General features: G+C 31.9%; 4 protein-coding genes and 1 pseudogene across 5 annotated transcripts; 3 read left to right on the top strand and 2 right to left on the bottom strand.

The window, feature by feature from the left end:
• Positions 1-5947: 5947 nt before the first annotated feature.
• On the bottom strand, positions 5948-9152 carry LOC143059560 (uncharacterized). Its single transcript, XM_076233080.1, has 2 exons — positions 9077-9152; positions 5948-7181 (listed from the first exon to the last, which is right to left on the bottom strand). The coding sequence occupies exon 2, from the start codon at positions 7156-7158 to the stop codon at positions 6538-6540; it is 621 nt and encodes a 206-aa protein (XP_076089195.1). The 5' UTR covers positions 7159-7181; positions 9077-9152; the 3' UTR covers positions 5948-6537.
• A 4278-nt stretch (positions 9153-13430) lies between these two features.
• Positions 13431-21953, top strand: LOC143059816 (perlucin-like). The gene is made up of 5 exons (XM_076233386.1): positions 13431-13551; positions 18220-18302; positions 19682-19775; positions 20691-20898; positions 21885-21953. Exons 1-5 carry the CDS (start codon positions 13446-13448, stop codon positions 21910-21912), a joined length of 519 nt encoding a protein of 172 aa, XP_076089501.1. The 5' UTR covers positions 13431-13445; the 3' UTR covers positions 21913-21953.
• Positions 21954-46058: 24105 nt separating this feature from the next.
• Positions 46059-50519, bottom strand: LOC143058347 (uncharacterized). The gene is made up of 2 exons (XM_076231823.1): positions 46769-50519; positions 46059-46271 (listed from the first exon to the last, which is right to left on the bottom strand). The coding sequence occupies exon 1, from the start codon at positions 50478-50480 to the stop codon at positions 47286-47288; it is 3195 nt and encodes a 1064-aa protein (XP_076087938.1). The 5' UTR covers positions 50481-50519; the 3' UTR covers positions 46059-46271; positions 46769-47285.
• A 6655-nt stretch (positions 50520-57174) lies between these two features.
• LOC143059342 (ankyrin repeat domain-containing protein 33B-like) lies at positions 57175-76032 on the top strand (annotated as a pseudogene).
• Positions 76033-92086: 16054 nt separating this feature from the next.
• LOC143058029 (ankyrin repeat domain-containing protein 33B-like) lies at positions 92087-133738 on the top strand. 2 transcript variants are annotated; one of them, XM_076231492.1, is made up of 5 exons: positions 92087-92216; positions 117940-118132; positions 126419-126548; positions 132011-132151; positions 132951-133738. In XM_076231492.1, exons 2-5 carry the CDS (start codon positions 117971-117973, stop codon positions 133397-133399), a joined length of 882 nt encoding a protein of 293 aa, XP_076087607.1. In that variant the 5' UTR covers positions 92087-92216; positions 117940-117970; the 3' UTR covers positions 133400-133738. The 2 variants fall into 2 exon arrangements, with proteins under 2 accessions (XP_076087607.1, XP_076087608.1); XM_076231493.1 differs by lacking the exon at positions 92087-92216 and adding an exon at positions 106242-106343.
• Positions 133739-144179: the final 10441 nt, after the last annotated feature.

The following is a 144179-nucleotide window of genomic DNA, read 5'->3' as shown; positions in this document are numbered from 1 at the left end:
TGCTGTGTCATTTTCAATTATATATCATTTTGCTAGTTGTATATTGCGACATCATCTTTAGATAACCGAAGTTAACGTAGACATTTAATGTATAACAAGTAATGCCTTTGTGATTTGCGATTGGACTCAATTTAAATTTGATTTCCACTGATTTTATAAAAAAAAATGAATAATAAAACACATTATATACAAAGTTTGGTATGTGTATTTGAAATACATCATCTTTTATAATAAAGTTAAAATAAAGTCCTAACTTCTTTATTCATACATGTTCAAAAAATCATTGAAAAAGAGGAAGAACATGTAAAAAAAGGTTGACCTGTTTGCTTTTATTTCATTTAACAAAACGTATAATGTACGAATTATGAAATATGAAATATCTTATTTAAGAAGGTTCAATTATGAACATAACCATTAACAACATGGATTCAACAAAAAAATAGCATTTAAACAATATAACTGAAATTAATAATACACAAGCATCAAAGATATATGTGTTTCAAGGAGAGTAACTCTAGTATAAAAAAGATAATCTGTATTTCTTAAACAATTACAAATTAGTTATGGCTGTCTATCAACCATTTTTTGTACAATTTAAAATAAAAGTGATCAGAAAGTTTTTATTTCCCAAAAGCAAAACAAACTTTAACTCATACGACGAATGTATTTATATTGTGCAACAAAATGAACAAATATTTAAAATAAACGTAACATGGTAACATCAATTTAAAATACTACACTATACCTGCTATGGCCATCTCCCAGTTAGATATTCTGAAATGTTATTGTCCACGTTCATATATTTAATTGTGTTAAAAAAATTTAACACGTATGTTATGATTGTATAACAAATCGATTCTATATTTAAATATCTATATTTTCCAGCAAATGTCTATTTTTGTTGACCGTTTGTCGACACCCTTATGTAAGTTCTTGTTTTAAATGTTTGTTTTCTATCCCTGTTTATAAACTGTGAAATCAAAATGGCAAAACAGTTCGAAACTGCGTGTCAGACACGATGTGACAATTCACAGTTATAGATAATGCTTACAAGACTTAAGTAGGTTTTTTTCCAGGTATTGCATAAATACAAATTCAAATATGGGCTTTATGAAAAAAAAACGGTCAACATACATTTACAAATTATTTAAAATAAATATCTTATGGGTCTAACTGTGCCCTTGTACCTTGTACCACGTATAAAGTATTAATCATTTTAAAGTGTAAATGTCAACAGAATTATCAAATACAGAAAAAAGGAGTGTATGGAATATATAAGACTAACCAATTTACTACATGTAGAACTGTGCAAAAACACATAAAGGAACGGAACTGTATGGTTTCGTGATGTTTGGTCATTCGGAGACTGTAAAGCGGGATCTAACATTCGAAAAATAGCAAATTGCTTTATGGAAAATTGATGAACTCTTATATTACTATATAACTCAGCTTCAAGTTTTTGTAATTAAAACATTCAATTAGAAAATATGAATTAATCAAATACCAAAAACGATATAGACATCTAAACGTTTTCCTGAGACTGAAGGAGCGTCGAGTAGATCGAGTAAAAAAAAAACTGTTTCGTTTGTTCGTCTGATGATTTTTCAAGGAGTATTGAAAAGGTCTTTGAGAGTGACACTGCTTATTATTATGAAGACAAGTCATCTAGGTTCCTTGATATATTTTATTTTTTATATATACGGGAGCTTTTTCCAACAGTATCTATAGCTTGTAATAAACAGATATTTCATTTGCAATTATACCACATCTTCTGATGTTTATATCATGTTTTTCCCTGCACGTGTCTTTTCTTGGTTCCGTGAATAGCGTACTCCATCCCATATCCGAATGTCTTTTTTTGAGTTAGAATAACCCGATCTTCTGATGAGGTATTGTTTGTTGCATTGTTTTACTACGTATATATTTTTTTTAAATTGGTGGTTAATAATAAATTCCGCTAACTTTAAAATATGCTTATTTTTCCGAAGCCCCTACATGTACATTGTAAACACCTTTTCAGTTACTTTTTTGTACGATGATTATTTTATTTTTTTGTGTGATTTCTTTACATTTGTACTGTCCTTTTATTTTGTCCTCTATAATTATTTGATCAAATTTTGATTTTGTCTCTGATAAAAACACCTTCAAAGTATTCCTTGATATATTCCTTATACTTAGGCAAAATGACTGATTTTGTGTTTATTTGCATTTTAAATACCATAGATAAATATGATAGGACAGACAAGAAACAACCAATGAAATACATTTGCAATGTATTTAATAAAGTTGTCCTAGCGATTGTACAGGATATAGATCATATCTTGGAATCAGTACTTAAACACAACATTCATCTTTTACTATGTTTCATCTATGGATATTATATATCTGCTGACAAGAAGCGAAGTTTGTAAAACAGCTGTATGTACAAAAAGCAACCTTCAAGATATTTGTCAATGATTTGTTGGGAATTTTTTACTGTCAAATTTGGTAAACCATCAATTCTTAACCAAATTGTAAATCGAAAAAAGAAAGATTACTGTTACTTTCTGTTGAGCTTTTCTGGATTAAAATTAAGGTTGGCTTTTCGTCAATTTATTGTCATTTGTGAATCTTTTGTTTTTATAGGTGAATGCCATGCCATATATTATAACTTAGTGAGAGTTTGTCTCGTTTATGTTTTTGACCGAATAAGTTACAACGACACCAGCAAAACATGTTCAACGCAGGTACGTGCGCGCGGCTATCTCATTTTTTGTTTAGATAACAGTTAGTTCACCAATAAAGTTTATGCATATCTCATGAAACCAGCATTCTGCTTGATAGATAAAAACGATAATAACTCTTCTTTTAATTTTCTCGAAAATGCTATAATTTATCTGAATAGGTCTCAGTCAAAGTTGGCTATTTATTTTGGGTATTTTTGACATATAGCTCTTCAGCGGTTTCGGTTCTTACACTTTTTCGGATATCAAATGTTTGGCTTTGAGTGTTTCTAATGATTGTTGATCCAGAAAAGCGCTTCGGACGCAAGGAATTATTAAACGTGTTGGTTTTAATTTTTTACATAACTGGGTCGATACCTCTGCTGGTGGACTATCATTCCCTGAGGGTATCATCATCTCAGTAGTCAACACTTCTGTACTGACATGAATTAAAAAACCGTTTACTTGAATTATCCGTTTATACATTTTGAAATTATTAAGAAACTAAGGTTTCAACTCCCTCCGGCAATGTTGGCTTTAAATGAATTTGGCTTTTTATTTTAGGTATTTTTGACATATAGCTCTTCATCGGTTTTGGTACTTATACATCTTCAGATTTCGAATGTTTGGCTTTGGGCGTTCCTGATGAAGGTAAATCCAGAAAAGCGCTTCGGTCGCAAGAAATTATTAAACGTGTTGTTTTCAATTTTTTACATCTCTGGGTCGATACCTCTGCTGGTGGACTATCATTCCCCGAGGGTAGCATCATCTCAGTAGTCAGCACTTCTGTATGTTTTGACATTATTTAACAAACTTTGCTAAAATTGTCCGTTTATAAATCTTGAAATTATTAAGAAACTAAGGTTTCAACTCCCTACGGCAAAGTTGGCTTGAAATGAATTTGGCTATCTATTTTAGGTATTTTTGACATATAGCTCTTCAACGGTTTTGGTACTTACACATCTTCAGATTTGAAATGTTTGGCTTTGAACATTCCTGATGAAGGTAAAGCGCTTCGGAAAGTATTAAACGTGTTGTTTTCAGTTTTTTAAAAGTATGTTAGTTTGGATAGGTTGATATTGGAGGTGTCAGACCCTACCGAATAAACATAATAAAGGACAAATTGTAGCAATATGGCATCGTTTTTTACTCGATCAAGTCAATACTGACCTCAGATCTACCTTTGTAGTCAATATTGGCGGTTTTGAGCAATATCATATCATTTTTACAAATGCAATAGAATATATATAAATAATTGTACAATAGCCACGTTGTTATTATACCCTCTTTTGTTATAGCATTATAAATCAATAGTTGTATGCTAAGATACATTCTTAGAAAGCCTTCTAATAGATGTTCTAGGAATTAACTACTACTATGATATATAAATGGATGCAAAAAGAAAGCAGATAGCAAATAAAATAATATTGATAAGAAGGGGTATCTTAAAGAAAAATATATAAAAGAAAGGAAATGCACTGGGTTCGATTGGATAATGTGTTATGTTTTGTTATTTGTAGTCTAAATATGTATAAATTGCCTTTCAATACCATCATTGTCGAATTTTGACTGTTATAACCAGTGTCTTCCGTTGATGGAATATCTTCGTTTTCTTTCAGTGGTTTGCATGTTTTGTAGACTTTTACATAATTTGTATGTGTGTTTTTCTGTGATGAATGTTATTGCGTGTGGATGTGCTGAATTAATACCACTTAGTGTTGACATTGATGTGATATTTGTTTACATTGTAATAAAGCGGTAGGTTTGGCTAGCTATTTAATCAGTTTCAAACTATGTGTCTTCAAAAGTCCTGTACCAAGTCAGAAAAATAGCAGTTGTTATCAAATAGTTCGTTTCTGTGTATGTTGGCGTGTGTTTTTGTTGCACTTGAATGTTCATGATGTTCTTCTGTTTTTCTCTTATAGTTGATGTGTTTCAACTCGGTTTATGTTTGGTTCCCGGATTTATTTTTTCTGTCAAACGCTTTATACCTTTTGTGCACCGGTATACTTATGTTGTCTTTATTTATGACCTAAATATAAATAAAGCTGATCACATTCTTTCAAATCCCAAAGAAATTAAGATTTCTGGTGAAGAAAAGTAAAGTTTCCGTTGACTTAAAAACTACTAGTTAAGATAAGAATCGTGATATAACTTGTATGCAGTAATAGCCGTGGATAATGTATTTCAGAAGTATGTTATTTTCCAAAGATCAAACACATCAAACGAATGTATTGCGATTGAGACAATACCCATTAATACTGACACAAAATGAAACAACAGTAATACATTATGTAACATACTGAACATGCTGAAAAAAGCATCACGTGGTTAGAAGGGAATCATAACAGAATATCCCTTTATTGTTTAAGCATCATCTTAAGTAACCTTTTAAACAAAACAGTGGACGATTTATGAGTTTGACTGTCCCTTTGGTATCTTTCGTCCCTCTTTTATCATAGCGACAATAAAATCGGTTCTTTTAAAAAGTGACATCAGACAAAAAACGAACTCCGAGGAAGTCCTAAATCGAATTCTATGCACGGTAAACGAATGGATAACAACTGTCATGTGCCTAACTTGGTACAGTCATTTCCGATGTAGAAAATGGTAGATTTGATCTGGTTTTATAAATGTTATAGCAAGATAAACCTCTCACTTGTATGAAAGTATAATAAAATAAGTATACATAGGACAATTAAACCAAAAACAACAATCACATAACTCATGTAATTAAAAATCTGAAAACAAACCCTGGACAACTTGATAAACCAACAAGCATGGTTTATTGAAAAAGTTTACAACCCACTGTTTATCATGTTTATGTTATTTCGAAAAGAAAGAAACACTATTACATTAATTTCTTTTAGTTTAATTTAATGCTAAATTCCATTTTATGTAGTAAATTTAAAAAAAAAAAAAAAAAAAAAAACGTTGGTCATGACAAAATTATGTCTATGAGCTGATAAACAAAAAACTTTTAGCCAATCGGAAAATGTGTTACATTCAAAATTAGAATTATTCTCAAAATGTTCGATGTTATCAGTATAATCTCTGATACCAAAAAATTAAAACATATGTCTACTGAAAACGTACAAAAATGTAAAAGAGGGACGAAAGATATCAAAGGGACAGTCAAACTCATAAATCTAAAACAAACTGACAACGCCATGGCTAAAAATGAAAAAGACAAAAAAATAACAGCACACACGACACAACATAGAAAACTAAAGAATAAACAACACGAACCCCACCAAAAAACTAGGGGTGATCTCAGGTGCTCTGGAAGAGTAAGCAGATCCTGCTCCACATGCGGCACCCGTCGTGTTGCTTATGTGATAACAAATCCGGTAAATAGTCTAATTCGGTAGGTCACATTCAGGAAAGGGAAGGGGATTGTAGTTACGACGTAAGGAATATATCCGATATCATTTGTGATACGGTTATTCCATAACGGTCAACCAACTCGTGATGGCGTCCGTAAAATTTACGAAGGGATGATTTCAACTTCACTATTTGGAACTCTTGGTTTAATAGCTTCCTTGTGAGCAGCAACCCTCTATCAAGAAAATCATGATAGGAAATGTAAGCACAGGAATATCGTATCAATTGGGAGATATATACCCCGTATGCAGGTGCTGCTGGAATGTTGCTACTTAGAAATGGAAAGTTCACAATTGGAAAGCTGAAATCATCTCTTTTGTCGTAAAGTTTTGTTTTCAACCGACCCTCATTGTCAATTTCTAGATGTAAGTCAAGATATGAGGCAGACTTAACTGTATCTGTAGTATCCTTTATCTCTAGCTGCACCTGCACCACTAACGTTTTAAATTATCTAGGTACTAGTGAAGTACATGTCGTAGGTTCTAGTGAAGTAGTTTGTTCTACTGTAATAGAAATCTCCTGTTGTAGTGAGTTCTACTGTAATTGGATTTGGTCCCGTTGTTGTGAGTTCTACTGTAGTAGGATAAGGTTCTATTATAGTAGGTACTACTGCAGTAGTCTTAGGTCCTATTATAGTAGGTACTACTGCAGTAGGATTGGGTCCTACTATAGTAGGTACTACTGCAGTAGTCCTAGGTCCTATTATAGTAGGTACTACTGTAGTTGGATAAGGTCCTTTTATTGTAGGTACTACTGCAGTTGGATTATGTCCCATTATTGTAGGTACTACTGCAGTTGGATTATGTCCTATTATTGTAGGTACTACTGCAGTTGGATTATGTCCTGCTATAGTAGGTACTATTGCAGTTGGATTAGGTCCTGCCATAGTAGGTACTACTGCAGTTGGATTATGTCCTATTATAGTAGGAACTACTGCAGTTGGACATGGTCCTGGTGGATTAGGTCCTGGTGTAGTAGGAGTACGTCCTGGTGTAGTAAGGTCTACTTCAGCTATCATCTGCATGATCATCAGCATTGCAATTATTGCCATCTTCATTAACTCCATTGGCATTGGAGATGTAATTTGAGATCCAACTAAAATAACAATAAGATAGTGAAAAAGAAAGCCACATACAAAATGTAATGAGGTAACATAAATATTATCACATACACTCTTCTCTAAAGTATTACTGTTAAGAAAATCTGTTTAATCTCTTCATGAGTTTATCTTCTTTTTCAGTTGAGACACTTAACTAGCGGACACGGGGAATGAACAAGAAGACACGAAACCTAACGAAATCGTGTGAACTCAAAAATGGCTATAATAGGTATAAGCGTGTCTATGTATGAATTCATCATCCGCCATGATACTGCTACTACCTATCATCTCATATAGCATGTACAACTATAATTCAAATTCAGAGATAATCTCAAATACGGATAACATTTCATAAAATACTACAGGACGTCCTTACTCGTCTTGATTGAAACAGTTTTTATATTAGATTAATGTTCATGTTCATGAAAATTTGCCTCAAGCAATTGGATATTAAAGACGCATTTTAATACCAATACCGCGCCCAGTTTGAAGTCCTTTCAATCAAGCGAGTTAAGACGTCCTGTGGTATTGTCGTCTACGACAGCCGGCGATTCAAATGTAGTGGGGTGTAGGATTTCCCCTGGGATTATGTATGCATAGGCATTTTTATTAAAACTTTAGAATAAATTGCAGTACATTTATTTTACATTTGTTACATCCATTAGGGTCGAGAAGGAATGAAATAAAACTGAATCGATATAAAGACTTCTGAAAAAAATGTGTTGATATATCAGTTTGCCATTTTAACTTCTTTTTGATGCTCACCAACGTTCGTTAGTTTATACGTGAAAATAAAGCTATACATGGTCTTACACTAACCCTTATTAAAAGCTATACATGGTCTTACACCAACCAAAAAAAAGTTAAAACTAAAAGTAACAAGTATACTTTTTTTAATTTTATATAAATACCGTAGGTATGTTTCTTCTGTTGATAATTTGTTTTTAAAACTAAGAGTAGTTGACAGTTTTTATTCAAGTAATCTTTGAATAAAATGTGTTATCCTGTACAATTTTTTTTTCTGTTTCTCTTCATGTTTTAATATAAGACGAAGTAGAAATATACAATGTCACATTAAGGCAGTATAATTCCCAGACAAATTTGTTCGGTGTGTACTACATGATCAAGTTATTTAGGAAAATTGCTGCAGTATTATCAACGTTCCCTTATAACAGAAAGATCTTAAAAGTAAAATGAAGTGTATTTTTTTTTTCTTCAAATGAAATATTTGATCTTTTCTGATTTTAGCATTCATTGTTATACAATCCATTACACGAACAATAAAAACAATAACAACATCTACATTCGTTTGATGTGTTTTATCCTTGGTTTTTGCATTTTGATTATAGACTTTCCGTTTTGAATTTTCCTCGGAATTCAGTATCTTTGTGATTTTACTTTTACAACTAATTGACACCTTTGTGTCGAATCATACACTAGTACAAAATGGGTAAATGAACAAATGTATCTCTTTTATCAGTTCACCATAGTTCCAGTAAGCATTAAGGATTTAAATATCTAAGAAATGAACACAAACCCTCCAAAAAACAGGGCTAGATCCAAGAGGCTTCACTGTTTAGTACAATATAAAATATTTCACTGTAAATTACTATCATAAACTTATTACAAACTTATTGCAGGGTTGACATTTTGTATTTGCGCCAAACGCGCGTTTCGTTTTCAAGAAAAACTCATCACTGACGGTAGAATACATATATATTAAAAAGGCTGAATAAAGTACGAAATTGAAGAGTATTGGTGACCAACAATTCCTAAATGCTTTGCCCAATACAGTAAAGGTAATCGATTAATGAGGTAGTATTAGTATTACCAAAATTCAAAGTTTGTAAACAGCTAATTTAAAATGAATTCATAAATGAATATAACCTACCGTTATTCTATGCTACTTCAAATATTCACAGAACATGTGTGCATTAGTTCACACAAAACTGGTTTTCATGATGAAATCATTCAGTATGTATGTTTACGTAAACACTCTATTCATTGGTGTACTAGTTTATGAGTACACTTGCAGTCATAAAGTCTCTACATGTACCTCAGGCATTTAGAAACAGGAAAATATGTCCAATTAAGATGTTTCATCGTCTGTTTATATCAACACGGTCAAAATCAGTAGTGTACTCTCGTACCTTCTTGTACTTAAAATGATTTTTGGTTATAGTTATAGTTAATTGAAGAACTTAATCAGATAGTTGTTGTTTGTTTTTTCGTCAAATTACACAAATGCGTTATGTGTCACTCATTCAACTATGTATCATACAAAAAGACTTGCGAAAAAAATTTTACTTTTGTTGAAAAAACCAAATTGACACACAACAGTAAAAACTCAAGATTGAACAACACTTAACCGAAAAATAACTCGTGGTGGCTGGAAGATTAAGTAGGTCCAGAACCAAATGTGTCATCATTCCTCATGTTTTGCAAGTAAATAACAAAAACGGTAATTCGTCTCATACGGAAAATGTTGACGATGATTGAATAATTAATATACCGTGCAGTAAACATATCATTGATCAACAAGGTTAGGAGTGATGTTGTGCCATCATAGGCAATCGGACACCGCATGACAGGAATGGTATCTTTTCAAATTGTTGGAGCTGTTTATTTTAGCGGTACCATTTGGTTTTGAACAAAGAGGACCAAATTGTCTATAGCAACGTTTGCCGAATGTTATGTAGATATGAATTATTTTACAACGTTTATTCAATTTTGTGCCATCAAATTCCATTTTAACGTACCAATATGTACCTACTTACAAATTTAATGAGTTGCAATCAGTTATCTTGTTGCATCTGATGAAATGTCACTTGACAGGGTCAGTCATTTCATCATACAGACATTATTCCTAATAAAACATAAACGCAAAAATTAAAATTCTGGCTACTGAAGTTGCATTTGCTTTGTTCTGAATTTTACACACGGTAAGAGGAGACATAGTAACACTAAGAAGCAATGGTCGCAAATAGAAATCAACCGTAAACATAGTTTTAACAGGTCAGTCTTCACACCACTTAATAGTGCATTTACATGTTTACATATGTGCTTTGAAAAGAAGGATTTAATAAAGGTGAAAAGAAACCATATACTCTTACAAACATATTACAAATGTTCAAAATACAAAGTGTTTAATACACAACGCCAACATATCTAAGAATCGAACATTTTTAAGTATGCACCGGTATGTCTTTTATATAGCGGTAATCACAGCAACCATCATGACTATTTTACAAAACTACAAAATGAAGATTGCTCCTCGATATTACAATGCCATTGAAAATGTAAACAAACATTACTTTTTTTCATAATTAGAATGACAAAAAACTTTTCTCCAAAAAAATGTTATCCCATTTGAAGGAATCAAATGGTTCTCAAAGATATTTTGTGTCAACATATTTATCAGAAACTCAATAAAGAAAAAAATTACACAAAATTGATATTTCGGAACGTGAAAGATCATGTACCGCTTTTTGAAGATCGTGAAAGATCCGAAACTACGAAGACGTTCAAATCATTCTTCAATTATATAATAGTTTATAATTCTTATTGGTAGATAAAAAGAAACTAGATGTGCATGACTAACGCGGGTTTCGTTTGTTGATGATGAATATGACTATAATCGTGCAATGCCATTTGAACCAATCATCTCATTATACTTCAAAAACTAGGTGAATTATAGAAATATCAGTGTATTTGCATGTCCTTCGTAAGTTTTATTTTTTTATATATAGATTTTTTTTATTTTATTTATAATTTTAATTTTTGCTCATGTTTATACCCATTATATTTATAAAGCGAAGATCCTCATTAAGCATTTCAAAATATTAATATTGTCAGACCTCGACTCTGCCTTATTAAATGGATGAAGGTTTAGTTTTGTGGTCAAGTTCGTATCACGGATATATTAATCTATAGGGTAACTGTATTTGATGTAAGTTATGATTGTAAGGTGTAAATTTTCGACTAGAAAGGTTTCAACTAACCTTGGCCTCATTATCATGTATCGCTTGGCAATGTTTATTTTTTGTAGTTTGATCGTTTGCTTATATACCTGTATGCGATAGGGCCACTGTATTTGGTGTATAGTGTACATGTCTGTCTGCATGTTTAATATATGACATTGACCTCATTTTCATGGTTCATCGATCCGGTACCAGATTTTTCATGATCGAAACGCAATACTGCACCACCGTTTCATGATCAATGCTCTTGATGAACCAATTGGCACCAGTGTGAATACGTTAATTCAAATGTCTCAAGACTAAGTTATATCAAGAAAACTAATCACATAGAATACTATTGTGTTCTAATATATATGACAAATAAAATGGCATTATTACGTATTCTTCTGCTGTTTTGTTGTATAGTTGCTGTAAGAACCACCAGACCGCGAGTGACCGGAGCAATACACATACTCTATGTGTCCATGTTATTCTTCTTAGCAGGTAGCAGGTCAGAAAAATTTAAATTGACTAAATATGCAAGATTTCAAAATCAAAGATACCAAGTTTGAACTGTTTGTTTGCTATTATTTATTTTTTCAAAACTTATTGTGTTTATTCATAATTGTCTATTTTGTCTTATTCCCAATTGTGACATTTCACCTGAGCACCAATACGCATGGAACTGAAAGGATGATATGGTGTCCAGTGGAATCGCAAAACTTATTTTGCTAAGATAGAAATTAGAGAGGGGCTTCATAGGGTACAGATGTCTACTCTTATTTCAGTAAGTTGTCGAGTATGAATACATTCTTTTATTTAATGATCAAATCATTTATAATACCGTATTTGTCTATAATGTGTTTATTATGCAAACCCAAAAGATGTGTTTGTAGTATGTACAAAAAATCCTTTCTAAAGATAGCAAGGCTTATCTGGTTAATAAAGTAAAGTTGTTAAAACATGCGTGTCTCATCCAATTATTTTGATATAAAAAAGGCTCAGCCCCAACCCTTAAAAAAGTCTCTGTAAAATTGATACAGTCAAAATTCTTGATTTCTTCATTGACAACATATTTGGAAAGTTTGGTGGACATTTTTAAAAAACAATCGACAATCCGATTTGAATCCACTATGACTTTCTTCTTGTAGACTTGTTCCTGTATTCATAATCGGCTGAATTTATACAGGAACTTCTCAGCAAGAAAGAAAAGAAATTATCTCTAGCATTTAACTTTACTTTCTGCTATATTGATGATATTATCGCACTATACAATATAGAATTTGTTGACTTTGTAAAAAACACTCCTATCTCATCAACCGTGAGAAATTGGATACAGGGGATACAATTAATGCCATCTCAAATCTTGACTTACATCTCGAAATTGACAATGAGTGTCAGTTGAACAAAAACTTAACGACAAAATATATGATTTGAATTTCCAAATTGTGAACTGCCCATTTGTATGTAGAAATATTCCAGCAGTGATTGCATACATCTCCAAGTTGATATCATATTTCAAGGCTTTATGTCCTATCAAGATTTCCTTAATAGAGGGTTATGGGTCATAAGCAAGCTATTAAATCAGGAGTTCTAAGTAGTGAAGTTGACATCATTCCTTCGGAAGACTTACGGACACCTCTCACGAGTTTGTTTATCGTTATGAAATAACCTTGTCATATATGGTAGCGGATATGAAACGTATGTCGTAGCTACAATTTCGTCCCCGTTTCATGAATGTGATCTACCGAAGTAAACTTATTCCCGAGTGTGTTCTATCATTAGCAACACGATGGGTGCCACATAATGAGAAGAATATGTCTAACTTTCCGGATCACATGAGATCACCCCTTGTTTTTGGTGGGGTTTGTGTTGCTCTGTTTTGTTTTATGTCCTTTTTGTTGTCTGCTGGTCGTATTCATTTTTTAGCAATGGCGTTGACAGTTTATTTTCGACTTATGAGTTTGAATGTCCCTCTGGTATCTTTCGCCCCTCTCCTACTTTTTTACGGATGAACACCCCCTCATTTTCAATAATTGAAATAAAACCATACTACTTTATACGGATTATAGAAAATAATGATCATAGTAAATAAAGAAAATAGAAAACGATCGAACATATTAAAGTTAAACCCCCACTCCAGGCTCTCTTATACATAAACATAAATATTCATGTATATGCACTGCATACAAACAATTGGAATCATATAGATAAGTGTCGTTTGGTCTAGTGTGACATCATTCCATAAGGAACAATAGATAATAAAAACACATGTCATTTTCACATTCGTTTAAACAAACTATGGAGATTTATGTTGCATTAACATTTCTACTTATTGCAAATGTGTCGGGTGCGTATAATATAATATACAATACATTAACATTACTACTGATTGTAAATGTGTCGGGTGTGTATGATATACAATACTTTAACATCATACAAAACACAAACATTACTACTTATTGGAATTGTTTCGGATGCGTATAACATTATATACCTTATTAATAATACTGCTGTGAATATGACACAGGATAAAACATACTATACCTAAATAAACCTTACAAACATTGCAAATTATTATAAATGTGTCGAGTTCGTACAACATACAACGCCTCATTAACATTACTACTAGTTGTGAATGTTTCAGGTGCGTATAACATGCAATACCTTATTAAAAGTAAAAGTAACTAAATCACTGCTGTTGATAAACGTTTAGGGTGCGTATGAAGTTAAATACCTGAACTACGTTTCTATGATAATATGTGACTAATTGTTTCAGTTTGCACAAGATTGACAGGTGATGCATCCATAGCGGAAAACATTTACCAATCGATGCACGAAGTCTTCAATCGGAACTACTCGGCCTTTCTGGTTGCACGAAGAAATACTGCATAGCGAGAATGGCCGAGTAGTTATACGATTGACGAAATCTTGTTTCATTTTGGAGTATACTCGAATCCCTCCGGTTTTCCTTTTAAGGTTTGTGATAGTGCGAGATGACAAATTAAGGAAGCACAGAAAACTACATTGACACGTCATAACACAAACCTTTCCAACTTTTTTTCAGAGGACTTGTGGCTCAAAGAAATCGTTCTCTTTTCTTAGTAGTATGGAATTTGTGTTGTTGTGTCAATTTTTGAAAGAGCCATTCTTTATCTCTTTTTAAACGAACCCTATAAAGGTTAATCTATAGCCCGTGTGTCGTCTGCACAAGATGCATGTGAATCATATGTTGGTTGTGGTTAATTTTATGTGTGTGTATGTCAAAGTTTTTATAGGAGTTGAATGCATGATGTGGTTTGTCATACTGTCAACTTGCATTTTGAGACACTTGTTACTTTTTTCAACCATTTCTTTCTAACCATTGATATACGCTCTGAAGGGTTGAGACATTTTTTTATCAGCTACAGTGCAATAAATTTATATCCAAGTGTTGAAAAAAATGAAAAAATGGATTAATTTTTAGCATTTTCTTCAGTTGAATAGATGTTTATTCAAAGTTAAATTGTTTTTGAAATAAACTGATAAAATTAAAAAAAAAAAAAAAGAAAAGAAAAACATTAGAGTCATCTTTTAAAAAATAATACAATCATGTATTTCCTTGCCAGAGAATGAATGTTTTTCCAATTTATTAAAAACGAATTGTATGTGTGCATCACTTTATTTTTGTTATCGCTCATACACAACATAAATTCCTGATTTTTGGCATTTTCATCTTTCTATAGGTCGCAGTCTTTCATGTCCACATATTGTGTTGGCCTCGTCTATCACTGTTAATTAGTAGATGTAAACATTTTTAATCTGTGCAATATAATGGATCTGTTAATGGAATTTTACTCCCGATGAAAAAAGAGTATGAGATGCAGGGGTCGAAATTAGCGCTGGTCCGGTGGTCCGGGACCAGTAGAATGGGAGTCGGACCAGTAGATTTTGTCAGCTGGTGGTCAGGCGGACCAGTAGAAATTTGTCGATAAAAATCATTGATTGTATCGCAATCTCCGTTTGTTCACAAAACAACTTGCTTGTGAAATCAATTAGACGGTACTTGGGACAGTTGGAAACCCGGTTGAAACAGAACAAAAGAATCGAAGCCCTTTGTTAGAGAAGGCGATAAATGCTTACTGTAATGTTTACTATAGTCACAAAAATTTTAAAAGTTCATAGAAACAAATAAAATGACAATTTTCTTCTCAAGTACGAAGTGTTTTATTTTAAAAACACCATTTGCATAAGTCTTCAATTTATCTAGAACACAGTTAAGCAGAACAATTAGATATTAAGTCGACAACATGGGTATCTTTCAAGTTGGATGTAGAAAATGCATAACCTCCAATTTTAAAAAAAATATTACCACGGACGGAAAGCATATCAATCTATTAGTTCAGTAATTTTCGTGTCTGCCCTTCTATTAAGCGACTCAAGAAAAATTTCCAAAAACATGTATCGAAAAGAGAAAATCGACTGCACCTTTTGATGTTAGGGCGTGTTTGAGTTGAATATGTTGTCTTGATAGCGTACAAAGCAAGAATATTTCATACATCGTCTTGGTTCAGATTCTATCATTTTTAAATATCAAAGCTACAGCTTGACTTTATTACATAAAAAAAAATCACAGTGCTAAAAGATGTTATATATGGGTCAAGTGAAATACCTATCTAATGAATCACAAAAAAACAGAGTAGGTGTGTTCGAATAACTATTTTTTTACTGAAAGTACTTGACGACAGTCTTTCAAGTTGGATGAAGAAAATGCTTATCTTCGAAAAATTGTATTTTTTTTGTGTGTGATAACTAAGGTTTATAGTCTTCAACCCCTAAACAAATCTAGTCTGCCCTTCCACGAAATATTTAATTAGAATTTTTTTAAATGTTTATGAATTTTCAAAAATTCCACCTGACAACCGATCAGACAATAGTTTTAATTTGAATCAATGCAGACAAGATCATTAACTGATGCTCATTTGCTAGTTGATACATTTGTTTAAAAAAAACAAAAAAAAACTGGCATATAAGGATTGTTATGGTGCAATGTGGATAAATTTATAGGTTTCCATGAGCAAATTTGGCAGCGCGTCATCCCTAAAATGGCTTCCATTTCTACGATTGTGAAAATAAACTGGCGTAATGGGGAGATAATTCTGACGAAGTAGAATCCTGACTGGGGGGTATTACAATTGATCAGTTTAATTAATATCTCTGTTGAGCGTCCTTCACATCAATATAAAATGTGGACATTTTTGGATGGACAAAAAAATTAAAATAAGTGAAAAGGGTTTTTTTCTGAGATGAAACTTGTAAAGAATGATTGGCGATCAAAATTGCGTCCAACTATTTTATCAGATCTTTTATTCATTATGTTACACTGAGGATATAGCATCATTTGATCCGGTCCCGGCTATTGAAATGTGGAATATTTCTATACAGCGCTTCAGACGACCCAGTCAGGCACCCTATGGTCGTCGTGAGGATTGCGATGACGTTTAAGACAATGTTGATAATTTTTCTGTCCTTGATCATCATTTTGATAAAGAAAATCGATGAGATTATCAAAGCCTTTATCAAAATCAGATTCAAGACTGTCCCTTTGTTCCTGTCAAACTTATGTAAACGAAAGCATCAAAACAAAATTAAACATCTATCATGTATATTAGTGTTTGTCAAATGAATATCATTTTTGCAGGACAAGTAGATTTGGAGCCGGACCAGTAGAGTTTTCAGTCCACTGGTCCGGATGGCCAGTACACAAAAAAACTTAAATTCGACCCCTGATGAGAAGTGTACAAAACATTCCTAAATTGATCTAAAAAAATGAGGGAGGAGGGTTATGTATTTGCCTGTCCAAAGTCATGTTTTGTAATTAAATTAGGCCGTTAGTTTTTCTCGCTTGAATTGTTTTGCATTGTAATTTTGGAGCCTTTTATAGCTGAATATGCGGTATTGGCTTGCTCATTGTTGAAGGCCGTACGGTATCCTTTAGCTGTTGATTTTGGTGTCATATTTATATTGTGTGGAGAGTTGTCTAATTCGGAATCATACTACATCTTTTTTTTTATTATGAAAAATGAAACATCGTAATAAAACAATAAAACATGAGATACTTAAGATGTTTCTCGTGTTGTTTTCAAAACAAAATCGTATGCTAAAAATAAATCACAATTTGGTGCAGTAGCAATAGAAAACCTGTATCATAAGGTTGCAATCACCTAGGTTATGAGTTCTAACACTGCACATGACTGGTGCTTTCTACTGCGATCGTATTTGAAGTCTTAAATAAGTTAGGTGGTTTTCTGATGGCGTTTCATAATTCTATACCAATAACAACTAGCCGTGACGATAAGGAGAAACGTGTAGAATGTAGTGTTGATTACATACAGTCAAATTAATAATACAAATAAGTTACTGTAGGTTACTTTACAACCTTCAACAATGAACACATCTCATACCGACCATTAATCTATAAATCACATCGACCTGTCAAAACACAAAAAGAAAAATAAATGAAAACGGATTATCTGTTTTTATGCTAAAATCAATAAACGAAAACAAATATGAAATACAGAAATAAACGACAACATCAGAATTGCAGGCTCCTGACTTAATAAAAACATGTCAATCCCTCGTTTATGATAATTGTTCATTTAGAGTATACAAGAGTTTAAGACATTAAGGTGGTACCCAACACTTTCACTAAAATTAATTTGGCTCGTTTAGTTTTCATAACATGTTGACAAAATATTTACTTTGACCTTTAAACAAAAATATAAAAATTCAAAAATTTTGAACCAACCATTTTATCAGAAGAATTACACTGGTTATATAGCAGTTTGACAAACACCAATTTTGATCACTGAGAAGCTTAATATTTCCTTTACAACAAAACGTAATTAAAACCATTAGCTGACTTTACAGAATTATCCCTGTAGTGTAAGGTACAACCTTGAGGAATCGGTTGTAATTTGTTGTGTGTACTTGTTTTCGGAATCATACCACATCTTTTTTTTGTGTTAGGTACCACCTTAAGGAATCGATTTCAATTGACTGTGTGTACTTGTTTTAAGTGATATACATGTTTTAGGTTGTCCGTCGGGTTGGATACAAGATGGAGATACGTGTTATTTTTTCAGTAAAGGACTAGCAAGTTCATGGGCTGATGCAAACGTTAGTATATTTCACCTTGTATTGAAATAAAGAGTTACCAAGATCCTTTCGTGTACAGAGTAGTTTTATCTTGATACGGCATTCTAAAGTATATTCCATTAATGCTTTTTGAAGATTTATCTTTTAAATCCGTCATACTTTGCGGAGTAATATTCTAAAATTTAAATATGTGATGTGTTGTCATATACATGGTAAAATCAATACGACAATTCCCAAAATAAAATATGGACAGTTTGCAATAAACGTAATCATAGCTAGATATTATCAACACTGATCAACATCAAAATCAGTAGCATTATCAAAAGATCTCACGAATTGTCATTGTGTTCATTCCTTTTCGATTGCAAGGCGTAGCATAATCGTTAGCAGTTGTATACAGTCAATTTCAATAACTTCACTATATCTTCTGGTAAATGGGGTATAATTCAATCTGAACATTGATACCTTGACATATTATTGTTAGTCTTTATGAATGAATAAAAAGTAACAAACAAGTTGTCCTTGTTGTCTATTCCAAATTCCTTGTTATATGTACCTTCCTTGACAATTATGATCTCAAAACAAAAACAAGAAAACATGACGACCCCTTTGACAGGTACATATGGATCGCAGCGGTGATTATCATGTGTGTCAATGCAAATAATATAAGTTCACTTTTCGACCTTCAAAAACAAAATACTACGATAATAAAGCCTCACTTAATGTTAATCCTGATTTAAAATCAAAACCATTACAGACAATTGTTCATGACAGTCGGTAAAAGAGGAACAAAAGATACCAGAGGGACAGTCAAACTCATAGATTGAAAATAAACTTACAACGCAATTGCTAAAAATAAAATGACAAACAGAAAAATAATAGTACAGAAGACACAACATAGAAAACTAAAGGCTAAGCAACACGAACCCCACCAAAAATTGGGGGTGATCTTATTAGCTCCGGAAAAGTAAGCAGATCCTGTTCCACATGTGGCACCCGGCGTGTTGCTTATGTTATTACAATCCGCTAAATAGTTTAATTCGGTAGATCACATTCGTGAAAATGGAAGGGTATTGTAAAAACGACTTAAGAAACATATCCGATATCGTCTGTGAAACGGTTATATCAATACGGTTAACCAACTCGTGATGGCGTTCGTAAAATTTACGAAGGGATGATTTCAACTTCAACATTTTGAACTCTCTGTTTAATAGTTTCCTTGTGGGCAGCAATCATCTATCAAGATAAAAAGAAATACAAGCACGGGAACATCGTATTAATTTGGAAATATATACTCCGTATGCAGGCATAGGTGTACTTTGAAACACAATCTGAATCGCCATATGACAATCGTGCAATTCATGAGACATTGCCAATCAATACATTGAAATGTTTTACAGAGTTATTGTCAGGCATTTGGGTATAAACTAGCAGAGCCGATGGACGAACACAAACTAAATTTTGTCAAAGGAGAACTTAATAGACTAGCTGGAAGTAAGTCGCAACAATGTCAACAATCCGTTCACATGTAATGAATTTAAATTAGTGCCTCAATTCTTACATAAATTTTCCTTCTACATTTGAGTGTGGATAAGCGGGTATGGATGCTAGTGAATGCATCGTATGAGATGCAACCCGAATTTTTTTCTTGTATCTGTATACTAATCTCGTAGCTTGTGTCACGGTGACAAGGGAAAAGAAATGTGACTTATACGAGTCTTCTTCCGCCTGGCAGTAAAAACCAAAGTGAGGCATTTGTTTGGCTGTGCAGGATGTATCTAGCATGCAGTCAAGTCCTTTCAAAAACTGTGGACGTTTAATCCTTTGACTCGTGTAGAAAAAAGGTCACGCAAAAACCTCAGAGTTCAGTATTTTTTTTATATTTTTTTTTTTTTTTTTTTTTTTTTTTTTGGTAAGAGACACTACTTTTTTTTTTTTGTGAGAGACGGTACTTACTGTGGATTCATTTATTTTCGTGGGTACCAATTTTTGTGAATGGAGGAAAAAGTATACTTTCCTTGATATTAAATTTCGTGGTTTTATCTGTATATAAGATATCGCTTTTTTTTTGCCATGACGTTGTCAGTCTATTTTCGATATATGAGTTTTACTGTCTTTCTTGTGTCTTTCGCCCCTTTCATATAGTTAATAATATTGACAAATGTACACGAAACATGTTATTTTCATTTCAATCAATGTATATATATAAGTTACAAAACAAAATACTGTCATATCATGTGGAAGAGTAGTTAACAATCAACGTCGAAGCATTTGTATTTTCATTACAATTTTGCATACAAAAGCTAAATCTTAAAAATATAAGTTATTTATGAATACCTAATGAAATATAATATAACAATATCAAAGATGCAAAGTATGTGAATGGAAAAACCTTATATGTATTTCTAGCTTCACGTTACTATATTGGTGGCTCTGACTTCTTCGTCGAAGGTCAATGGATATGGTCAACATCTCAAACCAGTATAGTTGCACACAACTGGGAACCGAGTGAACCAAATAATATTGGCACTGGTGAGGACTGTCTCACTGTCAATCATGATGGACTTTGGAATGACGTCCCTTGTGATACAGACGTTCGATTTATTTGCGAGGCAGAGTAAGTTACGTTATGTATTTACCATATGTAGCACCAATGCAACAACAATTTAACTTTAAATAACAGTTCAAATACTAAACATTGAACATTATGGGAAATTGCTGATTCAGCCTTCAATGTGATTAACAACAGGAATGAAGACCAATCATGTACATGCTTATTTATTGTACTTTAGTCCTGATATGTAACACCAGACGCATGATTTATCTAGATGAGTCTCGTCAGTAAAGATTGAATCAAAATGGCGACGATTAGTTTTAAAATGTGTTCAAAAGAATTTAGAATGTTCAAAATTTGTTCAGATTAATTCAGACTATTTGGACACAAAGTGGTCATCCTTTTGTTCAAAATTCATACTACTTTAGAGACAAAACAAATGGTCTTTTCCGAATGTTGTGATTTTATTGTTTTTGCACGTTTTTGGAGAAAAAAAATGCAATGTTTATTTTCCCTTGTAAATTATAAATATGCTGAAAGAAGTGACATAAATATCTGTGTATTCTAGTTTAATAAATACATTACACACTGTATGAGCGATTTTAATAATATAGATACCTTAATTTAAAAAGATGTAGAAATGTGTGAAGTTTAATTGTTTATTTAGTTATAATATTATTCATGCTCATTTTAATTTTCTGACGAGATGAACACAAAAAAAAAATATTTCTTGAAAAGTTTGCTATTATTCTAACCAAATTAAATCGTAAAAATTTGCATTTGTGTTTAACTTATCAGATGATGAAAACGAAACTCAAGAAAATTATGACTAAATGAACAATACAACTTCAGAAATTTTTACATCTTTTGGTATCTATTTTATAAAAATCGCTCATACAGTTACCTGGTAATATTTTTTTGAATAATATCGGTTTTAGTTGAAATGATAGGACATTATTTTCACTGAGAACTCACTTTTTTCCTATGACTGTCCATGCTGTATCTAATATTTTTACAAACCGTTTTAAACGTTTCTCTTCTTTTTTCAGAAACGCCGATGTCAACGTTATAGGATGATATATCACTGACCACTAAACATTAAAATGGTTGATAACTAATCTTTGCATTTGCATATATCAGTAAGGGATTAATAAATCATTATCTTTGTAAACAATGAAACATTAGATTCTAAACTATTAAATAAATAAAACTTTATAATCACGCCAGATGTGCGTTTCGACTACAAAAGACTAATTAGTGACGCTCGAATTATAAAATGTTAAAAGGCAAAATAAAGTACGAAGTTGAAGAGTATTGAGGACCAATAACTGTATGTCCGTATTTTTATTTTTAACCATGGTGTTGACAGTTTATTTTCAATCTATGAGTTTGACTTTCCCTCTGGTAACTTTCGTCCTTCTTTTTGACTGGTAAACATACAATGTATGTCAATTTTGGTGCACCTTTATAGCTTACTATTCATTGTGAGCGTAGACTCTGTGTTAAAGACTTAACTTGATTTATAATGGTTTATTTTAAAGAATGTTACTTGGATGGATAGTTGTCTTATTGGAACTCATATTACATATTTTTATATCTATTGTTTTATGTTTGAAATGTCATATCAAGTACTTCCTATAGTACTTCGATAAAGTATGTATGAGAGTTTTTGTCTATTTATCTCTTTTTAATTTGTACGTTTGGTCCGTTTTTATGAAGTATGGGTCCTTTTTCTATTCATAAACCGCACCCATACTACCTTTTATTTATGTACAATTCTGGTTTTATGCTATCGCTGTGACAAAGAAATAAAAATTATGACCAGTACAGTAAAACTTAAGTACACAGTCAAGACTGGTCAAAATGAGGACGTTCAAACCTATAACTCGCGTAGAGAGAGAGTCACGCAGGAACCTTCGTAAAAGTTGCCTGTTATTAGAATAAAGAACTATGCCTACCCAACATATTTGTAGTTTCTCGTGGTAGTTTTTTTTTCCGATCTGCAACCAAGTTTGTGGGACCAACCTAATATGTTCATTGTTAATTTGTTTTCGTCCTGAACATGCATGACATATTTGTCACTAGACATTAAGCAACCAATCAATCAACCAATCAATCAATCTCTCATCGTGTCTAACGAGGAATAGTTTTTTGACATGCGTATAACATAGGAATCGTTAGACAAATGTTTAGAAGCGTGCGGATAGGGTATACAGAATATAGAATAATACGTTAAAATAAAAAGAACAAGTGGAAATAAATGTAAACGAAAGATTAGCAACACAGTAGGAATGAAAATGCATTGGTATACAGTCAATAAAGAAACATTACATACAAACTAAAAGTTTAAAGAAATGACGGAACCCTATTCAGACCCTCATCTAGGCGTGTGTGTTAATATCATCCTTAGAACTTTTCACATCTCTACTCTCTAACTGATGGTGGTTGACCTTTTCTTACTGAATTTATCTCGATATCATTAACTGTAATGGCAATGCTCCCAACATTTCAAAATGTCATACTTAACTCGTATAACGATGTTCATTATTCGTTTTAAGTGAAGAAAAACTCAATTATGAAGTTTTGTTAACTATACAACAAATGATACGTTTGCTAGAAAATCCTATGGGTTATCAATAATCAGGATAAAAATGGTACTTAAAGTTAGACAGTGATCAAGATAAATGAGGAACTCCACTAGGAGGAGAAAATGGATGCACCGGGGTGGTCATTTCTGTATATTTTATTTTTTAGTCTGTTGTTCTCTTTTTTCTGTATGTTCTTCGTCACGGATTTTAATCTGTACAATCTACATTGGTGGATTGATTTACGAATTTAGATACGACAGAAGTTTGATGCGACAGAATTTTGATGCGACAGAAGTTTGATGCGACAGAATTTTGATGCGACAGAAGTTTGATGCGACAGAATTTTGATGCGACAAGTACAAGTGAGAGGATTAGCGCTATAAAACTAGGTTTAATCCACCATTTTCTACATTTGAAAATGCCTGTACCAAGTCAGGAATATGAAAGTTTTTATCCATTCGTTTGATTTGTTTTATCATTATTTTTTACATTTGATTAAGATCTTTCCGTTTTGAATTTTTCCTCGGAGTTCAGTATTTTTGTGATTTTACATTTAAAATGAAACAGACGTCTTTGTAGGTCACACAAAACAACAATTTCATTATTTTATGTACCAATTAATTAATTTTAGCTAGCTTTAAAACCAGAAACCATAAAGTACCTGCATCAAGTTTTATTCGTACTAAGGTTTTTCAGTCGATTTTGATCTTATCAGACTTCACCTGGACCCGTCTTTCAATCTTTTCTTAAACTCATAGTATCCCATCACCGTATGTACTTTTTTTTATTATTCTAACAAAAGTATTATTGATAATTTTAGATAAATCAACAAATAATGAACCCTGGAAATAACCTGAAACCTCAATTTTTACAGTTTCTGACAAAATTGATATTGAGTAATTATCACAAAGAAAATGTTTGAAAAAGCCGTTTTTTATGTGTGTAGATTACTGACGTTCTTCGGTGCAAATATTAACAGCATTTATCAAAATACCCTCGACAGCAACATTTAAGATTTATTTTTGTATACTTAGATATTCCCCATTTCCATTTTCAATTTTATTTTCAGGATTAAGTGTCCATGGCCCCGTCATAAAATTGTGTACTAGTTTAGTGAAAATGAACGTCACACTATACCACCTTGAAGTTTGGTTTTTAGTTATACATTTACTATTAAACAGATTTATGTGTTGATGTTAATGAAATATTGAGTGATTGACTGATTGATACTTAAAACTAAGATATCTAGTTCAAATACAGATACTTTGTCCTTGTTTTGTTCACAAAGCAGACGGCAACTCGTGGACACAGGACCTTTACTTTCATTAAATTGGAAGTGGACAGCTCAACGTGTACACAGGACCTTTACTTTAATCATACTGAAAGTGGACTAGCTTTCAATCACGTGGTAATGTTTTAGATCATTAGTTTGACCTGAAGGTGAGTGACAGACTGCGAGTGCGTACTAAAGCCAACGTATGATTGAAAAAGCATTTAAACCAAGACGCTGTGATCATGTCAAAAAATATCGTTCTTTTCTTATTTGTATATTTTTGGTTCCGTAAATAATATAGGTGTCTTTATAAAAAAAATACAAGTTGGTGCTTTGTGAATCACAATTGACATAACATTCATTGGAGAAAGAGAAAAAACTGTGACATATGGAGATTTTAATCAAAAATTAACAACGTGGAAATTTAACATGACTGTATGAATAAGTTTTATAACGATTTCATTATATTTCTGAACTAAAACAATTGAATACTATATTGATTAAATGTAATTTAAGCTATGACTTGATGTATTGTTTGTCAAAAGGCACTTATCGGTCTAGTCATCCACTTTAATGCTTGAAAAGTATGTTATAAAATTAGTTTAACATTACCAATTGTACTGCACAAGATGCACATTTTGAGCAATAAATGCCTCGTCAGTTATGCTCAAAAATGAAATATTATTATTGTTTTACAAAGTTGGAGAGATGATCAAAACCAAAAATAACCTAAATAAAAGTTTAATTCGGACACGGAATTAGAGGTTTGCATGGAGCAGATATACAAGTATATTAAATAATTACATTGTTTACCTCTGGGACCTAATGTTTGACACTTTTACCTATAAATGTCTGTTTGTTTTGCTCTCACATTGTTGACAATATAATGAAATTATATGCAACTGACATACAAGTGAAACGTTTAGCTAGCTATACAACCAGGTTTTATCCGTTATTTTCTACATAACGAAATGTTAATACCAAGTCACGACTATGACAGTTGCTTTCCAATCTATAGAGGTGTTTGAGCATATGATTTTTGTCATTTTATAACGAACTTAAAGTCCTTTGTGCTTTGTATTTGTTGTTATTTTACCTTTTCAGTTATTGAAATTTTGTTTTAAAAATAGCAATTGTCAATGTTATAGTATATACAATAGTCTTAAGTGGGCATAAACAATCAGTGAAACAATCGATTTGTAATAGATAGTCTATAAAACAATCAAAAATTCAAAGAAGATGAGGTAAAAACCAATTGATATCCAAAGAAAGACTAACAAAAAGTATACCAAACTGGAAAATAGATATAAGAAGATGTGTTATGGGTGGTAATGAGACAGCTCTCCATCATACTCATCAATTCATACTTTGAAAAAGTAAACCATTATAATTAAAAGTAAGGACCTTATCACGGAGCCGTGCCTCATACTAAGCAACAAGCTATAATGGGTCCCAAAATTACTTGTATTAAACCTTTCAAATAGGTAAAAGGAACAGTCTAATCTATATAAAAAACAAGATACGATGAAAATTTATGAACCACATCAACACACGACAACCGCTGGTTACTCAAAAATTGGTATTTCTAATATCATGATTTTTTCTCCATATATCAAAAAATCTAAATTGCATTTTTGTCTATAATCGCAATAGTAAATGCATGTAATACATTTTGAATTTACTTATTTTGTAAAGAAAATATCAGTGCCTTTTCCTATCCTAAAAAGTTCCCTATCTCCACTGCCAACTTGCCCTTTTCAATATCTTGCTGGAGAACTGATACATGTACATGTACAACATTTTAGTGAGTGTTGCTTGTTTAATATCAGAACAAACATCCTTAGTATCTTATATATTTATATATTTATAGACTTCTACAAATGTCTGTACAAAAATGGAAGGTTTTAAATAAGCGATACAGTAATTTGGGTATAGACTCAAAATAAGATTTAATGATTCCTCCCCTGACGTCTGGCAAGGTTATTTTTTCTGGGTCGTCTTCCTTCCTAAAGCGTACAAGACAAAAAAAATACCCTTGTCAGTGGTCATAAGTTATTGAACCACCCTCCCCCTCCCCCAAATTTGTTTGGTCGGAACACTACAAGTTAAAAGCTTGGGTGCTGAAATATTACCGAATTATTAAACAGCATCTTCTAAAATGTAAGATTATTACCTGATGCTATTGGTAGCACAACTTCTCTGGCCCCGATAAGGTGTTAACTAATTTGAGGTGTGTCAGTCTGGTCGAATTCTGGTTTGTTTATGATCAGGATGTCCACATAAAATGCTACTCCTTCTCCACTTGATACCAACAAAAGTGATAAGGACACATTATATGATCACATGATAGAAAATATACCAGCCTGATAACAAATCATAAGAATGACAAATGCCCCTCATCTAAGCATGTATATTTTCCTAGTTTGTAGGAAATCAAATGGTGTCTTATGTCCTTTGTACATTCCTTGATCAAAATCACAGCAGTTTCAGAGGGAGATAAATTAGAAATTGCACATTTAACAGTACTAAAGCATGAAAAGCTGCATTGCATTTCACCGTATGCTGACATGGTTGTTGATATGGAATAAAAACAATATACCTTTTATGGTTTTCAAGATAGAGAGCTCCATAACTATACAGGAAAAGGAAGATAATTTCAGGCAAACTAACAAATTTTTAAATTTAGTTTTCTACATTTTTAGTATAAAAACCAAACATTTTTTAAATGTTAACATAGAGAACCCATATGGCATACTAGCTAGTTACACAAGAAAAAAAAAAACCAAAAAATTGACCAACTAATAAACAAAAACATTTGTGGGACTTAACAGACTAATCATTTTATTGATAATATGGATTAGTTGTTTTTATTTCCTGGATTCATTATCCCATAAATAAATTATTTACAGTTAATCAGTCCAATGTTTAATCAGCTATAAATAAACTGAACAAAATGCAAATGCTATCAAAATGTTACACTGATCAAGATTTAGTACACACGTGACATTATCCTACAAAATCCAAAAGCACTGTGTGTAATAGATGTTATGAAAATAGCAATTATATTTCTCGCCTCAGAAAGAAAGATGAAACATATTTTACTCCAGAATAATAATTATATTTCTCGCCTCGAGATAGAAAGATGAAAGCTATTTTACTCTAGAATAACAAAATCCTTGGCACATTGACGCAGAAATTATTTTCTTGGAGATTCTATAATCACTTGACATAACTAATCATTAATGTAAGATGACTCTTTTGAAGGGTACAATGCATTCATATCAGGATTTCATATGGTTTCTATACGTAAACATGACAAAGATATATCAACAAAGAGAGCTATGGAAGGATACTTCATCTCCTGTCTTTTCTTTTATATGTTAAGGTAGCTTTAATCCAGGATCAATGGACTATTTTCCACATAATTCAAAAGTATTACAGTTGTTGTCCATTCGTTTGATGTCTTTGAACTTTTGATTTTGCCGTTTTAATAGGGGCTTTCGAATTTGAATTTTCCTTCGATTTCAGTTTTTTTTATGATTTTACTTTTTATACACAACAACTGAAAGATGATCCGAAAGAAATTTGTTCGAAAACATATTGTGTATAGAATTAGTGTGTGCGTATTTCAAAATGTTATTGCCATATAAAAACAAGTATCATCGTTTTATTTGAAACAAAAGTAAAATAACAAACATACAAAAATCGAAGGGAAACGGACAAAATCAAAAGTTCAAACACATCAAACGAATGGGAAACTGTTTTATCCATGGTTTGATACAGTCATTTATTTATGATAAATAATATGAGTTTTAAAGCTAGCATTTCGATAAATAAAGGCAACAGTAGTATACCGCTGTTCAAAACTCATAAATCCATGGACAAAAAACAAAATCGGGGTAACAAACCAAAACCGAGCGAAACGCATTAAATATAAGAGGAGAACAACGACACAACATCGAAACGCAACACACACAGAAACAGACCAATCATCAGACAAAACACCACGAGAATAACAAATGTAACATGAAAACCAAATACATGAATTTGGGATAGACAAGTACCGTGCCACGTCTTAAAAGATAAAAGATGCAATTTATTCCAGAAAATGTCGATAAAAGATGCAATTTATTCCAGAAAATGTCAACACTGAATAAGCAGAATTAGAGGAAAACACTTGAGTTATAGTTTTATTTTGGTGACAGCAGAAAACTAAAAGTAAAATTTGTTTTCTGTTGAAGATATTATTATTTTAGTGTAGAATGTTTGAAAAACAATTATTCAGCATCATATAAAGACAACACCCAAAAGTGGTCCGAGCGTGATCTTTCAGTATATACCGTATATAAATGCCTGTACCAAGTCTGGAATATGATAGTTTTTATCCATTCGGTTGATGTGTTTGAGCTTTTTATTAGGGACTTTGAATTTTCCTCGGAGTTCAATTGTTTTTTATTTTACTTTTTCTCTATACTTTTTTACTACCATCTGCAAAGAAATTGTCACATAATCATTCTACCCTATTGCAAACATATTCCTATATCGTTATAATCCATAGAACATTTGCACAACGAAGGATTTGTTTTCAATTTTGATTTCACAGCAGTTCATTTTAAGTTCATAATCCTCTTTTCTCTATTACCGTCACCAAAATAACTCTAACGTTTAACAAAGCGTTTACGATAGTTTGATTAGTAGATGCCCCTAATTGAAACAATATGAAGAGATTAACATAGCAAAAAAAAAATGTTTTTGCTGATTGTCATGACAAACCATCATTGATTTTTATTGAAATAAAACAGAACAACAAAATGTACAGCAATATTATACATGGGTTAATGATAAATCTTACTATAATAATAATAATAATAATAATATTACTACTGAAAAAAAATGTTGCTTTACGTCAAGCGATTTTTAAGTTTATTTTTTTTTTTTAAATTATTTATACTAAGGAATTTCAACATTAAATCTTTTCGTATTACCCAATATTGTTACAAATATTTTTCAATAACCTGACAAAGAATTCTAAAATAATATTATTTTGATTTGTCATTAATAGTTGGGTAAGTCTTCAACTAAAACATTGAGATTAGTTTGCTACATCATATATGTAACACCAACGTTAAATAAATGTGTATAAAATTACTTTATTAACAAGGTCTTGCTGATATCTGTTTTATCAAAAACACAAAAAGTATTGTTTTTGTACATTATGTAATTGTCCACATATGCACGGCATCATTATAAAATACAACAGTCTTTTCTACATTGAAATATTAAGATTATATAAAGCTGTGCATTAACCATTCGTCTTTGGAATTTCAGTAGCCAGATACTTTCAAACTCGTCTTATATAACGTAAAAATGATATAAGAAGTCGATACCTACTCAAATTATGCATTCTTAAACCGATCTCTGTTAAAAGTTGTCTTTTAAAGGATTCCCTATATCGCACATTTGAATAACTTCTTTTCTATAATATTAACCAATTTGGATTACGCATCCATTTGATATGGTCTTTTGGATTAAAATACAGAGAATTCTGTTTGTTTATGTTCATTTGTGGTCGAATAAGTTTTAAGCAATCTGCTGAGTTGTTATGAGATTAAAAAAAAGTCAACTAGATGTTTAATTCCGTTTTTAAATTTGGTTCGCATGGAAATTCATATTTCCAAATCGACAATATCATTTGTAATCCGGACAAATAAAAAAAGTGACTTTTTTTTTAACAATGATAAAAAGAAAGTGTGGATATGAAAGTGCAACTCATGTATTATATATGTATTATTTTCATTGCGTACACCCTTGTTTGTTGATAAGCTTTAATATTGCATTTCAAATATTCATATTTAACTAAACCCTATTTGTAGATAATGTGCTGTCAATTGTGATATAATTGTTTGTATGTTGAGTGTCCTTTATTGGAAAAGCCTAAGGTCTATGATAAGTTTATTCACTGTAATCGGTTGTTAATCCCCGGGTTTTTTTTCTCATACCATATGACAATGTTATGCAAACCCAATCATTGTAATTATGTGAAACTAAATAAGTCATAACTGACGCAAGAAGTATATTATTAGCATTATATATTTGTGATTCCAGTAATTCAATTGATATTAGAAAATGTTTCCAACGTCTACATTCTGCAGTATATCATTTCTGGAAAATGTTGAGGTCTACTAACGGCAAGCACTCTTTTTTTTCGTATTCTTTGTGTACAAAAGGGATGAAACACAAGTTAATCAAACTTATATAGTCTTCTCCCATTACAATTTATAACAATAGAATATTTACAAAGCATGCATACAAACCATACATTATATATATATATATATATATAAAATTGAACTGTGAAGAAATGGTATGTGATGATGTGACTGGTTATACACAATATGCATGTATTTGCACTTTATAATGTGCTATATTACACATTTAGAAACCTCTTAGACTCTTTAATAAATTCATATACATTCTTTACAATTCTTTCATTTTCAACATTAGTTAAAGACGTATCGCCGGAGGTTAAGATGTTCAAATTTAGTAGAGAGTTATCTGGTAACCAATGTAGATTATTAAATAATTTGGTTCTTATATTCGAATAATTAGGACAATAAAAAAAGAAGTGACGTGAATCTTCGCACTTAGCACCACAACTACAAGACGGATCTGAAATAATGTTGACTCTGTTAAGATCATAATTCAAAAAAGAAGCTGAGCACCTAAGTTGTGTCAAAATAATATTTAGTTTACGATTGCCAAAGTCATAATGTTTTGGTACTTGGGCTTTTGCTTATGCAGTTAGTCTGTCTAATGCAGTATTTTATATTTCCATTTTTTTTTATAAAGGGCAGTCATAATGATATTTAGCGTTTTGTGCGAAAAAAAAATGATAGATATTTACAACATTCTACAAAATGAAAATTAAAACATTATTGTTTTATAATATGTTGTAATTAATGAATAGTAATTTATCAGTTGAAAAATAAAACATCACAATTTTGTAAAACGTTGGTCAAAATGATGAATAATCAAAATTAGTTGAACTCTAAATTTTAAGTCAAAAGCTAACACTAATACAATAGTGCTTAATGATAACAGAATTTAAACTACATTCCAACATTTGTCAAAGATTCGAAACCGATTGTATTCTTTTTAACCTCTATATAGATGTAGAATGAACTAATTAAACATTTTCATCCTACATGATGTCAACGGACATAAAACAAGCAGCCAGACGGCTTTACAATTGATTTCTTCAAATATACTTACTAAACATTTCTAATTGAAAGTAGCACTAAAAACCAAAGGAATAATTTAGAAGTAAGTGTTTTGTATGAGACATTTTGAAATTAACATGTTCAAGTGTAGGAAGACAATACTTTTGGAATTCACCTTTTCAGTAACTCTTAAATATGAAAACATTATACTGCTCCAAAACATCGGCCCTTTGGATTCGATTGTCAAAAAAATATTCTAAATCTATTCATTTACATCATTTAAGTCTTTTCAAGAAATGTTAGTGTATATACTTTTGAATATTAATTACCATGTTTGCTTGAATAGTTCAAGTTTGTTTCGTTTCAATATGAACAACAAAACTGCAATAAATTATTATGTGATATGCTCTTTATATAGTTATATAGAAAAGCAATACCCCTACTAAACATTAGTCTATAAGTATGTGTAAATTGATAATACACGAATGGGAATTCTAATTTGGTTAAACACATGCTTGATTAGGGTTAGGACTGATTATTTTTAAAAATATAAGTAAAATGTCCTTGGCAAATTATATATAATAAATGGCATTTGTGCACTAACGTATGTACATGTATACATATAGAATAATACATGGCAAAATCCGTATCGCATGCTGTATCACCACGAGAAACCAATATCAGTCCCGAGGGCCGAAGGTCCCGAGGGTTGATATTGGTCGAGTGGTGATACAGCATGCGATACGGATTTTGCCATGTATTATTCTGTTTATCATAATATTTTAATAGAATCAGATTCATGGGATATCCCTTTTTTTAAATCGTCTGAAATTATAAGGTAGAATAGAATATTATGATTTTCTTGTAAATCTCCAGGTGACTCGTCATTTTTTTTTATAGATTTCCTTTTTACTTAATATCCACATCGTAATGTCCCCTATAACCTTATTGCATTCTCAATATACGTTTAAAACCATGTATATGTATTAAAATGCATCCACTAACGATACTGTCCTATTATTTCAACTTAAATTAATATTTATCAGAGATGTAGAAATGTTTAAGGTTTTATTGTTTATTTGACGATTATATTATTCATGATCATTTTAATTTTAATTTTCTGACGAGGTAATTAACGAACGGCAAGAAAAATATTCCTTGAAAAGTTTGCTATCTATTTCTAACAAAATTAAAATAAAATTTGCATTTGTTTTTAATCCTTCAGGTAATGAAAACAGACTTCACAAAAATTAAAACTTCAGATATTTCTGCATCTTATTGTGTCTTTTTTATATATAAAAGTCGCTTCGGAAAGTATTGGGAAATAATTTTTGGAAAAATATCGATTTTAGTTGAAACGATATGACATTTGTGTTAGTGGGAACTCATTTTTTTCCTATTCAAGGATTGCAAATACAGCAACTGGACGTCATAGGTCAAACGTTGACGTCAATCGAATTATGACGTAACACCAGGTATGCGATACAGGTTTTGCCATGCGATACGGGGTATGCGATACGGGTTTAGCTATGCGATACGGGGTATGCGATACAGGGTAGGTGATACAGACTGGAAAAAAGAACCTTTATTAGATATACAAAATAGCTGTATTTTGTACTAAATATATGATAAATGTATATAATGTCATGCTATTGCTTTATTGATTAAACTAACATAATTGTGATAAGGTTTTACATCTACATAATTGTTTAAACATTCAGCAGATAATTAATTACTCTTACAATGCTTCCTCGTTGATTTTTTCTTGTAATTTTGATAGAAGGTCAATTCCAATGTGTACTTTTCAAATATGCAAAGTACCTTCATGACTTACTTTTTGAGATAATTTGGTTCGAAATTTGCATATTTGGAAGAAAATTTCTGAAATTTCATAAATAATGACTTTTAAAGAAAGTAACAATACTTTTGAACGAAAAGTCATAACTTAACCGGTTTTTTTGTAAAATATTCCCTTGATCCATGGCATCAACATGCTGAAACAAGTTTAAGGTTTAATCAAATCATCATGTTCCGGATTTAGATTGCTATATCCGAAATATTGAAATTGACCATATTTTTGCGTCTTTTCGGAAGTGCAGACAAAATTTGATCGCTGATTTTTTCCTGAAATTTTGGCGGAGTGTTCTTGAAGCAGTACTTGATTGATTGCAAAAGAAAAACATTGGGGTCCATGTGCTTGTTTTTCAATAAAAGCCATATACCTTTATTTTTTACGATGTCTGTCAGTATGGCGCTAAATTACGTTAAATTAAGTTTTAATCGCAACAACGTCGTGTAATCATTCCCGCCGTACACGAGTTCGCTGTCAAGTATATGCAGGTGTTTTTCAAAGCGTTGATACTTATCAGAAAAATTTATAAGATGGTTAATCATAAAATGGAAAAACATTTGTACTAAACATTTACGAAACGAAATTTGGACAGGAACCTTTTCATAATAAAAAAAAAAAGACTATAAGAAAGGATTCTAGCAGATTGCTTTATCAGATGTACGGCACAAAAGAAAATCTGATAGAAGTATAAAGGTTCATCTCCGTCCGACATTAGTTCTAAATTGTTTCATGTACTGTAAGAGGATAGACAACATTATTGACATGACAAAATGTGAACCAACTATACATTAAGTGAGGCGATACCATAAATTGACAACAGTATAACCTTCAACAATGACAAACCGATACCGTATCGTCAACTTTAAAAGGTTCCGACGTACTTTGATTTTCTTTTCTTTTTTACATTCAAAAGATAATCATCTTTCAAATTTAAATTATAAGCAGTACTTCTTGTTTTATAATAAGAGCTGTTTTGTGCAATTTAAATCATGCCATTAATGCCTCAATCGACCGAAAATGAAGTTTTAACGACGAGTTTTAACGTGTGTACACTTTCTGATCTGTCTGTCTGCAATTAGTGTACACTTGCCGATATTCAATTTTTATCTCTCAATACATTGAAGTACAATAAGGACATGCTTATACAAATAAGTAGACGTGGTATGATTACCAATGAGGCAAATCTCAATCAGAGACCAAATGGCTAAACGACTATAGGACATCGGACGGCCTTCAACAATGAGTAAAACCCATACCGCATAGTAAGCTATGAAAGGCCCTACATGACAAATGCAAAACAATTCAAACAGGAAGCTTACGGCCTTATTTAGGTACTAAAAAAATGAACAAAATACAAATATGATGAACAATACCAAAGACACCATTTAATGACAAGCCCTTTTAACAGCATGTGAACGGGCGTTTTCTTGTTTTGGTCTATTACGTCTATTACATCCAGTTTCATATACAAAAAGAATACAACTATTAAACAAACTAACGTGTGACAATTCTACATCTATTGGTTATACTTTGCTTAAATTCAAACCAAAAACGACACCAATATATTTTTTTGAAATCTTTTTAACGGACTTTTATTGACAGTTTTTCTACATACACATACAATATTATATGTTTTTAAAATATCAATTAAAATTGGCATTTTTTTTTTTTATGTACCAATTTTAAGTCCTGGGGTGGTGTTCTCGAAAGTATCCTAAGATTCGTCCTAAGTCATAGATAAGACCAATTTTAGGATCGACTTAGGATCGACTTAGGACATTCTTAAGTTGTGTCTTGAAGCTATCTCAGACACGTCCTAAACATATCCTATGTGCGAAATTCTAAATAGTTAAAGTAATTGTTTGATAAAACATTATTAAAGACGAAACCATATGATAAAATTGTTTACGAAATTTTGTAATAACATGTATTTACTAAAATGCATGATTTCAAATGTAAATATTATAAAATAATATAAAAAAGGATCCTGATTTAAACTGGAAAACAATTTGTTTTGAAATGAGAATAATGAATTCGTAGTGTCATCGTATCGTAAAACACGAAGTTCAAAGTTTAAAACCATGCACAATTTCTGTATACGAGTTAATAACCGACGGTGCGTTTCACTTCATGCTCATCTTCACGTAAAACATTGAGAAAAAAGCATGCAAAAAGTTAGGATGAAGATATGATGATCTTAAGACACCTAATTAGGTGTCCTAAAGTTAGGACGAAAAATGTGATATATCCTAAGTTAAGAGAGCTTCGAGATCACGACTTAGGACAAAGACTTGTCATAAGATGGTCTTAGGACACGTCCTAATCCTAAGATAGCTTCGAGAAAATCACCCAGAACAGGATGAGACGCTCTCTTTATTTATTATTTTATTTACGAATAGGGGTGTTTTGCGACATTGTCCACCAATGAGGGTCTCGCACATGCAGTCAATTTTGTTATTTCATTGATAGTCTGTTAAATTTAGCCTTACAATGACAATTCTCCGTAAAATTTGGATGCTGCCAAATGCTAAACAAGAAAAGAAAAAAAAAAGACACAAACTTAACTATTTTGATTCTGATGTTTTTCAATTCAAACTAGTATTATTATTTTTTTTTTTTTTTTAAATTTTACATACTTTATTGAAAACTTTCACATTTGTTAGTTTGATACAGAAAGTACCGGTACCTTATCCCGGCCTCGTTAAACATTAGATTGTATATTTAGAAACATTGTTAGTAATTGTTAGTATTCAAAATTATAAAATATAAATACAGTATATTGTGTATCAATTATTTCAATGTTGATCAATAAAGTGAGAATTTTATTTAAGAGAGAAAGGAGCTAGTAATATTTACTTCGAATTCATTATCAATAAATGAAAATAACTGTTCTCGTCATGAAAAATATTACACAGCTAGCTGTACAACACGCCATAGTAATGCCTGTTTTGTTTGGATTTCAACACCAAACCCGATTCGGCCACCCTACGCGCCATATATTTTGTTAAATTTTTCTCATTAATCACGGGTTCATACGTTTTCTCATTTCTTGAAGTTTCATTAAAATAACATTTGAATGTCATAAATATGCAATTATATATTTGCTACTGGATGTTAAGCAGCTACCAAATACTCATAATTAAATATTGCAGGTCGTTTTGTTCCGAATTGTGTTATTGGTAAAATGTTTTTCAGTATGTTACAGTTTAAGCAACGAATAGTAAGATAGACCCTAATTCCTTGCAATTTTTCTATCTCTACGTTAAGCAGATTCCGCTGGGCCGTGCAGTTTTGGCAGTTATTCAGTGCCAGTCTAAAAAGCTCCACAATTCTTCTTCCGTCTTTCCATGTTATACTGTCAGTACTCTCTTCTTTGTCAATCACCATTTCTTCAATATCGTCATGCAAAATTGTATTTGATTAATTGTATTTCCTTTAATCTCACTGCTTTTCGGCAGATTTCTCCGTCTTTTAGAAACGGCATGACCACATTTTTAGCAGGTACTTTTTTAAAATTCGCGCAATCAAAATTAATGACGTCAGTGAATATTCCGCGAAATATGACTTCTTTTAAAGCGACGTCGCGAAATGTTGACGTTCTTATTAGAAACATCGCGAAATTACAACGTTCTGGTTACCAACGTCGCGAAAACAACACGAACAGTTTTGAAAACGTTATTATCTGCCCCTGCTACTGTATCGTATTCCCTTAAGTATACCTTTGACACAAGCTGTTATTTACAAATAATTGATCTCCTAAAGTTAAGCAAATTTGTTTGGTTATTTCTCCTTTATTTCATAATCATATGCATCTTGTTTGCACCTGTTTTTTAGCTTTGTACTTATGATGTATTAAGATTTCAAACAGAAAATCTTTTTAACACATATATGCATATAGTAAACAAAAAAAATAAAAGGACAATAAAAACATGTTGTGCACATAAAACCTTGCAAAACATTATGAAATGTACGACATATTGTTTTTGCGAAACAGCATACGAAGAATATATAAGTAGAGTAAAGTACATGTAATATTATGGAATAAGATAATAAGTAAATCAATCAAACACTTTTAATGCATTAGCAAATATAAGACACATTTAATACGATATCTATATATTTATATGTTGCCTAATACGAAGATCAGAAAGTGAGAATGATTGAACACACATTATTACGTACATCTATTTATCAGATTGACAGAAAACAATATAACAAAATTTGAATAGGATGTTATTTTTGGTATTATTTTGAGACGATCTGTCCAGAATGGTTCTCTTTGGAATCATACAATTGAGATAATACCAATGGAAATCCATCACTTGATTGTGAAAGGTTTACACAATATCGATATTAATTTTCCTGTCACTATAGATTGCTTCATTTGAGTTTCTATTAAAGTTAGACGGGACATGATCGTTGGGTCAATGTGACCCAGAAATTCCTTTTTTTTTTCTTTGACTGTCTTTAGGACGCTAAAAAAGAGGGACGAAAAATACAACAGGTTCAGTCAAATTCATAAATCGAAAATAAACTGACAAAGCCATGGCTAAAAATGAAAAAGACAAACAGACAAACAATAGTACACATGACACAATATAGAAAAATAAAGAATAAGCAACACGAACCCCACCAAAAAACTAGGGGTGATCACAGTTGCTCCGGAAAAGTAGGCATATTCTGCTTTACATGTGTCATCCGAAACATTCAATTTGTTTTTAGTAAGACAATGTCAATTTAAGAATTACTTTTGTTGGACTTACTATTGTTAATAAAAGTGAAACACTTCAGATCTGGATATCAGAGGTAAATTGAATATAAATTTGTATATTATAATACCATATTGATATTAAATGTCCTGTTGCTTCAGTTATTAGTTTTCTCAGTTGTACTTTTATATTGACATTGACACTTTTCATCTTTTTTGTAGTCAACAATTATGCATCTCGATGCCATACTAATTTGATAAATATATCACGTGGTAGTAACAGCGAGACGCCGACGTCGTACAATATCATGTTTGTAATTTAGAACAATTTTAATAGAAAACTGTTATTACAACATCAAGTTATTATTTCACTTACAGCCTTCTTTGATGTTATTTTAATCAGCTGTTGGTGAATTTGGTATCTTATATATGATTGGTAAATTGATGGTTTCCGGTTATTGAAGTCAAAACCTGAAAAGGGAATTATAATTATTATTGGTAATATCTTAACAGTTGGTTTCATAGTTAAAATATATTAATGAATTAGTTATATGAAAATTAAACAAAGGATTTCGTAATAGAACTAATCTAGCCAACAAAACACCCCACACACATTATTTAAATTCGAGATCACAAAGTTAATAAATCGTGATCACAGATTAAAGCGATATCATGAATTGTATAAAGGATATCATTTATATGTCGAACTTATATCTATTACAGACAGTTGTAATTCGTGTTGGAGAATTAGATTAAATAAATGCTATTGACAGCTTCGGGAATTCATTACCAATGATTTTATTCCTTGTAAAAAACAATCAATCCTGGACTATTCCATACTATGATCACTTTAACTGAAAACGTCAATTGTCCAATATCAGAATAACAGGCTCATGAATTTGAGCAGGCACTCACAAAATGTGACGGGGGTGCCACTCGACCACTCTTTTTTGATCTGTTAAAGTTGTGAAACAGCACAAAACGGTATAATCTAGTAAAATATGATGCAAGAACAATATTGTATTGCAGAACATGAATAGCAACTTCTTGCCTTGCTATTACTATTCATACTTGAATCTTTGAAAACAAATGTTCTCTATTCATCATTTTAAATCTTTATATGAACTTCAGTGGTTGTCCTGTGTTGCTTTGTTATTTGTCGTTTAGTTTGTGACATTACATAAGGCCGTTAGTTTTCTCGTTGGAATTGTTTTTCATTTGTCATTTCGTGGCCTTTTCTAGCTGACTATGCGATATAGGCTTTGCTCATAGTTGAAGGTCATACGGTGAAATATAGTTGTTAATTTCTGTGTCATTTCATCTCTTGTGGATTGTTGTTTCATTGGCAACCAGCACACATCTTGTTGTTAATAAGACCTGTGCGACCAGCACAACCAATGCCATTTTGAACCTTCGTTTCTTCAAAAATGATAAAATATCGTAATACGTGTGCATTAAGGTTTGAAACCTTATGTGGTTTAAAAGCAGATACTTTATGACATGTCCGCCGTACAATTGACAGCAAATGAAGCAAATATGTCATTTGTTGTCGCATAATTTCCATTAAATGTTTTAAGTGTTAAAACAAGGGTAAAAATGATATGATTTCATAACTTCAAAAACTGAATTCATAATATCTTCTGAAATACAGTTGTGCCTTTGAAAACGGTTTGAGAAGAGACGTATTGTTTGAAATGAAGATTAAAGTGACAAAGCTCCATTGACGATTCTGATGTAGACGGGAAGTGTGCATTTAGTGTACCTTTTTCACATTTCAAAACTTTTTTTTTTTCAATCTGACTTCTTTTTTTGCAAACTTTAATCATCTTAAATTAATATTTGTTGAGGATCACTGAATTTGTCAAAATTGAAACATGATACATTGTTTTATAAATATACATTAGTGTGTCTTTCTTTTCTCTTCATTTTAATAATTGATTTAATTGTATTCAACGTGTTCAAATAATTGTAATCATTTTGTAATCATTTGTGCCAAATTTAGGTTGTGATTATTCAGCCTGTTAAGCTTGGGTCACACATTCACGATGTATACTGCCGTCCTTGACAGGACCATTCCCGATTAGAATTTGTAAAAAGTCTGATCAAGATCCTGTGAATCGTGGATGAAAATTCAAACTTTAATTAAAATTTGTAAAACAAATAATTTAATCACGACAACAATCAGATATTGTCCAGGAAGCGTCGATATTCAACCGTTTCCAAGCGAATTTATCCCGATAATCCCGTTCTCAATCGGCTTCTAATCTTAGTTGTATCTTTCGCCAGGTAAAATTCGATCGAGTATGTTACGACTGCGTCCCGATTCTACCGAATGTAATCCAACAGAGATAAGACAGTGAACCGACGCTGACAGAAGTTATCCGTTCGAAAACTGTCGGCATAATCTAGATTAGCAGGTACTGTCGGAACGTTATCCTATTAAGGCCCGCTCTATCGCATTGCAAACGGCTTTGTCTGGTCTCAGTCGTATGGTATTCTGTAATTGTCGGGACTCTGACGTGGGTATTATTGACGAATTTCGTATTAATAACGGGACTGTTCCGGAACGGTTTCGGCAAAAACGGTTCGCAATCCTCACAAGATCTTGATGCAATCTGGACTCAATCGGCAGAAAAACAGCAATGAAAAATTTCTCCAGATCATTCCAGTTCCAGAGGACACCGTCCAGAATACACAGAACATTGTTAGGATGTTGATCCGATACAGCAGAATCTGTCACGACATAGTCATGATTGTAATCCGAATAGACTAAATCGGCTGAGTTTCCCCGATTGTTACTGGACGTACCTAACTGTCGGGGTGCGTCGCCGAACTATTCGGACCCTCCCCGACCCGGAGGAATCTGTTACGAATATAAACAACTGCGTTCGACATTCCAGATAATCGAGGATAGTAATCCGACTATTTCACTTTTCGTTTCGTGTCGCTGTCTGATGTCAAACGGGAACAATAATCGGCAATGTGTGAACCTCACATAATGGGCGTATTTAATTGACAATAAAACATATTTGATTTCATTTGATTTGATTCTAAAATCGCTGAGGAAGATTGTCATCACGGACCATAACTATAATCTCGTCCTCTTTTTTTCGACCGTGACATTGTCCTATCAGATTATAAACGGATGTGTATTTACATGAGCAACCCCAAACCGACAGCTGGTGGAGCGAGCATTGTCTCCCCTTACATAGAGCAAACATTCTAAAACCCTTTTGTGTTGGTTTCATGTTGCTCACTCTTTAGTTTTCTTTGCGGCAGTTAGTCGAATTGTTCTTTTTTATGACTTTGTCCGTTCGCCTATACCTACTTGATTTGAATGTCCATAAAATTGCTGATGCCTCTTCGTTTTTCAATCAGACAATTTAAAATGAACATTTTATAGATAAACTTAGAAAGATAAAAAAGAATGAAATCAATTTTTATTTGAAACCAAAATTGCAGGAATAAAAATCCTCAAACAATATTTTACAATATCAAAAATTCATTAAGAAACTACAAGTAAGATAAAAGTATTTAAATAATAAAAAATAAACAAATGTTTTTTTTTTTTTTTTGCTTTGATCTTTACTCCTCAGTTTTCGTAGGTGTAGTTGTCTTTTGTACAAAATGTTTTCTATTGTTTGTCTTTTATCTGATAAAAATCAAACAAATATATGCAAGGCAAATTTTAAAAAAATAATGTTCATGAAAATTACACAATCAAACGCTATCAATCAGCATAGCAAGTGAAATAGACCCCGCAGGTCCCTGATTTCATGCTTGTGCGTTTGAAAGGAAACTATCTGGAAACACCTGGTTTAACGTTTTGTTATCGCTATAAAGATTTATTTGGTGGGAAATCAAGAATTGAGCGATACGTACAATTTCTTTTTTAAGATAAACAAGCTTAAATCTGATATTAATCCTCTTGTCAGTCGATATGTGATATTATGCGAATCTCTAGGATACAGTCGTCACATTCGTGCCGTATCAGATGACAAAAGACATTCGCGATAAACACTACGACATTTCGAGACTTAAAACGGTGTTTAAAACAGATTTCCTTCATTCTGTCTCCAATGGCACACAATTTTGAAACTTTATCAATATGTATTATTTTTACTTTGGTGTTTGATATAAATGATTCATATAAGATATTGTCATTTCCCGATACAAACTCCCGCCAACCTATAATTAGTGATTGTTCTGGACTCGCACCACTCGTTTGTAGGTTCATTACTACGAATTTCTCTCCATAGAATTGAATCAACGTTTAAAATATGGCGCTAATAAGTACATTAATAGATTGATGGATATCCAACGTCCAGTAAATTAAATTTAGAGTAGCATCATGCAGATATATCTATAAACTATAAACACATAACTAAATAAAATACCCCCACAATATATGTTATTAGAAAAACAAAAAGTGTTTCATATTTGTCCGCCAATTTTGGCGACTTAACAGTACATCTATATACATTATTGACTAATATGAGATATCATGCCGCGTTAACAATTATATTCTCTGTTGTGGATTTCTTCCCATAATTGAACCTTTCATCCCATCCTACCATTTACAATTAGTTATCACATTTACTTCGTAATTTGATAAATGCATGAAATAAATGTTTCTTTTGTGTAAGTTTTAACATCAAAGTTCTCAATAGTGCAAACTTGATGTTAATATTTTATCATTGTTTTATTTTTACTCTTCAAATAAAAGTTGTTTTAGTTTCTATTATATGTTAAAGTCTGACCGTTTATTGATCAAGGGTCCGTGTAACACTTATCAATTGAAAGATTTAAAAATTTTTAAAATTTTAGATTTTTGGAATTTTGATCAAAGTTTTAAAATACAAAATTCCAAATTGTGTAAAAGTTTTGAAATTTTGAAAATTTAACCAAATATGTTAAATCTTACAATTCTAAATATCGTTTCTAAATTTGATGGTGTAGAAAGTTGATTAAACTTTAAAAATACTTAACCTAACGTGCAAATTTTTCGCTTTTTTAAAGTTTGATTTCTTAAATTTTTGATTAAGATATCAAAAATAGAAAAGGGACAAACAGAGGGGTACCTGTAAACGTCGAAACAAAATAAAAACGGAACAAAACGAAACAAAATGAAATAAAACATATTTAAAGTTAATGTATCAAATCCAACCCGGCTCTGATAATGACCATTTTACTTGCTGGTTTTCCATGCACCCATATGTTATAAGTAACATTAAAAACTGACCAACTCGCAGTAGGTCAAATAGTATGGTAAGATTGAGTATGTAAATGTTCAACTGAACCTTAAGCTATAAAGTGGCTCAATACACGTTATATTATCTCATTTGATTTCAAATTTTTCTGTTTTGCTCTACGACTTATTACTTTCTGCAATCATGTCGGCAGATGAATATATCATTCCATGTACATTTTAAACTATCATGTTTAATGTTTTAATCAACTATTAAACTGTTCTTTATAAATTTCAGGCTTTAAATACTCAGCTTCAGCATGTTTAGGTGTTCTTCAAGAAGGCCAGAAAAGCGCTTCGGTCGTATCTTTTAACGTTTCGTTTTCATTTTTAACGATTGAATGACGATCATACATTGATTTCAGTTCTAAGTATTGGTACGGCAGAAATACTGAATTCATAGTGTCGCAATGAACGTTGTGCTAGTCTGGAATGTTGGAGGTTTTTGATATTTTGTTTACGCTGAATTTAAAAGTAAGATCAAATATTAGTAGCTTGGATCCAGGATACTGCTATAAGGTTTCTACATAAACTCATCAAAGATAGATACCAGGATGTAAATTTTGTGTTTGTGCCAGTTAAAAAGGCTAAAGTCAAATAAAATTAAAAGGCCAAATAAGGTATCGGTCTGGTTTTGTAAAAGCTGGACACATTCATATCATATAAACGTATACCATAAACATTATTTTATATTCATATTTATGTAATAGCTGCCGCTGTAAATTAAGCGTCCATCTATCCATGATTTGTAAGTGTCGGCATTTTGAAAATTGACAAAAATTAGTTTCAAAAGTTTATAACAGCGATAAATGGTACTCTTTTTAGGAATCCAATATATCACTATTGTTATTAAGGTGACACGTTGTTTTACTTGGATTGGATACTTCCACAAGGGGTTTCATAAAAATACTGTGATCCCCAATTTGAGGGAGGAAATATTCTGTGCGAGCAGAGGACAAAACAAATATTCTGAATCCAGATTTTCCCCATGCCTAATGGTGTTAAATTTTGAACCAGATAATTTGATTAATAGCGGTGAAAAACTTTATAAAATTGTTAGCGCTTAGCTTTATAAATATGTTGATATGACTTTTCACGCCACTGGATTGATGCCACTGCTCGTGGACGTTTCGTCCCCGAGGGTATCACCAGCCTAGTTGTCAACATTTCGGTGTTGACATGAGAATCAATAATGTGGTCATTTTTATAAATTTCCTGTTCACAAAAATTTGAATTTTACGACAAACTAAGGATTTTCTTATTCCAGGCATAGATTACCTTTCGGTGTGAGCCAAGGCTCCTTGTTGAAGGTCGTGCATTAACCTATAATGGTTTACTTTTTTAAAATTATTTGGATGGAGAGTTGTCTAATTGGCACTCACACCACATCTTCCTATATCTGTTTACAAAACTTTGAATTTTACGAAAAATTAAGTATTTTCTTATTCCAGGCATATATTACCTTAGCCGTATTTCGCACCACTGTTTGGAATTTTGGATCCTCAATGCTCTTCAACTTTGTACTTGTTTGGCTTTATAAATATTTTGATATGAGCGTCACTGATGAGTCTTATGTAGACGAAACGTCCGTCTGGCGTACTAAATTATAATCCTGGTTTCCTTTGATAACTATTAGCACGATTGTTTTTCTCTCACCTCGACAAAACAACCATAGTATCCCCACTTTTGCAGTTAAATGGTTGCTCCCTTAGACAACGTTTGGACGGATGCTTGTAAACAGTATATGCATTTATCCTATATGTAACTTCATCAGGGCCCTCTATCAACCACTGTTTTTATATAGCAAATAAAAGGAAAATTGTTTTTTTTTTTTTTTTGTTGTACTAAGGGATATCATTGTTCTGCATTTGTTATTTGTGCATTTGTAAGTTATCGTACGACAATCAACTTTGAGCAAAAAGAAAGAAAACAGGTGTGTCCAGTCAGAGTGGGATGTGTAAAGAGAGTGCCTCGCTTTCAGCTGCATGATGGATTTTTCCATATGCATTTTTTCATTTTTGGCCATACACCATGCAATGTTGCTCTTAAAAAACCAGTACAATGTAAACCGCTGAACTTTAAGTAAAGCATTTACCTACGGAACGCTGAAAACTGATTATTTGAAAGTCAAGTAAATATAAGAACTGAAACAATTGAAGAGGTGTTTGTGTCACGGACGGACGGATGGATAAGTCTTTCAGTGCTATTTTACAATATTGACTAAAGAATCAACGATTATTATAAATAATTAATTTAATAAACAAACAAAAAAAAAAAAACAATTAAGAAGAAAATATACATCAAATTATTCTAAACATTAAAGTTCAAATAAATAATTCCACAGCTTCAGTAGTTTGTATATCCAGATTACTTCCCTTTGTATCGTTATGACGGTTATGGTATCGTTATGACGGTTATGGTATCGTGCACGACAGTTCCACTATAATATGTAGATATGTTGTTTGATGAATTATGTATGAATGCGTTCAATCCATATGACCACTCCTTAACACCGCAGCATTGTATTACTCTGGTGCAGGCTGGAACCTAGTAATAATATAATTGTACAAACTCTTTAGTACGATTATCAATTTAGATATGCCTTTTACTTGCACGTTCGTGCAACATAAACATGAACTCTATAATCTCACGTTCATAAAATGAACATATATATTCTATTAATTTACGTAGATAAATACGCACATACATTTTATATGTAGCAAAATGTGTCATACTGTAATAAATATCATAATTTGCATGATAGTTTCACGTACATAAGGAAATTCGGAACCTTGTACACATAAATATCACGTACATTCAATTTGTACCCGTAATTAACAATCTTGTTCTTGTTCACTAGTAAAACCGCAAATATCTGAATATAAAACATGGTTTTCATATCTTTAAATCCGTTTACAAAACATTATAAATTGAACAATTTACATAATGGAAAATTGTCTGCAGAAGTCTGAAAGTTTCGGAAATTTGATAAACAAAAGTGAGACACAGAAAAGTATAAATATATGTAAGAATAAAACACTTACCTCGGAATTGATGCACTAATACAGTAGAACCATTGTAGGTTAAATTTAGCTATCAAATATGAAAATGCTCTAACGAGTGTGGCATCCTTCCACACGAAAATCCCAAGCAGAAATAAAATTACAACGTGTCCAAAGAACTCATCTGACCACTGTTTAAAAATAGCCAAACCTGTCCGAAGAACTCGATTGACCACTATTTAAAAATAGTCAACAGGTGTGTAAATAGGCTAAGCCTAATCAGTGTCCGTTTAAACACAGGTGAACCAAACTTAGGCCAAACGTACATATATACATAAAAGCGTATGTTAAAACTATGTATAAAATAAACTGTGAAAAAAGGCGTCCTGCGCAAAGACTGCAAGTGCAATTCTCTGATCATTACGACAATTTCGAAATCATTATCTATATACAAGTTTGACTGAATAAATATGTGAATTACTCTATAAAATTCATCTGGATCGTGACATCACCTCCCCAATTTAAGAAAGTATTCTTACTTTCATTTATTTCCACGATCCTATATACGACTCAAAAAATCTGCTCCAACGTTGTCCTTTTCTTTGATGGCAACAATCCTGAACCTATACGGCTGTAACAAGAGTGACCATCTCATCAATCGTGCATTTGCAATTTTAGACTTTTGCAAATATATCAAAGGTTGATGGTCTGTCTCCAATATAAACTGTTTACCATATAAATACCTTTGAAATTTGCTGATTGCCCATACAATGGCTAGGCATTCTTTCTCGATAGTGGAGTAATTTCGTTCACTAGCTTTCAGTTTTTTACTAGCGTACGACACAGGCAATCTAGTATTACCTTCATCCTGTAGCAGTATAGCGCCTACTCCGTTATCAGAGGCATCAGTTTGAAGGATAAATACCTGAGAAAAGTTCGGCAACTTTAAAACAGGAGCTTTTACTAATGCATTCTTCAAACTCGAAAATGCTCTTTCATGATTAGCTTCCCAACGTACCTGATTTGGTTGTCCCTTTTTCGTCAGATCAGTAAGCGGACTAGCTATATCTGAGAAATTGGGAACAAACTTTCTGTAAAATTCAGCCATGCCAATGAAACTTCTGACTTGTTTCTTTGTTGTAGGCCTATGAGCATTTTTGATTACCTCAATTTTATCTGGATTTGGTGAAAGACGATCTGTTCCAACAATGTGACCTAAAACTTCAAGACTGCTATACGCTATATAACACTTTGAGGGTCTTGCTGACAAATTAGCAGATGCCAACCTCTCAAATACACTCTCCAAAACCTCCATATGGTGATTGAAAGAACGTGTGTACACTATAATATCGTCAACAAAGTTATCAACGTTTTCCAACCCTTCTAAAACTTTTCTCATACAACGTACAAAAGTAGCACCACTATTGACCAGGCCAAATGGCAGAACCTTGAATTGGAACAATCCTCTAGGTGTTTGGAATGCTGCTTTGAGTTTTGCAGCATCTACAAGACTAATTTGCCAATATCCCTTGGTTAAATCAATTTTAGATATAAACTGATAACCAGACAACTTTGAAAACATCTCTTCTATATTACCCATCGTTTCTGCATCGAAAATTGTAATACTATTTAAACCTCTGAAATCTATACAAAACCGATTACTCTGATCTTTCTTCTTCACAATCACAAATGGACTTGAATAAGGACTATCTGATCGCTCGATGCTATCCATTTCTATCATCTTATCGACTTCCTTATTTACCGTGTCTAGCATAGCATATGGTATGGGATAAGGTTTAAATCGAACAGGATCATCAGAAGTCAACTTGATATCGTGCTGTAGTACATTTGTCCTACCTGGAATATCTGTCAACACGTGTGAGAACTTATCTAGTAAACACTGTACCTTAACTGTTTCATTTGCTTTTAAAGCTTCGTTGATATGAACATCTCGTAATGTCTCCTTAGCAACTGCAACAGGCGTTTCGATTAACTCACTTTCGTAATTGTCCACATCGTCTGTATCTTCATTTTCGAGATCTATAACTGATACTGTAGCAACAAAACTTACCTTGTGATCTGGTGCACTAACGCACACGTTAGTTTGCTCACGTTCAACATACAGTTTCAACATGTTGACATGAAACATTTTTAGTTTACCTCTCATATCAATTCTGTAATCAAGATCACTTATCTTTTCTACTATAGAGAATGGTTCTTTCCAATGCATCAGCAACTTATTTGCTTTAGTAGGTAGTAGCACCAATACTTTTTGACCTACCTTCATCTTTCTTGAACGTGACTTTCTGTTATATATACGTGACTGTTTACGTGAAGCTTTCTCTAAGTTTTGTTTAACCAATTCACAAGTCGATTCCAATCTTTCTCGTAAATTGATAACATACTCGTATGTGGACCTCACTTCAGGATCAGTAATTTCTCTAGTCCACAATTCTTTAAGAATTGTCATTGGACCTCTGACTGGCCAACCATATACCAATACAAATGGGGAAAATAAAACACTCTCCTGAGGTACTTCTCTGTAGGCAAATAATGCTGGTCCTAAATACTTATCCCAATCTCGCGGACGCTCTGCACATAGTCGTTTCAACATCATCTTCATCGTACCATTAAACCTTTCAACGAGTCCGTTACACATAGGATGATACGGTGTAGTAGTAAGCTGCCGAAGCGAAATCAGTCTACTCACCTCAGACATTAAATTGGAAGTAAATTGTGCGCCCATATCTGTCAACATCTCTCTTGGAAAACCTACCCTACAAAATATATCAATCAATGCTTCCGCTACCCTTTCTGTCTCGATAGATGGTAACGCTACTCCTTCTGGATACCTTGTAGCGTAATCAACAAGAGTTAGTATATAACGATTTCCTTTATCAGTTACTGGTACTAAAGGTCCAACTATATCTACAGCTACTCTGCGAAAAGGTACATCTATGATAGGGTTTTTACCCAAAGGTGCTCTCACTTGCTTACCTTTTGGTACAGTGCGTTGGCAAATATCACAGGACTGGCAATACCGCTTGACATCGGATTCAACTCCTGGCCAGTAAAACTCTGATAATACACGATATACTGTACGTCGTGTAGCCATATGTCCAGCCATCAATGACTCGTGTGCTAATTCCATGACATCGCTTCTATAAACTTCAGGAACGACCAACTGACGGAATAACTTACCATTTTCTACTTTTGGTGACATAAATTCTCTATACACAAGTTTCTTCTTCACTATGTAATTTACTTTTGTACCATTGGTCTTCTCAAAGTTTCTGCCTTCAGCAACATACTGTCTAAGCTTCGACAAACTTGCATCAGACTGCTGTTCATTCTCAATGTCCTCTAGACTAACATCCTTAATACTTCCTGGAACTTTTAATTTCGGATATGGATTATCTCTATTCTTCGCTTGCTGTCGAGTTACTACACTTACCGACGGAGATATATCGGGATCATAAGGCTCCCTAGCACCATCTATGTTTCCTATAATAACATCATACAATGGTTGTTCCATACACCATGCTTTTACTTCACCTTGATAATAAGGACTGTCTATAGTACTTATAGCTATAGGTACTTTAACACTCGATCCATCAGCTAATACGCATGTCTGATAATCATCTAGAAAACAATCTATACTTACAAGACTTTTCTTTATAACGACTCCATTACATCCTGTATCGCGAAGTACTGTCACAACACGGTTACCTAACTTACCTTTAGCTACAGGCATTTTGATTGGTTTCTTTTCACACTGTTCAGGTATTGTAAGACTACTAACTTGTGTAGTAATAATGCTATCAGTTAGAGTAATAACATTACCGCAAATAGGAGTTTTTTTTACTCGTGAACCACTATTCTGTATATTACCAACTTTGGTTTTTAATAATGGACAGTTCGATATCATGTGATCTGATTTGTTGCACTTAAAGCACTTTCTATCAAATCTGTTTCCACCACCATGACCTCCTGTATGTCTATTTCTATCTCTGTCTCTTTGCTTTGGCGGTTCTTGGTTCCGTGCATTGTTGGGTTTTTGAGACGGCTGTGGCTTACCTTTTTGAGTCTGATTTGTAAGTGATACTATATTTACTCGCCTTGCCTCCTTAAATTGATCAGCATACCGAGTCATATCATCTATGGACTTCGGTACTCTCTCTTTCAGAAATAACATTACCTCGTTATTACATATGTGTAAAAACTGATCTCTTAACATAAGATCATAAAGTCCATCAAACGTCTTCAAAACATTAGACATATCAATCCACCTACTAAAATAACTACCCAAACGAACAGAAAACTGTTGAAACGTTTCACCAAACTCTGGACGACAAGATCTAAACTTCTGCTTAAAACCATATTCAGTCATGTTATACCTCTTCAACAAACATGTCTTAAGAGCATCATAATCTAATGCTTGATCTGATGGCAGCAAAGCGTACACATTTAATGCATTACCTTTAAGAAGTGCACTCAAATGAGTAGCCCATATTGATTTGTCCCATTTTTGCGATATAGCATACCTTTCATAACGACGCAAATATGCATCCATATCATCAGTACCTTCCTCAAAAGGAGGTAGTTTAGGTACCTTTGAGGGGTTAACATTACCTTTTTCTTCCCTGTGTTTTTCAGTTTCAAATAAACGAGTATTATCTAGCCTTTTCAATTCCAATTCATGTTCTAATCTTACCTTTTCAACTTCCCATTCTTCCTTCTCTCTTTCTCTTTCAAAACGTCTATCATCGCGCTGTTTCGCCTGTTGTGACTCAATGAACCTAATTAAATCTTCATTGGCTAACCCCAATGACTCACCATACTGTCGTAACTCTTTTAGACTCTCCATGATTGATTCCTGCTAATATGACTTCCTATGTAACAATAAACTAGACCAAGGACAATGCTAAATATATCACATATCTATATCTCGTAACACTAATGCTTGACTCAATGAACCTAATTAAATCTTCATTGGCTAACCCCAATGACTCACCATACTGTCGTAACTCTTTTAGACTCTCCATGATTGATTCCTGCTAATATGACTTCCTATGTAACAATAAACTAGACCAAGGACAATGCTAAATATATCACATATCTATATCTCGTAACACTACGCTTTAGTATCACAGTTGACCATAGCCTGGTCCACAAGTGTCAATCGCAACACAAAATAAACAATAGCCTTAGTCTAAATTTACTCTAAATAACAATACCTACATTAAATCTACTGTTTGTACTTGCAGCGTGCAACAACACCGAGGCAATGTAGTGTAGAAATTTTACAAATTCTGAGGTTCCAAACTATCAGGATTCTGTCAACATTACAGTTTCTGAAAAATACAATAGTAAGCTTTACTACACGTTATAAATGTATATTCAATGTATAAAACAAATAATAATTCTTCTATAGAAAATATAAATTTAACTTCAAAATGTATAAGAAAAAAAACACTTCAGACTTATCCCACTTCTGACACCAATTGTCACGGACGGACGGATGGATAAGTCTTTCAGTGCTATTTTACAATATTGACTAAAGAATCAACGATTATAATAAATAAATTATTTAATAAACAAACAAAAAAAAAACAATTAAGAAGAAAATATACATCAAATTATTCTAAACATTAAAGTTCAAATAAATAGTTCAACAGCTTCAGTAGTTTGTATATCCAGATTACTTCCCTTTGTATCGTTATGACGGTTATGGTATCGTTATGACGGTTATGGTATCGTGCACGACAGTTCCACTATAATATGTAGATATGTTGTTTGATGAATTATGTATGAATGCGTTCAATCCATATGACCACTCCTTAACACCGCAGCATTGTATTACTCTGGTGCAGGCTGGAACCTAGTAATAATATAATTGTACAAACTCTTTAGTACGATTATCAATTTAGATATGCCTTTTACTTGCACGTTCATGCAACATAAACATGAACTCTATAATCTCACGTTCATAAAATGAACATATATATTCTATTAATTTACGTAGATAAATACGCACATACATTTTATATGTAGCAAAATGTGTCATACTGTAATAAATATCATAATTTGCATGATAGTTTCACGTACATAAGGAAATTCGAAACCTTGTACACATAAATATCACGTACATTCAATTTGTACCCGTAATTAACAATCTTGTTCTTGTTCACTAGTAAAACCGCAAATATCTGAATATAAAACATGGTTTTCATATCTTTAAATCCGTTTACAAAACATTATAAATTGAACAATTTACATAATGGAAAATTGTCTGCAGAAGTCTGAAAGTTTCGGAAATTTGATAAACAAAAGTGAGACACAGAAAAGTATAAATATATGTAAGAATAAAACACTTACCTCGGAATTGATGCACTAATACAGTAAAACCATTGTAGGTTAAATTTAGCTATCAAATATGAAAATGCTCTAACGAGTGTGGCATCCTTCCACACGAAAATCCCAAGCAGAAATAAAATTACAACGTGTCCAAAGAACTCATCTGACCACTGTTTAAAAATAGCCAAACCTGTCCGAAGAACTCGATTGACCACTATTTAAAAATAGTCAACAGGTGTGTAAATAGGCTAAGCCTAATCAGTGTGCGTTTAAACACAGGTGAACCAAACTTAGGCCAAACGTACATATATACATAAAAGCGTATGTTAAAACTATGTATAAAATAAACTGTGAAAAAAGGCGTCCTGCGCAAAGACTGCAAGTGCAATTCTCTGATCATTACGACAATTTCGAAATCATTATCTATATACAAGTTTGACTGAATAAATATGTGAATTACTCTATAAAATTCATCTGGATCGTGACAGTTTGGCCAAATTGTGGTTAAACATATCAAAATCCAGCTGTAAGGGCTATTTTGTCCAATGGAGTTGAATCCTAAGTTTCTTTGTAATTTGTATGTAAACAACCTATTTGAAATTATCGGTTTTTGGTTGTCAGGGGCAAATATTTCATAAATGTTCAGGAACAAATTAGCAATACATACAACAGGAAGGGATTGTGCTTGTTATTCGTATGATGAAAACATAATGTTTCAATTAGTTTAATTGAAATCCGGAGCTGGCATATGTCAGTAACTGCTAGCTTTATATTTATAGTAGTCCTTTGTTAATTCATTATCATTGTCTTTTTTTATTAGTTTTTGTTGTTTCCTATTCTAACAAGGGCTTGGATTTCTTTTAAAGTGCGCTTTTTTTTTGTTGTTGGAGGGTTGTGATCTCACGAAATATGTTTAACCCCGCCGCAATTGTGCGCCTGTCCCAATTCAGAAGCCTCTGGTATTTTTAGTCTTGTATGATTTTAGTTTTAGTTCATTGTTATATTTCGGAGTTTTGTATAACGTCTATTATCACACTATTAAGTACACTTTGTTTCTAGGAGCCAGCTACACGCATAGCACAACGTTCATTGCGACACCATAAATTAAGTATTCCTTCCGTATCATTACTATGAAATGAAATCAATCATAAAAGGCAATATGTTTTATCGTCATGCAATCGATAAAAAAGAAAAAAAAGGTTTAAAGTTGCATGCAACCGAAGCATTTTTGCTTGATCTACCTTTATCAGAAACATAACAAAAGGCGAATAATACTATTTTTCCTACTGCGAGTTGGTCAGTTTTCACTGTTACTGCTAAAAGTTGGGCACTAAGAACACCAGAATAGCTCTGAATTATTTATCTCAAACGCTAACGTTATATTAGAGATTTAATTCAACTTATTTGATACTAGTTTAAGTAGGTTAAAATATTTTTTTCTTAATAGATGCACAACCTTATTATATCATGATGCTGTTATCCCATGTGATGTCTGATATGTTTAATAAAAAATCGACTTCTTCTTTTAATTATCTATTTTGTAATTAATAAATATTTTATATATTTCGTGCTATTCATTCCTAACTAAGAATGATTATAACCTGAGCCGTGTTTACATGTACCCCTCTTTTCGCCCCTTTTCTATGTTTGATATTTTAACCAAAAATTAAAAAAAAATCAAACTTTCAAAAAGTGAAATAATCAAAAAATTGCACGTTAGGTATAGTATATTTAAAGTTTGATCAAATTTCTAAACTATCAAATAAAAAAACGATATTTAGAATTTTAATATTTTAATTATTTGGTTAAAATTTCAAAATTTTAAAATTTTTACACAATTTGGAATTTTGATATTTTAAAACTTTGATCAAAATTCCCAAAAATCAAAAATTTGAAAACTTTTTAAAACTTTGAATCGATAAGTGTTACACGGACCATCAAGCATATCTCAAATAAGAGGCATTTTTAAATCACGAACGTCATCACTATTTTATAAAGGGGTTAGTAGCAATATAATTATACTGCTTATCTCTAGAAACACGTGTTTATTGAAAAGGTGTCTGTATTATGTACAGTAATGCAAATTAGAAGAAAAGTATTGAGGAAAAGTAGAAAAACTTCGAATACCATAATTCCATAGTCAAAGATTCACACAATTATGCTAATCGTTTGCCTACTGGCGCGATGGTGCAGATTCACACAATTATGCTAATCGTTTGCCTACTGGCGCGATGGTGCATTTTAGATTTATGAGTTTGACTGTCCCTTTGGTATCTTTCGTCCCTCTTAATATTATTGTATGCATATAGATTAAGAAAATTAATAGAGTAAGAAAATTAAGAATCAACAGGAACGACTTACAAAGTTCATATGCTATGTGGTTTGGTTTAAGTAGTTTTAGTAATTATCAAAGGTACCAGGTATAATTTAGTACGCTAGTTTCGTCTTTAATGAAAAAGAAAAGTTCACCATAACATCCTACACTGACCATAGCAACCTGTTTGTCCTTATGACGGCACCACTTCCTATTTCGCAATTGAATATATGATTGAGAAAAGTATTCTCTGAAAATCCTCCTTCACCTTGTAAAATAACATGATCCTCAACATAATTTTCCGTTAAAACCTTTTGTAAACCTTTTCTCTTAGTTTTGTTTAATATAGATTCCACTTTAATATGCATGATCACTTCTTTTTAAAATGAGCTATTTTAAGTTAAACAGTTAAAAATGGAACAAGCCCGCAGACGTATCTTTATTTCTTCTGACTTAGAGTTTGACAGAATGTATTGAAAAATAAAATCACAAATAAAATGAAAAAAAAACAGAAAGTACCACATGAAATGGTAAATTCAAAAGCCAGTACACATCAAATGAATGAGTAGGAACTGGCAACTCCTGACTTGGTATAGGCATGTCCTTATATAGAAAATGGTGGATAAAACCTGGTTTTATAGCTAGCTAAACCTCTCACTTGTATAACAGTCGTATATAATTCCAGGAAATAATGTTCCTTTTAATCTCAGTAGGAGACTTATTGTACTGAATGATGTTTACTTCCTGGTTATTTTTATAAATGAATAAAATAAAATGTAGGTAATGCTATTACGCAGTTAATATGTAGTTAATGCTATAAACGCAGTTTATTTTTTCAAATGTTACAGCATTATAATCCTTTTGAGTCGTTTGAATATTTTGTAAAATGTAGATATTCTACATTACAACTGTGAGGTGATAAATGAGCTGTCACCATACGGACATCAGAATACTCCTGTGTAATACAATTCTGATTATTTTATTTCATTTTAATTGAATAGAATTAAGATATATAACTTTATATCACAGACATTTATAAATTGATTGTCAGCACGATGACCTGCGCAGTCAAGTGATTGATTCTAACTTAAAAGTGTTAATTATAGACTGCATGCAACACGATTTTAATACTACAATTATGATCACTTTAATGTGACAACTTTTATCAAACGGCGTGAAAAACAATTTTAGCGCAGACACATTTTTCCGACAAAGTAATGATTAAAGATTGTGAATCTTGATTTATAGTATCGATGGGCCCAAGGCACGTTAAAAAGTCGTACATTAAAATTCACAATAGTGATTACACTTAGAAACATTTAAATTGGTTCAATTTTTGTATGCTTTTTATGATTATTTTACCACTAGTCATCACATTTGTCTACATCAACTTCTAAAAACATGCAATTGTATGGTGATGTACACTTGCCTTTTTTATCTAGGTGGTTACCATATTTTTTTCTGTCATACGTAACACAATTGAATCAGCGAAAGTACACTACCAAATATGACAACATGAATAGATGTGTTTTTCCCTTAAATCATTTAAATGTTCAAAGTACAGCTTGCGTATTCCAAGATAGACAGGTTTATGATGTATCTGATAGTTGATATCAAAACAAAAACAATGTACGAGACACATTTTTGTTATGCGCTATTCAGCACTTACATTGCAATATCGACCACTGAAAACACATCTACATCTTATATAATTCTCTATTGCAGTAAAATTGGTACCGTTAATGTTATTAACCCTAAACAATAATAAAAACCAACAATGAATTCAGATGATGACGATTATGATATTGTGCTGCAATGTCTATACGAAGAATTTACACTTCCGGAAGTGGTTATGGAAGGCGACCTCGAGAATGTACAGAGCATACTTGATGATAATCCTACAGTTGATGAGTTAAATGAAAGGGACAGGACAGGAAAGGTTCACATGTATTCTTATTATTATTTAAGGAATGACTGTAATATTTTTTCTGTCTATGAAGAAATAACATAAAAAATGTGGTGCACATTGGATAACACGCGTAGCGGGTTATTTAACAGTGTGCACCACATTTTTTATGTTATTTCGAATAGACAGAAAAAATATTACAGTCATTTCTTATAATTTAATTCTAAATTCCATTTTAAACCGTAGAAAACCTTGAAAAAACGTTGATGACGTCACGGTCACATAACTAAATTATGTCTATGGTCTGATAACAAAATAACGTCAGCCAATCAGGAGACGCGTTACATTCAAAATTAAATTATAGTAATTTAAATTCACTATCCTTTCCATACACCGTTGTTAATAGATAAAGATGTGGTATAAGTGCCAATGATAAGAATCTCTAGGAATATTTATCCTTTAGAGAAACTGATTACATATGGAAAGCATGCATACTACCAATCGGGTTGACAGCATCACATAAGTTCTGGAATTTAGAGGTACTTTACATGCACGTAAGGATGAAATCAAAAGAAATACATCTATTCTTAAGAAATACAATATATGAGCAAAGTATGCATATCAATTTCATCATTATTATTAAATATAAATCTGATTTGATAATATTTGCTCTTCAGTTAAAACAAACACTATTAAACAGAAACCATGAAATAAAGAACGATTTTTGAAGAACTTGGCATATTTTTAAGTAAACATTTCGGTTCAAATGTGATCGCGATAATGTACTTAGGATTCACTTGTTTTCATGGGTATCAATTTTTGAGGATGGAGGAAAACTTGAATTTTCGTTGATTTTGCAATTCGTGTGTTTGCCAATCTTTTTATACAAAGACTGGCAAATTTGTAATTCATTTAACATGTAAATTTGTGGTTCTTCAGTACCAACGAAACCAACTAAAATTGGTATCCAATGAAAATAATGAATTCGCAGTATTTGAGTTTTCGTGAACTGAAACTATTGTTTCCATCCACTACTTTGGGTTTTTTATAGAATAAGTCATTGTTCAAATTACAAATTATAAACTGTAAATGATTACCCCTAGACATTTCTTTTTCCTGAGTAAAACTTCTTATACGTCATTAAAGATATTGTTGAATCAGCTTTACTTTCTCATTATGTTGGCTTCTTTAAACAGTAATCGTAATGCTAATTAACACTGCGTGCTTTTCTATATCCCTTTCTAGTCATTTAATGCTGGCTTAGATTTACAAATCACTGTCTTAGTGCAGACACACTGTTGTAAACTTATCGACACCATAATGCGCTTATCTAACGTAAAAAACCTACATTCTCTCAGTTATCTTAACAAATGAGTTACATGTATTTCTATTTTATTATGTCGAAAAGAATGTAAACTAAATAGTGAGACAAACATATTTTTACCGTTTTAAAAATCTAGAATCAAGAAGTTAAAAAATCCCAACATAAGTTAAAATGAGTCGAAATATACCAAAATGGACAATCAAATACATTTGTCAAATCAAACTGTCAATATCATGACAAAACAGATACAAAAAGACAAACAATAGTATACTAAAAACGACGAAGAAAACTTGACCTTCAATTGTTTTCTTTATACATCTTTAATTAAATACGAATAATACAGGTATATAACCATTAGAAGTATTCCAAATGGTACCATTTTATCATTGCGATTAATTTAATGTCTCGAATTTTTATAAAAAGGCATCATAAATAAGTTGTTGTTTTCTCTCTAAAAACATTCCCAATCAAAACTAGTATGTATTAACATATAAAAAAACGATGGTAAAATGTAACACCAATACAATAAATTTTTGAGTACTTACGGATTATGTCGTTCACAATGGAGATAAATTCAGTTCGAAAGCATACAATTTATAAGTATTTCTTTTCATTACTCGCTAACAAAGTATATTTGTATGTTGTCTAGAATACACTTTCATTGTTTTCATGTGTTCACTGAAGTTACTGTTTGACTATGGCTGGAACTTCAACCTGTTTTTTGATGGTAAACCTATGTAACTTAACACACTAACTTTTAATTTGAAACATCAGCAATGTCGAACACAGGAAGGTGTCCATAAACAAATGATACCCTATTCGCACTATAATTTTCTATGTTCAGTGGATCGTACAATTGGGATCAACATCTGAGTTAGCATTACAATTAGAAATATTATATCATAAGGAACATGTCTACTAAGTTTCAAGTGGACAGGACTTCAACATCATCAAAACTACCTTAACTAAAAAGCGATGCAGGACAGTTGAACAAACAGTCGAACAGAAGACGTAATGCAAAGACCGACATACATAGTGGCCCTCTGATCTCTGATGAATTAATCTTGTTCGATTAAAGTTGTTAGGTCTTGTAACATTATCGTTTATAAGTCCTTCCATAATGTCTTTTCAATCGCTACTTAACTTTAAATTACGCTGGATAATGTTCCAGAACAGTAACAGGTTATTAAATGATGTCTCAGGGTTACAAATTACTGGAGTATCTCAGACAATGGTGTAATCTCAATGACACAATACATCGTCCATAATTAATGTTCTTTACGGTTCTTCTGGACTTAAATGCTTGGCTGGCGATAATATAGATGGACTTTAATTGAATGACTATCGATGTAATAGCTCCTTTTCATATTTAACGCCGAGAGAAGATACCATGACGTCGAGCAAATACTTTAATATACAGTTAAAATCAGTTCTATCTTTTCCTTAGAACTGACAGAACTGTCTGGTTTAAAATTTATAACTATAAAACATTTCTAGGACAGAACATCAAACATAGTGTACACACATGTGAAATAAGCCAAAAAAATACAACAAAAACAACAAAAGACTGACCAACACGACTCTCAACATCAAGCATTAAAGAAAAACTACAAATTACAAATTACAAATAAGCGATTACAAATAAGCGATTACAACACGACGGGTGCCGCATGTGGAGCAGGATCTGCTTACCCTTCCGGAGCACCTGAGATCACCCCTAGTTTTTGGTGGGGTTCGTGTTGTTTATTCTTTAGTTTTCTATGTTGTGTCATGTGTACTATTGTTTTTCTGTTTGTCTTTTTTCATTTTTAGCCATGGCGTTGTCAGTTTGTTTTAGATTTATGAGTTTGACTGTCCCTTTGGTATCTTTCGTCCCTCTTTTACAAATGCACTCGCTCCCTTTGGAATTCATGCTACTCCTTCAATTTATGTATGTCATCTGTGATTTGCTAACTTAATCCATTAAGATATTCGAATATCAACTGTTACCTTAATCTGAATCAGTGAAGTCATTTGCAAAAGTAATTATAATTCATTCTTACATAAAGGGCTTTCATCGTGAACCACAGTATAATCACAATACATCACAATATATCTACAAAACATGAATCGTCTCAAATTTCTTCTCAAGTTGAGTTCATCCCTGTTTGATTCTATTAATCTTTACGACAGTCATACCATATAGATTTGATTAAAGATAGTACAAATATAAGTTAAATCTAAATCGTATAATGATTTCTTCAACTAAAATTTTAAATAAGCAACTGTGCATAGAATTCAATAAGTTACAATGTGATATAACCGAACTATGAACATTTACTTCTCTTCACGAAGTAATATATTTGAATGCAATTTTTGCAAACGGTGAAAAGATTTTTTTTAAGGTAAAATCATAAAAAAAAACAAAGAAAATTAAAAAAGGAAAGCCCTTCATTTAAAGGCAAAATTAAAAGCTTAAGCACATCAAACGAATGGATAACAACTTGTTAGATTACGTTATCTTCTCCAAAAATGTAAACTCGTTCACTACTTTACTTTTAAGGAGGCTCGCGGGTAAAAGGTTTTCAGAAAAAAAATAAACATTAATTTTTCATTACAAATTTTATTTATTACCTTAAGTAGTTGTTACTTTATCATATTGTACAAAAATCATTCCAAAAATCAATTCGTGTTGGCTCCAGCGGACTTTTAAAATGTAGATATCATTGAAAAAGCTCCAAATTATCTCCCTTTGGTGCAAAAATGCCATTTTTTGGCATTAAAATTGAAAGATCTTTTTTAACTCATCGGTGACCTATATTTTTATTGTTGTTTTCGAATAAGCTGTACATAAACTAAATAATTGTAAAATTTTAGCGATTTCTGTACTTTAGTTCTTTTTTATTTCGATATTACCGCTATTTCTCCTATTAGTTCAACAGAAAAAAGGGACATTAACAAAATTGTATGCTTTTTTTAAATGGTAGATTGTGAGCGTAAATGAACGGTGACCCCATTTTTTTATTTCATTTTTCTGTTTAGTATTAGATAAAGTTCATTTATAGAAAAATATAGAGAAATCCTATAATAAATAAAAAAAATCATTTAGACCCGCGAGCCCCCTTAATCAACTAATTAGTATGCAATGCAAAAAAGGGGGAAAACAAGGGACATCAATTGATGAGTGGTCTACTCACGTCATCCTTTACATCAATAGTTTGTAAAAACTGATATTGTGCGATAGAGCTTCTACCATGGCATTTACGTTCGATTCCGGTTTGTATTTACGCTGCTTGTCAGTGTTCTTGTCAATGATCGTTTTGCTGTCTGGTCACTCTGGTGTCCTCCGCCAATAACAATTTAAAGTCAATTTATTCGTTGAATACCAATTTTCGTGGATTTCATGGGAACAGGGGAACCACGAATTTAAATGTTCAACGAATTCCATTTTTTAAAGGAATGCATGCAGATTTTGGCAAAACCACGAGATTGAATATCAACGAAAATGCAAGTTTTTCTCAATCCACATCAATTGAAACCTACGAAAATAAATGAATCCACTTTAAATATAAAGAAATATGTTAAAATTTATCTGAACATTTTTTTTTTTATCATCTATACAAATGAAAATAAAATTATACAGATGACATTGATAATTTTTTCTCCAGAAAAAAGTAAAACAAAACACTGAACCCTATGAATATTAAAACGGGGAAATTTCATAAAAAAAATAATAAGACAAAGATCAAATCAGTAGTACTCAATGAAGCAATGCTATATGGAACGATACTGTGAATTGATATGAGAATTTGCAGTACAGATAAATCCTCAAGGGGAAATTGAACATGTAAACTAACACAGTGTCAAATGAATCATAGCAAATACTAATGAAGTCAACGACTTAGTGAAATTGAAATTTAAAATTTTCGAGAAATCAAATTATACGTGGTTGTATTCATTAATTGATTGATACATATCCTTTTTTTTAAGGCTGGTTTAATTTTTATAAAATTTTGACTAAATATTTACTTTAACCCTTTTAATATAATATAAATTTCAATGGCTATATATCAGTTTGACAAACACAAAAGTTGATAATTGAGAAGTTTAATATTTCTTCAACAATAGAACTGATTAAAACATTAAAATGATTCTTTTAGAATTGTCTCCCTGTGTGTTATGTACCGCCTTACCATTCAAAAGAATGTTAGTGTCAATTTCGATAACAGTACTTCACAGTCTTTTTTTTTTTATTCAGAAAATATTTTAAGAAAATCAGTTTCTTTTTTGTGGAATTGAGTTCTGTGTTTAATATGCAATAACTTTCTTCAAAAATCAAAGACCGATTAATTGTTTTCAAAATTACTTTTTGTCTAGAAATTAAAAAAACATTTGCGGTTTTATTTCATTAATAGTGAACAAAATTTAATGACATGAAAAAAATTACATGCATAGATACATATAATCATAACTGATGTGTTTATTATGCAACATAGAATATAAACTAGATATGAAAACAAGAAGATTTGAAGTAGTAGCCAATTAGACAATTGTCCACATTGAACCAACTAAAAAAGACATCAACAGCTATATATCACCGTACTGCCTTCTACATTTAGCAACCAACTGTATATATATATACCTATGATTTGCGTTGTATCTGGTGTACATATTATTTACACCTCATGTTTGTGGTTAAACATCTTTGCCGCAAGTTTATTGTTTTCTGTACAAAAAAGTATTAAATTAATATAAAGATCTGTCTTGTAACATCTTGTGATCAATTTATTTGGCAATCGCCTATGGAAGTCATCAGTTGTTACACCTGTTAGTTAAATGCGTTTTGTTAAAATATGCCTTTTCACTTTTTTGGTCTTTTGGAAAATGCTCTTTGTGCTGTATTTAGACACTTCTACAACAAAATTTGTTTTATATGCACGAAAATAAAAATTGCGGTTTTTATCCAACACAATCATAGGTATGAACTTAGTTTTCCATTTTGACTTGTAAATATCCGTCATTTAAAGGCCTTTTATAGCAGACAGGTATTGGCTGGCCGTACGGTAACCTATAGTTGTAAATTTCTGTGTCATTTAGTCGCTTGTTGAGCGTTTTCTCATTGGCAATCATACAACGTCTTCTTTTTTATACGTAGTTAATATGCTAAATTCGTATGAGCATCGTTTACTTGCCTATTAAGATTTAAATTAAGCTAGCTCTAAAAACATCAAAGACCCTTACAACACACACACACACACACACAAACAAACAAACAAACAAAAACAAATCCAATAACACAAACAAACAAATTCAATCATTATGACTAATGTTAGAAGTATAGCTCTTACAGTAAATTTCGGACAAATAGAATTAAAACAAATAAAAAAACAAGTGGCATGATTGCCAATAAAACAAATTTTATCAGAAACAAAATAGCATGAGAGAACATTGTATGATTTATAAATTACAAATCAATATCTCATGGGGTTGACGTTTCTCAACGACCGCAGATATTTTAAAAAGGCACAGACATTTTAAAAAGGCACAGATACCAACATAGACATAATGCAAAAATGCAGTTTGTGATTTTCCTTACTGAGCACCTGATTTCCCTCCCGGTTTTTAGTGGCGCTCGTGTTGTTTCTTATTTATTATTTATAACTGTTGATGTAAATGTCCTTTGGTTTAGTGATTCTTTGTTTACTCCTTGGTTTTGATTGTTATTGTCTTACTGCGGAGAAAAATTGAACATCTATTCTATATATCTATTCTATATGCATATACCACATATTGTTTTCAATCACTCTAAGCTAAAAAAAAAAAAAAAAAACTATAACTTTATAATCACTGAGTATATATCTAAGATGACCTCATCCTCAGGGGTTAACACAAATCGTTGATTTTATTTCTAATTAGTAGCCTCATCTATATTTGGGTCAATTCTATATGCATTGATCAACACAAAGAGGTGATTCTTATGCGAAGCAATTAGTATGCCGACTTTGCCTTTTCTGTTGGACTTTCCTTTTATAAATGGTTTAGAAATAAGCTCGTGGCATCGTATAATGTGTCAGGAAAGAAACGTATGATCCATAACCCAACTCATTCAAATGGTGTTCTTAGGCAGAAATACAATAACAAGCATTTGTGTACGGTTATATTGTTAAACATATATGTCAAAGGGACCATCTACTTAGCAGAACCAGTTTGGAGGATTTCTTCTCATCTTCAAAGTTTGGATTTTTTTGTTTTCAACCTCTGCCACAGTTTTCTGGACTGCGATATTTTAAATTTGACTGAGTGGTTGCACATAGATGTAAGTTGTGCACATTTTATAATGGAAATGTTTCAGAAACCTCCGTTATTGTTGACAAGAAGTTAAATTTTCAAATTTTCAAATTATATCTTCATACAAGTATCCTTGATCTTTGGAACTTAATAAGAAATATGCAAATCTATTGAGTCTATGCACCTTTTATTATGTTTCCCATTTACATTTCCATACGATTCAATTTAATGTATTGAACATTCTTCATCGTAGAAAAATTCTGTATTCTAATGGGATGCCACTCAGAAATTGATATCTATATTTTTATGATAAATCTAAGAAAAGGTACGATGAATCCATTTCTTCTTTTAATATCACAAAATCACACTATTAGACATATCTTCTCTTACATTATTTGAACTATTAGCTTACTTATTCACATAATGACAATTTTCTCTGTACAATCCAGAACATACAAAATGCGTCAAATCTTCACAACTTGTAGGTTTAAAACAAGCTCGTTGACGTATTCATTAGTATTATATTTTTGAAGAAATCAAGTTATGTACTAAGTCTATATATGCGAAGTGCAAAAAACACACATTTCTTAACCAGTGTGAAAAAAATATTTCTCCTCACTAGTGAAAAAATCTGTTCTCGGCAAATGATTGGTTGACATTTAATTGTGACGTCAAATTTTCTAGTTTTCTTCTGACTTTTCTGATTGTGACGTCATGAAAAAGCGACCATCACATCAAAAGTACAAAACTGTCCTCAAATCTTTGCAAAGGAAGGATAATAATCACAAGAGAAACGGATTCCACCACTGTAACTCGTGTAATACGATATATCTCCACTCTGAAAAGTTAAATTTAAATTAATCAAAATTTAACTGTCTCGAGTGGACAAATATCGTTATACACTTGTTGCAGTAGTGGAATCTATATATCTCATTTTTTGTTTGTCTATACTCCCATACCTCATTTATATTTTATACACATCTTTGGAGAACTTCAGAACATCTTTCACAGCTGAATCTACATGATTTCTAAATTGGGTGTTATGTTTCTCCTGATGTTTATAAATCTTTTGTGAAGTTTTACAGACTCTGTTGTAAATTAAGTTTGAGTGTATTTATCTGTATAACATGTTTCATTCTTTATCCATTATACAGTGGTTGTATTTGTGTTAACAAAGGAACTAATCAAATTTGATCTTTTTATTGAATTTCAGTGTAATGTTTTGGCTTTAATCAAATCTTTTTTAGGATTCAGTGAAGTTGAAAAAGATTGAAATTTTAATTGTAGTTATTATTCTGTAAGAACTGACATCATGGATTCAATCTAACTACAACAACAACGTTTTAATTTTATTATTGTATTTGACTGCACAATAAAAATCGAACTAAATAAACACTTAAGGATGTACTTAGGTGAGGATTTGGAATGTGTGTCAAATTTTCAGACGCCTTGGTGTTTTTCCATACAATACAATGTAAAATATTTTGCCCCCTAACACCAATTTAGTTTTTCATGTAAGACTTAATAGCTCATGAAAGGTCATATACCAAAATTTTATAAGATTCTTGATTTTCTTTCTTTTGTTTTGAGACCCAAATAATACCAATGCAAAAATAAAAGTCTGAGTCAACCTTTTCCCGCCATATTTTTAATTTCAAATATCTCGAGAAGGAGGTTCATGACCTATCAATATGTTTAGCTTATTTTTATCCTTAATTAATGCTCTACCAGCTTATAGCATCAATTTTAACTTCTTAATTTATTAATTTTCACCTAACCTCACCTTAGTACATCCTTAAAGACAAAAAGTGCAACTATATATCTTGGGCATGATTATAGGGATTCCGTATTATTTGTTGGATACCAATTTGTATATACAGACATTGGCAAAACCACGAAATAATATATCCACGAATATGCAGTTTTCAGAAATCCACGAAAATTGATACCCACAAAAACAAATGAATCTACAGTAATATTTTAGATAGAAATGAACTGTTGCATTCACAGAAATTTTTGAAATGAAGTTATAATATCCCTCTTCCTGCCGGACTGTACCACAGGGACACATATATCCATGTTTTAAATTCTGCAAGCTTCTCTTCGTTGCTGTATCTTTTTTGAAATAAAACATCAAAGATTAAACAGTATTATATTTTTCTTCAATTGGTCCCAAATGTAATGCTCATTTTGGCAGGACGTCATATATTGAATGACGTCATTGTTTGACATCTGACGTCACAGACGTCAAGCTGTCGTATTGTCTGGCACAGGCATTGCAACCTTGAAAACAATTGGCGGCAAGAGGGTTAAATAAAACACAAATATATGTTTTCGTTTACAAATAATAGAATTGCATTTAATTTAGAAGTATAATACATCTAAATTCCGTTTTGGAATCTGCAACACATGATTCGCTATTTTGTGATAATTAAACTATTAACTTCATACAACGATGTTGTTTTTAATTGTTACCGCAACATTTTTATAATGACGTACACATTTTATTGAGAGGTCTGTAATGTTTTGGGATGGCGAATAAGCATGAGGTGAATGTATGACAATTTGGAATAATCAGAACATGCATTCTACCAATTCGCTGTTTTAGAATCTAGGGGACTATAGGTAATCTCGTTGTTCGTACACCAAAATGTAAAATATTGTCACATCATTGGTTGAATTGCCATCGTTTAGAAAGATTTAAACCAATTTCAGCGTTTTGTGGTACGTTTTTGACAATATATCCCATAATGCATTAGACTCTGGATAGGCGATCGCGCGAATTAATTCAAGATATATAGGCAATGAGATATTGAACTTTTACTTTGGTAGCATTCTCTGATCTTTCCTACTGTTCACGAAACAATCTTAAACGTTAATGAAATCTTCCGAAAGAACAATGTACGCTTGTCATAATCACAACCACAGGCATTTGTATGATTGATTTTGTTTTTTATTTTAGACCGCACTAGCACATGCATGTTTTGGTGGCTATTTGTCGATTGTTGAAGTTGTATCAGAAGTACCGGTTGTTGGTGTAAACTTGGCATACAAATAAGGCTAAACATCGCTTATATTTGCATGTCAAGCAGGTAAATTAGCACACGATTTATAATAATGGCATACACACGGAACAGACAATTTGTATATGAACCGTAATCTTTTACAATTTGGGACTTGAACGGTGAATTGTCTCATTGGCACTCATACCACATCTTCTTATATCTACATAATGTTTGCATGTTTACAAGTGCAGTAGGTACAATTGATAATACTTATATACATATATATGCTTCACACATTGGAAGCAGGAAACTAAGAATAAGACATGTCCTCAGCATGAAAAATGCAGGTTAAAACGTGGTTGGGACAATGTCAGTTTTTATGATTATTTTTTATAAATTGAGAATTTACATGAACTTAGTTTTTTTATATAATGACCATAAGCCGGTAAATTGCACATATTATAAAAAAGTAAAAAAAAAATAAATATAGTCTGTCATCGATATAAAAAGATGAAGACTCTAATTAATATGAATAACGATGTTGACAGTATAGAATAATGTCCTTAAAGAACAAAATATTCTTCGGTAATGATGCGTTTCCCTCAGGGGTTAGATAGTTAAATGAATTTTATATTTTTTTTCTACGAATTTATCTACTTAAGGATTACAACGTTAATCGTCTCGAGCTCGTGAAATGTCATTCGTCAATAAACAGAAGTAATGAGTGGAAATAATTGTTAAAATGTGAGAAATTCAGTCAAGCAATTAAAAAGAAGGCAATTGGTTATGTAAAAAATTGACATTTAAGACTGCAATGCTTTATGTGCTTTTTTTTTGTACAGTATAACTTCTTTATTGTTTACATACATGGCATTATCAAACTTCATGTCAAGAAAACACAAATTTACAGAGCACAAAGCACATGAAAGATATTTAGGGATAGATGGCAAGATACTTAACAACTAGAGAAAAAGAGAGATATTTTAAAGATTTCATTTTTTTTACAATTCAAGGAATTTCAAGAGTTGTTTAAGTGTTGATTATGTGGTCATTTTTAGTAAACAATACGTAATACAAAAATATTTGACGGCCGACGTTAAAGCATTCCAACAAATTGACAAAAATATGCCACTCAATTCTTCAAAAATAAACATGATACACAAATACCAAAGGATAACATGTAAAATTAAGTTCATGTCCATGAATTAGTATACTGTCCATGTCTGTAGAATTGGATAATCCCCATAGGTTTACGTACATTTTTGTCTATTATGCGGACTGTTAAAGTAGTCTTTTTGAACAAGCTGTATCTGAATGAAAGTCCAACGTACAATCATGGCTCGTCACTTTAATTATATCAAGATCCTGCTATGTCAGGTTAAAACTGCGAGATAAGTAGAATATTGGAGCAAAATGGTATTTCCCTTATTAACAATTATACACCACTGGGTCGATGCCACTGCTGGTGGACGTTTCGTCCCCGAGGGTATCACCAACCCAGTAGTCAGCACTTCGGTGTTGACATGAATATCAATTATATGGTCATTTTTATAAATTTTCTGTTTACAAAACCATGAATTTTTCGAAAAACTAAGGATTTTCTTACCCCAGGAGTAGATTACCTTAGCCGTATTTGGCACAACTTTTTGGAATTTTGGATCCTCAATGCTCTTCAACTTTGTATTGATTTGGCTTTTTAACTATTTTGATCTGAGCGTCACTGATGAGTCTTATGTAGACGAAACGCGCGTCTGGCGTGTAAAATTATAATCCTGGTACTTTTGATAACTATTTACACCACTGGGTCGATGCCACTGCTGGTGGACGTTTCGTCCCCGAGGGTATCACCAACCCAGTAGTCAGCACTTCGGTGTTGACATGAATATCAATTATATGGTCATTTTTATAAATTTTCTGTTTACAAAACCATGAATTTTTCGAAAAACTAAGGATTTTCTTACCCCAGGAGTAGATTACCTTAGCCGTATTTGGCACAACTTTTTGGAATTTTGGATCCTCAATGCTCTTCAACTTTGTATTGATTTGGCTTTTTAACTATTTTGATCTGAGCGTCACTGATGAGTCTTATGTAGACGAAACGCGAGTCTGGCGTTTAAAATTATAATCCTGGTACTTTTGATAACTATATATCAGTACGAGTATATCCTTTCAAACGTCCAGATTACTTTGTTATTGTTCGTCCAAAAATATAACACATTGCATCATTTGAAATATAAATAATAAAATCTTTCTTTCTTACAAACTTTTGAGGCCCGATTTTATAGCCAAGTATATTATAGGATTTGCAATTCTATTTGTTTTATTTTTCAACTTTTTAAGTAATAAACAATATGTGATGCTCATACATATAATGGATAGCAAAAGTCGCATCACAGATAACAGATAACACATTAAAATTTTACAACGGCGGAAAAACATCTGTAGAAAAAAACATTATCGATGTCCTCTGATATATCGTCTCTGTATGTCAAAATAACATTAATTTTACAATAGCGGAAAAAAAACATCTGCAGTAAAAAAAAAAAAACATTATCCATGTCTTCTGATAGAGAACTCGTCTTTGTATGTCCTCCGATAGAGAAAATGTCTCTGTGTGCCATCTGAAAGGGAAATTGTCTCTGTATATCAAAATAGTAAACATCGATGTCATTCGATTGAGAAATCATCGCTGTATGTCAAAAAAATAAACATCACTTCTATAACAAGGTTACTACCACTTTGTTGACTAAATGCGTGAAAATTAGCCAAGAATTTCATTTACTACAAAAATCAATACAACGTCACACTTGTAATAGATTTTCCTTGTGATGAAAGAATTCAATTAATTGACAGAAAGGTAGTTTGTTTGACATTCTGAATCAATTTACAAAACAAAGTGTTTTCAAAAATCCAAAACATAGATTTTAATAATGATATATAGTTGTTTTGACTTAACGTCAAAGCCACTGTTAAAAAGCTAATTATTGATACTATAATTAAAAGTCTGTAATCCAGACCCGCGTCTCTCTCACAGAAACCTTTTTTCAGCCGCCGAAAAAGCCCATAAAGACCGAATAAGATACTAAAAGTATGTGTGTATTAGACATCATCAGTTACAGGTAATGCAATAAAAACTTTAACGATATAAACGACACGATAACCACAAAAAAACCCAGACACGGTGAAAATAGAACGAACAAGGGAATGATCATTTATATAAAATTCAATAACTCTTTCAATAAAATGCTTTGTATACCAGAAATAGTCTTTCAATCCTTTGAATACAGTTTATCATTAAAATTCGAGTCCTGTCGAAAGTAAAAAAGACCAATACAGGTTTTAATAGTGCTTTATAGTTTTTTTTAACTAAACGTAAAGGTAACTGAGCAAAAATTTCCAAAGAATTCTTTATTATTTTTGTCTATGGCTTTTTTTCTTATTATAACAACACTTTCAAATGTACAATGAAATTAACGGTATAAAGAGCAATGTCTTTATATTCATCGAACGCAGTTTATCCTTAAAAATGATGATTTTACAGAAATTTAACATTTAATTTGTGCAACTAATGCGTTGAACTGACGGGAAAAAGGTAATTAAGTTTAGACATTTAATTGAAATTTAACTTGCTTCGAGATATAAGTGATAAGGTCTAATTTCTTCTCAATTGATTCAATCTATAAAATGAATAAAAGATACTAACTTTCGTTCAACTTATAAATAGATTTAATTATTCAAATTTGAACGTTAAAGGCTGATCATATCAGTAAGTCGGAAGATACCAAAATATCCCAACAAACTTGACAAAAAACAGAAATGTAATGCTAAAACACAAAAAAACGATCTGAGACAAAAACATTATTGTATACAAAAAGCGTCGGATTGGAATTTATGTATATTACGTTTTATATAAATGATCATTCCCTTGTTCGTTCTATTTTCACCGTGTCTGATTTTTTGTGGTTATCGTTTCGTTTATATCGTTAAAGTTTTTATTACATTACCTGTAACTGATGATGTCTAATACACACAAACTTTTAGTATCTTATCCGGTCTTTATGGGCTTTTTCGGCGTCAGGGAAAAGGTTTCTCTGAGAGAGAAGCGGGTCTAGAATACAGACACTTTTAACAATAGTATCAATAATTAGGTTTTTCACATGTACCTTTATTTCAGGGCATTGATTTCATGAACACAACTGTTAACTGTTAACATTGATAGCAGGTCACCGTTTCAGGTCATGTAATAGAAGTCGTCTGCGGTGAAGGTAATGAAAATTCAAACTTCTTCTGGAAAATGTTGGCTTATTGGATGAGGACAGAGTTTTTTTCTATTAACAAACTACTTATAGTTACTGAATCCTCAAAGATTATTTTTAATGGTTCTATTTCAATGTGCCGAGAACTGACATGCACGTGAGAGGTTTAGTGCTATACACCCAAGTTCAATCCACAATTGCTACATTTGAAAATGTCTGTACCAAGTCCATGAAGTCAGAAATATAACAGTTCGTGTGATGTGTTTTATCATTTGATTTTGCCATTTGATAAAGGACAATCCGTTTTGGATTTTATTTTCCGTTTGGAATTTTCTTTGCAGCTCGGTATTTTTGTGATTTTACTTTTTACATTGCACTCTCTCTACACATGTTATCGGATTTAATGTCCCCTTTCCAATCATACATGACTGCGTACTTGCATCTCCCGCTTTGTCAAACGGTCAGAAGAAAAAACTTCTATTTCCTAGTTACCCTTGGGGTAATATACAAAATTAAAGTAGAAAAAATAATATCAGTTATATCCAGTTATATAAGCCAGAAAAATCTCCAACAGATATCAAATGAAAAAGAAGTTAACAATGTATTTTAGTGCAGGAAAGTTGTTATTTGTAAAATCAGTCCAGGAGAAAAGTATGAACACTGAATGTATTGCAGGATGAATTACAATAGATAGAAATAATGTATACGAATGTTGTTTTAACACGGAAAAAAAGAAAAAATGTAATATCAGAATGAGTGATAGTACAACTTATATAAGTGCGGAAGAAAAGCAAAACTTAAATAAATATAAATGCATGAAAAAAGTATAAACACTAAATATTAGTGTGAGAGAAAGATGTTTTTATTTATCAGTGAGTTCGCAGTATAAAAGCCGGTATTAGTGTGGGAAAATGTATAACTAGAATTAGTGCGTGGCAATGTACACAATCTGTTTTTAGTCCGATAGAAAGTAAAATAAAACCAATAACTAATACAATGTTATATAAATGCAGACTAATGTTTAAATAGTGATATCGATGCTAGAAAAGGTATACAATATCAGATCTTGGTGCGTTGTGTTGCCTTCCCGTATTTTTGGTGGGGTTCGTGTTGTTTATTCTTTAGTTTTCGATGTTGTGTCGTGTGTGCTGTTGTTTGTTTGTCTTTTTCATTTTTAGCCATGGCGTTGTCAGTTTGTTTTAGATTTATGAGTTTGGCTGTCCCTTTGGTATCTTTCGTCCCTCTTTTTTAATTGTGTTCCGAATACCATCTAGCAAGAAACATAGAACGTACTCAATCTCATTTATAAGAAAGAAACGTAAACAGTTATCAAAGGTACCATGATTATAATTTAGTACGCCAGACGCGCGTTTCGTCTACATAAGACTCATCAGTGACGCTCATATCAAAATATTTATGAAGCCAAACAAGTATAAAGTTGAAGATCATGCAGGATGCAAAATTCCAAAAAAGTTGTGCCAAATACGGCTAGGTAATGTATGCCTGGGATAAAAAAAAAATCCTTAGTTTTTTCGAAAAATTCAAAGTTTTGTAAACAGGAAATTTATAAAAATGACCACATTATTGATATTCATGTCAACACCGGAGTGTGGAATACTAAGCTAGTGATACCCTCGGGGACGAAACGTCCACCAGCAATAATTTGGACCCAGTGGTGTAAACAGTTATCAAAGGTACCAGGATTATAATTTAGTACGCCAGACGTAAGCCATGAAAATCAAATAATGGATTGCTATTCAATTAAAAAAAAAATATTACACACCGTTAAATCTATGTATGTGATAAAAGTATTGGAAAGTTGAGGAATTGTTTTTAATTACTGGCATTGTTAAAATGAGAATTAAAACAGAGTTTCGAGGAAGAAAGGGACACTATGATTTTTTTGTTCTTTCTTTTAATCATTTTATTTTTATATCATAGGATATAAAGAATTTATAAACATAACATTGAATGATTTCCGAAAAGTAAAAGTCGCTAAAAAGGGTAAAACTCGCTTTGATGAAGGCTGCTATTAAAAGATGTACAACATGTGTAAAACTGATATTATTCGCAGGTATGTATTTATTTTCTTTACATGCATTTACTCTGTCGACATGAATATGATGTGTTAACATATGTATACTGTGTTTATATGTATTCATTGTGTTAATACTTGTTCGTTCATAGTGTTAACATGTGGATTATTGTGTTAATCTAGTAAATCATGTGCATTGTTTGGAGCTGTTGTGATATCAACATATGATTAACAGAGACAACATCCTGATCAAAGTGCAGATAACAGGAAGGCCACCAATGGGGCTTCAATGCAGCGGGAAAATCCCGTACGTGGAATCGTGATTCAGCTGGCCCCTAAACAAAAATGTATACTAGTTCAGTAATGATGGACTTCAAACAAAACTTCAAATTATATAAAACAAATTAAACTTAAAAAACATACAAAACTGACAAAGGATTATCTTACTATTAATCGGTGGTATGAATATATGTGTTATGATTGCAAATGAAACGAATCTCCTCCAAAGTCAAAGAAACGTTGGTAAAATCAACTTTGGGTCATCGTACGGACTTAAAGACCCGGCATAACAAAAATAGAAACGATCTACCAGTCAGATGGTTTTACAACAGAACGAAAACAACACGTCTTATATACAGCAACGAACGATAACCACTGAATGTTTGCCGACTTGTGAAGTTCTTTATATGCTTAAGGAAATAATTATGTTTGATTTTATACAATGAAAAATCTTTCAAGATATGTATACAATTGTTTCAAACCACTTTATATTATACTTTTAGGTGCTAATCCACGTCTCCGTGATAACGGCAGGAAATTAACAGCAGAGGAATGCGCAAGGTTTATCAACCGACATGAATGTGTTAATGAAATAGCTATGTTTACCAAACTGAAAGGGTTTCACTTTGGTGAAAGTAAACGCATTCACAAAAGGTCAAATAATGAACCGGACCTGATTATAGCAGCAAACAAATGCAAAGAATGTAAAACTATAAAAAGACAGAAATCTAAATCGTTCCGAAAGAAAGTAAAATTCCATAGAGTAATGACTTGTCTCCATCCTTTTGAACTTATTGCAAGGTGCGACGCAACCTATACTGAAACGACCCGTAAGTGTTGATAATATCCCGAGAGTTGAAATTACCTCAGTTATTGAAAAATGTTAATGCATGTTATGCTCTACACTTTTTGTCTGTCGGTTTATCGCCTACGGAAAAAAATAGAAACAGCTGAATATCAGATGCGGTTCCAGGATTTTTCAAATGGGTAAGAATTTCCGAAAAATAAATATATTTAAACCTTTGGTGGACGAGTATATCCTCAACATTCATATACATAAATAAAAGATGGTATATGGTTTACTCCTTCTTCGCCCTATCCCTAGCTCCACCACTGTACGTCCCAAAGTTGTTTTTTCGTTCTCTAGCTTTAGTTTGCCTCAACCAAATGTGCTGAAACTTATACACAGTGTTTATTACCACAAAACACAGTTATTGGTATCACTGTTATCATTCTAGAGATATGCCCCTTTACAAATGGAAAAAAATACTGAATTTGTATAGTTTCCGTTATCCAACTTTAGTTTGCCTCATTCAAATACTATAAAACTTATACACACTGTTATTACCACAAAATAGAGATCAAGATTGAATTTTGGTGGTGTGACTTTAACTGTTCTAGAGTTATGTCCCTTTACCAATGGAACATTGCTGAATTTTTCGTTTCCTTTCACAATGCTTATTACACCAACAATATATATTTTAAAGTAACTGTTTTATTTCAGATTTAGCTAATGACAATGAAGTGAAGACTGGTAACCAAGATCATCACTATGCAGGATAAACTAGAAATAATGCTTGTTTTGTCGGTACATTTGTATTTGATCACAGTTCCATAATGACAGTATTGATGATGATCAATGACAATACACCTTCAGTTTTTTTTAAAAATGAGCTCAATATTGGATTGGAGTAATGACAACCCTAAATGCATGAATCGTGTTCTGAATCACTCCAACCAAAAGTTTAGACGGAATTGCAATGAACTCGAAAGTGGTCTATAGCGCAAAAATGCACTGTGTTAGGAAAATAATTCAGTTTTATCCAAAAAAAAAAGAATGACAATAAAGATTAAAGAATGAATTACTTATACTTTCTCATCAAGATAACTTATTTTATATAACTTGTATAACATGATTCGTTTATTATACAATGCTCTTTTAAGATTTCAGTATTGTACTATAATAATTAAAGTATATGTTTATTTACACTAAAATCTTACATTTTTACAGTTTTGTGGTCATTAGATTATAAAAAAAAATGGAACAACATTATCCTTATAGAAATAATGAAATGTAGTATGATTGCTAATGATACAACTATCCAAGAGAGATTAATGTGGATAAAATGTTAGTCTAGTCTTTAAAACCAACAGAGTATAACCTATTTGTTTTTTTTTTTTTTTTCAAAACACATTTTAATACACTATAATTGCACATCCGCATTAAAGAAACATTTAATGAAGCTGCATGCAGGGTTTTCTTTGTCCCTAAATATGTCGTTTTTTGTACAACAAAGATTAGAAGATTAGAAGAAATTATGTGATTGAGACCCAAAGGCGAGTGGGATATATAACAACTATAGGCCACTTAATGGTGTTTACATTGCCAATAAGAAGTACTTAAACAAATAAGTTATTTCATCATATTTTTTGTAACATAAAATTCATTATATTTGTGTCTTATCCTGATTAGTTGTTGACCTATGAAACTTTAAATTCTTTAAATATTTGAAAATCCACCCTGACAAAGGTCTTAGTTTTAAGTTGACTAACGGCCTTAAAATACATTATAAAAGGCAGTAATTAAATCTTGTAGACACATTTGTCTTCTTAAATACAACTTTCAGTTAACATTTTTAAGGCTCATGATGGTGCAACGTGGAAAAATGTATCGGTTTTCAAAGCTAAATGTGCAAGGCGTCATACTTTGAACCACACCATTATTTTATTTATTATTATTACTTTTACTGTTAAATCTGGTTTTTGTTATATCTACTTTACGTGAGTCTGCATTTATGTATGCCGTCATACGACAAAATTATTTTTATGTCTACCTGTGCGAATTTCAAACGCGCAATTTTACACCAGTAATGAAAACCTTCTATCATTTATGGGTAGACTTTACATAGATAAATTCAGCCGTATTTGACGTGAAACTGTACTTATGTGTCCCGTCATACTTTGAACCACACCATTATTTTATTTATTATTTTTACTGTAAGTCTGTTTTTTGTTATATCTACTTTACGTGAGTCTGCATTTATGTATGCCGTCATACGACAAAATTATTTTTATGTCTACCTGTGCGAATTTCAAACGCGCAATTTTACACCAGTAATGAAAACCTTCTTTCATTTATGGGTAGACTTTACATAGATAAATTCAGCCGTATAAGAAAAGCAAAATGAGAATGTTAAATTTGATGTATGCCTTTTTGTGCTACTTTGTTACATTTGTTGTTTATGTAGTGATATTAAGATGATAACACAATATTGACTGTTGTACCCCTATTTTTGACATTTTTACTCTTTGAGTATGTTTGTTTTGTTCATGCATCGTTGACAATGTAATGGAATTTGATGCGACTGTCATACAAGTGAGAGGTTTAGCTAGCTATAAAACCAGGTTCAATCCACCATTTTCTACATTAGAAAATGCCTGTACCAAGTCAGGAATATGACAGTTGTTATCCATTCGTTTGATGTGTTTGGACTTTTGATTTTGCCTTTTGATTTTTGATTTTCCTTTTTGAATTTTCCTCGGAGTTCAGTATTTTTGTGTTTTTACTTTTTTTCCTAACAATGGTTCAATTTTCACGACTGAAAAAAATATGTTGCCGCTAACGTGGAGTTTACTTGTACGATGCAGAATTCTGACAAACATTGAAAGAGGTACTTAGACAATATCAGAAATGTTTCATATGTTTAAATTATTTCGAAATTATGAAGAGACAATATCAGAAATGTTTCATATGTTTAAATTATTTCGAAATTATGAACATCTATTTAATCAGCAAGCAAAGACGGGCTTCATAATTATTGTGAAACTGAAACTGAAACTGCCTATTCAAGAGATGGCGTGAATCAGATGTGGATACTTAAAAATTCCAAAGATCTTTTAGAGTACATACAATCTAATTCTCTTTCATCTTGTAATAATATTAAAACATTTGACTTTTCTGACTTTTCTACACTTTATACAAGTATGACACATTCCAAACTAAAAGACAAATTAAAAGAGTTGGTATTGCTTTGTTTCATCAAAAAGGATGGCCAACGAAGATACAAGTATCTTGTCTTACATGTCTTAGGAAGGGATAAATCCTACTTTGTAAAAGATCACTCTGATTCAAACAAAAAATTCTATGAAACTGACATTATCAAGATGTTCGATTTCTTGATTGACAACATATTCATTACATTCGGAGGACGTGTTTTTCAACAGACTATCGCAATTCCAATCTGTATGAATTGTGCCCCTCTTCTTGCCGACTTGTTTCTTTATTACTATGAGGCTGACTTCATACAGGAAATTAATAGGAAGAAAGATAAAAAGTGAGCAGTATCCTTTAACTCTACTTTCCGCTATATAGATGATGTTCTTTCACTAAATAATTCAAAATTTGGTGACTATGTCGAACGCATATATCCCATTGAACTAGAGATAAAAGATACAACCGATACAGTTAAGTCGACCTCATATCTTGACTTACATCTTGAAATTGGCCATGAGGGTCGATTAAAAACAAAACTTTAAGACAAAAGAGATGATTTCAGCTTTCATATGTGAACTTTTCATTTCTAAGTAGCAACATTCCAGCAGCACCTGCATACGGTGTATATATCTCCCAATATATACGATATTCCCGTGCTTGCATTTCCTATCATGATTTTCTTGATGGAGGGTTGTTTCTCACAAGGAAGCTATTAAATCGAGAGTTTCAAAAGTGAAGTTGAAATCATCTTGTCGTAAATTTTACGGACGTCATCATGAGTTGGTTGACCGTTATGGAATACACGTTTCACAAATGATATTGGATATGTTCATTACTTCGGAACTACAATCCTCTTCCCTTTCATTAATGTGACCTACCGAATTTGACTATTTACCAGATTTGTTATCTCATAAGCAACACGACGGGTGCAACATGTGGAGCAGGATCTGCTTACCTTTCTAAAGCACCTGAGATTGCCCCTAGTTTTTGGTTGGGTTCGTGTTGTTTATTCTTTAGTTTTCTATGGTATCATGTGTACTATTGTTTATCTGTTTGTCCTTTTCATTTTTAGCCATGGCGTTGTCAGTTTATTTTCGATGTATGAGTTTGACTGTCCCTCTGGTCCCTCTTTTAAACGTTAAATTGATGTAGCAACTGTTACTTTTTGTATGTGTTTGTTTAAGAAGTTTTAATCACCGATGTGACAGTAATGCTTTATATTACTGTGATTTTTCGCATTCTAAGAACGGTCATTTATTGGGTGTATATGTATAGTTTATACCATGACAAAATATAGATCAAGTGAACATATTAATACAACAAATTTTTACCAACACTCGCATAATACTTGTTATTTTAATTGTTTAAGTTATATCAGTTAAATGGCGATGCCCCACTCGACAGTCTCCTATATGACAAAAAATAAACTAATAAAAACGCTAACAGTTTCAATTCACCGTTATGGTATTCTTCTTATATATTGAGTGATACATTTTTCGACCTTTTGTCGCCTAAATGCAACATGAAACCAAACCACACAAATCTCTGATGACGGAGAAAAATTGTCAGAAATACTATAAAAACGAACTAATTATCGAATTACAAAACAAACAACTGTTTGCCTCTCGAAAAAGTCACCTTAATTACTATACTTAACAGCTTGATACGTGCAGTCAATAATAGAACTGTTTGAGTTGAATCTGAAAACTATAGAATTGCTTTCCGAAGAAATGGTTATTAAACAATTACTTTTTCCTAATACTAAACCCTATTCCTTTAAAAGATAATCAATGTTAAAGAACGAAAATATTACTCAAGGAAACATGATTTCGTCTTGGTTCATATGAATTAAACCTTTTTTTTTTTTTGGCTAGGTTAATACATAAAATAAGATGTCAGCTGTATAAATCAACATTGTTCACTGTCCTCAAATAAAATCGAGATAGCTGTTAAAAATTAAATCAATTTAATTTAAAACAAAAATCAATTTCTAAACATGAAGCTGAAAAATGTCAGGAAAAATTTCTACGAACGGTGATCAGATGAGACTTTCGTGAAGAGTTTCAAAATAGGCATAAGTATGTTGCAAATACAAATGACTGTTTGAATAAATAATTGTAACTTTGCATATATTAGATTTTAAGGGCACTAATTTTTGATTGTCGCAAATATCTGTTTACTGGATTACGATCCGTTTCCGTATCGCCATATAGTTACAGTCTGTTGTTATTTATGTATTGTTGTCATTTTGTTTATTTTCTTTTGTTTCATATTTTGACATCGGACTCGGGCTTCTCTTAAACTGAGTTTTACTGTGCGTATTGTTGTGCGTTTGTTTTTCTACATTAGCTGGAGGTATAGGGGAGGGTTGAGATCTTAAAAAACATGTTTAACCCCGGTTCAATTTTGCGCCTGTCCCAAGTCAGGAGTCTCTGGCCTTTGTTAGTCTGGTATAATTTTTAGTTTTAGTTTCTTGTGCATAATTCGGAGTTTAGCATGACATTCAATATCACTAGTGTGCATATTTGTTTTGGGGCCAGCTGAAGGACGCCTCCGGGTGAGGGAGTTTCTCGCTACATTGAAGACCTATTGGTGGCCTTCGGCTGTTGTCTGCTCCATGGCCGGGTTGTTGTCGCTGAGACACATTCCCCATTTCCATTCTCAATTTTACATGTAGTTTATTATAAAGATCAGCGGTCATCAAGTTGCCAATTAATTGATTAAGGTGGGGCATCGGTATATATAATTTCCTCAGATAACATGTTATTATACTTTTCGTCGGGAAAGTTGATTTTAAAATGCTTTAAACAAAACAAAAAAAAACAAGTATGGGTCACCTTTTCTATTTTTCTAAGCCTCAAGTCGTGCAAACTTGATTCTGAAATGCATGAATGTTGTGGATAATAGAATATCCCATTTTGAAAATAATTCAAAAATAAATATAAGATGTGGCTGACCCCAGTTAAGAGCCATAGTTCTTTTACGTAAAAGACACCCTTGTAGATTTCTAAAAGAACAAGCTTCTGCCGCTAAAAGACAACACTCACCCCAAACAGGAAAGTGATTAATATGAATAAACTCATCATAGATACCAGTATTCAATTTTTGTATTTACGCCAGACGTGCGTTTTGTCTACAAAAGACGCATCAGTGACGTTCAAATTCGAAAAAGTTTAAAAGGCCAAATAAAGTACGAAGTTGAAGAGCATTGAGGACCAAAATTCCTAAATGTTTTGCCCAGTACAGCTAAGATAATCTATTCCTGAGGTACGAAAGTTTTAGTATTTCAAAAATTCAAATGTTTTTTAAACAGTTAATTTTTAGATATGACCATATAAATGATAATACATGTAAGCACAAAGCACAACAGAGCTGACTACTGGGCTAGTGATACCCTCGGGGAATTAAAACTCCAGCAGTATTGGCATCGATCCAGTGGTAAATAAACTCATCATAGATACCAGTATTAAATTTTGTATTTCCACAGTGACGCTCGAATCCAAAAAAGTTAAAAAGGCTATATTGTAATAACAATCGACTATTGATACTTTTATTTAAACAAACTGGAATGAAGGGAGGAACATATTAATTGCCTTTTGAAAATGTAGATCGGATAAGGTCATAAAGGTAAGCTTGTAACATGCCATACCCCAATGATATTAACGTACGAAGCGTGTGGCACTAACTCTTTACACGAGGCATTGTGTGTAACTTTTCAATTCAAAAGGGAAGTAGTTGTGAATTTATACAACTTACACAATTGAACGTTACCCTAACTTCATCAAGGGCTATATCCCCTGATGTGGTTATATATATATTTCGAGATACGATCATCGTACTCAAACTCAGAATTAAACCAATCAAAATACTGAATTTAATGTTTCTAGCAAGTTGTCCTTGTTTAAATCAGACGTTGTACAGATGCTTAATAAATATCTATTAATAAGGACTAGATATATAAGCCGATAACAACATATTTAAGTTTTTGTCGTTATTATTCAATAAGACGACAAATGGATGTCCTTTCGGAATTAGTGATGATACATAACTTTTACTTAAAACAATATAAACACAAGGCATATAATGTTCTTGCATAGTTAGGAACGTTTTATATTTATTTTCAAAGAGAAAGTGTTGACCTAATAGATATCTGCGTTTTCTTATCAATATTTTGACGGTGGAAGGTTATTTCATAGGTTTTTTTCTGTAGGTATTAAACAAATTATTATATTTTTGCATGGATTAATACAAACAAAATCTAGGATAGAATTATATCTTAGTAAAAATAATTACTCTTGCTTACTCGTGTTTTCCATACGTTATTCAAAAAAATAAAACAAAAAAGCAAAGGATCAAGTGCTTTCCCTAAAATTATAAGCATTACAATCTGTAAGTAATAGATCAGTTAAATTTATAGATACATTGTTTTTCAATGCGAAGGTAGATTTGTCGCCCTAAAGTCTGGATTCTTCATTGCAATTTGACATCCGAATTTCATGTTGACATTTGTGGATAATTTTTATGAAACTATGTGCTGGCAAATGGCGGTTTCAGAAATTTGCATAAAAAGGGGGAGGGTCACGCTCTAACCGTGGGTCAGTGATTCCATGATTATTTAACCAAAGTTTTTCAACAAAAGGGGGGAAGGCTTATACCTTGGAACACCCTCTAAATCCGCTTCTGATGCAACTGTAGAATGTTTGGACTTGTAGGAAAAAACCTAGTTATTAACTAATGCATCGTCAATGGTATTTTGGAAAGAGGTCCCTTATTTCTGTATAGTTTGATTGTTTGGACCATTTTTCTCCATCTATATTTTTTAGTCCATTAAACTCTATTGTTTATATGTTTACACCTTATTATTCTTTATTCTTTATTTCTTTGGTCTATTTTTTTCTTTTTTCTTTAGGTTTAACAGCAAGGTTTAATCCACCATTTTCTACATAAGAAAATGCCTGTACCAAGTCAGAAATATGACAGTTGTCATCTTTTCGATTGATGTGCTTGAGGTTTTTAATTTGCCTTTAAACTACGGTGTTTCTGTTTTGAATTTTCCTTGGACTTCGGTACTTTTGATATTTTTCTTTTTTCATTGTATAATTTGCGCTCTTAATTCTGCATTTTTTTGACAATCATTCTCTATTATTCATACCCCACCTAGACCCTCTTTTGGGCAAACTGACTTACCGACTACCGAAACGAATCTTTTAAACATAACGGAGGCAGCAGGTTTTTTTTATCAACTCCTCGATAAAGAAACTTTTGTAAAAACAAAATAGTTACAATGCTAATAGACAATATGACAACAAAATGCATTTTGAGTAAAGAACCGTCCAAACAGAAGTACTTCATTAGATTCGTATTACTAAGGAACTAGGTGTTGAATGTTGACATCAGAAAAATACATCCGATTAGGTGTTATCTGATATTGCTTCGAGACTATCTGGAAATGTAACAATTTTTGAAGTTTTAACTTACTCCTACTGGGAAACTGAAACAAATAATTGCAGAAGTCTTCAACTAGATTGTAGATATAGGAAGATGTGGTGTGAGTGCCAATGAGACAACTCTCCATCCAAATTATAAAACTAAACCATTATAGGTCAAGGTACGGCCTTCAACAGACTGACGGACATAGAAACTGCTAAAGGACGATTAGAAATCAAGATTCGACCTTAATCTACCTGTAGGATATATTTTACGCACATACAAAGGTACTTTTATCCTCGTAAAGAGAAGAAGTTAGAACTTGTATAATGTGATGATAGACAAATCATCCACCCTTCATCTGGGTATTTACGATGCATTATATTAACAACCAATGGGTCGATGCCTTTGCCGTGGAGGTTTTCCCCTGAGGGTAACAACAACCTCGTAGTCAGCACTTCTGTGTTGACATGAATATTCATCGATACGGTCATTATAATAAATCAACTGCTCACAGATCTTGAAATTTTTCGAAAATGTAAAGATTTCCTATTCCATTAGTCAATTGCCTTAGCTGTAGTCACCATACCCTTTTGGAATTGTGAATCCTGATCAATACCATCAACTTCGTATAATTTTTGGCCCTTTGAATATTTTAATTCAGGGCTCTCTGATGAGGCCTTTGTAGACGAAACGTCCGTCGTGATCCTGCGTGGTATCTAAGATGATTTCATTTGCATATTAAGTAGAAAAAACTTAAAGCATATAGTTCTATACGTTCTTACATATACATATCGCGTTCGGTATGATACTTAACACCTTGTAAAGTAGTGTGCAATGGGAATAGGTGCAAGCAAAGCACTCATTTGTTTTCCGAATCCTTAGTGCTTGACATATATATACGCTCTCGATACCATCAGTTTTGTGTAGGATCTACAACAATAAGTGTAACATGTGTAAAATGGCCTTCTAGATAGCGATACAAAGTTTTTCGACTACATGTGTGTTATTAAAAATAAAAATGGACAATGGATAAGATACACCAACCCGAACAAAGAGTAGAAAAACAAGTGATGTCCACAAACAGGTTCTCAACACAGCGAGAAAATTCCTTTCACGAAGGCGTGCTTTAGCTGACCCCTAAAGAAAAGTGTTAACTAGTTCAGTAATAATTTGGGCCAGATGCTAAACTGTAAAACATATAAATGAACTAATATTAAAAGTCATAAAGACTAACAAAGGCCAGAGACTCTTGATTTGGGACAGGCGCAAACATTTGGTTGGGTTAAACATGTTTTGTGAGACAACAACTATCCCCTATACCTGGTTTAACAGGTACGTAGCTAGTGAATTAGACGCATGTTTGAAAGGCATTTATATTTCTATTCCCTTTAAACACGTTAAAATACTTAATTGTTTAATATATGTGTGGGTTTGGGACTTGTATGTTTTCTGTTTGTTTATATGATGGGGACATTATGTAAAATTGATGTTCCTTTACGTGGGGTTACCAAATTTTGATTAATGTTACCACAGGTTTTATTTTTATTGTATATCAAATCAGGGTAAGATAATTACAGAGGTATCGAACTTACCACAATAGAAGATGTGGTGTGAGTGCCAATGACACAACTCTCCATCCAAGTCACAATTTGTTAACTAGGTAAACCATTATAAATGTTATAGGTCAAAGTACAGTCTTCAACACAGAGCCTTGGCTCACACCGAACAAAAACATGTATTTCACCGACATTAGGTTAAACTATGATGCTATGTATTGTTTGTTCATTTATTGCCTCCAGCCCAATCGTTTGAAAAATAAACTAAAGCAGAATTTGTTTACCAGAAATCACAGGCCAGTCTCCAACTTTATGGTATTAATAACTTATTTTGGCTATCAAATAGTTATCAAATGTACCAGGATTATAACTTAATACGCCAGACGTGCGTTTCGTCTGCATAAGACTCGGATCAAAATAGTTATAAAGCCAAACAAGTACAAAGTTGAAGAGCATTGAGGACCCAAAATTTCAAAAAGTTGTGCCAAATACGGCTAAGGTAATCTATTCCTGGGATAAGAAAAATGACTAAAGCAGAACGTGTTTACCAAAAATATCATAGCAGTTTCCAACTTCATTGTATTAATAACTCATGTCGGCTATCAAAGATATAAATAAACTGCTATTGTCATGATTATCATGGCAAACGATATGTAAAAAAATATATATATAAAAAACAGAAAAATGTATAATCGACCTACATATTTTACTCACAACGTTAACTTCGCGCATACAAACCTTCTGTTTCATTTTTTTTTTTTATATAAATTGTATATATTTTAAAGCGACAATAGTTTGCCAATATTATTATAACTGAAAAAAACAGACAACATTACTCAAGGCATCAAACAAACACACTGAGGAAATTACGTGATAAACGGTTAGTACATATTGACAAAAACAGATATTTTGCTGAAACCTTTCCATCGTAATGGGGGTACATTTTTGTGTCTAATGTCTTATATAATGAAAAGCAGTTACAGGTCGTTGATTTCCATACTTTTCGAAAGAATAAAAACCTTTTCTCCGCTTATATAAAAATTCAATCGTTAAAGAACCAACATTTTCAAAAACATATATATATAAAACAGAAATTAAACCAATTTTCAGCTATTTGTCCCTGACGTTTCATCAATGTATTGCATTATGAAGTCAATAGTAGTATATCGCTGTTTAGTAGTCACAAATCGATTAAATGAACACAATGTCGTGTTAAAACCTATACGAAAGGGGAGAACATTTACCATAAGTGAGAGGAACTCAGCGAAACAACAGAAACACTGAACTGCATCAAAAACAAACGTCCAAATACATGGCAAATGACAATTTGATAACAATATTTCTGACTTGGTACGGGACATTTTAAGAAAAAATTATGGTTGATGAGGCTAGCCAAATCTCCTGCTTATGATATGATGATAAAATACCGTTATATCGGTCACGTACAATAGACATCAAAGAAAGGGTACGTAGGTCTTTCGAAGAAAATTAGAAATTGAAAAAAATCTAAGGCAATATTTCAAAATAGTTTCCCTTGTCAACAGCAATCAATAAATAAGTTGTTCAAATGTAATAAAATTGAGCATTTCAATAGAACAATTGGATATACAGTGTAACCTGGCTAAACCGAATCCTCCATAAACCGAAAACCTGTATAAACCAAACATGTTCTTAAGCACGGTCCTATTAATTTGTATGCGTTGTGAACCGAACATTGGCCCACCGAACACAATCTTAAGTCTCGAAGAAGTTCGGTTTAAACAGGTTTCACTGTACTTTGATAACTTCATTTCAGTAACGGATTCAAGAAACAGCTCAAATAATAAGCTGAGGTCTCAACACTGGTGTGAAGCTGAAGAATTCAAATATTTTGTGTTATTTGGAGTTGAACAATTTGGTAAAAAGCAATACAAGGTAATTTAAGTTTGTATTTCTATATCGCTGATCTTCATGGCATTATTCTATAAATAAATTCCATGGACAATTTGCAATCCCTGTCAACGACGATGTCAATTTATTTGAAAATATTATTTTCTTAAATATAATTAATGCCTCTTACAATCTCTTGTATATTTGCCACAGAAAATTTAAACAAGATCAGACAAGCCAGTAAATTGTTTCTCGGTAGTGAAGGTGGTGTCCTTTTTAGAGATTTGATGTTAAATAATACTCCTAGCTAAAATGACCAATGGTATTAAAAGTGGCGTTTAACACAAACCAATTGTCGGAAATTTTATCATAAAAAGTGTGCATTTACATAAACATTATAACCACCTTTTTGAAGGATTTATATTTGTTGACGAAGAATTATAATTTAATTAAAAGTCTCAATATTCTATCAATCTTCTTAATTTTATTGTTTCATACAAAGAACTCTAACAAACAATTGATTTCTCCTGTTTCATACAGTGTGGTCGGTGTTTATCGAGTTATACGAGTAATCTGAATTGAATATTAATCAAGTACGCTGGGAGGATAAACAAGAATCAATCATCGTGAAGGTCTAATTAGGAGTTCCAATTATTTTCCGATGGTCACTAATCCCTTTGTTAGTCAAAACTTATTTAATATTCTGTAGACGGTATTGTGTAACATTTTGTAATGAATTGGAAATATGGCAAGTTACATAATTATCATATTAATTCAAACATCATGTCGTTTTACATTAGACATTCTAGATTGAATGAATGATCATAGAGGGCTCGGCGCTAAAAAGTTCACTAATGGTGTGAGTTCAAACCTTGCGCATTGAAGGTGTGGTTTACTCAAATTTTATTGGAATAGGATTTTCAAAATTTCCTGCCAATATCTGTGGTTCCCTCCGTGCACTACGGCTTCCTTCACTACTATACACAACCACCATGGAAACACCAATGGTACTGAACGTGACGTTTAACACAAATCAATCAATTCTGATGAATAGTTTCCTCAGGTATGAGATCGGAAATTAAATGTTCCTATGCCTGTTATCGAGGAATAAATTAATTTTGGATGTAACGCGTCTTCTGATTGGCTGACGTTTTTTTGTTATGAGCCCATAGACATAATTTAGTCATGTGACCGTGACGTCATCAACGTTTTTTCATGGTTTTCTACGGTTTAAAATGGAATTTAGAATTAAATTATAAGAAATGACTGTAATATTTTTTCTGTCTATTCGAAATAACATAAAAAATGTGGTACACACTGTTAAATAACCCGCTACGCGCGTTGTTCAGTGTGCACCAAATTGTTTATGTTATTTCTTCATAGATAGACAAAATATTACAGTCATTCCTTAAATAAACAAAACAGAGGAATTTTATATGGTGTTAAGTGCTGCATAAATCAACCTAAGGTAACCGGAGATTACTGATGTTCAAATCTAATTAATTGAGTAGGAAGACAAATCAATGAAATTAATACAAACTGAGGGAATCACATTTACTCCAAGTGGATCAATACCAGGCGCGTTAATAGGATAAGCCCCACCTGCTCAATATAAATATAAAAGTATGTTGCAAAATTGCCAATGAGAAAAATCGCCACAAAAAACAAAATAACATAGACATTAACTTTAGATTACTGAACGACCTTCAACAATGATCATAGCACATACTATATAGTCAGCAATACACAGCTGCGAAAGGTTATTGTAATACAATTCAGACAAGAAAAATAATGTCCTGATGTATATACAAAATTATTAACATAACACAGATATGATGTATGCATCATCCGTCATACAAATGCACATTGAGTCAAAATTTCACAACCGGACATAATGTTTGGACATAAACATATAGTTTTGATAAAAATATTCTTGTTTGGGACAGTAAAAGAGAAAAAGAAAAAGATACCACACAGTTATTTATAAACATTAGTCGAGAAAAAAACAGACAACAATAAGACAAACAATAACGATAAACGACCAGAAGACAAACAGTATACAATAAAGGCAACAGTAGTATACCGCTGTTCAAAACTCATAAATCTATGGACAAAAAACAAAATCGGGGTAACAAACTAAAACTGAGGGAAACACATTGAATATTAAAGGAGAACAACGACACAACATTAAAATGTAACACACACAGCAACGGACTAAGCATTAGACAAAATCCGATGAGAATAACCAATATAACATTAAAACCAAATACATGAATTTGGGATAGAAAACACCGTGACACGTCTTATAGCAATGTGAATTCACACTCAAAAACAGGAGAAAACAAACGACACAACGGAAACACAACGTAAAAATATTACACACATAGAAACGAACTATGATATAACAATGGCCATTTTCCTGACTTGGTACAGGACATTTTTAAAGAAAAAAATGGTGGGTTGAACCTGGTTTTGTGGCATGCCAAACCTCGCACGTTGATGGCATTCTTAAATACTGTGGATTCATTTTATTTTCGTGGGTATCAATTTTCGTGGATAGAGAAAAAAAGACGTTTTGTGATTTTTTTTTTTTTTTTTGATTTAGTAGATCATTTAACCTCCTTGGTTTGATCAATAATAAAACAAACAAAAGAAGGAATTCATTGAAAAAGTTAACTTTGAATTGTCAAAATCCTCGCTTGGTCATTTTAGGTTAAAGTGTTCATTGAAAACTTCTATTACAATAATGAACAAAGACAACTAATTATTTGTTTGTTTTACAATTTATAAATGCTTGTCGGAATTCTATAAGGCAATCAAAACTTTATGATTGAAAGCTCATTTTCCTAATCACGATACAATAAACAGTCATATAAGCAAAAGGTGTGAAAATAAAATGTTCCTGTCATAAACAATATTACCTACTTAATCCTATTGATTTTCAATCACTAGTAAAACAAACTATGACACGGTAATTAACAACCTGCAGTTATTTTCCATGAACAGTTTTAATCAATTTTAAAAAGTAAATTATCACTGATATTCGATATATTAATTATTGATTTAATCAAAATACTTGTATCTTCTTTTTAAAAAAAAAAACACGTGTTATGTTACAATGTTTATCGCCATTCAGCACTATACTAGAACTGCATAACATAACCGGAAATAAACATCCGACTCCATACATTTTTATCGGGATTATTCTTCGTTGAATTCTTAAATTCGTGGTTCGCTGTGACCCTCGAAACCCACGAAAATTGGTATACCACGAATAAAAATGAATCCACAGTATAACATTAAAATGACAACATAATAATACAGGACTACAATACAAATAAATAGCAAAACGTATTAGGCAAAGAAACACATGAATAATAGATAACAAAAGGCATCAGGCTTAAAATTCATTACGTCAAAAACGCGCCTCGTCCAAACAAGACTTAAAAAGGGGACAAAGTTGCACAGCTCTGAGTATCAAAAGTTGAAAAAGGTTGTGCCAAATACGGCTAGGGTTTTTTGCTTGTGATAAGAACATCAAACAAAACATAGAAAATAACAGACTGGGCTATACGAACCCAATAAAAACCGTTGGTGATCTCAGGGGCTGCAGGAAGGATGAGCAGATACTGCTTCACATCCTGTTAATCATATAAAACATGATTAAACATGGAACATTTATCTACTGCTTAGGGGTTGATTGAATTATGTAGAAAAAACTAGAAAATACCATAAAAGAGAGACGAAAGACACCAGAGAGACATTCAAACGTATAAGTCGAAAACAAACAGACAAATTGAACGACAATTTTAAAAAGTGCCAACACTTAAACCTTAGTACACAAAAAAACAACATTGAAAAATAAAGACCTCATCAAAACCTTGGGTGAATTCAGGTGTTCACGTAAGCACATCCCGCATTCATGATGAAAGTAATATGACCATAAAGGTTAAAGCAGATACAAAATCTAATGTTGTCTAAGCTTAGGTAATGCTGTTAAATTATCAATGAGACACCTTCCCATAAGGACTATTTTTCTCCATCAAGAAAACTGATATCAGATGGTCGTCTCCGATGTTTACATTCTAACCAATTATATAATAGAAATAAGTGCTAATAACTTGAACTTTTACCAAAAGATTAATTGTTATCAAAAATTATGAAAAAATTGAACAGTAGAAGATTACACGAATGACGTACAGTAAAATATGCTCTTTCCACACGACTTTATCAATTTTAAATGTTGGTTCCGACAAAGGGAAACAACTCGTAGAAATCGATTTCCAATTATAATGTTAATTCCAGAATCGGCAAGCAGACTGTCATTAACACAATTAGTTATTTAGTGTTACACCATATGTTTTGACACAAAGTACTTTGTTAAAATTTTGTAAAACTGTTGTAAAAAAAATAAGAAAAATAGAAATATGAGAAGATGTGATATGATCCATGAAAATAATACATTTCAATTTAAAAGCCGCAAAAGTACACAAAGATCCAATAACAATTCAATAATCAAGAATATGCTGTATTTGTTATATTAATGGAAAAAACGTGACATCTGAAGTAATAAATTAAACAAAACAGAAAACGTATATATCATTTAATATAATTCCATTATTACATCTTAATTTCTTCCTAGGAAAATTGATATAAAAATGTGACTGAATCATGAAATTAAGCGTCATATTGATTTTGTAATCTGAGTTACGAGGACTCTTCACAATATTCAATGTAGGAATAAAACGATTTAAAAGTATCTCAGCATGACAGCATGTCAACACTGCTTCAGACTTGTGTTTGGATTTACACTCTCTGTCATTTAAGTGTTTGGATTTACACTCTCTGTCATTTAAGTGTTTGGATTTGATTGTTTGTTTAGGTTCAGAACTCTGACGGTAAGTAATTTTGCATATTTGCACGAGTAATAAATTCAACCAAACAGTTATGAAAAAATGTATAGTTCGTATCATAAAGCTATAACCATGATAACAGAAAATGCACAAAGTAATAATAATGTCCTTTTAGTACTTTAATGGTATCGGGCAATGTTAATCTTTTCCGCGTTATGCGTAATTAAACTCGGAAACCCTTAATTATCGTTTCATATATTATTTATACTCCATGACATTTTATTTTGAATGTTATTTTTTGTGTTAATTCATGATACTTTCAGACTCCTGTTTTGTTCACAGTTAAGTTTTTAAAAAGTTTTTGTCCGTTATTTTTAGGCAAAGCAAATTTCATTTTATATGAAACTATCGGTCTAACCCATTCAACCAATACAATAAATTGGTTTAACTATGCATGTTTAACGTTGTAAAGAAAAACCATAAAGGTAATTAAAAGGTCACTATAAATGAGAGTTCAACAGAGTTTTCTCATACCCCTACCGACAACGCGTGGAAAAAGTTTTTGAATCTTAATCAGATTGTAGATTTTTTGGCATTTTGTTAATGACAGGGTCAATTCTTATGTCTTTTGAACAGCCTACTGTAATAGGATTAATAAAAAGTCTTTATCAAAACTGCATTTTGCAAAACTGTTCGAAATTGTTGGGTGTACATTGCTTTACACGTTAGTAATTTATTTTGCATTAAAATTGTTTTGATTCAGCGTTATTGATAAGTTTTTTTATAGACGAAACGAGCGTCTGGTGTACAATGTAAAACCATGAATCTCATTTTTCACTTTATTTATAAAAAAAATGTTGCAATCAAAATGTCTCTTAGCACTTCACATGATGCTGTTTAAATTATGTCGAAACACAATATTATAGAAGTAGGCTCAATACCTCTGTATTTAGTTCATTGTTTTCAAGTTCTGAAAATTGTAATTATATTCTTCTGGAAACTAAAGATGAGAGAGTCTGGGTGTACATATTTTATAATTTGTTAAATAAATTTCAAAAATGACCATAATCTTAAAAGTTTTTTAATGGTTGATGCTGCGTTTGAAATCATTGATATCCACATATTACATTCTACTATTTTAGAACAATATTTATCTACACATCATTCTTTGCTCTTCATAATTTGTTTGGGAGTTAAGATGTCTTTCTTGTACGGTTTCGAGACATCCAAATTCTAGTATTTATCAATATTTACCTACAAGAACACGCATTTAACTTTAAATGAACTACTGTATTTTAAAATGGCCTATGTTCGAAAAAAGAATACCTCCAATCGACCTTACTGCTGTTATGCGCGATTTTCGAGGTATTCGAACTCGTTTTGTTTGAGAGTTTTGTTTTAAATGTCATATTTGTGGGTTATCCAATCGTCGTGTTTCTTTTTCATCATTTTTGTTCGACTGATATTTTTCATTGTCCGTTTGGTGTCTTCCCTATTGCATAACACAGCTCGATATGTATATTTTAAAAACAGTGTGGTTAATTCAACTTTAACATGTCAAAGAGGATGATAAAGTTACTATTCATTAGGTCATAAAAGAGGGACGAAAGATACCAAAGGGACAGTCAAACTCATAAATCTAAAACAAACTGACAACGCCATGGCTAAAAATGAAAAAGACAAACAAACAACAGTACACATGACACGACATTTGTTCTGTATAAACCATTACAACTTGGTCGCTTTTATGGGCCACTAGTCTAAATGACATATGTTAAGGAGTCGTGACATAGTGTGGTAGTGACAAAATGAGATATAAATTGGATCAATAAATTCGAAAACAGAAAGTTAATAATCAAAAGGCAAAATCAAAACCTCAAACACACCAAACAAATTGAAAACAACTGTCATATTCTTGACTTGTCTTTCGTCTTCATATTAATTATTTGGTTAGAAACAGGAAAATGGTTGCCGATAACCATTATTTTGGGATACATTGAAATACCATAAGATTCAAACATTACAAATCACCTGACTATGTTGAAGACCGATGTGTTGTTGTTAGAGCAGTATGCTAGATGAAAAATATGTTCAGAATACATTCAAGTTGTTTGAAATATACTAGCATGATATATTTTTTAATCAGTATAAAGTATAAAATTATTGTTTTGTATTCTAATATTTATGATATACCATAACTTGCTAGACTTGTGTTATTAAATTGTCTGTTGTAACATCATATAAAATAATTAATTATACATGATCATATGTATAGCATGTACATCCCAATCACGTATTGGTTTCCTAATAGATGCTCGATAAAGATCATTCGGAACCCTTGGGAACAATGTCTACACACAGTCAATATTTTAATCACTTCAATTTATTCTGATATATATATATATATATATATACATATATATACGAGTTGTTTAAAGAAATAGATACGTTAAGGTCACATTTTTGTCAACGGTATTTAAATTGGAATGACATAAAATCAATAGTTATGCTGTAATATTTTACAAAACTCTAAATAATTTAAGGCATATACGAATACAGATTAAAATAATATATGTTTCGATAACATGTGAAAAAGACGTCGCAGTCACAAATTTATTAACTTTTATCTGATAGCCAATCAATTTTATTTACATCCCGTTCTTATTAGGTTTTGTGATACATATGCAAACTTGACACAATCTGAAAATGTGCAGTGTTTGTCAATATTTAAATAGTAATATGTATGTTGGCGTTTGATTTAGATGCACTTCAGTGTTTTTGATGTTCCGTTGTTTTCCTCTAATAGTTGACGTGTTTCCGTCGGTTTAAGTATATAACCCATTTGAACAGCAGAATACTTATGTTGTCTTTATCTATGATATTTGTGTATTTCATTTAGGCGTTTATGATTCAAAGGATTAATAGAAAATAAGTCAAATTCTTATAAGAACTCTAAAAGAGGCAACTTGAACCGAGTTGTTGTGAATTTATGTTAATACTTATGGACTTTTAAAAGTGGCCAATAGTTAGCAAAGCAATGACCCTACCCCTGTTATACCCTTGTTATACGTTATATTCAAACTGGTTTTTTTTTTTTTTTTTTTGCAAGTTACTGAATATTTAAACCATGTGGTATGATTGCCAATAAGACAATTCTGCACAAGAGATCACATGGCACAGAAACTAACAGCTATAGGTCAATATACAATTAGCAATACCCATACCGCATAGTCATCTATAAAAGTCCCCGAAATCACAAATGTAAAACAATTCCAACAAGAAAATTAACGGCAAAGTTAGGGTTGAAGGCAATTTCTATTACTGGACGTACGTTGTGTTAAAGAAAATAAAACCCTCAATGTTACTAAAAGAATACTAAGATATATAGACAGAACAGTAGTTTATAAAATAAAATATCAAAATGTAACCTCATGGTCTTCAACAGTGCACAGCAGCCACAACAAAAATGACCTCCTGTTAACTGCTGTGGGATAATATAAAGTATACTTCACAAACATTTTATTATGATTGTGTTTGTTTGATTTTCATTATAAAAGATAGCTGGCACATTCAGTTTGTTTGACATGTATTTGGACGTTAGATGCTATGATTGAAGATTTGTCTGTACTACATGTCATCACTCGCTCGTAGATTTGTGCTATTATAAAAGAAGGCATTAAATTTAAATATTAACTAATGGTGTATTTTGATTTGATGAGAGAAATGGTATTTTTTCACAATTTTTCTAATTATTGATGTTTTTTCTCTCTGCCGGTGTATTAAATAAATAAATAAATAAATTGAAGCCCGAACGAAGATCTCTAGACTTTTTGTTCAGATGGATACAACGACCATTTGGTGGAATTATTCAATTATATCATGCATACAACGGATATTTGCCAAAAGTACTTCTTGTGAGCATGATATATTTATATACAATACGTTGTACCTAAATAAGCCATTTGAATATACAATGTCGATGCTTAGTCTCTTACGTATATGTTATAATCCTGTCTTTTCAAATCTATGTTCTATGATTTCGTTCTTAATATATCAGTAAACAAATTGTGATCACCGGGAGATCGAAATGTCATCATAACAATCAATCAGGTAATCTCAGGTCCAAACGAAACTGTGGCGAAGTCTTTTACAAAGTTTAAAATTGAAGTAAAAACACAGAATTAGTTTGCACATGTTTTAGTAGCATGTGTATCTACAACAAAATATCCCATAACTTTGTGTGATTTAAAAAAAGGTGTCACTCTGACGGTGGCCAAATTGCAAATAAAATTGAGAATTGAAATAGGGAATATATCAAAGAGACAACATCCCAACCAAATATAAGACATAACTCATGTCCACTTTCCTGCGTATTTGTTTCAGATATACACACTTAACATAATTGTGCGAAACATTGTTACGTGGTGCATGAGTTGTATGTTGGATAGATGTATATCACACTATTGTGTGAATCGGGATGTTCAAGATATGAGAAGATGTGATATGAGTGACAATGTGACAACGATCCATCCAGATAAGTCTGCTTAGGAAACTTCTGGCGAAGTATGTCATATACGGTTCACATTCAAAGTTTAAATGCCTAAGTTAAATTTGCGGTCAGAGAAGTATATGCGACCAGGTGCGCTGAAAAGGGGTGCCGTAACGAAACTGAGTAATTAGAGATCTTCGTATGCTCTTTGAACAATTAGCAAATACCCAGATAGTAAGCTTCAAAAGAATCATAAATGACAAATTAAAACAATTCAAAAGAAATAGAATATTTTGCCACTTGCAGCCGATTTAAAGTATCACTTCAGCCATGCGATAAGCACATTAAATTTTGTGAATTATTGTGTTGTTCAGTCACTTTCTAGATACCCTGCATTATCAAAGAAAAGAAACATGTACTTTTTTTCAATGGTAGTATGGTTATGGGAAATTTTGTTTGAACTAATAATGCTATTTATCTTACCTCCTATACATAGGAATGAGATTGAAGACCGTGTATATTTCTAATTAGGTTAGTAAGGAAGTGGGCTTATCTCATAAACGGTTAGTAGTGGTGTTACGTCCCTTTATATTCCATATAAGGTAGTAGGGAGGGGGGATTATTTCATACACTGTTAGTAGTAGTGTTACTTCCCTAAAAAAACGGTATTGAGAAAAAAACGTAAAGGTTTCAACAGACGAAGAAATTGATGATTAAGATTGAAATAATTTAAACCTAACCAGTTGTTATTGTTGGTATCTGTTTTTGTAGGATCAATGGAAGTAGTTCGTAATGCTAACAGTATTGAAGACTTGCTCATTTTGATAGGTCTTTAGTCTAAATTTCACATGTTAAGATAGTCGGTAAGATACATTCGTTACATAGTGCGCTAGTGACCTAATACGGTATATGGAATTTACTGACCCCATATATACCGTATTAGGTCACTAGCACACTATGTAACTAATAATGCATAACAGTAATCTGTCTCAGCAGTTATAATGTAAAGTAAAACTATAGAAAATAATTTGAATTACATTTACCTATTAATAAACAGAAGATTTTGTGCGATTAAACAGTCTAATCATTTTATTGAGTTTGTGGATTAGTTGTTTTGATTTCCTGGATTATTTTTTCTATAAATAAATTCTTATCAGCAATGAATAAATACAGCTATGAATATATATGCTTTTGTATATAGGTTACTAGTATACCATTGTGAGTCAAAGCTCCGTGTTGAAGGCCGTACCTTGACCTATAATTGTTTACTTTTATTAATTGTTACTTAGATGGAGAATTGTCTCATCTGCTCTTATACCACATCTTCATATATCTATGAACAGAGTGCAATTGCAATCAAAACGTTTCACCTATCACGATATAGTACATTCGTGACCTTATCCTAAAAAATCTAATACGACTGTCTATAAATAGATGTATGAAAATAGCAATTATATTTCTCGCCTCGAGATAGAGAGATGAAAGCTATATTACTCCAGAAAAGTAACATCCTTGGTAAAACGACTCGGAAATTATTTTCTTGGCGATTCTTTAATGTATGGCATTAATTGAGATGAACAGAACTAATCATTAATGTTAGAAGCCTCTTAAGGTATAATACATTGACATTAGGATTCCATATGGTTTCTATACGTAAACATGACAAATATATATCAACAAAGAGAGCTATGGAAGGATATTTCATATCCTGTCTTTTCTATTATACACAAGGACAGAAAGTTGTATAAGCAAGAATTATGTTCGCGTACATATTTTGCAAAAAGAAATGTCATATTTCATATGATTATTTTTATAAAATTATTGTGTGCGATAGCGAATTATGTGTTTTAATATTTTATTACCATGTGAGGTTTTTTTAATAGTAAAATAATGAAAATATCAAACCCGAAGGAAAATTTAAAACCGGTCTTTTCTCTAAAATCATGTGTATACTATTTGAATTACAGAGATACAACAACATATAAAGACAAACACTAAATGTGTTCCGACCATGATCTTTCAGAATGTACACCATATGTATCTCTACCATCAGCAAAGATATTGTCAACATAAAACATTCTACCCTATTGGAAACTGATCATTGTTTCGTGTTATAACCCAGCGATTTGTTTTCAATTTTGATTTCAAAGCAGTTAATTTTCAGTTCATAATCTTCTTATCTCTATTTCTGTCACCAAAATTACTCTGAGGTTTAACAAAGGTCAAAGCATTTACGAGAGTTTGATTAGTAGATATCCTTAATTGAAACAATATCAAGAGATTAGCATTGCTGATTGCCATGACAACCCATCATTGATTTTTATTAAAATATAACAAAACAGGAAAATAAACAGTATTATTATTTATAACCCTGGTTTGATAACAACGGTGATTATAATGATAATAATACTACTACTTTTGACAACAGAAAACGCAAGCTGTATTTGTAGAATGTGTGATTCAAGAATTTAGTATTTTTATCATTTCGTTCTTCTTTTTTACATATTTGTTTGTTTTTATAGTTATTAAGATTATAACATAATGTTGACTGCTGTACCCCTATCTTTGACCTTTTCATCTAGTATTCTGTCTGTTTATATTTGTTCACACATTGTTTTCAAGATAATTCAATTTGATGCGACTGTCATACAAATGAGAGGTTTGCCTAGCTTTTAAACTAGGTTTAATTCACCATTTTCTACATTAGAAAATACCTACACTAAGAACAGGAATATGACAGCTGGTATCCATTAGTTTGGTGTGTTTGAGCTTTTAATTTTGCCATCATATAACGGACTCTCCTTTTTGAATAATCCTCGGAGTTTAGTATTTTTGTGATTTTACTTTTTTCATGATGAATTTCGGTATCATAATAATTCCTGCTTGTGTAAATTTCTCTCTATCTCTATCTGTCTCTCTCCCTCTTCCTCCTCCTCCTTCTCTTCATATCCTTTCTCTCTCTCTCTCTCTTCACATCTTTTTCAGACAGAAATAAATCCACTTTTCCATCAAGAGCCTTCATTAATAAATTTGTTTCGCACAATAGTAATTTACATTATCAATTAAAACCGTTTTGAAGATAAAAATAGACATCTCACTTACCTAACCTAAATTACAATTTGTTGTGTCACCTACTTAGTCCAAATCTACAACCTATTTCATAAAAGTCTCGTTTTGAGACCTTGTTATTTATAGTTAGTTATGAGATAAGGATTTATACAAAATAAGAGATAAATAGATTACACCATCGAATAAAGTGTGTATTGATATTTCTTAAATTGAGATTGTTGAATTTTAAAATACAAATAGAAGGCTTTCTGAGATTTTTTGATAGTCATTATCAAACTGGCAAGACTAAATAAATATATATAGCTACGGTATTTGTTTTTCTAATGATTTAGACGATATCTAAACAAAGATTATCCTTCATTTTCAAAGATTTGCAATACTAGTAAGCTGTGTTTTTACACCTTGGTTCCTGACGTCACAATAAGAACTTAAATATAATGAAGACAATTTGTAGTAATAATTGAATTTCGACAAAATTATCCACAAAGAAAATGTCCTATAGAGAAGAGAACTGCATTCCAAATAACGATCGGGAAATGTACATACAAGCATAACAAATAAATATATCAATGCAACTGGCATACAAGCAAGAAGTTTCGGTTCCTGTAAAACCATTATCTACATCAGAAAATGCCTTTCCCGATTCAATAACAGTTGTTATCAATTCGTTTGATGTCTTTGGGCTTTTGCATTTGCCATTTGAATAGGCACTTTCCGCTTTGGGTATTCATTTGAGTTTGGTATTCTTGTTTTTTTTTAACTTTTTTCAAATTAATGATTTGTTTATCATAACATTGTGATGAAATGTTTACACATTTTGAAATTCCAACGAGAATTATTAAGCAAACAGTATTAAATTAAAAAGTATTTTGTTTCTAGCAAAATATTTATACGAAAAAAAGTTTTGTTGATTCACTTTTCTCAGAAAAGATATAATATAAAGTATTCGGTCACAGTCTCTCTGTTAATATTTGTTGTAACGAACAAAGATCAGAAATCAGCCGAAGGCCACCAATGGGTCTGTATATACATGTCAACGTGTGCAATGCATCATAAAAAAATTACAGACCTTTCGGCATTAAAATAATTAAATCATATTATACAGTCATGAAAATTATTGAATTTCAGAAGTAAAAAAGTCAACGTTTAATCAAATACGTGGATGGAGTACATCGACTTATAAAACGTAAGAAGGAACATGTTGTCAGTGTTAACATGGAAGATACGAGTGACTTTTTGTTTCACAAATTGTTTAAAAAAAACGCATCCAAAAATAAGGAAAGTGATGATATGATTATGTCGTTGATGACCATACTAGTAACATAATGTTAATAAATTGATTATAACACAAGTAATGAAATTTTGGATGTCACACGCCATCTGATTGGATAAAGTATTTTATCTATCAGCTCATAGACATAATTTGGCATTTGACAGTGACGTTATCAAAAATCTTATCATTATTTACTGCTTTCTAGATTTAAATTAAAGTATAAGGAAAGACTCCCATATTTCTTTCTGTCTATTCGAAATAACACACGCGTGTTATTCAGTGCTCCACATTTTTTATGTCATTTCATCATAGACAGAAAAAATATTACAGTCATTACTATATATAAAGATGTTAATCATAAAATTGATAATTATCAATCTTCAATTTCAAATTAATAACAATGTATCTAACAAACAATATCGAATGTAATCTTCATGTCATGAAACTATATCGGATGGAATCTTCATGTCATGAAACTATATCGAATGTAATCTTCATGTCATGAAACTATATCGGATGGAATCTTCATGTCATGAAACTATATCGAATGGAATCTTCATGTCATGAAACTATATCGAATGGAATCTTCATGTCATGAAACTATATCGAATGGAATATACATGTCATGAAACTATATCGAGTTGTTCATACAACTCATTTATTATATATATTTTCTTTATATTGCGTACACCCTTGTGCATTGATGAGCACCAATATTGCATTTGAAATATTCATATTCAACCTACCCTTATTAGTGGACAATGTTATGCTATGTCCATTGTGATATGATTGTATGTATATGAAGTGTCCTTGTTTCGATAGTAAGTTAATCCAAGTCTGTGATGAGTTTATTCTCTTCAATAAGTTTTAAATTATCGAGTTATTTGCTCATACCAAATCAAAGTGTTATACAAACGCATTCATTGTAATTATGTGAATCTGAATAAGTCATAACTGACGTATAACAATAATAATAGTAATAAATTCTTTATTGAACGAAGGTAACTCATTTAACATACAATTGTTAATCTCACAGAAGGCCTTCACACATTTAAATGAATAATTCATATAACAATCAATGCATATAGAACAATAATCAATAGATATGTACACAATTACAAATATATATGTACACAATTACAAATATATATGTACACAGTTACAAATATATATACACAAGCATGAAAACAGACTGTAGACCTAACATGGCAAGAATGTCTTGAAAAAAAAAGTTGGTCTACGCGTTTTGTTTTGTGATAAGAGATAAGCACATTTCATCTTAACGCTTTCTGTATGTCTTAAATCCTTTATACCATTCGGCAAATTATTCCAAATGATTAGACCAGAATATTGAAAAGTCATTTTGAAGTATTTAGACTTTGACCTTGGTATATGAAGATGTCCAAATGTTGTTGACCTGAGAGAATGACTATATAGATCACTGCAAACAGTAAATTTACTTGTAAGATAGTCTGGCGCGAGTCCATTCATACATTTAAACATTAAAATGGCTTGAAAATATTTTATCCGAGTAAAAATGGTTATCCAATTAAGTTCTTTCAAAATTTATATTGATGGATAATCAAAAAGCTTATTCAAAATTAATCTTGCTGTGCGCTTTTGAAGTTTATGAATCCGCTCAATGTTGCAATTTGCGGTAAAACCCTATATGGTGCAATAATAATCAATTATTGGTTAGATATAACTAGTGACAACAATGTGTTATCCTTATTTTTGGATTTTACATAATTGTTTATTTCCTCTGATTCAAAATTAGAATGGGGATGTGGAATAAGTTTTCTCCAACTGAACTCAAGTGATCATTTAAGCAGTTTACAATGTCAATTGTATGCAGTGTGTTATAAACATAATACCTTTCTTATTTCAGTAATTTCATTGGTATTAGAAAAAAAACTGTATATTTCCATCGTCTACATTCTGCAGTGCATCATTATTTGAAAATTTATAGGTCTACTTACGGCAAGTACTCTTTTTTCTTATTCTTATATTGGTATGTGATCACATGTACTTAAGGCAAAACTACAACAAGCAAAAGAACAACGCTTGTATTGCTGTTTTTCATCTAAATGTCAGAATGTGGTCCTCAACACGGAGCTAAAAACAACTCTAATCTAACAGCTAAAAGTTTAAGACGTTTAGTGCGAAAAATTAAAACAAATTATGATAGATACTAACAACATTATACAAGATCAAAATAAAACAATATTAGTACATGTAGTAATGCAAATATCAAGTTATTTCAAAGTAAAAAAAAAACATATTACAATTTTGTCAAACATACGCCAAAATAACGAATATATAACTTTAGATTATAAGAAATTTTACGACTCAAAGGCTGATACTAATTTCCGAATTACACAAGCATCGTAGCTTGATCAAATGATAAGCAATTTCTGTAAACTTGTATGACTTGACTAATGTACTATGTAAAATTAAACTTTACCACTATCTTTTTTACACTTGTTACTGTTGACATCAATATTTTATCATATATGTACATATGTTGTCGTTAGTAAAAGCGATCGAAAAACAAATCCATACTAATAAGTTAACATTATATGCCATTTACAGACATCAAAACTCCAATACGTGGGGAGCTAAATAACCAAACAGAATATAATTATATAAGTTCAAAGTTTAATGAAGGAGTTTAAACCTTTCAGTGTGTCAGTGTTTACTTTTTTGATTAATTATCAAGTAACGAAAAATATAAGAAATGTATTTAATAAAGAACATTCCTACATAAATTCTATTATTGAGGTCATATAAACTTTCAGAGGCTACATGTAGCAGTCAACTTGAGCAATGTTGATTTTGTGCTAGATAAGAAAAAATAAACTTTTCTTGATCTTTTCTCTTAAACGGTCCAGACCAAACACTTCATATACGTGAAAACGTAAGATTGTATATGACCAAAGGGATATTATAACTTTATTGTTTCTTTCTATTTGAATTTTCAAGGGAAAATATTCAATTATTAGCAGAAGAAATTAATCTCCTCGTCTGTTTGTCACTTCTTTTTATTTGCATCAGTACTTACAATACAGATGAAAAACTTCAACTCTAAATGAAAGACTAAGCTTAACATAGATGTTTTTTTAGTTTTTACACAACGGTTAAATGTTTAGGAAAAGTTGAGCGCTTATTAACATTTAAATTATAACCACAATTTATATACGTTTGTGTTTAACAAGAAATCTGCAATCCAGTGGTTTTCATTTATTGATATTTGGCATACTGTTTTTGTGTTATGTTTTGTTTTAAATCTGGACATTATTTTTATCATTTAATTTATGATTAGCAGGCGCACTAGGACCTGTACTCATTGCCATGTTTGCAATTTGTTATTATTTGAGTTGTAACATAGGACATTATACCATATCCAGCCTCAATTTTACCCCTGCCCAAAGTCAGGAAGACCTGGACATGGTTAGTCTTCTATATTTTAATTTTTAGTTCATGTACATATGTTTCTCAGTAATTTATGACGTTCATTTTCGCTAAACTAGTTCAACCAGCTGAAACCCGTTTACGGCTGCGGGCATTTGTCGATGTGTTGAGAACCAATTTGTTGCCATCGACTGATTTCTGCATTGTGGTCGGGTTGTGGTCTTCTTTGACATTTTTCCCGTTTCCGTTCTCTATTTCCTTGTTTGAAACATGTCGATAACGATGGAAAAGTTTGGAAATATCTGCATTTACCTCTTGTAGTAATTGTTTTGTATGAGATATTTTGGAATTAACATGTACAAGCCTAGGAAGACATTAAGTTTGTTAATAACTTTTTTCAGTAACTTTTAACGTATTTAATTATAATCCTGGTACCTTTAACTACTTAAAATATGAAAACATTATACTGCTGCCAAATATTGACTCCTTTGATTCGAAATTCAAATAGGAATTTTACATTAATTTAATATATTTACGTCATTAAAGTCTTCACAAGACATTTTAGTGTATATACTTTTGAGTTTGATTTTATACTCCGAGTTTGTTGCATTCAATATAAACAATCCACATTTTTTTATTAGAAGTATTGTCAATGTAGTTAGATATAAGCTTTATTCCTATCAAAAGTAAATCTTATAAATTCATGTAAATAAATGTTAGACGTATGGGGATTCTAATTTTGCAACACTCACGCTTTAGTAAGGCCTTGACTCATATGTATATTTTTGTAGAAAATTTGTAAAATGTCCTTTACAATTTATAAACGTATATCTGACATTTGTGCACTAAAGTATGTATAGTTATATCATTCTGTTTATAAATCAATAAAACTAATATAATAGTGATATGATTGTTAATTCATACACGTATGATAATTCAGTAGCAAGCTAATTACTCTTATAATCCTTTCTCTCTAATATCTATAATGGTCACAAACCGTTATTAAAACAAATATGATTTCCTGAAGTTTAGCCAACATTTCATTTTATTCCTTCTTTATTCCATACGCACATGCATCTGAAATACACAAACAAAAACTGATGTGTATAACTGTTTTCACCAATTTCTTCTTTGGTAAGCATTTCCTATTCTGCTCCTGTTTTTTTTTTAACTTTGTAATTATGATATATTAAGATTTAAAACAGAACAGCATGTTAATAAAAAAATATATAAAATAAAAAGGACAAAGAACATATGTTATGCACATAAAACTATGCTATGCATCATTGTTATATACGGCATACTGTTTTTTGGCGGAACAGCATACAAAAAATATAATAGAAGAGTTAAAGTACAGGCACTATTAAGGTTCAAGAAACCATCCTGAGTAAATTAATCAAATAGCATTAATGCATTAGCCAATATGGCATATTTGATACGATATATATAAATGTATATATATTTATTGCTTGATACATAGATCAGAAAGTTAGAATGACTGAGAAATACTTTATTACGTACAACTATTTATCAGATTGACAGAAAACAATATAACCAAATTTGAATAGGATGTTATTTTTGGTATTATTTTGAGACGATCTGTCCAGAATGGTTCTCTCGGGAATCATACAATTGAGATAATACCAATGCAAATCCATCACTTGATTGTGAGAGGTTTACAAAATATCGATATTAATTTTTCCTGTCATTATAGATTGCTTAATTTGAGTTTCTATTTAAGTCAGACGGGACATGATCGTTAGTTCAATATGACCCAGAAATTAGTTTTTTCTTTGATTCTCTTTAGGACGTTTAAACATTGACATTGTTTTTTTTTTTTTTTTTTATTGAGACACTTTCCATCTGATACTGACTTTTGTTGGACTTACTATTGTTTTTTTAAGGTGAATATACGGATCTGGATATCAAGGTAAATTGGAACTTTTCATACTTTTTTTTAATTGTAAAATAACGTTAAAGAACACAAAAAAAAACATATGGTTCCACTTGTAATTATATGTAACTAACTATAGATGATATCTGTTGTGCTGTTAACATTATACATTTTCATACTGGTATCAGTAAAACATATTGAGTTTGGTTTAAAAGTTTAAATTTGATTAAAAACATATAATCAAATATGTCAACCTTTTTATGTTTAAATACAAAGAACACAACCCATGATAAATGTCATGCTTTAGTGATTCATCTTCATAACACTCACTAAAGCCGAATACTTGAAGTCCGACTATGTATTTGAACTGAAACAAATGAAATGCTTCATAACGAAAGAGAATCGAAAATAATTGCCACACCTCCCTTTGGTCAAGTCTGGGTGATGGAATTGTAATCTTCGATTTCTAATAATTTAAATACTTCGTTTTGGTTGTGTATCTTGATGTCTTTTGACTTTACAATAATGTACTGTTGAAATTCGTCTGGTCGTCATATTTATTCAAACTCAGTCCGATGTCGAATTTATTATAGCATGTATATGGTATATACATTTCTCATATATAAAGCAGGAAAAAAAACATCGGCTACTCTTTCAAAATATTATGTTTCTTCATTAAATATATATATATAGTTTTGAAAGCACAACAACTGTATTGATGATATAATAAGTTAAACTTTTGGTTGATATGATCTCTACAGATTTTGAATGCATAAGGTGATATAAGATTCTATTTGAGTTATTCTATTAGTTTTTATCAAGAGGTGATATTAAGCAAAATATTGTACCACATCTGATTTTATTCTCAAATTACGTTCAATAATATAGATGCTATTAATTACCCATGTCATATGATCCTTAACATAGATTTTTGAATGCTAACCCATATTTATTATAAAAAACAAGAAAATAAAAATGCATCATCTACTCATTATAGTGAAACTCACGTCAGAAAAAAGTTAAATAACAAAACTACCGAACTCCAAGAGAAATTCAAATTGGAAAGTCCCATATCAATCATGTCGAAGGCAAAATAAAACCTAAACATATCGAACAAATGCAAATTAACTGTCATATTCCAGACTTGGTACAGAAGTTCTTATTTAGAAAATAGTGAATTGAACCTGGTTTCATAGATAGCCTCAACTTCTTATTTGAATTCAATTTGCATTAAAATCCAATGCTTATATATAACGGCAGAGGAACATACAGAGAGGATGGCCTTACAACACATGTGACTTTTATGGCGGGAGTTTTATTCAATTCAAATTCAATGTAAATATGCGGTTAGCCTTTTTATTGATAAAATGCATCAAATACTTGTTGGAATACAAGAGGAATGTTTTATATTATGACAGATTTGTACTCTTTACCTAAATAATTAAAGGGTCGAATTGTAATAATCAATGCGTTAACTGTTGTCTACTAGCGACATTAGTTTGTAATGGATAATAAACAAGGACTGTGCCAAAACTAAATCCAAAGATACATATTACAAAAGAATAATGTGTTTTTATGGTCGACAATTTTTACAATGATTGTTTGAATAATTCTAAGTGAGACATTTAAATTCGTTAGAATAAGAATTCATTTCACAGGTTCCCCAATCGTGAACTTTGTCTTTGCTTGTTTATCTACAAAAGTAAATCTTCCGTAACCTTACTCTGTCATATTATATTCATCCTACATCTTTTGCTTAAGGTTCCCTCCAGATAATATTAAATTTGTATTTTATAATACCATATTGATATCAAATTTCCTGTTTCTTTAGTCATTAGTTTTCTCAGTTGTACATTGATATTGATATGTCACATTTCATCTTTTTTTACAATCAACAATTATCCATCTCGCTGCCATACTTATTTGATAAATAAATTTTGTGGTAGTAACAGTGCAATACTGACGTCGTAAATAATAAAAGTACAATAATAATTGAATAAGCATTGTCTTGTTTGTATATTTGGTTTATTTTAATAGAAAATTGTTAATGACAACTTCAAGTAATTCTTTCTGTACATCCTTCTTTTATATTTTTTGAATTAACAATTGGTGAATCTTTTCTTTAATATATAGGTGTTGAATTGAGTTATGTTAGTCTAACCCTTAAAAGGAAATTATAATCATTATTGGTTAATTCTTAACAACTGGTTTCATACTAATTACATTATATGAATGAATAGTTGTGTGAAAAGTAAATCAAATGCTTTCATTATGTTACTGTTATGGCCAATAAAACGCCTAACAAAAATGTCATTTAAATTCGAGATCAAACAATTATCAAACCGTGATCACAGATGAATAAAGGCAACAGTAGTATACGATCATCTACAGTTTAGATGAAAATCGATATCATGAATTCTATTCGTTATAAATGATAACATTCATGTTTGCAAATCTACAGACAGCTGTTAATTGTGATGAAGGATTAAATTTATTATCACGAATTTGAGAAAAATGTTATGTGAAGGAATTAATCATCATGCATTTCTAAAATTTGTGATAGCAAATTTTATGCACAATCAGGAATTACAAAAATCTATTATTGTAAATTCAACACATTCCTAATTACAAATTGTAATCCGCGACAACGAAAAAATCCTCAGAATGAATCGTGCTAGAAATCTTCAATTAGTAAGATTCATTTCATCTGTATGAAGGCATGAACCCCCTCCCACACCCCAAACAAGATGATATGCACGGTAATTTGAAACGCACGAATTAAGATAATCTGAAAATTGGTATGAACTAGCTTTTATAAACCTCGGGTCAGCACATATAGGTTTAATGTGTCCTGAGTAATTTCGTTTGTTTTTTTATGTATTGAAGCCATCTTATGAGTCGAACAAATTTCTATGATTTTAATAAGCTTTCAGTGAGGGATGGTACACTATTTTTCAAGCTAAGGGGAAATAGGGGGGTCACATACCTATATTTAAATCCGGCATAATCGGTATTTGCCTGTTTCAAATTCAGTGATCGTCGTTTATTGCTGTTTTTTTTTCATATTTGTATTTCGTTCATTGTATAATATATAAATCAAAACGTTTGTGTTCTTTTGAATTTTTACGTTTTTAATGTCTGGACATTTTATAGATTGATAGGCGTAGTGGATTTTACCGTATTATTTGAATCATTCCATATCTCCTTGTTGCATTTCCATTGATCTTATATAAAGAAATATTGGCTTGATTTATCTTCATCAAAAATATTCAAATCTGAATATTCGATTTAATATATCAGAAACAGTTAGAGAGCTTTATGACCAAAAAGTACCTCACAATATCAATATATTTCATCTTAGGATAACTATGACTAAAAACGTCAATTGTCCAATATCAAAATAACAGGCTCATGAATTTTGACAGACACTCACATATTGTGACAGGGTCTAACATGTTTGTTGCCACTCGACCACTCCTCCCTCGATCTGTAAAAGTTGTGAAACATCACAAAACGGTATAATCTTGAAAAATATGATGCATGAACGATATTCTATAGCAGCACATGAAGAATGACGTCTTGCCTTGTTATAACTACTAGTATTTAAATTTAAATTTAAATAATGTATAAATAAAAAATAGCTCTGTTTATCATATTCAAACATTATCTGAAACGAACGTCCAAATCAGGAGCCTGTAAATCAATGATTGGCGTTCGTTAATGGGTTCAAATTTGTTTTTGGTTCATTTTTTGAACATACATTAGGTCGTTATTTTTTTCGTTTGAATTGTTTACATTTGTCATGTCTATGCAGTATAGTCTTTGCTCATTGTTGAAGACTGTACAGTGACTTTTAGTTAATTTATTTCTGTGTCACTTGGTCTCTTGGGGAGAGTTGTCTCATTGGTAACCATACCACATCTTCTATTTTATAAGACATGGCAACCAGCATAGCTAAAGCAATGTTCAACCTTCGATTTTTTTTTTCAAAAATGATAAAACATCGTGATATGTGTGTGTTAAGGTGTGAAACCTTATGTGGTTTATTTCCTACTTCAAAATGTCCGCCGGACAATTGACAGCAGATGACGCAAATTTGTCATTCGATGCCAAATTAATTATTTTTATAGTAGGATTTATTCAATTATATCAACGTTTATCTCAGATGAATCCTATTTTGGATTTGCTTACGAACGAAGCAAACGAACCATTTGTTTTAAATGCTAAGATTTAACTTATTTCTTCCACGAGATTTTTTTTTTTTTTTTTATCTCATCTGAAAATCTAAGATATAGATGTCAAACGAAAAGTGGTATTGTATTAAACCACATAAGCTAATCTTTATAGATTTTGACAAAATTACAGTCTTTATGACGCAAAACAAAAATACAACTAAAAAGCAATTGAAGCTATTACACTGCATGGTCAATTTTATACTGTTCATAATTTTAATATCTAAGGACTGCAATGTTAATGTCTGGTAGTAATACAGAATACTTCCTCCCTTGGTACTTCTCCCTTGAAACGTTTGGATCATATTGCCTATTGGTCTGACAATAATCGGCTTGGTTAAAGAGAAGTTAACATAGGCAACACCTTCCACAATTATACATTATATTCCCTTACAAATTGAATTAATTCAGATGGAGTGTAATCTTTTGACATGAGTTTGGTTTTATCACTACAAATATAGAGACACATTAATGTCCAGTATTTATACTCTTTAATTTCATAAATTCCCCCATATAGAGACATTGAATTTTAGGTTATATTTATTGTATGAGAGCAACCATGTCAAATCATATAAATTATATCTTCGGTTTAACTCTAACCACAATTTCGTTGAAAATAAAGTTTTGCCTTTGAAATGGTCTAAGAGAACATAAAAGTTGTTGAATTAATACAAGGGGACAAATGAAACCGAGTCAACACAGATTCATTAATCATCTTCCCAAAGCATAATCGGCATTTGGTACTAACATTTTGGTTTGCATTACGATTACACTTTGTATTTGATTTTGGTCTTTAATTTCTTTATTTCAAGCTCCATTTAGTCTTATGTAGACAAAACGTGCGCGTATAGCATTACTGTTATTTGACAGCTACAAACTCTATCGCTTTTAAATCTGAATTCGTTGTTTAAACTTTAATCATCTTAAGCCACTTAAAAAGTCCGTGATCAGGGACGACCAAGATATATTCCAATTTGAACCACAATCACGTCCTCTTTTTTTCTCTCGAATGTGACATTTTCCAAACAGATTTGTAACTGGATTTGTACTTGAATAATACTGACTACAAACGCAGCTTGTGGAGCAGATATTGCTTACCCTTACATACCACTAAAGTTCTGTAACCCTAATTTTTGTTTTGTTCATATTTATCGTTTTTTTAGCTTTCTATGTGGCGGGTAATAGAATTGCCGTTTCAGAATTTTTTCCTATATATTTTTTTCGATGGCGTTGTCAGGTCTCCTTTACCTATGTGATTTGAATGTCAATATAGTAAATGCAGCATTTTCATTTTACAATCAGACGATGCAAAAAAAACATGTGGTTTATATAAATAAAATAATAAAAATCATGAAATCACAGTTGAAATGGAAAAAAATCAAATTAAAAAAATTCTTAAACAATATTTTTGGCCTCAAGTTTAGACTTATATCTCTAATTTTGACATACAAAGTCATCTCAGTACCAGCATCTATGACTAACGGGACCATTTTAATTTTGAAATTATAAATCCCCCCCCCCCACTTTAGTAGCAATATACATGTACCAACTTCACCTGCATATTGAATACACATTTCACAACTTATTCGATATTAAAGAGCTTGCAGCTCATACTTGTAAGACGTCACCAGTGTCTGGGCAGAAAGTGGACGAACCAGGGTTTTTTTTCATGCATCATTGTAAACATATATGAATTTGATGCGACTGTCATACAAGTGAAATGTTTAGCCCTATAGAACCAGGTTCAATCCACCATATTCTACATTTAAATATGCCTGTACCAAGTCAGGTACAGGACAGTTGTTGTCCATTCGTTTGAAATGTTTTGTCATTTGATTTTGACATTTTAGTAGGGACTTTCCGATTGAATTTTCCTGGGAGTTCAGTATTTTTGTGATTTAAATTTTCTTTTCAAATTAAAAAAAAGCGTGCATTAACTACATGCTGGTTAAAAGTATTGAACTTGGTGATGTGAAATATTCAACAAATGTTACACGAGGTGCAAGAAATGTTAATCCTTTACGAGTACCTTTACGAGAACCTGCGATCGAGTTTTTATTGTTTTTTTGTTTCAACCGTATTGCACAGTCCTTAGTTTTCGTAGTGGTAGTTAAACTTATTTTTTTTATGATTATAGTTTTTTGCTAGAATGTCATTTTGGTATCCGTCGCCCCATTGATTTTTTTAAGGACTGTTCAAAAAAAAGGACAAAATAAAACGCTATCAATCAACGGATCAAGTGACCAACGATTCTGATTTTATACATTCATTTCTTGAAGAAAAATGGCGGGAAACACATGGTCCTACGTTCTTTGTCGTTATAAAGAAATATTGTGTGGAAAATCAAGAGTTTGTAAAGAATAATGTATAAATTTAATGTATAATGTGAATCTCTATGATCGTCATATAGGTGCTGTCTCAGATTACCAAAGGTGCTTAAACAGTTAAATGTTTCGAGACTAAAAAAGGCGTTCAAAAGCAGATTTCTTAAATTTTGTGTTCAATAGACTATTTTGAAATGTTCCTCTGGTATCTTTCGTCCCTACCCATAGTATACTATATTGAACTGTTCCTCTGGTATCTTTACATTGAATTGTCCCTCTGGTATCTAACGTCCCTCTTTTTTAATATAGCCTACATGTACTTTTGACTCCGGATTATATAATTTTACAACAGATAAACTTTTGTGTCGTAAGACATCCTTGTAGCAAATGAAGTTAGTCCAAACTAAAGAAGTAAAATAAAACTTTTAATATGTTCAATTTCCTCTACATTTTCAAAAAGATGGGAGAACAGTAAACTTTCACCTCAAATAAAAGATTACATATTTGAGTTTACTTATTTTGTGTTGCTCTTACTTGACCAAGTACCAGGATGTCTTACCACAGAAAAGGTAACCACCTGTCGAAGGATTATATAATCCGGAGTAAAAAGTAGGTTATATAAAGGATAATCGTTTGAACATACAGTTAAAGAAATTTTTTTTAAAACAAATTTTGATCTCAAAATATCGTTGTCGTTAACGCGTATTATGAAAATAGTCTATGGCACACACTTTTAAAACTTTATCAATTATTCATTATCTATACATTAACGTATGATAGTCATGAAGTGAATATGTTATTATCATTTCTTGTACAAACCATTTCTACAACCTTCGGCCAGCACATAATAAGTGGTTGTTCTGGTAACGCACCACCGGTTGGTAGGTCCATTACTTCCGATTTCTCTCCATAAAATTGAATTAAAGTTTAAAATTTAGTGACATTAATAGATGGATTGATATTCAGTATCCAGTAAAGTAAATTTACTGCTGGTGAAGAATTATTTCCCCCGATGGTATCGCATGCCCAGTAGTCAGCACGTCTGTGTTGACTAGAGTTATCATTGATATGTTGTTATATTTATAAATTAACTGTTTACAAAATTTTGAATTTTTTGAAATAATAAAGCTTTTCTACCTCAGGCATAGATTACCTTAGCTGTATTTGGCAACACTTTTAGGAATTGTTGATCTCAATGCTCTTCAACTTTGTACTTTATTTGGCTTTTTTAACTTTTGGATTCGAGCGTCACTGATGAGTCTTTTGTGGACGAAACGCGCGTCTGGCGTATATACAAAATTTAGTCCTGGTATCTATGATGCGTTTATTTACAACCACTGGGTCGATGTCACTGCTGGTGGAGATTTATTTCCCTGAGGGTATCACAAGCCCAGTAGTCAGCACTTTTTGTGCTGACATGAATTATCATTGATATTGTTATATTTATAAATTAACTGTTTACAAAATTTTGAATTTCTTGAAATAATAAGGCTTTTCTACCTCAGACATAAATTACCTTAGCTGTATTTGGCAACACTTTTAGGAATTTTGGATCTAAATGCTCTTCAACTTTGTACTTTATTTGGCTTTTTTAACTTTTGGATTCGAGAGTCACTGATGAGTCTTTTGTAGACGAAACGCGCGTCTGGCGTATATACAAAGTTTAGTCCTGGTATTTATGATGAGTTTATTTACAACCACTGGGTCGATGTCACTGCTGGTGGAGATTTATTTCCCTGAAGGTATCACAAGCCCAGTAGTCAGCACTTTTTGTGCTGACATGAATTCTCATTGATATTGTACTTTATTGGGCTTTTTTAACTTTTGGATTCGAGCGTCACTGATGAGTCTTTTGTAGACGAAACGCGCCTGGCGTATATACAAAATTTAGTCCTGATATCTATGATGAGTGTATTTAACTGTTAACAAAACTTTGAATTTTTGAAATACTAAGGCTTTTCTACCTCAGGTATATATTGCCTAAGCTGTATTTGGTAAAACTTTTAGGAATGTTTGGTCCTCAATGCTCTTCAACTTCATACTTTATTTGGCCTTTTAAACATGTTTTGATTCGAGCATCACTGATGAGTCTTTAGTAGACGTAACGGGCATCTGGCGTAAATATAAAATTTTAATCCTGGTATCTATGACGACTTTATTTAGACAAATAGCATGCAGATTTGTCTATGAAGTATAAACATAAATTGATAAAATAATCCCACAACATATGAAATAAGCAAAACAAATAGTATTTCATATTTGTCTGCTAATTTTTGCGACATAAAGATACATCTATATATTCAAAATTGACTAATATAAAATCTCATGCCGCGTTAACAATTATATTCCCTGTTGTGGATTTCTACCCATTATTGAACCTTTCATCCCATCCTACTATTAACAATTACATATCTCATTTACTTCGTAATTTAATAAATTCATGAGATAAATGTTTCTGTTGTGTAAGTTTTAGTTGGACTCTAGCATCAAGGTTAAGAATAGTGCAAACTTAATGTTTATATTTTATATTTGTTTTATCTTAACTTTTCAAACACGTGTTTTGTTTTGTTAAATGTTAGTGTAAGACCGTTTATTGATCAAGCATATCTAAAAGAAAAAGAGACGAATTTTTAATATTCGTACGTCATCACTATTTCTTAGAGAGGTTCGTAGCAATATAATTACACTGCTTAACACTAGAAATACGTGTTAGAGGAAAAGGTGTCCGTATTCTGTTCATTAATACAAATTAGTTTTAATTTGATTTTTTATTATTTTAATGCCAATGATAAGCACCATGTTGAGGCTTTTTCGTGGCGGCAAGTTTGTCTTAGTGGTGAAAACCGGAGTGCCGATCTTTGATCTTCAAACTTTTTGGAATTTTGGATCCTCAATGCTCTTTAACTTTGTACATGTTTGGCTTTATAAATAGTTTTATATGATTGTCATTGATGAGTCTTATGTAGACGAAACGAGCGTCTGACGTACTAAATTATAATTTTGGTACCTTTGATAACTATTCGATAGGCTCATGACTGGCTTATGAGTACAAATTAGAAGACACTTATTGGAGAAAAGTAGCATAACTTCGAATTCTATAATTCAAAACATGCTATTCGTAAAGTTACTGTCTCGTTGATGCATTCCTATATCGAAGAAATACATTCATAATCGACAGAAACGTCTTAGAATTTTCATATGCTGAGTGTTTTGGTTCTGGAAGTTTTCAAAGTTCCCTTAAAGAACTCACATTGACCACAGCAGTTTGTTTGTCCTTATGATGACACAAGTTCTTATCGCAATTAAATATACAAATGAGAAAAAACATTCTCGAAAATTCCTTCTTCAACTTAAAATTTTTTTTTATATATAATTAATTCAACTTTTTCAATACACATGATGCACTTCTTATTATCTTATGAAAATGTAGTTATTATAAGTAAAACAATTTAAACATAAAACAAGCTCATGGACTTATCTTTTTCCCCTAAATTGGAGGTTGATAGATTGTATTGAAATATTGTTCCTCTTAATATCAGAGCGAGACTCAAAGAACTTAAAGAAATTTGTGCAAGATGTTCTGACTCCTTAGTTTGTTCCTGTACCTTTACCAAGTCAGGAATATGCCATTTGTTATCCATTCGTTTGATGTATTTGAGCTTTTGATTTTGTCATTTGATTAGGGACTTTACGTTGAAATTTCCTCGGAGTTAAGTATTTTTTACATGTGACGTTTTCCCTAAGACAAAAGGTAAATTATTTTTGCCCATAACGACCAATTTTCTTTTCATATAAGACTTTAATAGCTCATACAATGTCATTTATTAAAACTTAAGAAGATTCTAGATTTCTTTTCTTTTGATTTGATTTGAGACCAAAATAATACCAATGCCAATATAAGGTAAGAATTGGAATTAGCCTTTTTTTTCGCCGTATTTTAAAAATCGAATATGCTAAAAAGGAGTCACATGACATATCAATAAGTTCAGATTATGTTGTTCCTTAAATTATTTTCTCCCCACTTAAAGATTAAATTTTGAATTCATAATTTTTTTTCTGACTTCCTTAATATCAGTAGTAGACTTATTGCACTTTACAAAGTTACTTCCTGGTGTCTTTCATAAATAGACAAACTAAATGTAGGTAATGCTAAAACACAGTTGATATTTAAAAAAATGTTCTTTTGTTATAATCCTTTTGCGTTGTTTTAACATTTTGTTAAATGCGGTATTCTGCATTAGAACCGAGAAGTAACAAATGAACTGTCTTTATAATATATGGACAGAAAATCAGAATACTCCTGTGAAATACAATTTCTGCTTATTTTCTTTCATTTTAATTGAAAGAATTAAGATACATAGCTTTATAGTATAGACGTTTATAAAGTGACTGTCATCACATTGACCTGTGCATTAAAGTGATTAATTCTAACTTTAAAGTGTTGATTATAGACTGCATGCAACACATGATTTCAGAACTACAATTATGAACACTTTAATGTGACAACTTTTACCAAACGGCGTGGAAAACAATTTTAGCGCAGACACCTTATTCCGACAAAGTAATGATTAAAGATTGTAAATCTTGGTTTACATTACCGATGGGCTCATAGCACGTTTAAAAATCGTACATTGAAATTCACAATTGGGATAAAAATGATTAAAACTTTAAGTGCGTTCCATTTTTGTATGTTTGTTATAATAATTTTACCACTAGTCTACTCATTTGTCTGCATAAACTCTTAGAAGCATGCATTGTATTTTGAAGTACACTTGTTTTCATTTGATCTAGATTGTTTTCATAGTTTTTTCTGTAATACGTTACAAAATTGAATCTGTAAATTACACAACCAAATGAGACAAATCATGAAACGATGTAATTTTCCCTTAATCACATTATTTATATGTCCAACGTACAGCTTGTGTATTCAAAGATAATCAGGTTGATGATGTATTTGTATTGTAGATATCAAAATCAGTATACAAGACACACTTTTTGTAATACGCTGTTCATCATTTACATTGTTATACTTACCACTGAAAACATTCCTATATTTCATTCAATTTTATGTTACAGTTTTAAAATTAAACTTTGAGAAAAACCAACAATGAATTCAGACGATGACGAAGATGATCTTGTGCTGCAATGTCTATACGATGAATTTACACTACTGGAAGTGGTAATGGAAGGCGACTTCGAAAGTGTACAGAGCATACTTGATGATAACCCTACAGTTGATGAGTTAAATGAAAGGGATAGGACAGGAAAGGTACACATGTAGTTTACTATAATTGGTAATTACTATAACCGTTGCATACAACGTTGTATTTTGCATTTTGGGTTCAAATTCAAGTTTTTTTTTAGCTGAAATTTTTTTGAAAGCAAAGATCCCACACACTACTTTTGGTCGAATAAAATAAGTCATTGATCAATATATAAACTGTAAATGTTAATCCCTAGGCATTTCTATTTTCTGATTATAACTTCTTGTAAGTCATTAAGATTTTTGTTGAATCAGCTTAACTTTCTCGTTATGTTTGCTTCTTTAAACAGTTATCGTAATGCTAATTAACACTGGGTGATTTTCAAGAGCACTTGCAAGTCATTGAATAATGGCTTAGATTAACAAATCTCCGTCATGGTGCACACACACTGTTGTCATTTTAACGACACAATAAAGCGCTTATCATAAGCAAATACTTTATCCTCAATTATCATTTTTGCTATCTTAAAACATTATAAATCAAACTTAGTATATATATATATAACACTTATAAAAAGTAACACCCAAAAAGATTATCTTTAGCCCATATATCTCGTCACGTGTTTGACATCTTTTACATCGTTTGATCTTTAGTATTCAGATTCAGACGTTCATGATGGAGAAAGGATACAATTTATTATAATTGCTGTTTTCACTCTTACTTACAAAATCATTTTGTTACATCATGTTCTACATAAGGAAAGGTAAAAAGTATTAAATATGAATGCTGTTTTGGATTCGTTTGATGAGTTTAACCTTGCTTTTGATTTTGCAATTTGATAATGAACTTTCCGTTTTGAATTTCAGAATTTTTGTTATTTTCCTTTTTGAACTTTGTCTAGATTACTTTTTTTCGTTCAAGTGTTTATTGTCACAATTTTGCCTGAATACTGCTGTACCGTACTTATCACATGTTTATAACTGGAAAACCTATGTCATACTTGCTTTACATTCAAACACCAACTATTCCTAAAAAAAATCTTAAATAAAATGTATTAGGTCTTGTAGCATTATCGTTGATAATTCCTTAAATATTCTCTTTTCAATTTTTATTTCGATTTTAAATTACGCTGGATAATGTTCCAGAACAGTAACAGGTTATTAAATGATGGCTTAGGGTAACAAATTACTGGAGTATCTCAGACAATGCTGTAATCTCAACGACACTATAAATTGTCCATGATTAATGTTTTTAACGGTGCTTATGGTTTTAATGCTTAACTGGCGATAATATAGATGGACTTTAATTGAATGACTGTCAATGTTATAGCTCCTTTTTATATTTAAGTCGAGAGACGATAGCATGGTGTCGAGCTAAGTTTTAATATATTGTTGAGATCAGTACAAAGATCTGCCAGAATTATCTTGTTTACAATGTATAACTATAAAATAGTTCTGGGACAGTGCAACGCACATAATGTACACTTATCAGATAAACCCCCAACAAAGACTGAGAAACAGGATTCTCAACATGAAGCATTAAAAGAAAACTACAAATCACGAATTAGCGATCATTACAAATACACTCGTTCCCTTTGGAATTCATGCTACTTTTTCAATTTCTGGTATGTCATGTCTGATATGTAAACTCAAAGAATTAAGAAATTCGAATACTGTGACCTTAATCTGTATTCGTGAAGTCATTCGCAGAAATATTTATTCAATACACGAATCGTCTTTTAAATATTTCTTCTCATTTAGACTTCATACCATATGATGCTTTTGTTAAGATAGTACAAATAGAGGTCAAATCTAAATCATTAATGATTTCTGCAACTAAAAGTTTGGATAAGCAACTTTTTTAAAAAATCAATTAGTAACCATGTGATATAACCTGAATATGAAAATAAACTTCTCGTCATGATGATATACATTTTTATATGCAATGTTTTCAAACAATGCAACGATTTACTTTATTTAAACGTGTTAAAGGAATCAGATGTTCAGATGTATTTGTTTATTGATGTGGTTCATAAGTGATCCTCCTTTTTCGCTTGTATATAGAAAATAGAGTTCATTTTCCCGTTTGAATGGTTTAATACATGCCATTGTTGGGCCCTTTATAACTTGCTGTTAGATGTGACCTAAGGCTCTATATCTTCTTATATCTTTAAAGTATGTTTTTTTCTTCAAAAATGTATATCCGTTATCTATTTTACTTCTAATCAACTAATTAGTATTCAAGGCCAATAGGAGTCTTCAGTTGCTGAATGGTGTAGTCACTTTATCTTTTTACGTGTATCAATAGCTTATAAACACTGATATACGATGGCACTCCTACCATAGCAGTTGCGTTTGAGTACGATTTGTATTTACGATAATTGTCAATGTTCCTGTAAATAATCAGTTGTTCTTTCTGGGAACTCAGGTGTTTGACAATTGACAGACATTATATAACTAGGAGTCCTGACTGTGGTATTAGATTACAAAAATCAATTAATTAACACATAAAATATATGTTAAAATGTATCTGAAAACTTTTTGAACGTGACGCCTTGCCTTTCTTAGAATGCATTTAACATCATTAATTATGGTGACGTTTATGTAATGCCCAATTAGTCAATTTTGATTCGATTTGGTTGAATTTGGTTTCTCATCGATTTTAATTTTGTTTACTTTAGAAAAGTTTAAGGAAGCAATACAAGTTGATAATCACAGCTTGTCCTTACTAATCCATTGTAACTATTTTCCTATCAAATGGGTCTTACTGGCAATCATAGCTAGGAAAGATAAATCAAAGAGTTCAGTTTATACGCGAGAGAAAACAATTGTGTCGTGTTTAATGTCTAATGATAGTCTTAAACCTATGATTTAAGTAAAAATATTTAAGAACATGTCCTGATTGGAAGAAGTAATTTGATTTCATTAGATAACGATACCATGCTTACACAAGTTACAGTTGAACAACCTTTAAGTGTTAAGCAACCTTCATTTGATACAAGGTTGACTTTATAAGCAGCTTACCAGCACGGATGTTTTATCCCTTACGATTTAAGTTCTGACTTGATGCTTTTAAACTTTTAAACTTAGAATTTTTGTAATTGCTAAACAGTAAAATAATAAAAATACAGAACTCCTAGAAAATTCAAAATGGAAAGTTCGTAATCAAATGGCAACATCAAAAGGTCAAACACATCAAACAAAGGGATAACAGCTGTAATAATTCTGATTGGGTACAGGCATTTTCTTATGAAGAAAAAATATCATCAGCGGATTTCCAATGTATTCAGTTTTTATGCCCCACTTACGATAATAGAGGGACATTATGTTTTCTGGTCTGTGCATCCGTTCGTCCGTTCGTCCGTCTGTCCCACTTCAGGCCAAAGTTTTGGTCAAAATACTGTCCCTCTGGTACATTTCGTCCCTCTTTTAGTATATATGTGCCCTATGATATGATCTTTCTAATTTGAATATCAATAAGAGTTTTGACCCCAATTTCAAGGTTCACTGAACATAGAAAATGATAGTGAAAATTTCAGGTGAAAGTTTTTGGTCAGGTTAGTTTTTGATAACGTTGAAGTCCAATCAACTTGAAAATTAGTAAACATGTACCCTATGATATGATCTTTCTAATTTAAATGACAAAGTAGAGATTTTGTCCAATTTTACGATACTAAACATAGAAAATGATAGTGCGAGCTGGGCATCCTTGTAATTTGGACACATTCTTGTTTTTTTTTTATAGATTAGACCGTTGGTTTTCATGTTTGAATAGTTTTTGAAGTACTTAGGCCTTTTTACCCAAGGCATAGGTTACCTTAGCTGTGTTTAGGAAAACCTTTAGAAGTTTTTGGTCCTCAATGTTCTTCAACTTCGTATTTTGTAGACGAAACGAACGTCTGGGCAAATACAAAATTCCAATCCTGATATCTATGAGTTTATTAACACTAGTCATTGCTGGGCCACTTTGTAGGCTGTACGGTGTGAGCTAAGGCTAACTAAGATTGTACTTATACCTATAATGGTTTACTTTAAAACAAATTGTGACATGGATGGAGAGTTGTCTCACTCATACCACATCTTCTCATATCTATATACCAGATATTCGGTGACATGAAGACACATGGTGTTCATGGTTACATTTGTTCGGTAAAAACATTTTTTTTCTATAGACCTTTGTAACTTTAACACTCATGACAGTTAACATGAGGTAGAACAATAATACAAACAATATATATAATTTCTGGGTTTTTTTCACACATTGTTTTGTCAATTTAATGGAGTTGTTTGCATCTGTCATACAAGTAAGAGGTTTAGCTAGCTATCAAACCATCATTCTTCCAAGTTAAGAATACGACAGTAGTTTTCCATTCTTTTGATGTATTTGACTATCCGTTTTGAATTGTCCTTTCAGTTCGGTATTTGTTCTTATTTTATGTTCTGTGATAAATGGTGAAGACAATACGATTTTATAATGCGGGTAAACTTAGTGCTAAATAAGGAATTTAACATCTATGCAAATGAAAATAAAACTAAATACATGACATTTATAATTGCCTCTCCAGAAAAAAAGTAAAACACAACACTGAACCCTGTTAATATCAAATATAAAAATGGGGAAATTTCATTACAAAAAACAAGATAAAGATCAAATCAGCAGTACTCAGTGACGCAAGGCTTCATGGAACGACACAGAGAATTGATATGAGAATATGTAATAGTGATAACTCCTCAGGGGGGAAGTGAACATGTAAAATTTAACACAGTGTTAAATGAATCATAGCAATTACTGATTGAGTCAACGACTTAGTGAAATTGAAAGTTTAAATTTTCGAAATTGAATACGTGGTTGTATTTCATAATTGATGGAAACATTTCCCTTATCCTTCTTTGCTATGACTGGTTTAATTTTCATAAAATTTGCCCAAATATTTACTTCAACCCTTTGAACAAATATAAATTTCATTGGCTATATAGCAGTTTGACAAACATGAAAGTTGATCATTAAAAAGCATAATATATTTTCAACAATAGAACTGATTGAAACATTAAAACGATTTGAACAGAGATGTCTTCCTGTGTTTTATGTACCACCTTACCATTTAAAATCATGACAGTGTCAATTTCGATCGCAGCACTTCTTCATATTCATAAAATAGTTTTAGAAAGTCGGTTTCTATTTGCTTTCTGGATTAAGAATTTAGTATGCAAAATCTTTCTTCAAACGTCAAAGACCGTTTAATTGTTTTCAGAAGTACTTTAATCCAGAAAACATTTGCGGTTTTATTTCATCAATAGTGAACAAAATTCAATCATCTCGAACATAATCTGAAAACAAGAATCCAATCTTCTTTTAGTTCGTTCGCATCCGATATGTTAGTAGAACAAAACTCTTACGATATTCTTTCGGTAATTAGACATTCGATTACTTTTCTCATTAATCTTTCCTTCAATTTCGAGTCCAATAGAAATGAAATCGAATTTACAGATCCTTGCATAGAATTGGGAAAATGGAAAAAAAAATTAAATAAATTAAATAAAACAAAGACAATAGCAGCTCCAAATGAATGGAGTAGAGTATGTAAGTTTTGACCTTTTGTATAAGCATGTGGTTTTATACACAAACAAACATGTATCGATATTAAAGGTTGTGTTGCAATCTTTACATATAAGCAATTAAATGCGAAAAATCTATATGACATACATTAAAACGTTGACACTCGCTTCATTTGTTTGCACCTGTCATAAGTCAGGAATCTGTTTTTCAGTAGTTGTCGTTTGTTGACGTGGTTCATGAGTGTTTCTCGTTTTTAATTTTTTATATAAATCAAATCGTTGGTTTGTCCGTTTGAATGATTTTACTAATGTTATTATTATAGCTTTATAGCTTGCTGTTCGATGCGAGCCTATGGTCCGTGTTCAAGACCGTACTTTGACCTATAATTGCTTACGTTCACAAATTGTGACTTGTATGTGAGATTTGTCTCATTGGCACTCAAACCACATCTTCTTATATCTATGTACAGTCACTAACCGTAAAAGGCCTCCAGTCACTAGTTCCACTGATAATATAGGAATAAGCATTTTCTCTTATTTGTGACGAATTCGTATATAGTTATGTGTCAATTCTATAGACTATTATTGTATATATTATATAGTTTGCCGATAGCACTACATTACTTTCATTACACGAGTATCTACACATACTCATTACTGACATGTATTCCTTAAAGTTAGAAAAAGATAATTTTGTGTTTATAATGCATCCTAGATTATGAACTAAAAATAAAACTAATGTCTTAGGTGGATTATTATTACAATGAATTTCGAACAAGCCAAAAAAAGATTAAAAGAAGTGGTATGATGGTCAATGGGACAAATGTCGTAAGTGACCAGCTGGTTTAAGAGAGAATTTAATTAATTATTAAAACACTAATATCTAAACCAAAGAAATTAAACCATACAGACTGGGGTTTTTTATTAGGTAAATAAGATACGCTGAATGTTTTTTTTTTCAATGAGCACTGACATTTTAAAAAGACAGATATATCAACAAAGACATATAGTTTGTTTTCTTCTTACCGCGGTTAAGAAATGTCCGTTCTATGTTCATATATGAAACATAGTTTACGAATCGCTTTAAGTTAGATAAAAAAAAATATTATTTTTATAATCACTTACTCTATTTCTATGATGACCTCATCGGCAGAGGTCACAACAAATCGTTGATTCTATTTAATTGTCTCTTCTGTATTTGGTTCAAATCTATCTATTGTCTTAAGTAGCAATCAATATGCAGACTTTGACTTTTTAGTTTGACTTTATTTATAAGTGGTTTACAAATCAGCTTATGGCATTATATTACATGTATTATCTGTAAGAAGAGAGACGTTTTTTCCTTAACGGAATTCATTCATTATTTTTTCTCAAAGCAGAAATATGATTCTGGGCATTTTTGTACGGTTAGATTGTTGACAATATTTGTCAAAGGGATCAAATTATTATGGATGAATACTAACCGTACCAGTTTCCAAATCAAGAACAATTATTGCATTATTTTGGGGAGTTTTTCACATATACCGGGAATAAATGTACAGAAAGTGGTGTTGTAAGTTTGTTTTCTTTTTAAATGTTTTGATTTTGAGCTTACAACCCCCAATTCAGTAATCTGGACTCAGATGCATACCTTTCACTAAATGGTTGCGTATATATTTTAGTTGTGCACATGCTAAAATATAAATAATTCAGAAATTTCAGTCATTTTTACAGGCTAATAGATGGGAAAAAAAGCTTTGCAATCCATCATGATGATTATTTTTTAACATATCAAATTAAATAATAAGTTTTGGCTTAATGTGAAAACAATGTTTTTAAATACTTTCATACCACCTTTGTTAGCCGAAAAGCGCGTCTGGTGTATTAAAATTATAATCCTGATAACTATTTACACCACTGGGTCGATGCCACTGCTGGTGGACGTTTCGTCCCCAAGGGTATCACCAGCCCAGTAGTCAGCACTTGGGTTTTGACATGAATATCGATTATATGGTCATTTTCATAAATATCCTGTTACAAAACTTTGAAATTTTCGAAAACCTAAGGATTTTCTTATTCCAATAATAGATTACTTTAGCCGTATTTGGCACATTTTGGAAATTTTGGGTCCTAAATGCTCTTCAACTTTGTACTTATTTGGCTTTACAACTACTTTGATCTGAGCGTCACTGATGAGTCTTATGTAGACGAAACGCGCGTCTGACGTATAAAAATTATAATCCTGGTACCTGTGATAACTATTAGCATCTTTAGACACTTCAGATGGTCTCATTTACATCTTTATGTACATGATTCTTGTATATTTTATTATGTTATACATATTCTGTGAATTCAGTGACTTTTTATACAGACTTATATACATATTTTTAAATACTCATCCGTTTAATATGTTTCATTTCATTTCATTATACAGTAGTTTTATTTGTGTTAAGACAGAAAATAATCAATTTTGATCCTTTTATTGAATTTCAATGTAATGTTTTGGCTTTAATCAAATCTTTTTTAGAATTGAATGAAGTTGAAAAAGATTGAAATTTTAATTGTAGTTATTATTCTGTAAGAACTGACATCATGGATTCAATCAAACTGCAACAAACGTTGTAATTTTATTATTTTATTTGACTGCACGATCAAGAATCGTACTAAGTAAACACTTAAAGACAAAATGTGCAATTATATATCTTGCAAATGATTAATTTTCTAGTAAAAACGAACTTTTGCATTCCCTTAACATTGTATTACAGGCAACACATTAAAAGAAAAAAAACCACACAATATTTTTGTTTTTTATTTCAGACCGCACTTGCACATGCGTGTTTTAGTGGCTATTTGCCGATTGTTGAAGTTTTATCGGAGGTGCCAGGGGTTGATGTAAACTTGGCAGACAAAGAAGGCAACACACCGCTTATATTTGCATCACAAGCAGGTAAATTAGCAGAATTTATAATAGCGGCATACATGTGAAGCAGGTAAAGTGTTACAAGATCTATACAATCCGTATACACATATTAAAAAGTAAAATCACAAAAATACTGAACTCAGACACATGTCAGAGGAAAATCCAATCGAGAAGTCCATAATATTAAAAGCAGGCAACACACCGCTTATATTTGCATCTCAAACAGGTAAATTAGTACAAGATCTATAATATCGGCATACACATAGAGCAGGCAATTTATATATAAACCATATTATGTGCATGTTAACAAGTACAGTAGGAACATTGTACTTACAAGACACATATTTTCTTCCAACATTCTAAGCATGGAAATTAGAATAAATAATATGTCCTTAGCATGCAATATACACGTAATCACGGTATTGGCACAACGCCAGTCGTCATGACTATTTTTTTATCAATTGACTATTTACATGATTGTTGTTCTTTTTATTTTTTGAACTTATTAGTAAAATATACGTATTGTTAACAAAAGTAAAAAATAGATATAGTCTCTCATCGATATAAAAAAGTGAAGACTCCAACGTGTTATAAAACGATGTTGACAATATAAAATAATGTCCTTGAAGAACAAAATAATCTTCGATAATGATGCGTTTCCATCAGGGGTTAGATAGTTATATTTATTTTATATTCATTTATTTACGAATTTGTCTACTAAAGGATTAACTAGTTAATAGTCTCGTGTTCGTGAAATGTCATTCGTCAATAAACAGAAGTATACAGAAAACAATCGTTAAAATAAAAGAAATTCAGTCAAATATATGAAAAAAAAATAATAATAATAATAATAATAGCACGTAGATAATTGACATTAAAGACTGTGATGTTTTATGTGTTTCAGTTCATTTTGTTGAGTAAATTCCTTATTGTTCACATATGGGACATTATCAACCATCATGTCAACAAAAAGACTAATTAATAGAGCACATAGCACAACACAATATTGAGGGATTGGTTGAACGGGTACCTAGAAATAGTTATCAAAGGTATCAGGATTATAATTTAGTACACCAGACACGCCTTTCATCTACACAAGACTCCTCAGTGACGCTCATGTCAAAATATTTGTAAAATTAAGCAAGTACAAAGTTGAAGAGCATTTAGGATCCAATATTCCATAAGGTTGTGCCAAAAAACGGCACTTATATATAAAATATGTAGAAAAAAGATAGAGAGTGAATGAAAGAAAGAAAGAGTCAACGAGATAGAAAAATAGAGTTCATATTTTTCTACAGTTGAAAAAAATTCAAGAGTTGTTTAAGTGTTGATCATGTATTCAAAACTTCATACATTCATTTCTTAAATCAAACTAAAAAACCACATGAGAAATTATTAGATTAAGTTCCCTACAATTAGTATCATTTTCTTTCAATAATATAACACGTTTAGTTTAATCATTTGAAATTTAAATTACACAATAATCTGTCTTTCATACAAACTTTTGTTGCCCGCTTTCAAAGTATTGACATAGCATATGCTGCAAAGTACAAACAGTAGTTATCAAAGGTACAAGGGTTATAATTTAGTACGCCAGACACGCGTTTCGTCTACATAAGACTTATCAGTGACGCTCATATCAAAATAGTTATAAAGCCAAACAAGTACAAAGTTGAAGAGCATTGAGGATCCAAAATTCCAAAAAGTTGTGCCAATACGGCTAAGGTTATCTATTCCTGGGATACAAAAATCTATGGTTTCTCGAAAAATTCAACGTTTTGTAAAAGGAAAACTTATAAAAATGACCACATAATTGATATTCATGTCAACACCGAAGTGCTTACTACTGAACGAAACGTCCACCAGCAGTGTCATCGACCCAGTGGTGTAAATAGTTATGAAAGGTACCAGTATTATAATTTAGTACGCCAGACGCGCGTTTCGTCTACATATGACTGAACAAATGTATCTATAATATAGGAGTTTCATTTCTATTTGTTTAAAATTTCAACAATTCCAGTAATACACAATAAGTTATGCTAAAAATGATGACAGGATAAAGTCGCAATCCTATTTGTTTTAATACTCATTTTTTCAAGTAATAACAATAAGTTATGCTTATATAATAAATGGACACATAAACTCATAATAGATACATGAATTCAAGTATATATATATGTACACCAGACGCGTGTTTCTTCTACTAAAGACTTATCAGTGACGCTCGAATCAAAAAATGTCTAAAAGGCCAAAAAAAGTATGAAGTTGAAGAGCATTGAGGACCGAAACTTCCTAAACGTTTTGCAAAATACAGCTACGGTAATCTAATCCTGCGAAATAATAAACGTCAATTCAATAACATAAACGATGTCCTCCGATAGAAAATCATCGCTGTATGTCAAAATAATAAATGTAACTGCAATAACATTATCGATGTCCTCCAATAGAGAAAACGTCTCTGTATGTCAAAATAATAAACGGCACTTCAATAATATAAACGATGTCCTCCGATAGAAAATCATCGATGTATGTCAAAATAATAAATGTAACTGCAATAACATTATCGATGTCCTCCGATAGAGAAAACGTCTCTGTATGTCAAAATAATAAACGGCACTTCAATAACATAAACAATGTCCTCCGATAGAAAATCATCGCTGTATGTCAAAATAATAAATGTAACTGCAATAACATTATCGTTGTCCTCCGATAGAGAAAACGTCTCTGTATGTCAAAATAATAAACGGCACTTCAATAACATAAACGATGTCCTCCGATAGAAAATCATCGCTGTATGTCAAAATAATAAATGTAACTGCAATAACATTATCGATGTCCTCCGATAGAGAAAACGTCTCTGTATGTCTAAATAATAAACGGCACTTCAATAACATAAACGATGTCCTCCGATAGAAAATCATCGCTGTATGTCAAAATAATAATTGTAACTGCAATAACATTATCGATGTCATCCGATACAGAAAACGTTCCTGTATGTCAAAATAATAAATGTAACTGCAATAATATTATCGATGTCCTCCGATAGAAAAATCGTCTATGTATGTCAAAGTAATAAACGTCACTTCAATAACAAGGTTACTATTAATTTGATGCCTAAATGTGTGAAAATAAGCCAGGAATTTCATTTACAACAGAAATCAATACAACGTCAACTCGTAATAGATTTTCCTGCTAAAGAAAGAATTCAATTAATTGAGAGAATGGTAGTTTGTTCGACAACCTGAATCCATTTTATAAAATATAGTGTTCTCGAAAGTTAAAAAAATGCAGGTTTTGATAGGGATATATAGTGGTGTTGATTAAACGTCAAAAGCAACTGTTAAAAAAGTTATTGAATTTTTTAGTTTTTGTTTTTTTTTTTTTATTTCAACAACCGCTTTGATGAGTCTTATGTAGACGAAACACGTCTGGCGTACTAAATTATAATCCTGGTACCTATGAGGTCATTGTCTCAAATTCCACTGAACTCAGAATAAACTTTAAAATGGATTTTACAGAAATATTACACTTAATTAGTACAGTTAATGCGTTGTACTGACGGAACAAAGCAATTAAGGTTAGACCTTTAATTGAAATTTAACTTACTTCGAGATATAAGTGACAAGATATAACTTCTTCTCAATTGATCAATCGATAATAACGAAGGAAAGATACTTGTTTTGTTAAACTTATTCATTGTTGATTTCTTTCAAATTTGAACTGATTTTATTAGAAAGTCGAAAGATACCACAGGAATATTCTACTAAGAATGACACATTGGATTAAATGTCCCCATGTGACCAGACGTGACTGCTTACTTGTGCCTCCGGCACAACCAAACGATTGATGAATTAACTACTGTAAATTCAGAAATTATTGCGTGCATTTATTATTACGATTTTGTCGGTTTAGACTTAAATGAGATTTTAAATTTTTACGATTTTGAGAAAAATCCTGTTTAATTCATATAAATATTTCAAAATGCGAGTTTAAATTATTGCGTTTACAACTCCGTCACATTTATCGCAATAATAAAAACCTCGCAGTAATTTCTGAATTTACAGTAACACGTAGTGACCATGGATATTTTTATTTCCTATTCAACCTTACCTTGGGATAATATATAAAAACATAAAGAAGTAGAAAACTAATATTATTACGAGAGAAAGTACACATACTGATGTTAGAATGAACAAAAGAAAATTGTCAGTTATTAGAACGGTAGTAATAAAATATATTAGCGCACAGGACAATTACATTATTTATGTGGTTTGATTGCCAATATGACAACTCACCACCAGAGAACAAATGACATGAAAGTTTACACTGTATATCAGTACGGGAAAGTATTCTTATTATTATTAATTCGAGGGGAAACTATGAAAACTGAATATAAAACAGAATAAATTGCAACAGGGAACTGGGTACAGAAAGCTATAACTATAATAAATGCAGATGAATGTTCAAAAATTGATATTGATGTTGGGGAAAGTACAAAATTTCCATCAAACCTTAGTGTCCACTTTTCTCGTATACCTTGATTGTGATTTTTCTTCCAATTATCAGTTAGCAAGAAATAGCACGAACTCCTTCTAATCTTTCAGAATATGTAAGAAATAGAGATTCTACAACTGTAAAAAGTGTATTATGATATTTCTCCACTCGAGACAGTTAAATTTTAATATTTGTAGCGCGATTTAACAGTTGAGAGTGGAGAAATATCATAATACACGAGTTACAGTGGTGGAATCTGTTTCTCTTATGATTTTTATCCTTCCTTTTCAAAGATTCGACAAAAAGTTGTGTACTTTTGATAAGACGTCATCAGGCATGGTGGCCTTTTTTCATGACGTCACAATAAGAAAATTAAGAAGAAAACTAGAAAACTTAACGTCACAATTGAATTTCTACCGATCCTTTGCCGAGAACAGATTTTTCACTAGAGAGGAGAAATATTTTTCTCACACCAGTCAGGAAATATGAAAATAGCACAAAAATTAGAGAAAATGAAATTTTATAACGGATATCCTTTCAATTAAACCAATTCTTAAAGCTGATGTTCAGAAGTTGTAGTCATAGTTAATATGGTTTATAAATGAGATGGTTTCACGTTTTTTTTATGTAGATAAGACAGTCGGTTTTCCCTTTTTAATGGTTTTACGATAGTCAGTGGTTTGGGCCCTTTCTGGTTTGGTGTTCGGCGTGAACAAAGGTTCCGTGTCGAAGACCGTACGTAGACCTATAATGATATACTTTTACAAATGTGACAAGGGTGGTGAGTTGTCGCATTGACACTCATACCACATCTTCTTAGATCGACATAAAATTCTATTTCTTTGTTGAGGCTTAATTATTTGAAAAGTTGAGATTTTTTTTATTATCAATGACATCGTAATGAAACAAAAAGTAAAACAGAGTTTCTATAGAGAAAGGAACAATAACGGTTATTAATGTTTTCTCTATATTAATAATTTTATTTCATTTGGCAGGATATAAAGAAATTCTAAAAGTATTATTGAATGATTTCCGAAAAATAAAAGTCGATCAAAAAAGTAAAGCTGGATTTACTGCTTTGATGAAAGCTGCTATACAGGGACGTACAGCATGTGCAAAACTCATATTATTCGCAGGTATGTATTTATTTTGTTTACACATGCTACATGCATCTGCTCTGTTGACATGAGTTTGATGTGTTTACAGGTATTCATTGGGGTAATACGTGTTCGTTCTTAGTGTTAACATGTGTTCATAGTGTTCGTTCACGTGTCCGTTGTATAAAAATGTGTTCATTCTGTTAACATGTGTTCATTTGTGTTTCCCGTATACCATGTGTTCATTGTGTTGTCAAGAGCTCTTTCTTTGTGTTATTTTAACATGTTTTTGTAGTTTAAACTGCGTTTTCATGTGTTGTTGTGTTAATCTCTATTTATTAGATTTACATGTGTTCATTGCGTGTGCAAGAATAAAAAGATAACGTAAACTGTTGTGTTTATCTGGTCATGCCTTGCATGATGATAGCTCAATCTAAATGTTTTGATATGAAAATATGCATTATCATTGCAAATGAGGCAAATATCCACCAAAGGACAGTAGAATATATAAGTCATTAAACGTCACCATTTAGCCTAGAACAATAAGTAAAACTAATATTATATAGCATGCTATGAAGGGCCCGGCATAATAACATGAACAACGACATAAAATGTATCTTCAAATGAAAGGAAAACAATATAATAGGCAACAAATCACTACAACCACTGACCACTGAATTTTGACCCCGGGTCCAGACGCATAAAGAAATTATCATGTTTAAAGGAGAGTTTCTCCTTGGCACTCATACTATATGTACATCCTCCTTTTTATATTGATTCTAAAAATGACAATTCCGTAAAAAACTATTTTTCACACCACTTTATATTATACTTTTAGGTGCTAACCCACGTCTCCGTGATAATGGCAGGAAATTAACAGCAGAGGAATGGGCAAGGTTTACCAACCGACATGAATGTGCTGATGAAATAGCTAAATTTACAAAACTAAAACGTTGTCTCTTTGGTGGAAGTAAAAAAAATCACAAAAGGTCAAATAGTGAACCTGACTTAATAATAGCAGCAGAAAAATGCAAAGAATGTAAACCTATACAAAGACAGAAGTCTAAATCGTTCCGAAAGAAAGTTAAAAAATTCATTCCATGGAGTAATGACTCATCTCCATCATTGAAAGATCAAAATCCATTTGAAATTATTGCAAGATGCGTGTCAACACCCGTACTTCCTGGTGGCCTTGCGCCGACAGCAGCACAGCCTAGACTAAAACGACCCGTTAGTGTTGATCATATCCCAAGAGTTGAAATTACCTCACCTATTGAAAAAGGTTAATGCGTTTTATGCTAAAAACCTTTTGTATATATCGGAGTATCGCCTAAGGAATGAAAAGAAGAAACAGCTGAAATGTCAGAGGCGGATTTACGATTTTTGCAGGGGGATAGAAATTTCCTAAAAACTCAATCTATATTTAGTCTTTTTTGTGGGCGAGTATATCCTCAAAATTATTATACATCATAAGAAATAAGAGATTGCAAACTCCCTCTACGCACTGCCCATGGATCCGCCACTGACTTTGTTCAAATATTGTTATATGATGACATATCACAAGCTATTTGTCAGATTTCTTTTTAAAACTGTCTATCAATATAATAAATGTATTTTTATACACTATTTTTCATTTTACATCTCTTTATTAACGGTATGTTCGATTTATTTAGCCTTTCTTAGATACGTTCAGACCAGAAGTACGACATGTGTTCTGGTGAGGTCTTCCAAATATACGCTCGATATCATTAGTACGACACGTCATTCTGGTCTCGCCTTCCTTAGACACGCTCGAGACACGGAACACGACACGTGGTTCTGGTGTAGCTCCTTTTGAGACACGTACGAGACCAGGGATACGAAACGTGTTTCTTGTGTAGCCCTGTTTGAGACACGTACGAAACCAGGTGTACGAAACATGTTTCTCTTGTAACCCCTTTTGGGACACGTACGAGAGAAGGGGTACTATAAATGTTTCTTGTTTAGCTCCTTTTGAGACACGTACGAGAGAAGGGGTACTATAAATGTTTCTTGTTTAGCTCCTTTTCAGACACGTACAAGAGAAGGGGTACTATAAATGTTTCTTGTTTAGCTCCTTTTGAGACACGTACAAGAGAAGGGGTACTATATATGTTTCTTGTTTAGCTCCTTTTGAGACACGTACGAGAGAAGGGGTACTATATATGTTTCTTGTTTAGCTCCTTTTGAGACACGTACGAGAGAAGGGGTACGATAAGTGTCTCTTGTAACCCCTTTTGAGACACGTACGAGAGAAGGGGTACTATAAATGTTTCTTGCTTAGCTCCTTTTGAGACACGTACAAGAGAAGGGGTACTATAAATGTTTCTTGTTTAGCTCCTTTTGAGACACGTACAAGAGAAGGGGTACTATATATGTTTCTTGTTTAGCTCCTTTTGAGACACGTACGAGAGAAGGGGTACTATATATGTTTCTTGTTTAGCTCCTTTTGAGACACGTACGAGAGAAGGGGTACGATAAGTGTCTCTTGTAACCCCTTTTGAGACACGTACGAGAGAAGGGGTACTATAAATGTTTCTTGTTTAGCTCCTTTTGAGACACGTACGAGAGAAGGGTTACTATATATGTTTCTTGTTTAGCTCCTTTTGAGACGCGTACGAGAGAAGGGGTACTATAAATGTTTCTTGTTTAGCTCCTTTTGATACACGTACGAGAGAAGTGGTACGATAAGTGTCTCTTGTAACCCCTTTTGAGACACGTACAAGAGAAGGGGTACTATAAATGTTTCTTGTTTAGCTCCTTTTGAGACACGTACGAGAGAAGGGGTACTATAAATGTTTCTTGTTTAGCTCGTTTTGAGACACGTACAAGAGAAGGGGTACTATATATGTTTCTTGTTTAGCTCGTTTTGAGACACGTACGAGAGAAGGGGTACTATAAATGTTTCTTGTTTAGCTCCTTTTGAGACACGTACAAGAGAAGGGGTACTATATATGTTTCTTGTTTAGCTCCTTTTGAGACACGTACGAGAGAAGGGGTACTATAAATGTTTCTTGTTTAGCTCCTTTTGAGACACGTACGAGAGAAGGGGTACTATAAATGTTTCTTGTTTAGCTCCTTTTGAGACACGTACGAGAGAAGGTGTACTATAAATGTTTCTTGTTTAGCTCCTTTTGAGACACGTACAAGAGAAGGGGTACTATATATGTTTCTTGTTTAGCACCTTTTGAGGCACGCACGAGAGAAGGGGTACTATATATGTTTCTTGTTTAGCCCCTTTTGGGACACGTACGAGAGAAGGGGTACGATAAGTGTCTCTTGTAACCCCTTTTGAGACACGTACAAGAGAAGGGGTACTATAAATGTTTCTTGTTTAGCTCCTTTTGAGACACGTACAAGAGAAGGGGTACTATATATGTTTCTTGTTTAGCTCCTTTTGAGACACGTACAAGAGAAGGGGTACTATATATGTTTCTTGTTTAGCTCCTTTTGAGACACGTACAAGAGAAGGGGTACTATAAATGTTTCTTGTTTAGCTCCTTTTGAGACACGTACAAGAGAAGGGGTACTATATATGTTTCTTGTTTAGCTCCTTTTGTGACACGTACGAGAGAAGGGTTACTATAAATGTTTCTTGTTTAGCTCCTTTTGAGACACGTACGAGAGAAGGGGTACTATATATGTTTCTTGTTTAGCTCCTTTTGAGACACGTACGAGAGAAGGGGTACTATATATGTTTCTTGTTTAGCTCCTTTTGAGACACGTACAAGAGAAGGGGTACTATAAATGTTTCTTGTTTAGCTCCTTTTGAGACACGTACAAGAGAAGGGTACTATAAATGTTTCTTGTTTAGCTCCTTTTGAGACACGTACGAGAGATGGGTACTATAAATGTTTCTTGTTTAGCTCCTTTTGAGACACGTACGAGAGATGGGTACTATAAATGTTTCTTGTTTATCTCCTTTTGAGACACGTACGAGAGATGGGGTACTATAAATGTTTCTTGTTTAGCTCCTTTTGAGACACGTACGAGAGAAGGGGTACGATAAGTGTTTCTGATGTAGATTTCTTTGAGGCATAATTCGGAGAACAACATGTAACTTCTATAATACGACAATAATCGAAATAAAGTACACATGATGTATGTAAACTCGTGATACATGGAATTATAAGTATTATATAAAAAGACGGATAACCAATCATTTAAACAATTACGCATGTAAATCTTCTATATACTCACCAATATAACAATCTAATTAAAGTAAATATATCTGATTCCGTTATACTACGTTATACTCATATAAATATTTTAATTAAATTGATTTAAAAATTGATTCTGTTGCCTTATTGTAAGCCTTATTGGTTGAACGTATGCAGTCTTTTGAACCCGGATCATTTGTTTCAACTGTCCTAAGTTAGGAACTTGATGTTCAGTGGTTGTCGTGTGTTGATGTGGTTCATAAATTTTCCTCGTATCTCGTTTTTTATATAGATTAGACCGTTGGTTTTCCTATTAGAAAGGTTTTACTCAAGTCATTTGTGGGACCTATTATAGCTTGCCGCTTGGTATGAGACACGGCTCCGTGTTGTAGCCCTTACTTTTTCATTAGCATTCATAACATATCTTCTGATATCTATTTTCCAGTTTGGCATATTTTTTGTTAGTCCTTCTCTGGTTATCAATTGGTTTTTACCTCAAATTTTGGAATTTTGGTTGCTTTATCTACCATCTATTACAATGCGATTGTGTCATTGATTGTGTACGCCCACTTAAGACTGTTGTATATATAATAACATTGAAATTTGCTATCTTTTAAAAAAAAATCAGTCACGGAAAAGGTAAAATAACAAAAAATACATAGCACAAAAGACTTTAAGTCCGTTATAAAATGGCAAAAATCAAACGCTCAAACGCCTCTACACATGGTAAAACAACTGGCATAGTCACGACTTGGTATAGATATTTCGCAATGTAGAAAATGTAGAAAATGGTGGATTAAACCTGGTTGTATAGCTGGCTAAATCTTTCACTTGTATGACAGTCGCATATATTTCATTATATTGTCAACAATGTGTGTGCAAATTAAACAGACGTTTATAGGTAAATGTGTCAAACATTATGTCTCAGAGGTAAACAATGTAATTATTTAATATATATATATATCTGCTCCATGCAAAGCTCTGATTCCCTGTCCGGATTATACTTTTAGTTAGGTCCTTTTTGGTTTCGATCATCTCTCCAACTTTGTAAAACAATAATAATATTTTATTCTGGAGCATAAGTGACAAGACATTTATTCTCCAAAATGTGCATCTTGTGTAGTACCATTGGTCTGTTAAACTAATTTTATAACATACTTTGAAATCATTAAAGTGGATGACTAGACCGATAAATGACTTTTGACAACAAATGCATCAAGTCATAGCTTAAATTACATTTAGTCAATATAGTATTCAATTGTTTTAGTTCATATATATAATGAAATCTATAAATTCTCTAATGAATGTTATGTCAATTGTGATTAAAACAAAGCACCAACTTGTATTTCTTATAAAAACATCTATATTTTTTACAGAACCAAAGATATACAAATAAGAAAAGAACGATATTTTTGGCATGATCACAACGTCTTGGTTTGCTGATCCAGGGTCCGTGGAGAGAAGAAAAGAAAATTTCCCAAATTTGGTGTCTCTAATTAATGTTGGTTTTTTTAAATACTTTTTACAATCATACGGTGGCAGTAGCACGCACTCTGAGTCTGTCGATGACCTTCAGGTACAAACTAATGACCTAAGACACTACCATGTCATTGAAAGCTAGTCCACTTTCAATCTGACTAAAGTAAAGGTCATGTGTCCACGTTTTGCTGAATGATTGAAAGCTAGTCCACTTTCAATCTGATGAAAGATAAGGTCCTGTGTCCACGCATTGCTGTCTGTGAACGAAACAAAGACACAGTATCTGTATTTCAAACAGATATCGTAGTTTAACGTATCAATCAGTCAATCACTCAATATTTCATTGATATCAGCACATATTAAAATCTTTTTTCATATCAGATGTATAACTAAAAACCAAACTTCAAGGTTGTTTAGAGTGACGTTCATTTTCACTGAACTAGTACACAATTTAATGATGGGGCCAGTTGAGGACCACCTCCAGGTGCGATATTTTCTCGCTGCGTTGAAGACATATTGGTGGCCTTCGACTGTTATCTGCTGTTTGGTCGGGTTGTTGTGTCTTTGACATATTCCCCATTTCCATTCTCAATTTTTTTTTTTAAGAAAAAGAGTCCAGGCCCCGGCGCCATCAAACTATTTGAGTAAATATTGTTTTACTCAGCCTAAAAAAGTTCTCAATTTTTTTATTATTCAGCAAAATACACCGCCATGAAAAAATTCTCAGATATTTTTTTTATTCAAAGTTGAGAATATTCTTAAATGTTTGAGTATGGCCACAACCATATTTAAGTATACAAAAATAAATCTTACGTTTTGCTGTTGAGGGTACTTTGATAAATTTTTATTATATTTGCACTGAAGAACGTCACTAACATGACTAATCTACACAAATTAAATTGTATCCGACAAAACATACACCTCTTTACTCAGTAAAATGCCTTTTTCATACATTCATTTTAAGATAAATACTCAACATCAATTTTGTCAGATACTGTAAAAATTGAGGTTTCAGTTTTTTTCAAGGGTTCATAATTTCTTGATTTATTTAAAATAATCAATAATACTATTGTTCGAATAATAATTAAAAAAAAGTACGTACGGTGGGATACAATGAATTTAAGAATATATTGAAATAAAGACGGGGCCAGGTGAAGTCTGAGAAACTCAAAATCGACTAAAAACTTATAAGTACAAATTATAAACAAACTTGATACAGGTACTTTCTGATTTCTGGTTTTAAAGCTCGCTAAAATGGATTAATTGGTACATAGAATAATGATGTTGTTTTGTGTGACGTACAAAGGCATTTATTTTAAACATTTTAAAAGTAAAATCACAAAAATGCTTTTTAAACGAATTGATAACAACTACCATATTCCTGACTTGTTACAGGCATTTTAAAATGTAGAAAATCGAGGATTGAACATGGTTTTATAGCGCTAAACCTATCACTTGTACTTGTCGCATCAGATTTGAGTCGCATCTAAATCTAAATCGAGAATCAATACACCAATTTACATGATGTAGATTGTACAGATTATAATCCCTGTCGAAGGACAAACAAAAAAAAGAAAACAACAGCATCAAAAATGAAATATACAGAAATGACCAACCCCTGTGTCCCATTTTCTCCTCCTAGAATAGTAACTCATTTATCTTGATCAGTGTCTTAAAGTCACATAAATGTACGAATAAAAAAAAGTTCATAACGTTAACTAACATTTTATCCTGATTATTGATAACCCGTAGGATTTTCTAGTAAACGTATCATTTAAAGTATAGTAAACCATACTTCATAATGGAGTTTTTCTTCACTTAAAACGACTAATGAACATCGTTTTACGAGTTAAGTATTTTATATTGAAATGTTGCGAGCATTGCCATTACAATTAATGATATCGGGTTTAATACAGTAAGAAAAGGTCAACAACTATCAGTTACAGAGTATAGGTGTGAAAAATTCTAAGGGTGACATTTTCATACACGCCTAAATGAGAGTCTGAATAGAGTTCCATCATTTCTTTAAACTTTTTTGTTGTATAAAGTAAAATCACAAAAATACTGAACTCAGAGGAAAATCAATTCGGAAAGTCCATAATCACATGGCAAATTCAAATAACAAAACGCATCGAAAACGAATGGACAAGAACTGTCATATTCCCGACTTGGTACAGGCATTTTCAAATGTAGAAAATGGTGGATTGAACCTGGTTTTATAGCTAGCTAAACCTCTCACTTGTATGACAGTCGCATCAAATTCCATTATATTGTCACCCGATGCGTGAACAAAATCCTATCCACACGCTTCTTAACATTTGTCTATCGATACCGATGTAATGCGCCAGTCAAAAGGCTATTCCTCGTTAGAAGCGATTATATATGGATTGATAGACTGATTGTTGATAGCTTAATGTCCAGTGGCAAATATTTCCTGCGTTTTCAGGACGAGAACATATTAACAATTATAAATACGATATGTTGGTCCGGTAATAGAGGTCAACTTGCAGGTCGAAAAAATTTTGACTGCCACGGGAAAAAAGGATAAATTGGATAGCGACTGGCATTAAATCTTGCAACATGCTACCTTTGAACCCCGAAAGAATTGTTGCAAGGGTTCTTGCGTGACACTTTGTCCAAACAATTCATCGGATAAAACGTCTACATTTTACCCGGATAAGCAGAGTACTTGAAACATCCTGCACAGGCAAACAGACCCACTTTGATTGTTTACTGTCGGTTGGTAGATTACCTGTATTGGTTATATTTTCAATCTCTTTCGACACTCCAAGTTCATGTAGATTGGAGTCAATCGCGCCTTTAAAGTTTAATGTGTTGGATTTTAACCAACACAATTAGTGTTGATATGTTAGTTAAAATACTTAGCGCCATAAGCATGCACCATGTGATGATTCATTCAAATTGTACTATCCCTGATGTAATACGGCATGACGTTTAGACTGAGTATTATATTTGGATAACTTTTAATTTTCCAATATATTACAAAATGTTATACAAACAATACCGTCTTACAGAAAATTAAACAAGCTTCTACTTACAAAGGGATTAGTGACCATCGGGAAATAATTGGAACTCCTGATTAGACCTTCCCGTTGATTGGTTCCTGTGAATCGTCATGCTTACTCAATTAATATGCAATTCAGATTACCCGTATAATTTGATAAACACTGATCACACTGTATGAAGCAGGGGAAATCAATTGTTTGTTAGAGTTCTATTGTATGAAATAATAAAATTAAGAAGATTGATAGAATATTGAGACTTTTAATAAAATTACGATTTGTCGTCAACAAATATTTATCTTTCAAAAGGACGTTTATGTAAATGCACGATTCTTATTATAGAATTTCCGAGAATTACCTGATACCCAATAAAACTATTGTATTAGCATAATACATAATGATCCATTTTAGCAAGAAGCTTAAGGATTGTTTAACATCGAATCCCTGCATTTTTCATTGTTTTTTAACATGAAAACAAAAGTTGTTAATTGGATGAGTTTTTCTGATCTTGTCTAAATTTCATGCGGCAAAATCGACAGAGATCGTAATTAAAGAGAGAGTATTTTCCGATTTTTAAACATCTCAAATAAGTAACAAAAATATTACAAATTGCCTTTGGAATTAATTAATTAAATAATGCCATAAAGATCAGCAGTATAGATAAATATGGTTACCTATAGTTGTTAATTTCTGTGTAATGTTGGTCTCTTATGGAGAGTTGGCAATCATACCACATCTTCTTTTTTATACAAACTTACCCGGTGTTTGTCTTTCCTCGTCCTCGTGGCTAAGCACCAAATTACACAAAAATACTCGAATTATTCATCTTCAAACAACTGATTAGACATCAGCCTATTAATTCGACGTTACTGAAATGAAGTCATCAATTTGCAAGGTGTATTCAATTGTTCTCATGAAATGATCATGAACAACTTATTTGTTGATTCTGTTAACAAATGAAACCGTCTTGCGCCATCAATGAGATTCGTACTCTGTTTTGAAGAACATTGTATGTGACTCATATAGCGTTGTTTTATCATTGCAATATAAAGTGGCGGTTTGGCTAAACATAAAACCAGGTGAAACCCCCATTATTATTCTTAGAATGTCCTGTATCAACTAAGGAATATGGCAGTTGTTTAAGAATACTTGTTTCTTATGTGTGTTAAAGTTTGTTTTTTTGGTTGCAGTTCAGTGTTTCTTTTGGGTTTTTTTTTTTTTAGCTTCTCTAACTTATAGTTGAGAGAGAGTTATAGTGTTTTCCTCGGTTAAATGCGTTAGCATGGATTTGATTTCGTATAATCGATTGGTAAGTATTTAACAGAGGTATACAACTGCTGCTTTTATTATACAATATTGGTTGTATTGGTTCTTTTAACTATTGGATTTGTATATAATCGAGAAAAAGTGATTTATATTGTTTCAACAAAGTATTGACACTAACTTACGTGTATAACATGTATAACAATATAATAGTTCATTTCAATGACAGATCCATGCGTATTGCGATACCTGGATTTTTACAAGAAAGGTCACATTGAGTTCACTGAATACGGAAAACGTATCAGTGAATTGTTTACTGGTAGCAAACAATTAAAAAAAAATACATTTCTTCTAAATTTGGACAAATTATCAAATGTCTTGAGAAAAAATATATGTACATAATTGTCACAATAAAAACTAGCCATTTAGTTATAAAAGAACATAGGTATCATTTGTTTTCAATTTGAAGTTGCATATGACTTCAACCACCAGTACAATATAAAGGTTTCAGCTATCTAGTTAAAGAGTACTGCAATTATCGTTTGTCAGTATACCAGTGTACCAAAGTTAAAACTTAAATACTGAACCATTTGCATGTAGACTCGAACCGATATCAGCATAAAGATAGCACTATCTACTCAAATGTTTTACTTTTATGTCAAAATTCCTCGTAGCGGATGACAAAATAAGTCCCTTAGTAATACTAACCTCTAGAAGCACTTGTTTTTTTTGGACGACACTTTACTCAAAATGTATTTTCTTGTCATATTGTCTATTAGCACTGTAATTGTTTTGTTTCCACAACATTTTCCTGACCGAAGAGCTAATAAAATGACACCTGATGCCTCCTTACTGTTTATAAGTTCGTTTCGTAAAATTGGTAAGTCAATTTATCTATACAAGAGGGTCTTGGTGGGGTATGTTAAATAGAGAATACTTAGCAAAACGTGCAGAATTAATGCCAAAAAGACAAAGAAAAGAGAATAAAATATGGTTCAGAAATGTCAAGCAAAATGGACAAAAAGATAAAGATGGAGAGACAGAACCCCGAATCCAGAACCTCAAAAAAATATCCGTTGAAATAGCCAGTACCTTTTTATTAAGATACATTAGTTAATAAACATTATTTTTTATATGAATTCTATAGTGCCATTAAATGATTTCATAAAACTTATCCACTATAAAATGTCAATATGAATAACATACTTTTCATTGTTAAATTCTGAGTCTGCATGAGTACGATGATCATACTCGAAATGTGTATTACCCCATAAGTGTAGTATATATATAACCCTCGCAAAAGTGGGGCATACGTTCGGTTGTGCAATATGTATAAAAGAGGGACGAAAGATACCAAAATGACAGTCAAACTCATAAATCTAAAACAAACTGACAACGCCATGGTTAAAAATGAAAAAGACAAACAATCAACAGCACACATGACACAACATAGAAAACTAAAGAATACACGAACCCCACCAAAAAACTAGGGGTGATCTCAGGTGCTCCGGAAGGGTAAGCAGATCCTGCGCCACATGTGGCACCCGTCGTGTTGCTTATGTGATAACAAATCCGGTAAATAGTCTTATTCGGTAGGTCACATACATGAAAGGGAAGGGGATTGTAGTGACGGCGTAAGGAACATATCCGATATCATTTGTGAAACGGTTATTCCATAACGGTCAACCAACTCGTGATGGCGTCCGTAAAATTGACGAAGGGATGATTTCAACTTCACCATTTGGAACTCTTGGTTTAATAGCTTCCTTGTGTTCAGCAACCTTCTATCAAGAAAATTATGATAGGAAATGTAAGCACGGGAATATCGTATCAATTGGGAGATATATACCCCGTATGCAGGTGCTGCTGGAATGTTGCTACTTAGAAATGGAAAGTTCACAATCTGAAATCATCTCTTTTGTCGTAAAGTTTTGTTTTCAACCGACCCTCATTGTCAATTTCTAGATGTAAGTCAAGATATGAGGCCGACTTAACTGTATCTGTAGTATCCTTTATCTCTATCTCGATGAGATAGATGCGTTCCACATAGTCACCATTTTTTTAATTATTTAGTGAAAGAACATCATCTATACAGCGGAAAGTAGAGTTAAAGGATATTGCTAA

This window comes from Mytilus galloprovincialis, chromosome 14 (genome assembly GCF_965363235.1).
Source record: "Mytilus galloprovincialis chromosome 14, xbMytGall1.hap1.1, whole genome shotgun sequence".
Lineage (NCBI taxonomy): Eukaryota > Metazoa > Mollusca > Bivalvia > Mytilida > Mytilidae > Mytilus > Mytilus galloprovincialis.
The sequence above is the reverse complement of the archived record's forward strand: the minus strand, read 5'-3'. Positions and strand labels throughout refer to the sequence as shown.

What these genes read in the sequence shown, in the direction of transcription:
- LOC143059560 (XM_076233080.1), bottom strand. Translation starts at nt 7,158, where the DNA reads ATGCCAATGGAGTTAATGAAGATGGCAATAATTGCAATGCTGATGATC.
- LOC143059816 (XM_076233386.1), top strand. Translation starts at nt 13,446, where the DNA reads ATGGAGATTTATGTTGCATTAACATTTCTACTTATTGCAAATGTGTCG. An exon ending in GTTCATGGGCTGATGCAAAC is followed by an intron (nt 18,303 to 19,681) that starts GTTAGTATATTT and finishes AATGTTTTACAG; the next exon opens with AGTTATTGTCAGGCATTTGG. An exon ending in CGATTTATTTGCGAGGCAGA is followed by an intron (nt 20,899 to 21,884) that starts GTAAGTTACGTT and finishes TTCTTTTTTCAG; the next exon opens with AAACGCCGATGTCAACGTTA.
- LOC143058347 (XM_076231823.1), bottom strand. Translation starts at nt 50,480, where the DNA reads ATGCCTGTAGCTAAAGGTAAGTTAGGTAACCGTGTTGTGACAGTACTT.
- LOC143058029 (XM_076231492.1), top strand. Translation starts at nt 117,971, where the DNA reads ATGAATTCAGACGATGACGAAGATGATCTTGTGCTGCAATGTCTATAC. An exon ending in AAAGGGATAGGACAGGAAAG is followed by an intron (nt 118,133 to 126,418) that starts GTACACATGTAG and finishes TTTTTATTTCAG; the next exon opens with ACCGCACTTGCACATGCGTG. An exon ending in TATATTTGCATCACAAGCAG is followed by an intron (nt 126,549 to 132,010) that starts GTAAATTAGCAG and finishes TTCATTTGGCAG; the next exon opens with GATATAAAGAAATTCTAAAA.